The sequence below is a fragment of the Cajanus cajan genome, chromosome 8 (genome assembly GCF_000230855.2).
Source record: "Cajanus cajan strain Asha chromosome 8, NIPB_CcT2T_4, whole genome shotgun sequence".
NCBI lineage: Eukaryota > Viridiplantae > Streptophyta > Magnoliopsida > Fabales > Fabaceae > Cajanus > Cajanus cajan.
Window position 1 is genome coordinate 16,320,566 of NC_138524.1, and position 141,741 is coordinate 16,462,306.

The 141,741-nt window shown below is 30.9% G+C and overlaps 12 protein-coding genes and 1 long non-coding RNA gene across 27 annotated transcripts in view; 7 read left to right on the forward strand and 6 right to left on the reverse strand.

Moving 5' to 3' along the window:
- LOC109809648 (rab GTPase-activating protein 22) overlaps positions 1–6,610 on the forward strand; it is a 9,897-nt gene extending 3,287 nt beyond the window's left edge. The window contains exons 5-11 of one of the 2 annotated variants that reach the window (XM_020373017.3): positions 218–340; positions 1,028–1,116; positions 1,399–1,504; positions 1,824–1,921; positions 4,483–4,737; positions 4,995–5,078; positions 6,267–6,610. In XM_020373017.3, the coding sequence (XP_020228606.1) occupies positions 218–340; positions 1,028–1,116; positions 1,399–1,504; positions 1,824–1,921; positions 4,483–4,737; positions 4,995–5,078; positions 6,267–6,290 (779 nt within the window). In that variant the 3' untranslated portion in view covers positions 6,291–6,610. The remainder of the gene's footprint in view (positions 1–217; positions 341–1,027; positions 1,117–1,398; positions 1,505–1,823; positions 1,922–4,482; positions 4,738–4,994; positions 5,079–6,266) is intronic. The other variant, XM_020373018.3, reaches the window with a different exon arrangement.
- An 8,309-nt stretch (positions 6,611–14,919) lies between these two features.
- Positions 14,920–18,131, reverse strand: LOC109808173 (thiamine thiazole synthase, chloroplastic). The gene is made up of 3 exons (XM_020371053.3): positions 17,687–18,131; positions 15,962–16,450; positions 14,920–15,255 (listed from the first exon to the last, which is right to left on the reverse strand). Exons 1-3 carry the CDS (start codon positions 18,086–18,088, stop codon positions 15,097–15,099), a joined length of 1,050 nt encoding a protein of 349 aa, XP_020226642.2. The 5' UTR covers positions 18,089–18,131; the 3' UTR covers positions 14,920–15,096.
- A 7,096-nt stretch (positions 18,132–25,227) lies between these two features.
- LOC109809389 (protein translation factor SUI1 homolog 1) lies at positions 25,228–27,848 on the reverse strand. The gene is made up of 5 exons (XM_020372686.3): positions 27,693–27,848; positions 26,975–27,061; positions 26,433–26,638; positions 26,304–26,357; positions 25,228–25,466 (listed from the first exon to the last, which is right to left on the reverse strand). Exons 2-5 carry the CDS (start codon positions 27,009–27,011, stop codon positions 25,422–25,424), a joined length of 342 nt encoding a protein of 113 aa, XP_020228275.1. The 5' UTR covers positions 27,012–27,061; positions 27,693–27,848; the 3' UTR covers positions 25,228–25,421.
- A 6,008-nt stretch (positions 27,849–33,856) lies between these two features.
- Positions 33,857–36,733, reverse strand: LOC109809689 (protein translation factor SUI1 homolog 1). Its single transcript, XM_020373064.3, has 5 exons — positions 36,590–36,733; positions 35,791–35,877; positions 34,849–35,054; positions 34,720–34,773; positions 33,857–34,117 (listed from the first exon to the last, which is right to left on the reverse strand). Exons 2-5 carry the CDS (start codon positions 35,825–35,827, stop codon positions 34,073–34,075), a joined length of 342 nt encoding a protein of 113 aa, XP_020228653.1. The 5' UTR covers positions 35,828–35,877; positions 36,590–36,733; the 3' UTR covers positions 33,857–34,072.
- A 2,921-nt stretch (positions 36,734–39,654) lies between these two features.
- On the reverse strand, positions 39,655–42,153 carry LOC109807009 (uncharacterized). Of its 2 annotated transcripts, XR_014428640.1 has the most exons (7): positions 41,943–42,153; positions 41,771–41,846; positions 40,941–41,083; positions 40,700–40,778; positions 40,525–40,571; positions 40,019–40,166; positions 39,655–39,928 (listed from the first exon to the last, which is right to left on the reverse strand). It is a non-coding gene; the product is annotated as an uncharacterized LOC109807009 (long non-coding RNA). The 2 variants fall into 2 exon arrangements; XR_014428639.1 differs by lacking the exon at positions 40,525–40,571 and having other exon boundaries at positions 41,943–42,151.
- A 4,557-nt stretch (positions 42,154–46,710) lies between these two features.
- Positions 46,711–51,231, forward strand: LOC109807010 (uncharacterized). Of its 7 annotated transcripts, none has more exons than XM_083061764.1 (4): positions 46,722–46,906; positions 47,983–48,082; positions 49,409–49,731; positions 50,335–51,231. In XM_083061764.1, exons 1-4 carry the CDS (start codon positions 46,878–46,880, stop codon positions 50,930–50,932), a joined length of 1,050 nt encoding a protein of 349 aa, XP_082917890.1. In that variant the 5' UTR covers positions 46,722–46,877; the 3' UTR covers positions 50,933–51,231. The 7 variants fall into 7 exon arrangements, with proteins under 7 accessions (XP_082917885.1, XP_082917890.1, XP_082917889.1 ...); XM_083061758.1 differs by lacking the exon at positions 46,722–46,906 and adding an exon at positions 46,914–47,519; XM_083061759.1 differs by lacking the exon at positions 47,983–48,082 and having other exon boundaries at positions 46,711–46,906.
- Positions 51,232–55,071: 3,840 nt separating this feature from the next.
- LOC109807045 (Transport protein particle (TRAPP) component) lies at positions 55,072–58,871 on the forward strand. Its single transcript, XM_020369573.3, has 5 exons — positions 55,072–55,236; positions 55,480–55,577; positions 56,042–56,141; positions 57,745–57,927; positions 58,545–58,871. Exons 1-5 carry the CDS (start codon positions 55,180–55,182, stop codon positions 58,665–58,667), a joined length of 561 nt encoding a protein of 186 aa, XP_020225162.1. The 5' UTR covers positions 55,072–55,179; the 3' UTR covers positions 58,668–58,871.
- A 2,568-nt stretch (positions 58,872–61,439) lies between these two features.
- On the forward strand, positions 61,440–69,256 carry LOC109809826 (putative multidrug resistance protein). Of its 2 annotated transcripts, none has more exons than XM_029273221.2 (7): positions 61,440–62,250; positions 63,238–63,292; positions 63,431–63,618; positions 64,232–64,689; positions 64,777–65,317; positions 65,951–67,902; positions 68,608–69,256. In XM_029273221.2, the coding sequence occupies exons 1-7, from the start codon at positions 62,068–62,070 to the stop codon at positions 68,978–68,980; spliced, it is 3,750 nt and encodes a 1,249-aa protein (XP_029129054.1). In that variant the 5' UTR covers positions 61,440–62,067; the 3' UTR covers positions 68,981–69,256. The 2 variants fall into 2 exon arrangements, with proteins under 2 accessions (XP_029129054.1, XP_082918103.1); XM_083061977.1 differs by lacking the exon at positions 61,440–62,250 and adding an exon at positions 62,768–63,160.
- Positions 69,257–69,989: 733 nt separating this feature from the next.
- Positions 69,990–79,847, forward strand: LOC109807011 (uncharacterized). Its single transcript, XM_029273349.2, has 6 exons — positions 69,990–71,815; positions 72,222–72,873; positions 73,929–75,048; positions 75,156–75,461; positions 75,554–78,438; positions 79,504–79,847. The coding sequence occupies exons 2-6, from the start codon at positions 72,314–72,316 to the stop codon at positions 79,535–79,537; spliced, it is 4,905 nt and encodes a 1,634-aa protein (XP_029129182.1). The 5' UTR covers positions 69,990–71,815; positions 72,222–72,313; the 3' UTR covers positions 79,538–79,847.
- A 1,022-nt stretch (positions 79,848–80,869) lies between these two features.
- Positions 80,870–81,855, forward strand: LOC109807012 (pentatricopeptide repeat-containing protein At4g21880, mitochondrial-like). Its single transcript, XM_029273113.2, has 4 exons — positions 80,870–80,933; positions 81,279–81,469; positions 81,545–81,675; positions 81,757–81,855. Exons 1-4 carry the CDS (start codon positions 80,870–80,872, stop codon positions 81,836–81,838), a joined length of 468 nt encoding a protein of 155 aa, XP_029128946.2. The 3' UTR covers positions 81,839–81,855.
- A 12,495-nt stretch (positions 81,856–94,350) lies between these two features.
- LOC109807889 (TMV resistance protein N) lies at positions 94,351–99,619 on the forward strand. Its single transcript, XM_020370581.3, has 5 exons — positions 94,351–95,604; positions 95,918–97,028; positions 97,133–97,414; positions 97,581–98,570; positions 98,656–99,619. Exons 1-5 carry the CDS (start codon positions 95,096–95,098, stop codon positions 99,148–99,150), a joined length of 3,387 nt encoding a protein of 1,128 aa, XP_020226170.2. The 5' UTR covers positions 94,351–95,095; the 3' UTR covers positions 99,151–99,619.
- A 12,697-nt stretch (positions 99,620–112,316) lies between these two features.
- LOC109807890 (TMV resistance protein N) lies at positions 112,317–124,034 on the reverse strand. Of its 6 annotated transcripts, none has more exons than XR_014428665.1 (6): positions 117,282–118,181; positions 115,866–116,976; positions 115,480–115,761; positions 114,365–115,303; positions 113,149–113,288; positions 112,317–112,578 (listed from the first exon to the last, which is right to left on the reverse strand). XR_014428665.1 is itself a non-coding variant. In XM_029273352.2 (6 exons), the coding sequence occupies exons 2-6, from the start codon at positions 117,773–117,775 to the stop codon at positions 113,739–113,741; spliced, it is 3,357 nt and encodes a 1,118-aa protein (XP_029129185.1). In that variant the 5' UTR covers positions 117,776–117,789; positions 123,822–124,034; the 3' UTR covers positions 113,423–113,738. The 6 variants fall into 6 exon arrangements, 3 of the variants coding, with proteins under 3 accessions (XP_029129185.1, XP_029129184.1, XP_029129183.1); XR_014428664.1 differs by having other exon boundaries at positions 113,132–113,288; positions 117,282–118,180; XR_014428663.1 differs by lacking the exon at positions 112,317–112,578 and adding an exon at positions 113,469–114,269 and having other exon boundaries at positions 113,133–113,288; positions 117,282–118,180.
- A 10,097-nt stretch (positions 124,035–134,131) lies between these two features.
- On the reverse strand, positions 134,132–139,148 carry LOC109807891 (TMV resistance protein N). Its single transcript, XM_020370591.3, has 5 exons — positions 138,002–139,148; positions 136,601–137,711; positions 136,212–136,496; positions 135,091–136,041; positions 134,132–134,996 (listed from the first exon to the last, which is right to left on the reverse strand). The coding sequence occupies exons 1-5, from the start codon at positions 138,508–138,510 to the stop codon at positions 134,517–134,519; spliced, it is 3,336 nt and encodes a 1,111-aa protein (XP_020226180.1). The 5' UTR covers positions 138,511–139,148; the 3' UTR covers positions 134,132–134,516.
- Between the last annotated feature and the right edge of the window lie 2,593 nt (positions 139,149–141,741).

Here is a 141,741-nt window from a genome sequence, read left to right on the forward strand (position 1 = left end):
AAATATGTATGAAATATAATGGTGTAGGAATTCAAATAGATTTTAAGTTAGTTTGACTTGATTAAGTTGTACTTTGACTTTGATTTAATAAATGACTAATAATGATTTAACATTATTGTTAATTTTTAAAAGTTTTCTTAAGACGAGAGGTGAAATCATATTACCATGTAAATTGCAAAATAAATAATCATAATTCTTGTACAAATACATATTTCAGGTCTTGATGTTGTTCGCACCGATAGAACATTGGTTTTTTATGAAAAGAAAGAGAATTTGTCAAAACTATGGGATATTCTCTCTGTTTATTCTCGAATAGATTCGGATGTTGGCTATGGTCAAGGTGAGTCAAAAGGAACGATAATATTCATAATTAAATCATTTTTCCATTAGATAATGAATAGTAATGACACCTTATAATGTTTGAGTACAAGGAGTTTTGATATCACATAAATGTATGGTAGCAATGTCATCATTTTTAAAAATTATATTTTCAAATATTTATATTTTAATATTTTTTATTATTAAAATAATTTTGTATGCATTAAACTAATTTCATGCAATATTTTAATTTTATAGATATATTTTTATTAGATGAGATAATTAATTTTAAATAAAAAAAAATTAAAAGGGGGAAAATCAGGCATTGGGTTTAGAAAAAGAATAAAATAAAATAAAGACTTAACTCTTTTAGATTATGGTTTTACTTTTGATTTACTTGTAATGTCATAGAAACAAAGATTTATCTGGTTTGAGAGATTTTTTTCTTTCTAATTTACATAAAAAAAAAATAACAAAAAATATTAACTTATTTTTACTTTATTTCTTATTTTCAAGGATTCGTATAAGAAATACTTTTGTTTAAAAATAAGAAACAAAAGGAAAATTAAAGTAGCATTTTTTTTCTTTTTGTGATTGCTAATGAGAAAAGAAAAACAAAACTTAATATTTTCTCAAACCAAAGAAGTCTTAAATGTAACTATTATTTGTAACTAACGTAATTTTTTCCTTGTGATTATAATGTTTGTAGGAATGAGTGACTTATGCTCTCCTATGATAATACTCCTCAATGACGAAGCTGATGCGTTTTGGTGCTTTGAACGTTTAATGCGTAGATTGGTAAACTCTAATCTCATATGTTACAAAACTAAATTGTTGTGTCATTTCCCTTTACTTATTATTAAACAAACATAATTAAGTCGTACTTAAAAATTCACATTCTTGTATGAAATTACAATTTACCATATTGTTCGCAAATATACAACAATGAAAGTGTAGAAAAACAAAATGTGTCTAAAGAGTAATTTCTAGGATTTCATGTGATTTGTTAAGATACAATTCTTATTATAATCAATTTTATATATCTTTGTTCCTTACTATCTACATTGTTTAACTTTTAAGCGAGGAAATTTTAGATGCACCGGTAATTCTGTTGGTGTCGAAACACAACTAAGTAATTTGGCAACAATTACTCAAGTAATTGATCCAAAACTTCATCAACATATAGGTATTTTTCTTATGTCATTTTTATTTATGTTCAAGCAATTCAGAGTTTTATTAACAATCATGTAGTTTTTCATAAGTGATTATTTTTAAAAAATGATGAGGGGAAAGTACAACAAGATCATTCTTAGTCCTTGTTATTTGGTTATAGTAATGTTATAGTTAATGATTTGTCTCTCTAATAATGCATATTTTGTTATGATCATTGCATTTTCATTCTATAAGTGTTGAATACTTTCCGGTATTTGTTACCACTATTCTCAATTAATGTTTTAAAAAAATAAAAAGTAACAAAGTTATTTTTTTTTTTTGTTGGAGCACAGAACAAATTGGTGGAGGTGACTATCTATTTGCTTTTCGGATGATAATGGTTCTATTTCGACGAGAATTCTCCTTTTGCGATTCATTATACCTTTGGGAGGTATGCTTTATTTATTTATTTTTATTTATTTGAACACATTTCTTGAAAAAAAAATATCGAGTTACTTATAATTAATAAAAGTTATTCCCTCAATATGAATGTAATGTCTAATTTTAATATGATATATCATGCGATCTTTTCATGTTTATATTATTTTTCATTAAAAATTAGTGGTAGTAATCAATATTTTTAATTAGGTATCCCTTCATGTGATGCTATTGTAACTTTTCTTTTAGTGGTAACTAATGAGGCATAATAGTTGGATAACAAATATTCGTGATACAACTACAATTGAAATTTAAAGTCCTAGTTGAAAAAAATTATTATGTCAATCTATTAATATTATATGCTCATTGGAATAGGTTGGTGTTTGTCTAAGTGTGCAAATGTATAACACCGTTTCTTCATGAACACTATATATTTAAAAGTAAAAGTATATATCTGATATTTTTTACCCCACATATGTCTATAAATTTAAAATTCATAATAAAGGATATAAAAATCCTTAAATCCATGTATAAATAATCGATGTGAAATGTATTAACTTTTTTTATTTATTTTTTCTAAAATACTTTGTGTATATGGGTTAGAGTATCTATTGTACTCTTGTTAATTCTATTTTTCTTATAAAAAAAATAATAATAATCAATGTGAAATTTTTACATGCGATAAAGTCTCACATAACAAACTCCATACTAAAGTAAAAATATAAAACTAAACATAAATAATATCATAAAAATTAAGAAAGAACATCTCTAGACTAAGTTAGGATATCACATATCCTATCAAAATACTCTCAAGACAAGGATTAAGTCTCTTCACCAACTTCATCATAATCTTGGTGAACCTTACATGCATCAACATTCATAACAACAACAACATGAAACAAGGGAAGTGAGAAAAGTTCTCACTCTAACTCATGCCATGAAATAAGAGATGAATAGTCAAGCACACCCAATACATTCTTTATAGCAACAGTGTCAATATTAAACATATATTTAACACTATCAAAAACAATAACTCATTCACAATACATCATAGAATAAATATCCATATATAATTTAGTCACATGTAATTATGATATGCAATGGGCACGAGCTCTTGATTTGCATGTATGTGATACCAATCACAAGATATGTGTAGTGCATATTTAACAATTAATGATTTATCGATTTGCATACATATGATGCATGTCGTATAAACTCTCTATCATTACATAATCATTACACATATTTAACGTTTTACCATGCATACGATTTTTCATATATATAATTGTCATGCTTACAACTGTTACTCACAACGATTTATCATACATATTATTTTCCTTGCACAATTCATGTATCTCATTCAATCAATATATCAATAACATTCTTGTTTATCTCACACTCATCAAACATCATAATCATTTAACCAACTCATTTCATTTAAGTAAAGAATGCATTTCAATTAATAAAACACTTTAAAATACTTATACAATACATCTATAAGACATGAATTTCATACCATTATCCATTTTTATTAATTACTCACATAATAACCATTTAAATGCATACTCTTAGGGTTTCCACAATAATCCACGGGCAACTTAATTCATACCCAAAGGGCTCGATGTATGAAATTTAGCATAGATAATCACAATTCATAATAATTCAAGGGCATAAGAATCATGAGGAAGACAACAAACAACAAAAAAACAATTGGGGTTTATCCCTTTATACAACACATATATCATAGAGTTGGAAGCTAACCTCACTAACCAACAATTATCCTATGTCCTATAGCGAGAATTTTCACTCCTCCCTTACCTTGTTTGGTGTTGAGTGTAGCAAATGGAGTTGTGGGGTGATCTCGTGTAGCTTCTCATCTCCTTGATTCTTCAGAGTGTAATAAGAAAGTGCCTGAAAAAGGAAAGAACTAATGCTTCTCTCTTTTTAATAACAAACTTAACTCATTCACGTATATTAACTCTTGACTCTAGTTACATATTCCTTCCCTTCATTTAATAATAATAATAATAATAATAATAATAATAATAATATAAAACAATATATTATATAACAATTCACAAATAATTTAATTAAAATAAATATAAAAAAAATATATAATTTTAATGTCAAAATGATCTATAAAACCAATCTCTTTAATTTTATAATAAAAAATATATAATTAATTTAATTGCAAAAACGTTAGGTGTTACAATATAGGTGTTACTTTTTCCTGCTAAATAATTTAAAATTTATATATGTAAATTTAAATATTTATATAAAAAAATTATGGTTATACAATTTATTGATACAATTTTATTTTTTTTCTTCGAGTTTGTCTCATGCATATATTTTTGGGATGTGTATATGGCCCTTACTTTATGTTTTAATATTTATACATATAAATTCAAATTTTTATATAAAAAAGTTTTACAATTTATCAACACAATTATGCATATCTTAATTTTTCTTTTTATGTCTCTTACATGATTTTTCTTATGTGTTTAGTTCTTCCTTTATATCTAGTAAAAATAATTTGAGGTGATTGTGATACTAATCACTTAAAATTTTAAACAGATGATGTGGGCTCTAGAATATGATCCTGACTTGTATTGGTTGTATGAGGAAGATGATGAAAAATCTGAGGAAAATAAAGGAAGGTTAAAGTCATTACGCCACTATGGGAAGTATGAGAGGGAAAATATGAAAAATGGAGGAAAGAATAGTGAAGAACCTCCTCTTCCTATATCTGTTTTCCTTGTTGCTAGTGTGCTTAAAGAAAAAAGTGCAATATTACTCCAACAAGCACGAGGCTTGGATGATGTTGTCAAGGTTGGATTTATTCATATGACTTATTATGTTTAAGTTGACACTAAATTATAAAATATCAACTACATTGATATAAAATGAGAAATAAAAAAGATAAAGAGAAATTATTTTCTTTAGATGATAATCTACATACTGTTAGGGTCAATGCAATTATTTATATAGGATTTATGTAAATAATTGTAATATTTTATAACAAATATAGTTTCCTTTTTCATATTTAGTAACTTCTCTTTTTGATCATTTAATTTATTTATCCTCAGATATTGAATGATGTAAATGGAAATCTCGATGCCAAGAAAGCTTGTGTCGCTGCACTCAAACTTCACAAGAAATATTTGAAAAAGGTATTGCAACATGTCTTTGTCTTTCTGTTATATATCTTCAGGTTCCCATATAATAAAAAGGAAAAAAAAAACCACCTTAAAAAAATGATTGATCATACATATATAATGGTTGATCCCTTTAGATATAATAGAATACTATAATTGGCATATTAATAGCATATATTGGGTTTACAAAAATATATACACAAGAATAACTATAATTTTAAGATTAATGTGAGAATAATAGATCTTGACTACGAAATTATATGATGATCAAAAATTAGTTACTTGTCAAATGATCATTTAAAAATAAGCATGTGTTTAATTTTAATTTTAACCAATAAAACTATATTTGAACATCAATATTCATTATTCTCATTTCTTACTATAACAAAGTATTATTACCTAATCAACTTCTTTAAGTTAGTTACATAAAGTAATTAATCAACATACAAAACATGACTTTTGTGTTGTCATATTGTTCTACTTAAAGTATGATGTAAATTATATATTCTAACATTTTCTTTCTTAAATTATTATTTGTACCTTTCTTAACTCCTTCATTACATGTAAATGAAACATAATAACTAGGTTTGAAAAAAAAACAAGTTCTTTGGTCAAATAACATCATACATTAATCTCTTTTGGTTAGTTATTGATGAAAATATTTATTTAATTATGTCTTTTATTATAAATAAAATAAATATTGTTAATTCTTTTATAGATATAAGTTGTACGTAGATGATTATTCATATAAATAAGCACTACAGAAAATTTCATTTATTAATGATGAGAAAATATTAGTTCATCATATTATTATTGTATGTATTTGTTAAATAAAAGTAAAATTATGTTAATAGAAGGATGAATTATACCATCATATGAAAAGAAAAGCGTATATATATATATATATATATATATATATATATATATATATATATAATCAAACAACTAATATGGATTTTCAACAACTATATTTTAAATTTTAATATAGTTAAACATAAGTTTTCAACAAAAATATAGAATATTACCGATTAATATTTTCTTACTATAATGATATATTTTGTACTAAAAATATGTGATATATACAACTTTTATGACTAATCATTTTTTTATTACATACAGTCATATTAATATTAGCTTAGTTTCATTTCTTTTATCTTGTTTTTTATATAATTTTGTTTATCTATCTAACTAATTATATACAAGAAATGTGTGATTGTTGCAGGCTAAGAATCCTTAACACCAAATACAACACATGATATTTGTTTTTTGATAGACCAAGTGTTGTGTTGCTGTGCCCTTTGTTTGGAAGACAACCTTAGATCTTTTATAAAAATTGAAACAGGATTCCAACCATTGTATTTAAGACGAAAAAAATTGTTGTATGTGAAATTAATCATATTTTTTGATACATTTAAAGTAAATATAGTTGTACAAGAAATTATTATCTACAACTATTTTTTCATACTTTGTAATGTATTTTATGCAAACAAAAAAAAAGGAAAAAAATATAAAAAAATATTTATGAATGAAATTAACTTTAGATTGTATTTCTTGTCATTAATATTATACTTTTTCTTTTAGTAGAGTGGTATTTTATATTTACATTTACATTGGACGTTCAATTTGAATTAAACAATATTACAATATAAATTTGATAAAATAAAACACAATTAAATAAAATTAAACTATATTCTAAGTCTTTAACAAATTAATGAAAAAAAATTCATTTATTATGTCTCAATGTTAGACAACAATTTGTGCCACTTCTGTTCAAATTTTAATTAACTCCAATGATCAAATTAAATAAGAAAAATTAGTACTTATAGATTCACACAAGTACGACACATTTCTATCCCAAATACGTGAATTAAGAATTTAATTAAATAATAAAATTTTAATTCTAATAAGTTATAAACTTTCTTAATCATCACTATTAGTAAAGGAGTTTACAACTCTTTTCTAATAACTTTATTAAATAAAGGAGGGCTGCAAAATAATGTATAAAATTAAAACAAAGCATAAATTGATCGTTTAATTGAACAAAATTTTAACATGAATATAATTATACAAAACTTAAATAATTTCAATAAAATATTAAAAATATAATTTCCACCTCAATGTTGCATTAATCAAAGCAAAATCTTAGACAAGTGAAGCTCTAAGTCTCTCTTTTATCGAATACATCTTCATGTATCTTATCTACTCTTACAAATGGCGATCAGTCCAAACACAAACACATAAGTATAGGGAGTGAAAATGCATCTCATCCACACAACATATAAGAAGTTTAAGAATAACACACATACACACAACATAACTAAATTCTCAATTATGCATTAAATTCTCAAGTACATCTAAGACAATGAATTTCTTATTATCATACTATCAATGCTTTCATTCATCAATCAACAACTAGCAAATTAAATACTTTGTTCAATCAAAGTTATAATTATAAGGACTCATGCATATGCATGCTCCTAACTCTACATGTATATAGTATCAATCTCATCATCATCATTAAAATGGAATAGCCTATGAGCCACGGAACAGGACCATCCATCTATAGTGTAGGGACCACCCATCTATAGTGATTCCTCCCGAATCACCTTCAATTAGAAGATGTCAATCAGGGTCCTATCGAAGTGTTACAGCCGACCATGGTTGTCTCTGATTCCTGTTAGAGGTTCCCCACCATGGTTATCACACCTACATAGATTCATTATTTCACAAATAAAGTATGAACATGGACTCAACATTTACATCACAACAACACAATATGCAACAACTCATCTCCTCATGTACCAATCTACAACACTGAACTTGTCCACCATATCTCATCATATACTCATATTAATACATCTCATCATACATTTCTATAATTTCTCATTTAACATCTTCACACAACATAACATTATATATTAATAATATTACTCATATTATTCACTCATCACATATTATAGCATTATGACATCATTCATCAATGCTCAAACATTATACACTTCATTCTTGAGTTGAAAATCCACATTTCATTTCACATATAGGCATAAGGTCTCAAGATTAAACACTTAAAGAATAAAACAACTCATCATTACAACTCGCAAACTATCTCTTATTATCTTAAGTTTCTACTTATGATGTTGTGTTGTATAAACGTGTTATCTAGAGATGTGCCTATGCTATTAAGTTGGTCTTAATTTTCTTATAAAGTTAAGATAATTATCTATAACATCTATGTTAACCTCAACAATTGATTTTACCATCTACTATTTTTAAAAATTACAAAATCATAGTATTTTAGCGTTATTCTGACAGTTTGACATTTGTTCACTAATTAATTTGATTATAACTTGCAATATAGACCTTGGTTTTGGGTGATTTTAACGCGCTTGGAATGCTAACATCTAAGGCTGTGACTATTATGACTACCATGAAACCTAATACGATCATTGAAGGGTCCTTACAAGGCCTATAAGTTTTAAACATAACTTTTTGCACACAGAATGTGAGACTTATCTTGTGACTCATATAACTCAATTGTTTCTTAATATTTTATGTGCGTAATTCTTGAGTCTAAATTGTATCCCTAAATGTCTACTTTTCAACCAAACAAACAGAACCTTATTAGGTTAATCGCATAAAGAGCAATCATCTATATACCGAGATGTGTTCATACCAAAATTTTCAAAATTAAATAAAGCATACCAAATCTCTAAATCATACATCCAATAAACTCAAAACCCAAAATCTCTTATTCCTAACCCTCAAACATTGCAATTCATCATCAAATTAATTCAATCATAATTCATGCATAAAATTACAAGGACAATACAATAATTCAACTTCAAAGCATGCACATAATAATCCATAGAAATCAATTCAATAACCTAAAGGGCTTAGGAATCACCTCTCTACCGTTACCCCTCATGTATGCCTATGGATATGATAATCTCACTCCCCTACCTAGAGTGATGACTTCATAGTTCAACGTGCTTCTCATATTTCTGCTCGCTATTTTGCACCTTCCTCAATGGTCTTCTTTAGGCTCCCCTCTACAAATGCTCTAGGTTTTCCTCTACGAGTGCTCTCAATTTTGTAAAAATGCATAATAAACCTAATATCTTCTATTTTACTTGTTTTTAATTAATCTCTAGATTAAGTCAAGAATTTGGGTCAATACTCTCTAATTTACCATTTCTATTGTTTAATTTATTAATAAAATATTTTGATAACTTAATTAATATCAAATATTTATTTATTTTAAAAATAAACATGATGTTACAACAAGAGCTTGAATTTCTTTAAATATCATATTAAATGTAAGATTTAAGTCATTGCAACAAAGTTGCTAAAAGTCATCGTGATGAGAGACAAACCAAAAAATATTAAAATCAATGAAGATGCCGCTTATTTAAGAGCAATAATTAGAACGAAAAAAAACTTTTATTTTGATTTAGTTGGTAATCAAAAAGATTTTAGGTTTAAGAGTATATTTACACTAAGAGAATGGTGGAAATTAAATCATATTGCACTCCATATGCATTTATTAAAAAATAATTACTTTTAGTTAATTACTAAAGTGCGAAAATTGCAAGTGTACGCATATTGTTAAGTAATAAAAAAACAGCAAACTCATAAAGACTATGTGTTTGACAACGTAATTATTGCTAATTGAATGCAATTAAACAAGATAATTATAATTAAAATTTAGAATTGAGTTTTGGAAATTTAATGGTTAAAATTTGAAGTAGAAAAAGAACAAGAAGTAATAAAAGATATTAAAATTCAATTTATGAAAACTTGTAGGATTGGATTACATGCTATAACAGCAAACAATTTAATTCAATTAACTTCGTAATCTTATGAGTTCTTATCAAAGGCGAATACACTTATTTATATAGGGTAATTCATTTATTTGAAGAATTTCAAATCCCTTGAGATGAAATGCTTTGTTTGAATGAGAAATTTATATAGGATAATTCATTTATTTGAAGAATTTCAAATTCCTTGAGGTGAAATGCTTTGTTTGGAAGAAGAATTTACAAAGAATTTGAAATCCAAGTATTTGTGAAATTCCTTAAAATAGTATAATTTCAAATTCTCCCAAAAGTGGGAGAATTTGAAATTCCTCATATTTGTTTTTCTTATTTCACCTATATATTTTATCTTATCTCTTCATTCTTTTAATTATTAGATATTCAAAAATATTTTTAAAATTATTAAATATTATCTTATATTAATTTTTAAAATTATTAAATATTATCTAATATTAATTTTTAAAATTTTTAAATATTTAAAAATGGATTAATATTTATTTTTATAAAATTTAATTTAAAAATTTTAACATATAAATATATTTTTAAAATCAATTTTACTATGATGGAATCAAATTATCATATTCAACCTAATAATTTAAAATTTAAGAAATTTGAATTGACCCATCCAAACAAAATATTTTAAGAATGATAGAAATTGAAATCAAAGTAATTCAAATACTAAAAATTTAAAATTCCTTGAATTTGTAAAATTCTTCATCCAAACACATTATTAAGTTACATTTTGTTTTATCTCTAGATATGAAAAATGTATCTAATTATATTGACTCCTGGCTCTTGTGGTGCCTAGACCATTTAAATTCTATATTAATTTGTTTTACCCTCCTAAAATTAGTTCTACTATTGTGAATTAAAACATTAGTTCATTTCTATGCTTCCAAAATTACAGGTTTTCTTCTCAATATGTCCCTAAACTCCTACAATGTAGTTAATGTTACTCAATTCATTCAATACAAATTAACAAATCAGTACAAAGAAATCAAATATATATAGACAAGAATAACACAGTGATAACAAAAATTAATTCATCCAAAAATCATAATAGTGTGTTTGGATGAGGAATTTTACAAATTCAAGGAATTTTAAATTCTTGGTATTTGAATTACTTTGATTTCAATTTCTATCATTTTTAAAATATTTTATTTGGATGAGTCAATTCAAATTTCTTAAATTTTAAATTGTTAGGTTGCATATGATAATTTTATTCCATCATAGTAAAATTGATTTTAAAAATATATTTATATGTTGAGATTTTGAAATTAAATTTTATAAAAATAAATATTAATCCATTTTTAAATATTTAATAATTTTAAAAATTAATATTAGATAATTTTTAATAATTTTAACAATTAATATTAGATAATGTTTAACAATTTTAAAAATATTTTGAATATCTAATAATTAAAAAAAATGAAGAGATAAGATAAAATATATAGGTAAAATAAGAAAAACAAATATGAGGAATTTCAAATTCTCCCATTTTTGGGAGAATTTGAAATTCTACTATTTTAAGGAATTTCACAAATGCTTGAATTTCAAATTCTTTGTAAATTCCTCATCCAAACAAAGCATTTCACCTCAAAGAATTTAAAATTCTTCAAATAAATGAATTACTCTATATAAATTTCTTATCCAAATGCCAATCCCAGAAATAAGAAGCATTACTCATAAAGACATTGAAACCAAAAAGAAATTATTAGAAAAATGAGATCACAGATTGGAATTCAAGAAAGGAGAGCGTTAATCACTAATTTCGTTCCTAGGTTTGTCATCACCAAAAAGAATTTTGATCCCCTTTCCCTTATGTTTAGAATAGTATTTTAAATAATGAGCTAAAAAGAGTTTGAACTCAAATAACTATTAAATTGCAAGTAAATTAAAAATTGTTTGTTTGTCCAAGTTCATGACTATGAGATTGAGTTCAAGACCGTGAGCATCAATGGTTGAACACAGATGATCGATGTAGTCTTTTTGAGTTCACAATTGTGTGATTGAGTTCACAGCTGTGGTCTTCTCTACTTTAACACGGATGATGGAGCCTTTCTAAATTCATGGTCGAGAGTTGAGTTCACAACACTATGAACCTTTGAAGTTTCCAACTCTTTCTTTTGTTCCATCCACCAATCTCTAAAGCTTTTGACTTCACACTTGGTGGTTTTTAATGCTTTCTATATCTATACAAGATTTTAAAATTCTTTTTTTTTTTTTTTTGTTTCTCTTTCTCAAAATATTTTCTTTTTTTAAGTCAAAAATAGCAGAAAAAATTAGAGAGATTATTTTTTGAGTGCTTTTAGAATTAAAATACCAAATCTTAAAGCAAAAGATGCCAAAAAAAAAACTAAGAAATTCACATGGGAACAAAAATTGAAAGTATATTAAGATTAAGATCTATATGTTAAAAATTAATATGCAATTAATCTCAAGTAAAATGTTATGCACAGATTATATGAAATGCAACACATCAATTAAATAAAATATTAACAAACTTTAAATATTTGTTTAACCCTTTTATTTTAAAGTATAAAATGAAAATAAGCACTTGTATTATTTATTTTAAAATTAAGCAAATGTATATAAAAAAAATTATGATTTAATTAAAATAAAATACTTCAGAAAAATTAATTTTAGACTTGTACAAAGATAATTTTGAAACCAAAGATTTGATAAGTCTAACTCTTAATAGTTTTAATGATAAAAAGAGACGTTAAAAATGCATGGTATAATTGATCTCTTTATGAAAAGGTGATAAAATCAAGTGTTTTAATTAAAGCATCTAATATACGTTTTTTTAACACAAGTCATCCGATACGTTTTTTATAAGATCGTCACATTATTAGAGTAAGGTCCAAAACAACCATAAAAGCTTTTAAGTTTCTCCTTCATCAAACCCCTTTTCTTGTATATGATTTAATCATGCAAGTGCAATCAACCCAAACATGCACAACAACAATAAACAAGGAGTAACAATACATCTCATCCATGTATAGCACATACAAGGCATAGGATAGCACTAATAAAAAATACAATAACTTAGATTAATATTCATATTCAACATCTCAAAGGTGTATTCATTCCCTACCATAACACCTCCAAGGTCTAGGTAAATAACCTTTGAGACCCTCCTACATACACTTACACTACCTTTCAAACAAAACATACATGCATGGACTTTACATCCAATAACATCGCAACACAACTTATGCAAAGACAATTAGGATACTTGCTAGAATGAAACCCTAAACTTGTTCATAATACATCAAGCCCTGGTTAGGCTTAAGCCCTCACAATTTTATTTTTGGTTATCAACCAAAAGACTTCTCAATCATTAGAGTATAATTTCTTCTTTTATTTTATCGATGTGAGATATTGTTTGTATTCCAACAAGCATGTTCATGTTACTCTTCATGTTCTTTGACAACCTCCTCTTGGTTCTTCTCTTTGTTGTTACTCATCATTATATCGTCTCCGCTAGTGTTTTCCCAAATGTTAGCACAACCTCTTGAATTGTGACAACTTGTGTTGGAGTTATTTTTTGACGACTTGTTTGAGGGGATGTTTATATCAACAGAAGAGTTATAACTTGTTATTTTTATAAGGTTATTTCACAACAATCCTCCCCTTGTATATCACATTATCACCTATCACTTTATAAGGGTTATAACTTATTGGTTGTCACTGAATCCAACATGTGACTCTAATACCACTATTGGGATTATTTTATGGTATTTGTTTAAAGAGATATTTTATATCAAGAGGAGGGTTATAACTTTGTTATATTTATAAATTTATTTCACACACAATTTCATAATAATAAGATATTGTCTGCTTTGGATCTGAGCCCTCACAATTTTATTTTTAGTTATCACCCAAAAGACCTCTCAATCATTGGAGTATATATGTATTTTATAAACTGTTATTTCTTCTTTTATTTTATCGATGTGAAACCTTATTTGTATCACAACTATACTTTCTAATTAGTTCCTCAAATGATGAATCTCAATGTAACAAACACGATCTTTGTTATTATGAGGCTACTCCATGTGCTTATCGAAGTTCTCTTGTAAATTTTTCCTGTGCATACACTCTTAAAGTTTTAAAAACTGACACATATATGTGACTTAACTCTCTTTTTCTTAGTATTAATAAATCCCTTGAGTTGATCTCAAAAGTCCAACCCAAGACTCATCTTTAACCAACTACCTATTTTGTTTTTCAAAAATATTTTAATATAAAATTGACCTAATTAATTAAATTAGTTAAGTCTAGAATATAATTATTTTTATTAAAACACTTATTTTATTTAATTAATAAAATATTATTTATATGATAAACTTAATTAATTAATTAAGTTCATAATATTTTTTATTAATAATAATTTATTGTATTTTAAAATTTTGGTATATTACGTCATAGAAACCACTATTTTTTTCACACTATTAATATAGTTTCTTTCTATATTAGTTATATTTCTTTTTTTTTCGATATTTATTTATATTTTACTTTTATATAAATAAAATATATAGAAATAAATCGGCCCGATTAATATTTATAATATAAAACATACGTTCAAGTCGAATCATTTCAAATAAACCTTACTCGATCCTTGCTCGATATTTATAATATAAAACATACCCTTCAAGTAAAATCATTTGGAATAAACCTTGCTCAATACCAATGAGGTATATACCAGCTCAATCACCTGAACTACCCTTGGTATATTATATTATTATCACTTTTTTCCATTACATACTAAATTATCACTTTAATTACTTCAATATGAATTTTGAAAATATAAAATTTGCGAAAAAGGTGGATATCGTAGTACATCCTCTCCATATTTAAGTTAAAATAAGGTTCAAACAAACAAATTAGAGTGTGTTGAAAAATCAGTTAAATTCAACTAATTAACTACACTATTTTTTTTTTTTTTTTTTTTTTTTATATTAAAACACATTTTTCTATTCAACATAGTTTTGATCTGGTATCTAATACACTTAGTCATTGAGGAGAGTAGCATCACACAATTTAAAGGAGTTGGCAAAGCCATTCATGTTATTAACAGAACCTCATACAGTCACATTAAGAGATCAACCACTACACTCCATGCACCATCATTACCATTACCTTCAAAGTTTAATTCCCTAAGTACAAGTATTATTTTTGGTTGCAACCATTGCTACAATCAACTAATGCAACATTAATTAAGCCTCAGCAATTTCAGCAGATTGATCAGCAGCAGCTAGGATAAGCTCAGGATGAACATTTCCTGCATAATCCAAAGAATTGGGAAGTCCCAATGCTCTCAAAGCCAGATGAGCTGCTTTCTGCCCTGATATCATCATTGCTCCAAATGTTGGACCCTACATTCACAGTTTAACATGCTTCATTTTATTTTAAGGACCCTTTCATTGAGCAATTCAAAACATGAGGCAACAAATACGAAAACTAGAACATTATTTCACTACAATGAGCATTACCACATCATATAAATCACCCAACAAAATAGAGCATTATAAAAAAAAGCATACCATTTATGAAAAAAAACAGATTAAAAATAAGATAATAATTTTATAATTAAAAATAAAATAAAATAAATATTTTCTCACTTAAGCAGCCAAAGGAAAAGTTGCAGACACGACAGAAAGCTGTCATGAAAAAAACTAAATGTTAGCAGGACTGGGACCATGACCCTTCTTACAATGAGAGTTGTCTCATTATACATCATTAAAAATCCTTTTCAGTCCTTTCATATGAAATATAAAATATCATATAGTTATAATTAAAAGAAAAACTATATACCATGAACATGACATGTTTTGACATATTTTTGAGAATTTTTCTATTAAAAATAAAAATTATTTTTCAATAAAGACACTGTCAAAAGCGTTTCAAAGTTTGTATGTATCCAAATAAAGAAGTTGTCAAAAATATTCTAAAGAAGTATTGATATGATATATATGATATATATGATAAGACCCATCATATAAAATATCTGTATAACACTGCCAAACAAAACAACCTAAAATTAGAAAAGTGATTGATGCAAATGAAGATGCAAAAATTTACCATTCTAGGAGCACCATCAATCTCAGCAACCTCCATGCCAGTAACAATCATGCCAGGCACAACCTCTCTAGTGAGTCTCACAATAGCATCCTCTGCCTTGTTCATGTCAAGGGCCTTCATTCCGGGGACAGTGTCAATGAGCCCAATGCTCTTGAGCCTCTTCACCCCAGTGGCCCCAAAGGGCCCATCATGGCCACAAGAGCTCACAACCACTTTGGCCTCCATCACGTTGGGGTCCATGCATGATTGGGTGTCATGGTTCATGGAAACCAAGGCCCAATTCGTCACAACCCCACCAACTCTTCCATTCTTCACAATCAAATCCTCAGCTGCCACTGCATTGAAAAGCTTCACGTTTGGCCTCGCCAAGAGCTTGCTCATGATGGTGGAAGTGAACAATGCAGCATGCTTCATCACTACATAGTTGTCTTGTTCGTCATACTCAAGACCCAGCTCATCAAGGAAAAGATGTGCAGGCTTACGCACTACCTGGAATCCACATATTCCTAATAACATCAAATTAATTGTTCCTATGTATATATAAATCTTCTTCAATTTTTCATATGTGTATTGAAGGTCTTTGTTAATTAAACACTTGTTAATCACCACTGAGCCCTCTCAGAATCAATTTTATCAATCTTTAAAACAAAGTAGCACATAATAATTAGATGAACTATAATGTACTTTTAGTATTTTTTTTCTTCAAAAACATCTTGTTATCCGGTATTTTTTATTATGTTTGTTAAGAAATCAATAACAAAAAAACTATTACATGTTGAAACCTTTTTTAATTTCTAAAACTATTGAATTTAAAGTGTTATTAATAATTTTCTACGTACACTAATATTTAATAATTATTGTAACAATAATTTTTATTATATATGACATATCAAATAAAAGTATTTAATGTAATTAGATCAATTAATATTTTATGAGTTGAACAGATCAAATATAGGGTGGATACTGGACACTCTTATTTTTCTAATAAATAAATAACTCTATCAGTTTTGTTCTTTATTTCATTCTCCTTCCAAATCCAGATCCGGATTTTATTTTCCATCTATTTCCATTAAAAAATAAAATTAATAGATAGGCAAAGACCAAGTATGGTATTCATATTAACTAAATTTAATCTTAAAAAAATAATTAAATTTTATTCAGAAATATTAAATATAACACTCTTTCTTTTTCCTATTATATAAAAAAAATTATATCTTTTATCTTAAATATAAATAAATTTATCTATTTTTTCATTTAATTATATTTTTTCTAAATTTAATAATATTTTCAGTAAAATATCCTTCTTTTAATATATCACTTTTCTTATATACTACCTTTTTAAGGTCTTTTAAACTTACACTATTTTTCTTAACTTCTTTTAAAGTTTATAAGATGAACAATTTAAAAAAAAAAATCTTATAAAATTTAATAAATAATTATCTTTCTTAATACACATAAGATTAATTATTTTTCTTATATCTCTTCACTAAATATTTTACTACCTTTGAAAAATTTGTTTAATTATCCCACTACTTAATTAATTATAAGCTTTTCTTATAATTTCATCATTTTTTTAATGAAAAGTGAAGTGCCTGATTTTCAGTGACACTACATAACGAGGTTTGGAAAGTAAAAATGAGTCTTGCATGTTATGCTACCCAAAGATCCTCTTCCGAGTTCCAAAGAAAGCAAAGGGTGGGGTTTGAGTTTGAGAGAGTCACAAACCATGGCAGAGAAGAGTTGACCACCGAGCCACGCGCCGCCGCCGGGGCTGACGGACTGCTCGACAATAGCAACTTTGACGGAGGGGTTTTTGGAGAGTTCGTAGGCGCAGGAGAGTCCGGCGGAGCCAGCGCCGACAATGACAACATCGGTGTCGGCGTGGGTGACCATGTCGGTCATGTACCTGCGGGTCATCTCGCGCGCCACCATCGACTCCTTGATGGGGGCGAACTTGAAGGACCCCAGGTCGTAGGGCGGTGGCGGTGGCGCCGCCGCGGACATGGAGGCGCGCGGCGCGTGGGGGAGAGGGCGCAGGGCGCGCGTGACATTGAAGGAGGGGGTTGGCTTTTGGAAGAGGGAGGAAGGGGTGGAGAGGAAGGAGGAGGAGGTGGTGATGGAAGCCATGTTGGAAGTGAAGTGTGGTGTGGTGAAGTGGGTTTGGAGGGAGTGGAGTGAGATATTTATGGATGGGAGTGAGTGGGTTACAATTGGAAAATTCCAAAAGTAGTGTGTCATGAAACAAAATGGTGGGGAAAGAGAAATCCTCTCATGGATTTCTAGATGGTGTGCATGGAGGACGCGTGGCACTTTTGGTAAAATCAACGCTGCAGAGTGCAGAGGATTACGTGGTCATTGTGTTCCATTGGTGCTGTATAAATTAATTTAATAAAAATGCTAAGATAATTTTTTAATTAAAGATAATTTTTAATTATGTGAAAATTAAATATAGTACCAATCAAAACATTAGTTGATAGGATAATATAATTTTTTATTTTAGGCTTAATTACGTTTTTACTCTATTGTGCAATTTTGATTCTCAAAGTTTTAATTGAATAATTTTAATTTTTAAAAGATTGTAATTGTGCGATTTTGGTCATTCAATTTTTAATTAAATAATTTTAACTTTTTAAATATTATAATTGTGCGGTTTTAGTCTCTTTTATTAAAAATTTAATAATTTTAATATATATATATATACAATATTTTAAAATTGTATAAATATTTGTCTATTTAAGATAACATATATTATACTTTTCTTCAATATATCAAATGATATATATTTATTTTTAATAAATAAATAAAATTTATATTTTATAATATTACTGATAAATTAATATCAATAATATCATTAATACATTTATAAATAAATTAATAATTTAATAATTATAATTTATTATATATTAATATACTTTTAAAAATATAAGTATATTAATTAGAATATGTCTATTTCTTAGTATATAAATTTTATTTATTTATCAAAAATAAATATATATTATTTGATACATTAAAGAAAATTATAATATGTGTTAACTTGAATAGACAAATAATTGTATAATTTTAAAATATTATATATATTAAAATTATATATATATTAAAATTATATATATATATATATATATTAAAATTGTTAAATTTTTAATGGAAGAGTTAAAAAATAAATAAGAGTTATTTAGATTTATCAACATAATATTAATTAATTTTTTATTTATACTCCTAATAATATTATTTAGAAAGTGGTTATTATGTTTTTATTGTGTTTTTATTTTATATCAAAAAGATTAATTATAAAATTAATTTTATAAAATTATTATTCTCTTTTAATTATTTATTACTCTCTTTACTTCTTATTATAAGATATTTTTTAATTGAACTATACATACTATTATAATTATATAAGTAGCTATATTAGTTAATTTTATTAGACTTATAAAAATAAAGTCGTGATGTACCAATATTACCCTTCTAATTTAATTATTATTAAATTTTTTTTAGAAGTGAAGATATTATTTTATATAAAATCTCATAAACTAGTATTAATAAAATTTGTCAATTAAAGAACTTAAAAGGTGAGATTGAACATTTATTTATAATAAAAAAATTTATTATCTAAAAGAAAATAAAAATAAAAATAATGAAGAATAAAATTAAACTTTGATAAAAATTATAAAATACTTTATTAAATGGCTAACATTTTCTTCTAAACATGTCTTATAATAAGCACATGAACGAGTAATTTTTTCAATTTATATAGAATAACTTAGGTGATACTTATTACGAGAGTGGTTGGAGTAATGTTTTACACAAGTTTCTATGGTAAATCAATGGATGATTCTGGATCATTAACTGCTAACTACAAGTGTCATCCATGCAACAAAATAAGGAAGAAGGAGTGGTTTCTACAGTCCAAAGTCAAAAATAGAGTATGCTTGTGAGCACATGTGAGTGTGGGTATACGCATTAATTCCACTTTTCAATGGTGCAAGCAAGTGGTGGGGTTTCATGATTTTTCAATTCTCACACACTTTCTGTGATATTTAGCCACCAAAAAGGTTGTTTCCTTTGTCACGACATGCGTAATCAAATATATGTTTTCACTTTCTCTTTTGTAAGGCAAGATCACGGATGGTAACAAAATCATACCCTAGGTGTGGTCGTTTGGAAACCATGAAGTGTGGCTTTTAAAAAGTGAATATGTTTGGATTGTTTTTCATTTGATGTCTTCTTCTGTATTGTTCTTGCAAGATGACTCATTATGGTGATTCGAGGTTCGAATTCGTTTTGGAATATCCTATACGGGTCTCTAGAGAGTGTCATCCCATGTCATGAAAAGGATTGGTGATTAATAAAATCCATATCCACTATCTTTTACTTGTCTTCTTTTGCTAATGATTCTTGTAATATGGTGAAGTTCAATTTTCATTAGGATTCGTAGTTATTATCCGACAATAATAAAATTACTATTAAAGACAATACCTATAGAGGAAAAAATAATAATTAATGTTGTTTTTACTTCATTTTTATGACTTTTTTTTAATAATTTATTATATTTTATGATTTCTCTTTTTATAGAACTTAATTTTGTTAGTATCAAGATTCATATATTATTACCTAATTAAAATCAATATTAAATTTGATTTTTAAAGAAATTATTATAAAAGTTAACAGTCTTATATGGTATATGATCAAATAATAGTATAATTTTTATTACAATATATCAATGTATTTCAATTAAATTATATATTATTTTCTTATTTCTGTTTATATTATAAAAAATATTATAAGAATAGCATTACTTTTTAGAAAATATTCAAATAGATGAAATATTTTTTCCCATAAAAATATTACTTTTTGAAAAATTAACTTTTGTGTTTTTAGTTTTTAAAATTCTAAAAATTATGCATGGTTTAATTTTTGGAAAATAAACTAAAACTATAAACATAAAAGCTAAAACAAAAAAAAATCAATTAGAAAATAAAAGTTATATTTTCAAAAGTAAAACCATTTGTAAATATTTTATTGTCGCATAGTTTGACACTAAATAAAATTTTGTTGCAAATTTCACACATTAAAAATTCCCTGCTAATATTTTTGAAGTGACACTTGTATTTTTTTATTTTAGTTTTAATTATCATCATTAAAGTAATGTATTTGAACATCTTGGAGCTACTGATTCTACAACCAAAGACAATTAATCAAGGACACAAACTATGTCAATTTTGTTCTTACAATTCACATGTTTCTGTTTTCCTCGCTCCTACACTTCCACCAATAGATACAATCAAAGTCCGTCCAACATATTTTAAAATTTAAAGTAAATTTTGAAATTAGGTATTTTTAGAGATAAGAGAGTGAAAAAGAAATTAACATTCAAAGGAACTTTCAACAAAAAAATTATAATACTAAAATTGAACTCAGTCTTTACAATACTAAACTTAAAAATCAAAATTAATACTAATACAATTAATTCATTAAATTCTATAAATAAATAAAAAATATTTTAAAATTTTAAAATTAAAGCTTGAACAGTCTTATACTTGGACCGGCTCTAAACCCTATCCTACTTCAAACCCAAACCAAGCAACCCAATTACCCATCAAGTGTATGACCCAAGCCCAATTAAAGAAAGATGTGAAGCGGTCCTATGATATAGTTGTGATAAAACAATCCATTTTGGTCACAGATATGTTACCCCAAAGTTCCTTCTAAGATTTTGTAATATCCTCGAGATTTACATAGATCCAAACCTAAACCACATCACCTTTTGATGACCCAACTTGTTTATTTTATTAAAAATAATTTTGTATAGTTAGAAGTCCTTAAATAGTATAATTTTATTTTGGTTTATTTTTTTAAGAATTTTTTCTTATGATGACAGCTATAAAAACCCACAATGTATTAATGTATTTTGTGTGACCTAGCTTTGCATTTAGTATGTATATGTCTTTTTATCTAGCAAACTTTTATTTTTTTTCTACAATATGCATTAAAACTTATTTATTCCTTGGTGGCTTTCCAGCTTTTGTATATGGATTACATAAGCGAGTTTAACTCGACATAAATGTTTCTTTTTATCGTAACCAATCAAATCCACAATTTAAGTTCACAACCACCACACTTATTTGCAAGCGTGCTACATTAAGTGCAAAAATGTTTTCAATAAGTAAACCACTTGGTTTCCATATATTGTAGAAATGATTTACATATATCTCTTCATTTTTGGTACCTTAACCTAAAAGTTTGAACATCCTCCACATTTTTTCAAGAGTATTACCACCCTTGTTAAAAGTTTGTACCTTAACTTCTTTTAACTAAACCACTTGGTTTTCATATCTTGTAGTATTCTTCAAAATAAAATATATTAAAAAAAAACAACATCAACAACAACAACGTATACCCGTCTTCTTTTTCAAGGATTTTCTTGGGAACCAAATAGCACATCACTCTAGACATGAAAATTTATCCCTTAATAGTTTGGTGATTGCATCGTTTAGACTTTTCAGTTTACAATGCTTGGTGTGAATATAATATTAATATGTAACTTTTCTATGTTGGCTATGCAGATAAATTACTACTACTCTTTTTTTTTTATATATATAAATTGTAATTTTTTAGCAAAATTTTGTTTCTGTTCCTTTTTAATTGTCAATTTTTAGAAAAATTTTGTTCATTTTACTGACGTTTTCAATATTCAAGATTACATTAATTACATTTTATCAGTTGTATTTTTTACTTTTCACCTGATTTTTAATTAATTTACACATTAAAAATTAATATATATTTATTATGGAACAAGAATGAAAAATAATAATATAAAATCATGTAGCAAAATGATCCCTTGGTAAAACTTACTAATTAAATAAGCTAATTGAACTTGTAATCCATCGTTGTATCATTATTGTCCAGGGTACAAAATCACCGAAGTTGTTATCGAATTAGGAATCCCTAAACTTAGACATACCTTTTTGTGAGAAAACTATCACGTTCTTAAACCTACATTCCAAAGAATATTAAATATGCACAATACCCAAGTCTATAACCTGATTTGATGTAAATATTTTTTTAACAATTTTACCCTTTAAATTTTTAAATAATAAAAATAATACTAAAAAAATAACCACTTTAACAAAGACAAAACTCAAACTCAATATTGAGATTTAATGATCAAACATAACATCAATTTATTTAATAAATATTAATAATTTTTAAATAATGTTATTAAATAAAATATAAGAACACAGTATCTTAATCCACCTAATAACTACAGTATAAGTGTAAAATGAAAAATGAAGTAAAAATGAACTTGTCCCGCCAAATTTAGTTATATTCTTTAATTTGTATAAATCTCTCTTTCCAAATGGGTATTGTTTTGAAATGTCAGGTTACAGATAACTCGAGACGTAAAACTAAAAGCTGCACAGCTTTTTTTTTAATTTATTATTAAAATTAGGTTAAAATCCTATTTTAGTCTCTTATATTAATTGTTTGTTTCAATTTAGTCCTATTTTTATTTTTGGTTTTAATTTAGTCTCAAACTAATTAATTGGTTTCAATTTAGTCCCAAATTAATTAATTGGTTTCAATGTAGGACTTCCGTCCAAATTATTTAAACGGAGTTAACTTTTGGCCACGTGGATGCCACGTAGATGCATACGTGGATGCCACGTGGATGATAATTTTTTGCTAAAAACCTATTTTGGTCCCTTATAATAATTGTTTGTTTCAATTTAGTCCCAATTTTATTTTTTGTTTCAATTTGGTCCCAAATTAATTAATTAGTTTTAATTTAGTCCCAAATATATTAATTGGTTTCAATTTGAGACTTCCGTCCAAATTATTTAAACAAAGTTAACTTTTGGCTACGTGGATGCAGTTTTGATCCCTCAAATATTACAATTGTGCAGTTTTGTTCCCCAAAATTTTAATTGGGTAATTTTAGTCCTTAAAGAATTATAATTGCGCGATTTTGGTCCTTTAATTTTTAATTGAACAATTTTAGTCCCTCAAATATCATAATAGTACGATTTTAGTTTCTCCCATTAAAAATTAATAATTTTAATATATATATATATATAATGTTTTAAAATTAAACAATTATTTATATTCAAATTAACATATATTATAATTTTCGATATTATATCAATAATATTATTAATATATTTACAAATAAACTAATAATTTGATAAATATAACTTATTATATATTAATATATTTTTACACAAATATAAGTATATTAATTAGAAATATATATATATGATCTTATATATTTATATTTTTGTAAAAGTATATTAATATATATTATAAAAATATATATTATAAATTAATATCAATAATATCATAAATTAATATCATAATATTTTATAATATATTAATATACCTTTACAAAAATAAATATATAAGATCAAATATATATTTCTAATTAATATACTTATATTTTTATAAAAGTATATTAATATATAACAAATTATATTTATCAAATTATTAATTTATCTATAAATATATTAATAATATTATTGATATAATATCGAAAATTAAAATATACGTTAATTTGAATAGATAAATAATTGTTTAATTTTAAAACATTATATATATATATATATATATTAAAATTAATAATTTTTAATGAAAAAAATTAAAATCGTACTATTATGATATTCGAGGAACTAAAATTGTTCAACTAAAAATTAAAGGACCAAAATCGCGCAATTACAATTCTTTAAAGACTAAAATTACCCAATTAAAATCTTGGAGATCAAAATTACACAATTGTAATACTTGAAGGATCAAAACTGCATCCACGTGACTAAAAGTTAATTCCGTTTAAATAATTTAGACGGAAGTCCCAAATTGAAACCAATTAATATATTTAGGACCAAATTGAAACTAATTAATTAATTAAGATCAAATTGAAACCAAAAATAAAATTAGGACTAAATTGAAACAAACAATTATTATAAGGGACCAAAATAGGTTTTTAACTAAAAATTGTCATTCACACGGCATCCACGTATGCATCTACGTGAGATCCACGTGGCCAAAAGTTAACTCCGTTTAAATAATTTGGACGAAAGTCTCACATTGAAACTAATTAATTAATTTGAGACTAAATTGAAACCAATTAATTAATTTAGGACCAAATTGAAACCAAAAATAAAAATGGGACTAAATTGAAACAAACAATTAATATAAGGGACCAAAATAGGATTTTAGCCTTAAAATTATCAATTTTAATTTTAAGTACCGGCTAAACGAAATGAGACTGAATAGGACTCCAATTAAACTGTTTTCATATATGTCTTTAAGGCAAACAACACACAATGTTCTGAAATCCATAATCCCACATCACATGGTAAAATACCAGAACAATAGAAATATCACAATCACATAGACAACTCAGGTTATATCTATATGCCCAACTCTAGTCAGGCAGGTAAGACTTGACACTCAAGACTCCATGCGCTTAGAAACCATGAATCTTGATATGCTCCTTCTTCACGATACCAGCCTGTTCGCATTCACAAGTGAAAACCAACAACATAATTAGATAGAAAATCCTAGTGTCCAAATATTTCATGAAAATTCCTTATAAACAATTAGATATGAATATTGTGTATGGTCAGCTTTTTACAGTTTTACAGATACCATCTATTATAAGATCCCAAGACATTGTGGTAAGACGCAACTATGATTTGTGCACCATAAAGTCAATTCAGCTACAACCATGATTTACTCGATTAAAAACTACTTTTGCTTCCTTTTCGTTTTTCTCTTTGCTTTCTTTTTCTTTCGTGACAAATAAAAGATAAATCTTCTACTCTTTATCAGAGTAAATATGCCCTTGGTGCACGTTCCCCGTATATAATTCCAAAATATTGGATATGGTCTCTAATTTTTAACTGCCAAATTACTTGTCAAAAGACTGACCAGCTAAGATTGCAACATCCAAACGACTTAGTGTGTGTTTGGTTTATCATTTGGAAGGTATTAAACAAACATTCACTCATTCCAATGCACAAAACGCCAAAGCAACTATATTGATGGATTGGAAAAAATGTGGGTTACGTTCAGTTGAACGTTTTTCCAAACACACCATTAAAAAGTATTGTTCAAAAGGATATCCAGTTGCCACACTATTACTAAGTCATTCCCAAAACCAATAAATTAGCACCCAAATGGCACTATCAATAAGCTTTTTCTCTAAAATGTCTTATTCCTAAAATAAGCCTTGAAACACCATTATGAAAACAGCACAGCAAAAAGAGACATGAAATAGATGAAAATTAAAATGGAGAAATTTAGTAGGACAACACACAGCATAACACAAAGATGAAGCTATAGTTACCTGGACCAGGAACGTAGAAACATTTTTCCGCTGATCACCTTGAAGTTGAATAACCTAAAACCCAAAACACGTGTTATTTGAAGCAAAAAGAGATAGATCATTGTTTGACAGGAGGATGTTACCACACACCTGTCCTAGTTCTGGGTCCTGAACAACGGTGCCATTGCAGCAGAACTCTTTCTTAACGTCTTTAAGTATCTTGTTATAGCTGAATTCTTTTTTCAATCCCTGAACAGTTGTCAGACTTTTTCTACCATTTCGCTGCTGTACGCGAATATGCACATACTCCTTTGTCCCAGCACCCGAATCATCAGCATTTGCCTCAGCAAAAGGATCTACATATTGAGGGCATACAGCAAACACATTATGTATTAGATCCAATCCCTAATTCTAATGAACATAATCGCAGTAACTATGTACTCCTCATAACATATAAGATAGTGAGCAAGCATGTCTAATAACACAACTTTCACAAAAGTTAAAATCAGCAATAGGTACTCTACTCTGCTAGTGCAGATACCACAATAGAACCTTGAGAGCAAAACAAAAAAAACGCTATGTTAATCATACATATATAAGCAACTGATATCGATTCCCTTGAGAAAGATCACATATCATAAACAAAACAACCAATCCACAGACTAAAACATTTTCAAAAAGTCACAACATACCAAAGGCAGTAGGAATCTGAGCGTCTAATTCAGACATAAAAGTTGACTTTCCAAGACCAAAGGTTCTACCAACCAGATTGCTCAAACCTGACATTACAATCAACATGTTAGCCGAATTGAACCACTATCATCAACCATCCTCACCCCATAAATATAATCATCCACAAACAAAATGAAAGAAAATATCAGCAATGACCATCCAGTATATCCAAAATTTGCTTATCTCTGCTTACAACTAGATGATTAAAACATGACAGCGGCTAAACAAATCAACCGTCAGTTTAATCCTCCCCGAAATTTAAAACATTAATTTAAAAAATAAATCCAAAAGATCTTTGTAGCACAAAACAAAAAGCTTTCCTAGATTACAGATTTTTCCCTAAAATTGATATAGTTCCTACATAATACCAATCTAGCAACCACACCGTCAAAAAAAATCTCAAAAAAAAAATCCATAACTCAAAAATCACTGTACACCAAAATTAAAATGAATTAAAAAAAAATCGCCCCTTTCACTAATAAAAACAAAAACATGATTTCTACCTGAAAGATCTGATCGAGACTATACCAAACCCCCAAAAAAATGCAAGATATCAAGGAAAACAAAACTCGGGAGAGAAAATTGAGTCAAAGTTAGATCAATAGTGATAAAACGTAAGCAAAACAAAAATTAATTGAGAAGAGAAATGAAATATTAAAAAGGATGATCTGAAATTACCTGATCCTAAATTTAGGGCTCGGATACGTCAAATTTAAGGTGAAGAACCGAAACCCTAAATTGGATAAGGCTGAAGTGGAACCTCGAACACTTTCTCTCTCTGCGACTCGGTGCGGTGTGTGGTTATGTTTGGAAGAGAACAAATTTAATAAAGAAATCCCAAGGTGCACGTGAGACGTCACGTGCGAGGCTAAATTTGTCAACCCCAAAACATCGAGAGCCGTTTGATGGCTGCCATGGTAGGGATTTCGTACTCCTTAATTTTTTTTTTTTAATTTTTTAAATTTTAAAAAATTAAAGAAAAATAATTTAAAAGTGATTGGAGATGAGAGAGTTTTTTTTTTCTTTTAAAGAGGATAATGATTCACTAAAATAAAAATAACAGTTAAACAAATTCATCTCTTTAATTAGATTTAATTAGAGTAAATTAAAAAGATTAAGATTTAATTAGATTTTTTAAAATTGTATCCCAAGTCTAGGCCTATGTGAGTTACACATCTTTTAAACTAGTATAATATTTTTTTTCTAAAATTCAAATTAGATAACTATTATGAGAATTATTTTTATTGATTTATTCTATTATTACATTTAATAAAAAATAAAAACTTGGTCATATGAATTTTTATAATTATTTTTAATATGAAAACATTTATATATAATATATTAATTTATCTATTATTTTATAAAATTAGTAGTGAAAAGGTATCTATATATATAATATCTAATTATTTAGACAAAAATTTATTAAAGTTCTAATTTTATTAGGTCTTTTTTTCTTAATTATTAAATTTTTTTGTAATCATTTAGCAAAATTTAATAACGAAACAAACAACTTGTGACCTAATCTAATAATGTAGTCTAATCTCGTTTATGACAAAAGTTTTATAAAATTAAACTAAAAAGGTTTACATTTAATTAAGAGTAAATATTATATACGCCTACTCTTACTGAATATACCCCCCTCCCTCCCTTTTATATTTTTTTCAAAAATTTTCTTAAACAAATCATATTCTTTATTCTCATTCTTTTATTTTAGTCATTTTCTTCCCCTACTTTATCCTTTTTTAATCTCTTCATACACCTCTCTTTTTCTTTTTTACGTTTTATTCCTTAATTTTTTTTTCAATAATCAAGACACTAATTTATCTATATTTTTTTAAAACTTAATTTTTTTTTTGTACTTTTAGTTTCATTATTTTTTAAACACTAATTTTTTACACAAAGTATCATACAATATAACGAAAATATTCAACTAACACAAATATCTAAACATTAAGAGACGTTAAACTCAAACATTTTCTCGTGCAAAAACAAAAAATTCAAGTTTCATCTTAGAAATTGTCCACTTACTTAGCCTAAAAACTTAAGAAACTTAAAAAGAATGAAATATAAGGTTTTAGTGAGTATTCAAAGGTTTATCTTTACTAGGGCCAAACCAATAATATTAGATACTCATTCTCACAATTATTATTAGTGAATCTCATCCTTAATGTAGTTATTTATTTTTCATCACTTACTAGGTTAACTTACCATCCTTATTGGTAGTCTTCTTGCTCTTATAATCTTCATCCTTAGATTTGACCATCACAATCAAACCTAAGACCACTAGTGCTCTATGACACCTACACCCCAATCGTTGACCTTTACCTTTTCTATATCATCTAATATCATTTTCTTTATTTATGATTTCTTTTAGTGATGACTTACCTTTCCTTTAACCTTATTTTTACTTGTCTTTTGGGACTTACATAGAGTGTTATCAAGTTACAATCCCTCTTAGGTACTCATGGGGTAACATGTACATATAACTTTCTTATTCTACATTCCCACCTAATCCTTAGGCTTATTCAATATTATCTACCAAATAATTAGACACCCATTTCCTAATTACCGAAATAGGCATGCATGCATTATCGTCTCTCTCCTTATGGAACGCATATAATCATCATATATCCTATACATACATGCATATTGGCTAGCTTTGTTATTATTTTTTTCACTTCCTTTTTTCATCTTTTGGTTGAGTTTTATCCATCAAGAGGCATCCCTTTTACTCGACCTTTTACTATCAAAACAATTCCTTCTAACTTTTTCTCTTTCAAAGAATGATATCTTTATCACATGGACGAGAAGTGATAGTTCTCACTATTTGACCAGGGGGCTTTTAACCTTTTACTCACAACTCTTCCAGAGTTGCCTAAACTTTCCTTTATAAATACTTTGAAATCTCACTCCACCCTAGTAACCTAGGGGATCTTTTTATAGGAGTTGCATAATCTTTGTAAGTTGAGGGTACAATTCAAACATGACTAGATCAAGTAGGTTCAACCACATTGTTAGATTTGTTACATCTTATACCACTTTTGCATTATATTTTAGTTAGAAAAGTTGCATTATTTATTTGTATCTAATATGGATTTCATATATTTTTTGTTGTTTTTTCACCTTTTAAAATTCGTTATACCTTGTGTGGTATTTATGTTTTAGGTGGCCATTTTTGTTAAAGGATAAAACACTAAAGTCTTTCTTTAAAGCATTGGAAGCATTGACCTAAAAGCAAGCATTGAGACAATACAAAGTCAAAAAAGTTAGTTTTTGAGAAGATTCTAAAGCCTTAATGTGGTTCACAATTGTGAAAATCTGCTTATGCCTGTTAACCCTTTTTTTCTCCACCATTGTTTATGTTTATGAAGGCAATGAAGTTTACAATTGTGAGAATTTGCTCATGATTGTGAATCTCTCTAGTGTTCCACTCCATGATTTAGGTTTCAGGGGTTAGTGGTCATGAGGGATGATTCATAGAGGTGTGTTATGAGTTCTATAAACAATTTATGATTTATTTTGTATTTAAGTGTATGACGCTCAGACCTTTTTAGCCCATTATTTAAATAAACTTTTGAAGTTTTTCTAAATGTATTTTGAAATTAGCTACTTAAATGCTTAGGGAATGGCACAGGGATTCTCCCCTTCTCCTTTGCATTTTGATATTTTATGTTTTTTTTAATGACTCTGATGTGAGTAGCCATTTTGTTTTAGGATTAGGGCTAGCACTTAATAAATTTTAATGCTAATTGACTTATCTTATTCTTTTAGTTTTACTTCTTGATTCTTAATCGGATTTTTTGTGTGACAAGAGGACCTTCCATTTTTTATAATCTTTAAGCTTATGTTTGACACCAAGGAGGGAAATAAAGAGGGGAAAATAGAGAAAATAGGTGAAGATAATAAAAATAATTAAGAAATAAAGGAAAAATAAAATTTGTTTGGTTAAAGATAATTAAGTGAAAGTTAATTTTCTAATAGATTATTTAATTTAATAATAATAATAAATTAGTTAATCAATTTTGTTTATGTTAGAGAAATAGGTAATCATTAAGGGGCTAAAATACTATTTATTTCCATGTAATTATGTTCAATTTTATGAAGAATAAATGGACACATTCTCACCCACATTTTCCCATAATTTTACTAAACTAAATATAGGTATAACTTCCACTTCTACTATTTTCTTTTCACCTCTCTTTCATTTTCGTCACACTAAACTCATTTTAAACATCAAAAGAATAGAACTTAGAGAGGAACTCAAAGGTTGAAACCTATAAGGAAGGAACTTAAGATTTAAATCATGAAAGTAGATTTCACTCTTTAAGAAAAAAATATTAACAAAAATTTAGTAAATTTAATTGAACATAACCTTTTTATACCAATGTTGGGAACTACATTTGTTGACTTTACAATTTATTATAATTTGATAAATTAAACAATTTTTTTTATCCTAATTAATTTTTTAGATTAAATTTCATTTTTGGTCCCCTATTATAATATCACATCCACAATGTTTATTCTTGATTTCCAATCTGAACCAACTCAATTAAATTATGTTTAGTTTAGATTGAATCATTTCATTGGATCTATCTGTAAAATAAAAAAATTTTAAAAATAAAAACTAAAATCACATTAGACAACTTGTAAATTATATTTTTATGTTATCAACTTTTAAAACATTTATTATTATAAACTTGCTTATAAACATTTTAAAGTACTCCTTAAAACATAATAATTACAAACTTAAAAAGTAACAAACATCATTAAGTTATAACTTAAATTTATTTAACACTAAAATCTACAAATCTATCGTATGTCATCTTTAATATTACAAATTCAACAACATATCCATAATATTACAACCAACACCACAAAACCTTAATGTGTAATTTGCTCTCAACTTTCACAAATGACAAAACTTGCAATAAAGCAAACAAAAAAAACTTGAGTTTTCTTTTTGTCGGTTGATACTAAATGAATGAGTCACTTTCAAACAAAAACATTTGGTTGAATGGACTACAATCCCTTCACTTCTTTATCTTTAATTAGTAGCCAAATTTCATAACCTAAAATAAATACGATAATAATTATAATAAATAATTAATAATAATAATAATAATAAATATTAAATTAAACGAGTTAATCAGTTTATTTTGATTTCTATAAATCAAGATTGATATCCAAACTAAACTAGTTGAATTTCCAATTTTTAAATTTAAATTAATTTGCTAATCCAATTCAATTCGATTTTTTCAGATCTTCAAATTCCATCTTTTACCACTTTTATAAGTAGAGATAAAAAAAAAAAAAATTATATTTTAATATGTTAAAGCAAAATCAATTTGGTGCACTTCTATCGGAGGGTTCTTGGAGATTTACTTAAAAGGGACATTTCAAATCTCACAAAGCTTGAAGGAAGACCGTACTTGAGAAAAACACTATGTGAGAACAAACCTTAATGGAGAACTCCTACAGACCCTCCAAAACGAAGGTGCAAAGGAAACATATCACCAATATTCAAAGAGAAAGAGTGAAACGATGTACAAGTATGAAACCACTATAAGACTGTAAATAAGCATGCCCACAACATGATTTTAAAAGGCCTCAAACTATAGCATAAAAATGGGGATGCAAAAGAGAAAGCTCATTGTGGAGGATTAACCATGGACAAATTTGATGTGAATAAGGTGGACCTACTAATGGCAAAATTTTATGGTTAAATCAAAAGATCTCCAAGTTGGAACAAACCAAATATTTTTCTAAACTTTTCGATGAGGAAAATAAAAAATGAATAAATAATTAATTTTTTTTAAGTTAAAATTAATCTGTGCATAATAATTTGTAAAAATTCTCATCAATTAACTTTTTCAAAATTTTATTTTTAGCTTAAAGATAAACTAGTTTTAACTTATAGAAAATCTCATTTTCATTTTTCTTATTTTTCTATTTTTTGAAAAAATTATCCGATAAGGTTTCTAAATAAATTCGGTAGGTTCTGTCAACCTTTCTTGTCATCTTTTTTGGGATGCCAGGGCATAAAGTCATAAATTTCCCAATCATAATGATCGAAAGGCAAGAGCAAATTGAATAAGTAACTTCCACTCAGTTTATAGACAGAATATATACACAGTTAAATTCGATTAATGTTATTCACCGATTAAAATTACAATTTTACTTGATAATATATCAAATTATTTAAGATTTAAGATATACTCTTACATTTACACATTATTAAAATAAGACTTTAATTTTAATTAAAAAACAATACCAACCTTGAAAAATTACACCTAAAATTTGTCCTTTCTATAATTACCCTAAGAAATAAAAATTGAAACCATTTTGATATTCAGGCAGATTACAGAGAATAATCCTAGCTCAAATCAGAGATATTCCGACAGAATGCTTCCGTTGTAAGGTGAAGAAATATGTATTGAAAAATGCTGGATCCTCCGAACATAATCGTCCGAAAAATTAACACATTGATATGAATATTATATATTAATATGTATTTGCATTGAATAATTAGAAAGATAGAATTTTACTCAATCATGAAGTAATGATTTTCTTGGCCACCAAGCTCTAATGATATCTGAGTTGGTAACAATTGCCTAACAGCAAAAGGCATATTCTAAGAAACTTCATGACACCTCAGCTTGGGTATGACCAAAACATGTGCTCACAATTCACTAGTCATCATCTTACATTAAACTAGGAAGGAAATAAGAAGCATATGCTATGTATTATTATGTACAAATATGTTGCCACAAAAATTCAACCTTCAAAGCTACACAACATTTTTTTAGTTATTAAAATTATCTATTTTAATTTCAAGGACACGCTAAATGAAATGAGATCGAATAGATTACCAATTAAACTGTTTTCATATATGTCTTTAAAGCAAATAACACACAATGTTCTAAAATCCATAATCCCAGATCACATGGTAAAACACCAGAACACGATAGAAATATCGCAATCACATACACCACTAAGAATATCTATAAGCCCAACTCATAGTCAGGCGGGTAAGACTTGACACTTAAGACTCCAACCGCTCAGAAACCATGAATCTTGATATGCTCCTTCTTCACGATTCCAGCCTGTTCACATTCACAAGTGAAAACAACCAACAACTTAATTAGATAGAAAATCCTAGTTTCCAAATATTTCATGAAAATTTCTTTTAAAGCAATTAGATATGAATCAAGGTATACTTGTCAGTATGTGACTGAACAAGTATGATCAGCATTCTACAGTGTTACAGATACAATACAACCAATTAAAGATTGCAAATCGTTGTGGCAAGACCAAACTATGATTTGTGCAAAATAAAGTTAATTAAGCTACAACCATGTTTTACTCGATTAAAAACTACTTTTTCTTCCTATTTGTTTTTCTCTTTGCTTTCTTTTTCTTGCGTGATAAAAAATATATAAATCTTCTACTCTTTAGCAGAGGAAATATAGCCTAGGTGCACATTCACCAAATATAATTCCAAAATATTGGATATGGTCTCTAATTTTTAACTGCCAAATTACTTGTCAAAAGGCAGACCACACCGTTATTGGGTCCTTCAGAAAACCAATAAAATAGCAAGCAAATGGCACAATCAAGAAGCTTATTCACTAAAAATTGTTATTCTTAAAGTAGGCCTCGAAACACCATTATGAAAAACGGCAAAGCAAAGATGGAATATAGTTACCTGGACTAGGAAGGTAGAAACATTCTTCCGTTGATCACCTTGAAGTTGAATAACCTACAATAAGAAACACATGTTATTCGAAGCATCAAGGGTGGGATCATTGTTTAATAGGAGGATGTTCTCACAGACCTGTCCTAGTTCTGGGTCCTGAACAACTGTGCCATTGCAACAGAACTCTTTCTTAACGTCTTTAAGTATCTTGTTATAGCTGAATTCTTTTTTTAATCCCTGAACAGTTGTCAGGCTTTTCCTACCATTTCGCTGCTGTACGCGAATATGCACATACTCCTTTGTCCCAGCACCCGAATCATCAGCATTTGCCTCAGCAAAAGGATCTACAGAATGAGGGCATACAAAAAACGCAATATGTATTAGATCCAATCCCTGACTCTAATGAACATAATCACAGTAACTAATAGTAAGTACTCCTCATAATATATACAATGGTGAGCAAGCTTGCTAATAACACAACTTTAATAACAAAAGTTAAAATCATAATGTATCAAGGTATGGAAAGTTCAATGAAAAATTCACCATAAACCAACACTCAAAAAACTCATCCCGCTAGAATGTCCTTTTTTTCACCATAATTTCTTATTTGTGGAAGTTATACACATAAGATTGTCTTTGACCGCACAGGAAAACAGTCTTGTCCGACCATGGAATGTAATCAAATTGATACTGATATTATACATAAAATATCTCTAATAAAATACAAAAGTAAAGGGAACCAGATACATAGTTAGACATGAAATCTAAAGACAACCAGATACATAGTTACTACCTTAAGACATAAAAGTTAAAATAGTTTGACATAGAACTTGTGAAATTCAACAACAGGAACCCTACTCTGCAAGTGAAGGTACCACAATACAACCAAGAGAAGAGAGGAAAACATAAAAATAAAAATATTAAAAAAAAAAAAACGACACGCTATGCTATGTTAATCAAATATATATATATATATATATATATATATATATATAAGCAAATGATATTTATTCCCGTGAGAAAGATCACATATCATGAAGACATTTAGTCCAGACAAAATGTCAAGAAGTCACAACATACCGAAGGCAGTAGGAATCTGAGCGTCTAATTCAGACATAAAAGTTGACTCTCCAAGACCAAAGGTTCTACCAACCAGATTGCTCAGACCTGACATCACAATCAACAAGTTAGCTGAATTGAATTATCATGATAACACGTTTTATAAGAAATCAAAAGCAAAACCTGACATTGATCATCTCATCTTCATCACATCAAAATAATCTTCCACAAACCAAACGAAAGAAAATATAAAAAATGACCATCCAACCCAGTATATCAAAAACTTGCTTAGCTCTGTTTCGATTTAAAACACTAAAATCAATACGACTAAAGGAATAAAACAGGACAGCGACTAAACAAATCCACCGTTAGTTTAAACTTCCCCACAATTTAAAACATTAATTTGAGATAAATTCAAAAGATCTTAATAGCACAAGACAAAATGATTTCCTAGATTACAAAGCTTGACAAAAAAAATGATATCGTTCATACATGAAGGCAATCTAGAAACCACACCGTCAAAAAATTCTCAAAAGAAAATCTCATACCTAAAAAATCACAGTAAAAAAAATAAATTGAAAAAACGAATTAAAAATAAAAAACACCTTTCAATTAAAATAAAATTTATAAAAAAAAAACACGATTCCGACCTTAAAGATCTGATCGAGATTATATGAAAACTCCCAAAAAAATGTACAGTTATCAAGAAAAACAAAACTCGGGAGAAAAGATTGAGTCAACTTATAGGTCATTGGTGATAAAAACCCTAAATTTAGAGAGGAAGAGGAATAAAATCTTAAAAAGGATGATCTGAAATTACCTGATCCTAAATTTAGGGCTCCGATACGTCAAATTTAAGGTCAAAAACCGAAACCCTAAATTGGATAAGGCCGAAGTGGAACCTTGATGGCTTTCTTCTCTCTCAGCAACTCGGTGAGATGTGGCTATGTTTGGAAGAAGATAAATTTAATAAGGAAATCGCAAGGTGCACGTGATACATCCGTGCAAGGCTTAATTTGTTTTGTACATAAATATAAATATATATTATAAATTATAAAACTTGTTTGGAGGTTAATGAAATGATAAGATAATTAATAATTATTCCATCATTTTATATTTTAAAATAGAGGAAATGAAATTATAGATAGATAAAAGTAAAGGGACAATAAATATAATTTAATCTACAAAATTATGTTCCATAAAAAATGACTTAATTAATTAATAGAGAGATAAAATGCTTGTACATATTTATCTTACTTTATTTTAACTAACTATAACAAGAGACTCAATAAAAAATTCTAGTAAATTTATAAACACAAAATTTTCAAAATATATTGTTTATTTATTATTTAATAAATATTTTATTTTAAAGTTTTTAATTTAATAATAATTAGTAAAGATAAAAACATGTTATGTTTCCTAAAAGAAATGGATAGTTGTTTTTTAAATGAGTGAGCAATTTTTTTTAGTAAAAATAAAATAGATGAACAATTTTTTTATACATGCCTTTTCTTATTTCATCCTTGACATATGCATTAGTAGATAAAAAAATTAGAATATAAAATAGGGAGTTTAATTGAATTTCTAAAAGTGGACACTAAAAGAGTGTATCTCCTTTATACATTTGTATACATTGTTATAAGTTATAGATGTATTTTCTAGTTAGTGGCATGAAAAGGAGGTTTTGAAAATAAGGTGGACTAATGTGTTTTAACTAAACAAAAGTGTTAATTTGATTCAACTCAACTCAATTCATTTATAAGAAAAAAACTATTAAGACAACTCAACTTTATTTATAATTCTTTGTTGTTGCTTGTCTCGTGGAACCTTGGTGTTATATAACCATCATGAGAAGAAAAGTAAACTTGAGGATTGTCATTATTTCACCTTTGTTTTAAAGGAAAATTTTTTTAATAAGGAGAAAGTGAGTTATCTCACCCAAGGTGTGAATTAAAATGTGAGTAGTGGAGTTGACCCAACTCTATGTGTTTTAATAATTTTATGGCATGTTTTTTTAGCTTAGTTATGGATATCCTAAGACTCTTGTATGAATTTTCTCTTTGTTTTGTATGCTTAATTTTGCTTTGGATTTTTTGTCATGTGACATGTAAATTTAGGTTTCCTTGAAATTGAGTTGGTTATTGAATTGTGAAGGATTATATGCATAATTTGCAATTGATGATGTTAATTCAATGTTTTTGTTAGTTCCTTCGTCATTGAATAACCTATTAAACTAAGAAGAATTGGACTAAAAGGGTTAAGAGTGTGAGGGGAATGTGAACCCTAAATATAGGTTTTGTGCAAGTCCAAGCTAAGCATGGGTGTTTCCATGCTAAACACAAAATTACTAAAGGAATAGGGATTGTTTATGTTCTTTTAGTGCTGAGAATGGATGTCTCCATGCCAAGTGTTAGAGTCACAAAGAATAATTACCTTTTGGATGCTAAGCACACTTGGTCGTGCTAAGCATTATTTGAAATAAAAAAAATGTATGAAGTTTGAACGCTAATCAAGAATGAGTTTTGTTGAGCTCCATAACCCCTGAAAGTTCCTATGACTTTGATGCTAATGGAAACCTCCTTCATGTCAAGTGTGAGTTCATGTTAAGTACAACACCTTGAATAGTAAACAATGATTTTGGGACTTAATGACAAACTTGAACTTTTTATATACTTAATTTAGAATAATTAAACACTTGAAAACTTTAAGGCACTTGAGGTGCAACATGAAAGCAATCATTCCTTTTGGAATGGGATCTACCACGAGACTTTAAGCTTTGAGGTGACCTATTCTAGTAGAATAGGATCCAACATGAGAAGTTGATGACACGAAGTGTCATGAGAATGTAAGAACTTGTGAAAATTAAGAGTGATTGAGAATTGAATTGTTGAGCATTATGATATGCACATGCATCATAAGCATTTGAACTTAGATTTTTGAAAAAGGTACATGTTATGAATCTTACACTAAGGAGGCCCCTTAGTGATTTGATTATTCAAAACTTTGTTACTTTATGAGTTTTCGAGCGATTAATATTTTAAACTTGGTATCACATGCATAAATGCACTACAAGAAAACTTGTCTTTAGAGACTAAATTTTCAGTCTCCAAATTAACAACATCAGTTACTAAATCAATAAGTGACTGAATTAGATACCAATTGTAGAAAGTAGCTAAATCACTGGTTGCTAATTTTAGCTACCAATCTAGAGTCTGATTTAAAAACTAATTTAATGACCAATTTTTTTATGACTAATTTTGTGACTAATTTTATAATGACCAACTTAGTAACTTATTTTACAATGACCAACTTATTGACCAATTTTTAATGATCATCTCATTGACCAATTTTATACTGATTATTTTAATTACCAATATTATAGTAACCAATTTAGATACCAATTTTGATAACAACTAATTTAGTAACCTATTTTATAACAACAAACTTAGCAACTTATTTTGTAATAATCAATTTAGTGACTGTTATAATAACCAATTTTAAAGTGACCATTTTAGTGACCAAATTTTAAACTAATTGAATTAGTGACCCATTTTTCTATGACTCAAAGTGACTGATATAATACAAAAAGAAAGTATTTCTTTCATATTTATTATCTTCTTTATTCAAATTCACCACATACCTAACTTCAATTATTTTTCTACTAAAACATAATAATTATTTATTATTTACTTCACATGTTTATTCTATGTTAAACTATTATGCAAAAAATTAACATTCGCTATATACTAACATGAAAATTAAATAAATAAAATTTTTAATTTTTTAAAATTGCACATAATATCCTCCAAACATACAATCTTAACTGTTTGTATTTATAATACTCAAACAATCACTTTCAATAAAAATTCATTTGATAATACCTAGTTTTAATATAATAACAAATTATCTTTTAACACTTCTAGTGAACATCAATCAACCGGATGTCTTTCTGTCTTTCTTTCTCCGAAAGATAAGAACAACTTAAGAAAAACACAAAAATTTAGAACACTTTCAACAACAAATATATGCAAAATTAAAAAAAAAGTTGTTCTAATTTATAACAAGAATTTATTGCAGAATATAATGTCTTCTAGAGGAAGATGTTGATTTCCTTTTCAGTCATCTCCCAAACATGGTCTCTTGCATCAGCCAAAGCACTCTGCATGTCAAGTATATTTAGATCCATTAAAATAAAATAAAAGGTAAAACTAAGCAAAAAAGTAATAGTAATAGCTTAGAAATACATCACCTGCCCAAATTTTGTAAGAGCATCTGCAATGGGAATTGCTTATAAGCAACCCCAATTGGAGATGCTCTAAGGAAGTTACTGACAATGTTTAAGGAAGAGATAGTTACATCATCATTGGACTTGTTGACTCTACTTTATTGTTGTACGCCTGTACCAATAACAAAATCCCGAAATTGTAGTTTATCACCTCTAAAAAGAGAAGCAAGTAATGACTCTAGTTTTCATTCTTATTTTATCATCTCTTCCTTTTTTATATATATCTAGAGATTGAGAGGTACCTTTCTTCAAAATAAGGACATATCATTTGGAGTTTTAATTTAAAGAATTACCATAGTTGCGATTTACCATCTACTAAATTTGTCATGCAAAAAAAGTCACTTATTAGTATTATAAGAGTCTATATTAGTGAAAACTTCACATATGCATAACTTGTCTAATTTGTTGTTGCAGGTGGGTCAAAGAGACTAAAATAAATATTTGTAAAATTATTAGTAAAGTAACTTCACATCTGAGCTAATGAATGGGATTGCTGAAGAGGTTGAAGTGGTTGTTGCTGCACAAAGAGAGGAACTTGTTGATTTGGAGTAGTTAATGCAGTATATAAGTATATAAGTGACAAGAAAGAAGAAATTGTTGGAGTAAAAAATCAGGATCAACAAAAATACAAAAAAAAATTCTTACTCTCATTGTGTAGGTTCATTAAGTCCATTAATAGCTTCCAGAGCCATATCTCTCTGAGAGTATTTAGCAAAACCACATCCTTCAATCAAAATATGAGAAAATATTATATATTCAGTATTGATATTAAACACACATACAGAGACACAAAAATGTAAGCCTAGACATCAACTCCAAATCTGCCCCAAATCTAAATTCAAATCCACAAGAATGCAATCAAAACACATAATGGCACAATACATACCCACAATATTTGCAGCTTATGACAGTGTCGAATAATTGATTTTAGCTGAAGCGCATTGACATCAGCATAGCTCAAATTCAACGAAGTAAGATTCGCTCAGAAGTATTTACATGAAGCAGCGCCATATGACCCTCTGTACGTCCCTAAACCGAACAAAATTTTCAAATTCAACAGAAAATTGAAGCAATTTTATAGAGAACAAATATTTTCTCACCATTATTACTTTAGTACAAACTCAGTTAAGAATTCAAGTAATATTTATTTAATATAACTTGAGATATAGTTTTTTTTTATTTCGTCAAAAATAACTACAGTAGACGGTCAAGAATGGATTTTGATTTATGACTCCAAGACACTCCTCCACGCAGAAGTACTTTGGATCTAAAGCAGGGAGAAAACACAGGTTCACTGTTTGAAGAAACTCTTAACAATTAGTTTTTTTCTTTTTTTTCAATAACACCATAACTATTTATGGCTTCCCAATTTTTATATATTTTTCTCTCCACAATGCAACCAAACGAAATTTTGGGACAAAATCAAATTGATCTATATATAGTGAAGCTTGGAGGAACTTTAATTCTAATTTCCCACCCCATTTCAGTTGAAATCATATGCATATTTTTCTATTATAGAGCAATAACAAAACACTGTGAGCCATTTTCTTTCTAAAAAATGCAACAATAATAAAAAAGAAGTACAATTTGCAATGTGAAATTCACATAAATTAAAAAAGAAAAAACATAATGAGAAATTATGTATAGAAAATTCCATAAAGCTTAACTAACTATCTGATTTTGTGTGTGTAGTATGAGTTTGTGAACAAGCTGAACCTAGACTTTGCAGAACTTGGCATTCGCCTCCAACATATTCCGATTCCGACGCCGCCTCCGTTTCCTCTGGTTTCACCTTCTCAACACAAAAACAAAGGTATGTTTCTCAATTTCACTCTCTTTCGATCGTTAGCATAGTTCATGCAAAAATCACAAAATTAAATCCACAAACCAAGAACACCACGCGCATGCACCTCTGACGGCGATTGCGCCTCGTTTACGATCTTTTCTTGTCCTTCTCCCTGAACGTTCGCATTGGAGAAACTCTTTGTTCAAGGGGAAAAAAAAATTAGCATCGAGAAATCGAAAAGGAAAAGTGTTGAAACCGCTTCATTTTGCTGCAAGAGAAATAAGTTTGAGAGAGAAAAATCCCTACTAATTACCTATTTTTTTTGTAGTGAATATAACACAATTAGATACTAAAAAAAATTAAAATGAATTAATAATGACTAAAAAATCAATTATTATTTATTAGTGTATTTTAATTAGAGACCAAATATTTTTGTGTCTAAAATAATTTAATAAATTGAAATATTAGTTTTTTATTATATTTTTATTAGAGACTGATACATTGGTTTCTAACAAAAAAACCAATTAGATACTGAAAAAATGGTATCTAAATTGAGTCAATAGTGACAAAAAAAATCAATCTCTAGTAATATTTAAAATAGAAACTATAAAATTTAGTCTCTAATTGTGGTGCATCTTGAGGCTAAAATATTGGTTTCTAAAGTGTTTTAATAGTGACCAATAATTTTGTCTCAGATTAGATTTTAATTAGAGACTAAAAAAGTTGTATCTAATCAAATAAATAATAATTTTTAAACTATTAGTTACTAAAAGTTTGGTCTCTGATTACATTAAAAATATTAATGATAATGGAGATTGAATTAGAGACCAACTATAATCGATATCTAAAATAGTATTTAAATAAGTTGCTAAAGTGACTATATAAATTTAGTCTCTAAATCAATTTTTATTTAATGAATTTCTTGTAGTGATGTATTAGACTTTAGTTGAGAACATTACATAACATGATATCAATGTTGTTTATAAATGATTATAATTGCATATACTTTGCTTATATGTATTGTTTATGATGCACAACCTTCAGTTCATATTAGGAGCACTAAGTGAGAAACATTTGTATGACCTTTAGAGAATCAAAACTTATTATCTATCTATCATTTTCTTATGTTAAAAGGTTAAAATATAGTTTTAGTTATGATGTGATTTCTTTATTCATACAATATATTTTTATGAATATATGTCAAATTGAATTTATGCAACAAAGTCTTAAATAACTTACAAATTTTGAAAAACCTTGTAAACTTGATTTTTTGCAATAAGAAATTTTAATCTAACAATTAAATCATTGAAATTTAATACATACACTAAGTTATTTAGTAGAGTAATAAGTTGTTGGTTTCAAGGGATTGAACTTAGTCCCTTTAAGCAAAATTACTTCAATTAATATATAAAAATAAGCTATAAACTTCTAAAAGCAGTTTAAAAAGTTTATAAGTTCTTCAAATATCTTACCAAATACACTTATAGTGTGTTTGGATGAGAAATTTTACAAATTCAAGGAATTTTAAATTCTTGGTATTTGAATTACTTTGATTTTAATTTCTATCATTCTTAAAATATTTTGTTTGGATGAGTCAATTCAAATTTCTTAAATTTTAAATTGTTAAGTTGAATATGATAATTCGATTCCACCATAGTAAAATTAATTTTAAAAATATATTTATATGTTGAGATTTTTAAATAAAATTTTATAAAAATAAATATTAATCCATTTTTAAATATTTAATAATTTTAAAAATTAATATTAGATAATATTTAATAATTTTAAAAAATAATATTAGTTAATATTTAATAATTTTGAAAATATTTTTGAATATCCAATAATTAAAAAGAATGAAGAGATAAGATAAAATATATAGATGAAATAAGAAAAATAAATATGAGGAATTTCAAATTCTCATATTTTTGGGAGAATTTGAAATTCTACTATTTTAAGAAATTTTACAAATATTTGGATTTCAAATTCTTTATAAATTCCTCATCCAAACAAAGCATTTCACCTCAAAAAATTTAAAATTCTTCAAATAAATGAATTACTTTAGATAAATTCCTTATCCAAACACACTATTAAAGTCTTGGTTCAAGTATTGTGATTTGTGAATGAATGAAAATTGGTTGCAAGGAGACCCCACTAAATATTATTTGTCAAGTTTTTTAGTAGTCATCAACAAAATCAATAAACTATTTTTTAGTAAATCAAAGTATCTCCTAACCGAAAGCTAAGGATTAAACTAATCCCTTGAGGTATTAAGATCTATTTAATAGATTGATACTTTTTAACAAATATTTTTTCATTCATACTAACAAATGATCATCCTTAATCACATACTTAAGAGATAAGATTATTTATCAATCACTTCATACCTTGATAATCAATTAGTTCTTTCAACATTTTTTTTAAAACACAATTCCTATATCTTATATTTGTTTAAGTGTGCACCTTCTAATTTCTTAAGGATAAAAACTCTAATCTCAAATGTATAATAGATAACTTTTCATTCACTAATAAAGTTATAATTAATATAAGATACTTAATTTTAAAATTAAAATTGAAATTTATTTTTCCTTTTCAATTAATATTTTTATAATTATTAATAAATTATATTTTAAAATGATTGATGAATTATATTGTGAATTTATTAAACATTCATTCGGACTAATATTATACGTATTCACTCATAAAAAAAATTATATATATTCTACGACTTTAGTATGGTAAATTCTTTTTTTTTTTTTCCTTTCATTAGCATTGAAGGGGATAAATCCTAATAAATTAATATTTATAAAAAGTGGTTAACATGATATTTGAAAAATTTATAATTTTTTATTAAAAAAATAAGTTTGTTTGATAAGATAACTTATTATCAGAATTTATAATTTAATTTTATAAATTAATTGAAGTAATTTATAATTTATAAACTCTTATTTTTTTGTCTTTCATTTTTTTATCTCATTAATTTACTTAAAATCTCTCTTCATCTTTTTTAAATAAATTATTTTACTTACATATTATTCTCTTATTTTCATTATCAAATAAATAAATATTATTTTATATTAATTAATTAATTTATCAATTAATTTTACTAAATACTTTCAAATCAATTAACTAACTTATAATTAAGTTTCTAACTTTTAATTTTAAACTCCTTTCTTATAGTCATGAATGTTCAAAACTAAACTAATGTAAATAGAAAACTGAAAACCAACACAAAAATCTGAAAGTCGGAAAACTACAAACTAGTGATTTAGTTTTTTTTTTCTTTTTCAAACCATGTGATTCATTTCGGTTTGTAGTTTAAAATGTGAAATTGATCCAAATTAAATTGAAATATATATATATATATATATATATATATATATATTAAATACATATTATAATATTAAAAGTATTATATAAAATTGTAAGTTACTAATTTATTTTTTCTTCTCAAATGCACGTTATAATATATTTGATTTAAAAGGTATTTTATAAGATTATAAGTTATTAGATTGAATTTTATAATGAATAATTATGAATTATTTATAATGTTCAAATATAATTTAATTTTAAGTGATAAATTATATATGTAACAAAAAATATTTAATATGATAACTAAAATTGTTTTAAAAAAATATTTTTACTAAAATAATAAGATAATAATTAGTACTAAGTGATTGAATTTTTTTTGTATTTATATATCTTTAATTTTATTTTTGACATACGAGTCTTTAAAAAAACAAAATATTATATATTTTAGCTAATTTTGAAATAACATGTTTTTAAAATCTAAAAACCAAACCAAACTACCAAAAATTGGTTTTGTTTGGTTCAAATTTTATAATACCTTTAAATTGAACTGCATTTAATTTTCTTGTTTGGTTCGATAACTTTTATGCTAAAAATTGAACCAAATTGTATCACAAATATTCCTACTTATGACTTATAATTTATAAACTATCAATTAGGTCATAAGTTTTCAAGAAACTTATTAACTAATTTTACTAAACATACTAATTCACTTTAATAAGGACAAAACAAAATTTTATAGATAACATATAATACGCAATATTATATTACATGTAGATTCACATATCTAAGATGTGTTAGTTCAATTTTGAGTTAGATAAAAAATTGCATAAACTCAACCTAACTCATTCCATAGAATTTTGATCAAGTTTTGTAAAACTTTAACTAAACATAATCCAAACCAACTCTTTATTCTTGCAACAAATGCCTTCTAATCGTACACTCTCATTTTGTATTTAACTTTCATCATCACTCTTATTTATTTTTATTTTAAAACAAATATATGCCCCCTAATGCATATAAATAAGTAATAACAAGTTATTGGTCTGAATGACACTAAGTTCGAATCTCTTAAACAATATATTAAATTTAAATTTTGTAGTTGAAAAAGTTTGATTAGGAGAAGATATTTCACTATAGATAACCAACAACATTATCTAGTAAAAATTATTCATTAATAAAATAAATGAATATTTTATACTAATATTATAATTAACAAATATACAAATAATTTTCTCTAATTTGTTTTTAATAGAATATTTATTCCAAAATTTTTTATTTTTAATGTCGTGTTATTTTTTTTCTTCAAATATACTTTTCCATAAATATCAATAAATATTTACAAATACTTTCCTTTTTCTCCCTAAAACTCACATGAATATATTTTTAGTTCATAGACATTTCACACAGTGTTCTAGAGTTGACGATTAAGTATTAATCTATATTAAATGATAATATTATGATAATTAATGATTAATTTATGCTTATGTTACCAAAAATCATTTTAAAACATATGAATATGATTATTTATATGAAGTGAATTTTGATCCTCATCCCTTGCTTGTTAAGGTCAGCCCAAGACGAAAGGCAAAGCCCAGTGGACCCGTTGTTGGCTTTGATCCAAAGTCGCATCGTTGCTTCACTCGCTATCACTGCGCAGATCGCACCAAAGCAAAGCAGAGACTCAACAGTGAACACCCTCCATGGCTCCTGTCGCTCCTCGAACCGGCGATGCCATTTTCGCTAACGTCGAACGCGTTGTAAGCAAAACCCTCTTTATGCTCCGTTTGCTTTTCCATTAACAAATCCCCATCTTCACTCGCTGTTACTCCTGCGATAATTTCCACTCCAAACACTGGATTTCTCGGTTTTCCTTTATTTCTTTTCACATGTCAATTTTGGTTTTTTACTTTTTATTTTATTTTTTCTGAAGTTTACGTGATCATTATTGAGTTCATGTCGTAGTATTTTATTTATTGATTTCTTAACCAGCATCCTTAGAACAGGTCCATTTTTTAACACTACCAACAACATTAAACTTTTATTCTGCAGCATGTATATAAAATAACATTAACCTTTAAGTAACATGCACAATAAATAACACAAATAAACAACCAGAAGTGTAGAATTTCTGCGGCACAAGGCAGATGAATCTTTTTCATACAATTCCCCAGCAAGTAAAGACAATAAAATACCTTTGCAATTACATCAGTAGTCTCTCTGAAGTCATTGCATCTTGAGACATTAGATTTAGCTAAAAACTCATCAATCAAACGGATTCCAATATTATAACCCCTGAAAAGGTACAATTCTGAATCTATTTCTTTTGGATCTGGAAGAGATTGAGGAGGTTAACAAGCAGCTTGATCAAATGTACAATTCTGAATCTATTTCTTTTCTTTTGAATTCGATTAATGTTGTTACTTAATTTTATGTAAACAATTTCATTTCAGTGGTTCCTTGGTTCAGTGTGTATTGATATTAATAAAGGGAAATGTTTGGGTCGTATAGGTGTAGGGAAGGAGAAATTATTACATGGTTCAGGGCTACCACAGTGCCCAACAATCTCCACGTCGAGTTTAATTAATCCTTTCTAGTAGATGGGAAAAATCAGTTGTATGTCATGTGGAGATTAGTTGGGACCATAGATACATGGTGATCTTAAACGATGTAATAATTTTCTGTAGGGAAAAGAGAGAAAGTAAAATATGTGATCAAGCACGAAGAAAAATGGGGTGAGAAAGGAAATGAGAGAGAAAGTGGGTTTACGAAAACTATTCATATTTAGATTATATATTTGCAGATGTGAATTTTGGTGTTTGGTTGGTTTTTTCAGGGGTTATAATATTGGAATCCGTTTGATTGATGAGTTTTTAGCTAAATCTAATGTCTCAAGATGCAATGACTTCAGAGAGACTACTGATGTAATTGCAAAGGTATTTTATTGTCTTTACTTACTGGGGGAATTGTATGAAAAAAATTCATCTGCCTTGTGTTGCAGAAATTCTACACTTCTGGTTGTTTATTTGTGTTATTTATTGTGCATGTTACTTAAAGGTTAATGTTATTTTATATACATGCTGCAGAATAAAAGTTTAATGTTGTTGGTAGTGTTAAAAAATGGATCTGTTCTAAGGATGCTGGTTAAGAAATCAATAAATAAAATGTTTTTATCATAAATCACGGTAAAAGTGCATTCGTTTTATTAAATGTTACACTTATCTAGAAAAAATCGTCTTTTGATTTCTTAACTACCACCTTTTAAATGAAGCTGAAACTTAGACAAGTTTCTCAAATTTGTTTTGCTTTTTTGTTGTCATTGAAAAGGTAATTATTTTATTATTTCATTTTCTCTCATGCTTTTAATTGTATAATTTGAATATTTTCATATATTACATCCTTAAGAACTGTATTCCTATGAAGTATGGTAATAGGTTTATTTATTTTATTAAAATGAATGTGTATTTTCATGTAAATATATGTGATTTAAAAATACTAGAATGGATGCAGGTGAGTCATACTTGCTCCATAATATATAAATTATTTAAACCTTATACAAGTTTGTACTTTGTAGTTGGATTTTGATTGGGCCTGTGTAATTCGTTAAAGTTGTATGTTTATTAGATTGAAGTATTAAGAAAAAGGGGTAGGAATTTGCTTAAATAAAATGAAGGGGCTTGAACCCGAAGCCAAAGTTGAACTTCAAGGTGACAGTGCTTAAGATACCTATGGTTCCAGTGTTAGATGGTGCATCGCCTGTGTGATGATGCTTCGTGGTTCAGTTAGATGGCGATGCCTAATAAATTTGGTGCAATCCTAGTGCCAATTCTGACCGATTGTGGTGCTTATCCTGACCACCTGACCGGTGGTGGTGCTCATCCTGACTGGCATTCCTGGTGTGGTGCCAATCTTGACCCATGCTTTTATTAACTCTGGGTGTTCTTATTTGGGAAATCAATCTCTCTCTCTTTGTCTGCAACTTCCAACAAAAGCTTTTGAAAAATAATAAAATCAATTACTTTTGAAAAAACAATCAGTGGCCAAACATGTTAAGAATGTTGATTGCCTATTTTTCTAATCAAAAGTACTTCTCAACCTAGGTTTGTCATCAAGTATTTAGTGTGTTTGTATAACTGTTTTGTCTTGCATTACACTCATTCCCAGGCACCGAATGTAGCAGCAAAAATATGAAGGATTCATGTTTCAATGGCTATTCAAATACACTCTTAGTCAATATTTACTCACTTTGGCAAGTGTTATAGGTGGATACCATATATGGTACAGGTGTTCGACGAAATTTCCCACAAAGGAAGCTCATGGGCAAGAAAGGACGGGCCCAAAAATTGGGGTCGGTGTCTCACACTGCAATATCATTGAGGGAAGAAGCCACCGGAAAAATACAAACCAAGGCAGCCTCTAACACCAAGTCCAAATCGAGATTTGAGCACTTGAAAAACCTAGCTTTGTGGGCCACCACCAATGACCCTCTCATACCCTCTTTGGCTGCCTTCTATGGACACCAATACGCCACCTTTGGAGAGGCCACCGGAGTACCACCTGATCCTTCTCTAATGACTTGCCAAAGGTTTTTTATCTTCTTCTTTTCCTATCTCACTTTTGTACTTTTGCTTTTCAATATGCTTAGCTATCTATTCTCGTGCTTCAATGCTTTGTTATGTTTCGCTTCAGAAGTTGCCCCTTAAATAATTTAATTTGATGGCTTGAACCGGCATGTATGTAGAGCAATATGATCTATATGTCATATGTATTATTGGAATTATAATCCTATCAAAATTAGCTTAGGGCTATATGTCATTTTTGTAGGTAAAATTGATGCTTTGTTGACCACTATTATATTTTATATGACCAATTTTAATTAGAGAGTAGTAACACTGTTCTATATTATTTGTTGTATGCTTCAAGTTTCAAATTAACAATCCAATTTGTGAAACTAGGTGATGGTTGAAGCAGTGTTTTCTTGTACTTCTGTATGCCATTCTTTTCTACAAAGGTTTCAATATGGTTTAGTTTATAGGTGTTGTGCTTATTTACCATATCCATATGGTATTTTGTTGAAGAATTAATGTAATTTGTTTGAAGCAAACATGACATAGCTCCAAATTTTTTAAGTTGCATTTATTTGGGTTTGCTTGAATATCAACCCTGGTCATCATTGACTGCTCTACAGATGTGAAACTGTTCTTCAACCTGGCTTTAATTTAACTGTTCGAATTGAGAAGAATAAATCGAAGGTCAGGCACAAGCGCAAGAAGACTGATAACATCACTCAAAACAACGTAGTGTACAAGTGTCATTTTTGTTTGCATCAGAATCGGAAGAGAGGGACCCCTAAAGGACACGTAAAAGGAATTTGTCCATCAAAAGATAAATCGTTGTTAGAGTCAACACCTTCATCAAAATACATCACAAGTGAATCTTGCAAGATTAAATTAGAGAAAGGAACTGTAAGTAAAGATGAAGTGAATGAGGTAAATGTGTTTCCTTCACAAGTTGTAGCTAAGGATCTCACTCTTATGGACTGTCTGGCTACTCCATCAAGTACAAATACAACAACTTCGTTAGAAGGAAAGAAGAGAAGGAGATATAGTTCCTTGCCCAAGAACGTAATTAAAACGACAAACATGTCTGCAAAAGAAGTAGCAAATTCTACAAGTGCATCTAGCAAAAGACGAAGAAAATCTTGGACTAGTTTAAAGGAAATTGCTCAGAGCAACGAGCATGAGAAAAGTCAAATTGCAAATCTAACAATCCCATTTTTTTTGTAAGCAGCGAGTTTTCCTGTATATATTAAAATGAATTGTATTTGTTTTCACATGATGTCTGCAGGCTTTATGGGTTCTTTGGTGATTACTCATTCAAGCCAATTTGTTTTTACTGTGTTTGGTGCTCTGACAAAGGAGTTTTGTACTCCTGTATGGCTATCATTTTTTTTTGTTGTAATTTTAGTTTTTCTCTATGACCATTGACCAACAACAGCTTGGCCGTCTTATTGTTTTTTTTTTTTATTCCTTTTCTGATTCTCCTTACAAGGTGTAATCACAATTGAGCCCTTGATTGGATGATAGTAAGGAATTCATATTCTTAAGTTGAATAGAATAGTAAAATCTCTCAAGTCTTGCACAGATGCAATCAAAAAATTTCATTACCATTTGTCTGTGTTTGAGAGAAGTAGAATTTAAATTAACTAACATCAATTTTTTGTGGTGACTTCTACGGTATGTTTAATCCAGCTTAATTTTTACTTAATTCACATCTCTATCAGCTTAGTATGTCCAATTTTTGGCATGAAAAGAATCATTAGATAGTGTAATTCGTAGTTTTTATTTTATTTTATTGTTGTAACGTGCAATGCGTTACTTATTGTTACCATATCATGGACCGCAAAATCTTCATTTTGAAGGCAGTTTTAGCTATGAGGCTGAGAACCACACAACAATTTATGAACATGTCATGTGACAGATATAGTAAGCCTTGCTTGATAGGCTAAAGCTGTAGCAGAGGAAATGGGAATTGTATTTTTAGGATTAGGCTTTCGGTATGTTAATCAAATATATATATATATATATATATATATATATATATATATATATATATATATATATATATATATATATATATATAAGCAAATGATATTTATTCCCGTGAGAAAGATCACATATCATGAAGACATTTAATCCAGACAAAATGTCAAGAAGTCACAACATACCGAAGGCAGTAGGAATCTGAGCGTCTAATTCAGACATAAAAGTTGACTCTCCAAGACCAAAGGTTGTACCAACCAGATTGCTCAGACCTGACATCACAATCAACAAGTTAGCTGAATTGAATTATCATGATAACACGTTTTATAAAAAATCAAAAGCAAAACCTGACATTGATCATCTCATCTTCATCACATCAAAATAATCTTCCACAAACCAAACGGAAGAAAATATAAAAAATGACCATCCAACCCAGTATATCAAAAACTTGCTTAGCTTTGTTTCGATTTAAAACACTAAAATCAATACGACTAAAGGAATAAAACAGGACAGTGACTAAACAAATCCACCGTTAGTTTAAACTTCCCCACAATTTAAAACATTAATTTGAGATAAATCCAAAAGATCTTAATAGCACAAGACAAAATGATTTACTAGATTACAAAGTTTGACAAAAAAAAAACTGATATCGTTCATACATGAAGGCAATCTAGAAACCACACCGTCAAAAAATTCTCAAAAGAAAATCTCATACCTAAAAAATCACAGTAAAAAAAATTAAATTGAAAAAATGAATTAAAAATAAAAAAAATAAAACACCTTTCACTAAAAAAAAAAAAACAGGATTCCTACCTTAGGTAGTGCTTGTTTCAGGTGATGTACTGTTTACGAGTAAAGAAAGACGAGGAAAGTATGTGTTTGTTTCCCGTGATTTGGAACGAAGGAAAGGCGAAGAAAAGGGAGGAGAAGCACTGTTGCTGTCCTCGCACAAAAGCGAAGAAAGGAGCTGAAAGACACGTAGGATTTGTGAAAACCCAGAAATGCCCCTCCCATGCATGTGCCATGCGGACCTTCCCTGTATCCTTGTCTCATGCATGCATACTGTCAGGAATCTCTGCCATTGTTGACTGCCATTATTGAAGGAGCTTTGTCGTTGAGTGCGTTTGAAATAATATTATAAGAGAGTTGGAAGCTCTCTTTGTAGTGTGTCTTCACAAAATTTCGACGCTGGTGGTTGGTATTACTCACTGATTCTCCACGTACTCCACGGGCTGGTGACTGATTCTCGACGTTACGGGGCTGGTGCGTGGCTGGTGCGTGTTGGTGGTGAGTGATTGTGGAAGGAGCTCCTCCATTGAAGGTAAGTTTGATCTCATTTGGTATATACGAAGGAGCATAATCGATTATGTGGTCAAGCATAATCGATTATGCTAGGATATTTTCGCTTGCAGTGGAACCCAGAACGGCCCGTTCTACTTTTGGAACGGGCCGTTCTGGTTAGCAAATTTTGGGATGAGAAATGAGTCCAGAACGGGCCGTTCCACTTTTGGAACGGACCGTTCTGGCAACATTAATTACTTAATAAATATTGATTATTTAATACTTTTTTTCATATATATATATAATATTAATATTTAATATATAATACCTTAAATTAAATATAATTATTTAATATTAATATTTAATTTATACATATATATATTTAATATTTAATATTTAATATATATATATATAAATTAAATATTTATTTAATTTATATATATATAAATTAAATATGAAAATTAAATATTAATATTTCTATCTTCTCACTTTTATATATATTAAAGTTCGGTTATCTATTTTTAGGGTATATTGTACATTTTTTTTATATTAAGAAAATTCTATTATTTAAATATTGACATTAAAAAGTAAAAATATAAAAAAAATAAAGTAATACATGTTTATAAAATTAAAATAATAACACTTTCATAAACATTAATAAAATAATGTTACAAAATATAATTATCATAATATATTTTGTTATTATTATTTATTATTATAAATATTATTATTTTCATTTTTATTAATATTAATATTATTTATTATAATTAGTATCATTATTATTTATTATAATTCTTATTATTTTTATAATATTTATTATTATTCTTATCATTATTTATTATTTTTTTTAAAAAATTATACTTATTAATATAATTTTATTGTAATTATTATTATTTACAATAAATAATATTATACTCATTTTTAATCCAAGAGTAAAAGTGTAAATTATATATTCATCTATTAAATTTTTAATTTTTATCTATCATTAAATTTAAAGTAAATATTTAAATTAAATTGTTTTTAAATTAATATTTTATAATTTTTTAATTAAAATTTATATATTTATCTTTTAATTATAATAATTATAAACTTTTTTTTAACCTAAGGACAAAATAGTAATCTTATACAATTATCAATTAAAAAATTTATTTTTATCTATCACATCAATCAATTAACTCACAAACTTTCACAAATTTTCTCTACACTTTTCACTCACTTTCCCTTAATCCAAACAACTTCACTTTCCCTTCAAATCCCTCCTTTTCCACTTCCCCTTTTCAATCCTCAAATCCAAACAAAGCATTAAAGATCTGATCGAAATTATATGAAAAATCCCAAAAAAATGTAAAGTTATCAAGAAAAACAAAACTCGTGAGAAAAGATTGAGTCAACTTATAGGTCATTGGTGATAAAAACCCTAAATTTAGAGAGGAAGAGGAATAAAATCTTAAAAAGGATGATCTGAAATTACCTGATCCTAAATTTAGGGTTCCAATATGTCAAATTTAAGGTCAAAAATCGAAACCCTAAATTGGATAAGGCCGAAGTGGAACCTTGATGGCTTTCTCTCTCAGCAACTCGGTGAGATGTGGCTATGTTTGGAAGAAGAGAAATTTAATAAGGAAATCGCAAGGCGCGTGATACATCCGTGCAAGGCTGAATTTGTTTTGTACATAAATATAAATATAAATTATAAAACTTGATTGGAGGTTAATGAAAATATGAAATAATAGGATAATTATTCCATCATGTTATGATTTTAAAATAGAGGAAATGAAATTATAGATAGGTAAAAATAAAAGGATAATAAATATAATTTAATCTATGTTCTATAAAAAAATGACTTAATTAATTAATAGAGAGATAAAATACTTATACATAATATTTTTTTATTTTACTTTATTTTAACTAACTATAAGTACTAATCTATAATTTATGATTCATATAATATCTCAAAGCTGACATTATGATAATTAATGATTAATTTATCCTTATGTTACTAAAAATTATTTTAAAACTCAAAACTCATATGAATATGATTATTTATATGAAGTGAATTTTGATCCTCATCCATTGCTTGTTAAGGTCAGCCCAAGACGAAAGGCAAAGCCCAGTGGACCCGTTGTTGGCTTTGATCCAAAGTCGCATCGTTGCTTCACTCGCTATCACTGCGCAGATCGCACCAAAGCAAAGCAGAGACTGAACCCTCCATGGCTCCCGTCGCTCCTCGAACCGGCGATGCCATTTTCGCTAACGTCGAACGCGTTGTAAGCAAAACCCTCTTTGTGCTCCGTTTGCTTTTCCATTAACAAATCCCCATCTTCACTCGATGTTACTCCTGCGATAATTTCCACTCCAAACAGTGGATTTCTCGGTTTTCCTTTATTTCTTTTCACATGAAAAAAATTACAATTTTGGTTTTTTACTTTTTATTTTTATTTTTTTTCTGAAGTTCACGTGATCATTAGTGAGTTCATGTCGTGGTGTCCTAATTGGTCTCGATTGTGCAGAATGCGGAGCTGTTTACTTTGACGTATGGCGCAATTGTGCGTCAATTGCTCACGGATCTGGAAGAGGTTGAGGAGGTTAACAAGCAGCTTGATCAAATGTACAATTCTGAATCTCTTTCTTTTCTTTTGAATTCGATTAATGTTGTTACTTGAATTTTATGTAAACAATTTCATTTCAGTGGTTCCTTGGTTCAGTGTGTATTGATATTAATAAAGGGAAATGTTTGGGTCGTATAGGTGTAGGGAAGGAGAAATTATTACATGGTTCAGGGCTACCACAGTGCCCAACAATCTCCACGTCGAGTTTAATTAATCCTTTCTAGTAGATGGGAAAAATCAGTTGTATGTCATGTGGAGATTAGTTGGGACCATAGATACATGGTGATCTTAAGCGATGTAATAATTTTCTGTAGGGAAAAGAGAGAAAGTAAAATATGTGATCAAGCACGAAGAAAAATGGGGTGAGAAAGGAAATGAGAGAGAAAGTGGGTTTACGAAAACTATTCATATTTAGATTATATATTTGCAGATGTGAATTTTGGTGTTTGGTTGGTTTTTTCAGGGGTTATAATATTGGAATCCGTTTGATTGATGAGTTTTTAGCTAAATCTAATGTCTCAAGATGCAATGACTTCAGAGAGACTACTGATGTAATTGCAAAGGTATTTTATTGTCTTTACTTGCTGGGGAATTGTATGAAAAAAATTCATCTGCCTTGTGCTGCAGAAATTCTACACTTCTGGTTGTTTATTTGTGTTATTTATTGTGCATGTTACTTAAAGGTTAATGTTATTTTATATACATGCTGCAGAATAAAAGTTTAATGTTGTTGGTAGTGTTAAAAAATGGATCTGTTCTAAGGATGCTGGTTAAGAAATCAATAAATAAAATGTTTTTATCATAAATCACGGCAAAAGTGTATTCGTTTTATTAAATGTTACACTTTTCTAGAAAAAATCGTCCTTTGATTTCTTAACTACTACCTTTTAAATGAAGCTGAAACTTAGACAAGTTTCCCAAATTTGTTTTGCTTTTTTGTTGTCATTGAAAAGGTAATTATTTTATTATTTCATTTTCTCTCATGCTTTTAATTGTATAATTTGAATATTTTCATATATTACATCCTTAAGAACTGTATTCCTATGAAGTATGGTAATAGGTTTATTTATTTTATTAAAATGAATGTGTATTTTCATGTAAATATATGATTTAAAAATACTAGAATGGATGCAGGTGAGTCATACTTGCTCCATAATATATAAATTATTTAAATCTTATACAAGTTTGTACTTTGTAGTTGGATTTTGATTGGGCCTATGTAATTCGTTAAAGTTGTATGTTTATTAGATTGAAGTATTAAGAAAAAGGGGTAGGAATTTGCTTAAATAAAATGAAGGGGCTTGAACCCGAAGCCAAAGTTGAACTTCAAGGTGACAGTGCTTAAGATACCTATGGTTCCAGTGTTAGATGGTGCATCGCCTGTGTGATGATGCTTCGTGGTTCAGTTAGATGGCGATGCCTAATAAATTTGGTGCAATCCTAGTGCCAATTCTGACCGATTGTGGTGCTTATCCTGACCACCTGACCGGTGGTGGTGCTCATCCTGACTGGCATTCCTGGTGTGGTGCCAATCTTGACCCATGCTTTTATTAACTGGGTGTTCTTATTTGGGAAATCAATCTCTCTCTCTTTCTCTGCAACTTCCAACAAAAGCTTTTGAAAAATAATAAAATCAATTACTTTTGAAAAAACAATCAGTGGCCAAACATGTTAAGAATGTTGATTGCCTATTTTTCTAATCAAAAGTACTTCTCAACCTAGGTTTGTCATCAAGTATTTAGTGTGTTTGTATAACTGTTTTGTCTTGCATTACACTCATTCCCAGGCACCGAATGTAGCAGCAAAAATATGAAGGATTCATGTTTCAATGGCTATTCAAATACACTCTTAGTCAATATTTACTCACTTTGGCAAGTGTTATAGGTGGATACCATATATGGTGTTCCTTTGCAATCTGTTGTTCTATTATACTTCCCTGGCTTTTGTCACATGTTATAGTTGGTCTGGGCTATTGATGTTTAATTTCAGTTTGAAAGTTTTGGGTGACATTTTGATTGGTATGATGTTCACAAGATTAAGCATTGCTTCTTGATTTTGTGACTATGCTCAGAATTTTTTGTTTGTTTATTAATTATATTACTAGTTAGGTATTTAAATGAGAAGATAAGTTTTTATTTTATTAACTTTAATCTTGCTTTTATACAGGTTGGTTTTAAAATGTTCCTTGGTGTTACTGCATCTGTAACCAACTGGGATGCTGACGGGACTTGTTGTAGTATTGTTTTGGAGGATAATCCTTTGGTAGATTTTGTTGAGCTTCCTGACAACTGCCAAGGTTTATACTATTGCAACATCTTAAGTGGAGTCATTAGAGGAGCCTTAGATATGGTAAGTTTCTGTTCCTATTTGTTACCTCAATTGGCATATCACATCAACTTTATAGAACTTCAACTTATCAAATATCAGTTATATTCTTTTTTTTTTTCCCTTCACTTTTAACACTTTATAAATTAGGAAAATATAGGAGTTTGGTTACTGCAGCCTTCCTCTGCGGTCTTCTGAAATTTGAGTATTTTTCTCAAACATGAAATAGATTACTCATGTTTTTGTGTAGCATAGTGTGGAAAGGGCAAAGAGTTTTTTTACCAATTATTTCTTTCTGAGTTGCTATTTATCTTCTGTATAAATCATTCAGTATTTTATGAATGCAATTGTTTTTAGCTCAATCCCTTTTGTAGAGACATCGAAAGAAAGTCAATGTTTAACTTGAAAATTTCCATTTTTTGGGGCAAGTTTAGCTTGTTCAAAACCATATCACTGATCTCAACCTAATTAAATTGCTACACAACTTTATGATAGTAAATTGGCCTGGAGGAAAATAAGGCATGAAGGCAATATTCTGTTTCCTGCTATATCTTGAGAATTGGGTATCTTGGTGAAGCATTCTACACCATACACTTTTATTCTCTTTTTTCTCAACATGATTCCCATACATTCATGTACAGGTGTCAATGAAGACTGAGGTAACTTGGCTCCGTGATGTGCTTCGGGGTGATGATGTGTTTGAGTTGCAGGTAAAACTTCTCAAGCATGTTCCAGAAGAGTATCCATACAAGGATGATGAGTGAATTTGTTTTTGTAGTGTTGTATACTCGAGGTGTTTATTTCTTCATTTCTGCAATATTAGATTATCATCTTCTGACTTGTCCTGTGTGTATTTTGATGAAACACTAGATACAACAAAAAATCTTTAACTAAAACATTGTCATATTGGCTTTGACTAAGTTCTATCATGATTTCTGAGGGCCCTCTAGATTGAGGGATTCTTATCATCTTCCTCATTATATCATATGTTAGTAATTAGTATGCGCTTGATACAGATGTTTCAGTTTCAGCTATTAGATAATAACAGTTAGCAAAATATTTCACAATTCAAACTTTTGGATTCCGTGTATTTGAATATTTCATATTTGATACAGATTTAAGTTGACTCATTTGATATTTGAATCCCCTGCTTCTTTTGAATTGTAACGTTCCTTAGAATTTAAAATTACTATAAACTTCAGGAATCTAAGTTTTTCTTCTTTTGGTGTCTCAGAGACGCCCTTTGTCGTGTACTAATTTTGCTTTCATAAAAAAAACGAATATTCTGGTCATATAAATGGTTAAAACTATTTTACTTAAATCTGATTTTATTTTTTAACCATGTATTTTTTATTATATGATTGAAATTTGTCCCTCCTGAACCCACTAGGGTCGGCTGGAGTAGAGGGAGAGTTAGAATAATTTATGCAGTCCTAGGTTCTATTCTTGTGGATCGGTGTGGAAAACAATGTGAGGGAAGGAAATAAATTTTTGTCTTTAAAGTTTAAAGGTTTATTTTTATTTTTAATTTTAATTTTCCTCTTATCACATTTCCCGACAAGAGTTTAAAGATAAATGAACGGGACAACTTTCGGTGTTTGTGACAACAGAAAAACTAAAATACTTCTATTAAAACCATCACAGGGTAAGGTGAATTTCCCAATATATTATCCCCATTAAGAGAAACAAGCATAAAAATTATTTAAATCAAATAAATAGATAAATATTTTTAATAATGTTACAATTACAATTTTATGATAAAAGAAATCTTGATTAAGAAAACGTAAAATTGCTCATTGTATTCTGCACTAAGCTTAATTAAATTATATTTACATTTTTATGCAAAGCATATTTCAGTATTTTTTTAAAATGAAATTTTTAGGAATCTCAAAAAGATATCTTATCAAACTTTAGACGCATTTTAAAGAGTTGAAAGAAGACTCACTTGATAAGGTTTTGTGAAGAATTGGAAAAAAAATCTGTTTGTAACAAGATTTGTTTGGCTAACTAATTTCTTGCAAGAAGCATATGTTACGTGAATTAGCTACTCTTTGATTTTTCCCATTAAATACGAACTTTTTTTTACTTGGTGAAAAACTACTTTTGACAATACAAAGAGGAATCAGAATCGATTCCCTGCTAAAGTTTAGACATTTTAAAGAGCTGAAATATGCTTTCTGGCTAATAAAGTTAACGTCAGTTAACAACAAATGTCTTAAATGCTAACGAGTGTCAATTTATATATATGTTAAAAAAAGAAAGTGACACAATTGGTTAAATTTATTTGTTTTATTAATTAGAACTTAAAATTAAATTCAATTTTTTTCGTGTTTATATTTTTTACGTGAACTTATGTTAATTTTACTCAAAATCTCTAGATGTTAATGATTAACTCTAGTCTTGGATGAAGTTGTGTTTTATACTTTTATTTAATCTAAACTTTTTGTAAAAAAAAGAAAGATACAAGTTAAAAATGTTTTGAGTTTTTTTATTGAAAAAAAAGTTTTTTTTTTAGTAGAGAAATTTTTAAAAACAGTTTTGTTTTTAATTGTTGAATTCTCAAAAACAAAAGAACACTTTTCACACAAGCATAAAAATTATGAGGAACCAAAACTAAATCCTTCTAAGTAGCTCAAAGGACGTCGCCTCCAAGCAAATTTAGAAAGCTTAGAAATATTAAATGGTGAAAGATATGTTAAGGGAACCTCCTAACAATGCAAATTCGCCTTGTGCTGAACCCGAATCTGTCCAATATAGAAAAAACATTAGAATATGATAACGTAACAAAGATTGACTCAACTCTCAAGTACTGTTGAGTAAGGCCGGCAGCATTAATATATATTTTACAACTAAAAGAGTACATTTCCTAATTAATTACAAATGGCAAAAAGGTAGAGATTGTGGTATCTTGCTAAGAACCAAGTGTTCACTTTCATCATTGTATAAATAAAGCATTAATATATATATATATATATATATATATATATATATATATAATTAAAATGTACTGATAATGTAAATTTTTTTTAATATTTTCATTCAATCATAGTTTACTGTGTAAGGTAAAATTATTGAGTTTTGTAATAAATTACTTCAAAAGTGGTGTGGTTCTAATTGATTTCCATTAAAATTAAACTATATGTATGATTACGGTCTAAATTTATTCCTCTTATTCTCTCATATAAACACACCTATATATGTGATCGATAAGTAATTGATATCTCTTTATAATCATTATATAGAGTAAATTATATTAACACTTTCGATTTTGAAGTTTTGTGAAATTATATAGACACCTCTTGCTTTGTTTATCTTTATAATAATAATTATCCTTGATTGTTTGAAAAACATTATGCTAACATCTTGAATTGCACTAATCCCTTGATTATTTAAAAACATTACACCATGATCCTTGTCTGAAAGGTTAAAGTTAAAAAAACATGTGTCGAGGTAATTTCATAAAATCTCAGGAGGAGATATATCAATGTAATTTATTATTATATAAATGAATAATCGATAATCTCTTTGTAGATTTTTTTTGGCCAGAATGCTACCATATTGAAGGCAAGTACATCTTGATTAATAACATAGACTATAAAATGGAAATTTTGGACCCCTCATGTGACATTGGCCCTACACAACAATGCAAAGGCAGAAAGACACTTCCAATGAACGTACGTGCCTTGGAAATACCGAGTCATTGCCTTATTAACTTGGCAACAATACTTGACTAGGTCCAATTGGCACCAAATCATATCATATCTACGATTGCAACGGGAATGATTCTTTGCAAGTATCTAAAACTGCAAGAAGACACATTAACAGTGACCCTTATGGAACTATGTGCCGAGGTAATTCACTAGGTGAAACCACAACTATCAAACACGGCACATCAAGTTACACAAACAATGTTTTCAAGTTTGAATAATGTATTAGCCCGGCCAAATCCACTCTTGCATGTTGGATCAGTTCCGGCTTTGATTGTAAAAAGACAACAGCAAGAGCCATGTGTTGGCTGCTGATTTTGCATAGCTAAGCCTAAGGGAATATAATTAGTATATAATAGTCTTACTATGTGTTTTCACTGAGATTGGTGATAAACCTTAGCGAATCTTGGAAAAATAAATTAAGGGGTGTGTCTCCATAGGGAGGGTCAAGGGGAAAATGGGGAACAATAGTTTGTTTCGTTATGCAGATGGGTTGGACAAGTTGTTGATGTTCTTTGGGACCTTGGGGAGCCTTGGAGATGGGCTACAAACCCCTCTCACGATGTACATTCTCAGTGATGTGATCAACGCCTATGGAGACAAAAGTAGTAATAGTTTGACAAAGCATGATGTGAACAAGGTGAGTTTGTTCAAATAAAATCTCTACTCTTCTGCTATAGACAACAGGTGCTTTTTTGTGGGGCAAAAATGCTTCATCTATTTTAGTACACAATTTTGCTTTTGTTAACATTTTGGCAGTTATTTGATTAAGAAGTTAAAGTTGTCAGGGGAAATTCAGAAAAAATAATAATATATTTATGTCTCTATGATTTTGAATGAAATTAATTTTGAAGTAAAGTGATTTATGTTTGAATATTTTATTCCTGAAAGCAAGTTTGCTTTAAAACTTCGTTAAAATTTTCAATTTGCTAAGCAAACTTTTTTAGAAGCATTTCTAAGAGATGAAAATAAGAAGAAAAAATGAAATAATTTCACTATAAGTTAAAATTAACTTATACATAAGTTAATTTGTAAAATTCTTTTCTCGTTAGCCTTTTCAAAATCTTATTTTTAACTTATGCAAACATTAATTTTAACTTATGAAAAAGTTTGTTTTGATTTTCATCTTTATTTTTTTTCACTTAAAAGTACTTTTAAAGAAGTTTATCCAAATAAATTTCTAATACTAAGAGTATGTTTGGATATAAGTTACAAGTGTTTTTGAGAGATTCTCTACTAGAAAAAGCTCTTATTTTCGGTAGAGAAGCTTTCAAAGACTCTTATAAGTTTGTATCTAAATAAGTTCTAAATCTAATTTTTATTACTTCTAGGAAAACCGGTGTTTGATGGCAAAATCAGTTTTATCCAACAATAATCGAGCATCAATATTTTTAACAAAATCATGTTAAACAAGAGGCAAAATCAATTCTGATACTTCCTACAGTAAAACCAAACACACACTTAGTCATGGAACTTCAAGACTGATAGTGAAAGTAGAGAATGCATGTAGAAACTGACTTTTGCATTTGGAAGGATATCACTTATGGAAGGTCTTTCCACAATTTGATTTTTGGGGCATGATTATTCAACAGTTTTTGAAATTGCCACTTCACTTGCCTTTTTTCAGTATGCGTTGAGGCTTTTTTGTGCTGCAATTGGAGTTGGACTTTCAGCTTTTGTTGGTAAGCTTTGATAGCTCAGTTACTTTCCTTGCAGAACTCACATCAACTTTGAAGTTATGCAAATAGCATGGCTAGCATTAGAAAAACTAAATCTATATTTTTTTCATGCTTTGTTCTAATTGATGCTGGCTACTACAGAAGGAATATGTTGGACAAGAACTGCTGAGAGACAAGCTTCAAGAATGAGAATGGAATACCTAAAATCAGTCCTAAGACAAGAAGTTGGTTTCTTTGACACCCAAACTTCTGGTTCTTCAACAACCTACCAAGTTGTCTCTCTCATTTCCTCAGATTCAAATACAATCCAAGTTGTCTTGTGTGAGAAGGTTTTTCTGTAGTTCTGCCTTTCCCTCAAACTTGCTTGGAATACAATTATGATCGTAGTTATATTTCATTGAGTCGGGTCTACTTTTCACTGATTTCTTAGGGTGAAATTCATAAACCTTTGTTAATAAATTCACTGAATACAATGGATACAAATATTCTGCGATGCATCTCCAAAAGTAGATAGGTTTCTGGTTAAAAAAACTAGTATATAAAAAGTGCAGTAGTGACACTAAATAATTTTCCTATAAAAAATTTGTTGATCTATAACAAGTAATAGCTCCTGCTAACAAGATCCCTGAGGGAACCAGTTAAACAATCAATAAATAGAAAGCTTTTGTTGGAAATCATGCAAGAGCACATTAGAATTTATGATAGGGGTACCTTGGTAACACTTTTTTTGTAAGAACTTCTCATTTTTGATTATTTAATGAATGCCCCAAGTTGTTTGAATTCTCCAAAGTAGTTGTTCACTAGGAAACCAATGAACCTGACCTTTAGACTGGTTTGAAATCTAATTAATTTTGTAGCAATTTTAATAGATTGATTTAAAAAATCTGATAAAATAAAACTCTTCATCACAACTTTATTAATTTATATTTTTTTTGAGTGTAGATACCTGACTGTCTCGCTTACTTGTCAACATTTCTATTCTGCCACATCTTTGCATTTGTACTTTCATGGAGACTTACATTGGCAGCCATACCACTCTCTATCATGTTCATTGTTCCAGCACTAGTATTTGGAAAGATCATGCTGGATCTTGCAATGAAAATGATTGAGTCTTATGGAGTTGCTGGTGGGATAGCAGAACAAGCAATATCTTCAATAAGAACTGTTTACTCATATGTTGGGGAGAATCAAACACTAAACAGTTTTAGCAGTGCACTTCAGAAAACTATGGAATTTGGAATAAAGCAAGGTTTTGCCAAGGGGCTGATGTTGGGAAGTATGGGAGTTATTTACATAAGTTGGGGTTTTCAGGCTTGGGTTGGAACATATTTGATCACTAACAAAGGTGAACAAGGTGGCCATGTATTTGTAGCTGGCTTCAATGTCCTCATGGGAGGCTTGTAAGTGGTTTTCTCATCATTTATATTCTACTTTTGTCTTTCAATATGACATGTTGATACTAACATGTTTAACTTCATAAACTTCAGGAGCATTTTAAGTGCACTTCCAAATTTAACTGCCATGACAGAAGCCACTGCAGCTGTCACTCGCCTTCTTGAAATGATTGACCGGGTGCCAACTATAGATTCCGAAGATAAGAAAGGAAAGGCCTTATCATATGTGAGAGGAGAAATTGAATTTCGAGACATCTACTTCTGTTACCCTTCTAGGCCAGACACACCAATTTTGCAAGGATTCAATCTCACTGTCCCAGCAGGCAAGAAGGTAGGCCTTGTGGGAGGTAGTGGTTCAGGTAAATCCACTGTCATAGCACTGCTTGAAAGGTTTTATGACCCTGTTGAGGGAGAAATACACTTGGATGGTCACAAGATTAATCGGCTTCAGTTGAAGTGGTTGAGATCTCAACTTGGCCTAGTAAATCAAGAGCCTGTTCTCTTTGCCACATCCATAAAAGAGAATATACTGTTTGGAAAAGAAGGGGCCTCAATGGAGAGTGTGATAACTGTGGCTAAAACAGCTAATGCCCATGATTTCATTGTCAAGTTGCCAGATGGATATGAAACTCAAGTAAGTTGATCTCCAAAAAATTACTCAGACAAAGTATGAAAACAAACTAAAACTATACGTGGAAGAGAAAAGAAGGAAACAGAACAAAATCTCTGTAATTTATTTTATGTTTTGAACAAAATTTTTTCAGTTGCTTTAAATATGCTTCTTTTGAAATGTCATTATCATATTTAAAGGTTTCCAACTAATACTTTGTAGCACCTAAGCACATCAAAAAGTTTGATCCTTAATATTGTATTAAAGGAACATGAAATTATACCCAATTTAATTTTGGTCTCTACATCAGAAAACCTACATTTTGGTCCTTACATGACAAACGTTTACAAATTGATTCTTACTGTTAATCAAAGTTATTAGTGTTATATTTTGCAGAGTTGACTTACATTTTATCCTATGTAGCATCATGCTATCTTATTGGGCAACTCAGCAAAATCTTACAGCATCATACCTTCAATAAACGACAAGTACTAATTTGCGAGCATTTTTTTCATGTAAGAACCAAAATATAAATTTTTCATGCAAGGACTAAAACAAGAAAAAGCAGTGAGATGTATAAAACAGATTTAATTAAATATTTTATGTAAGCTGTTTTAATTAAAGCCTTGTTATATCAAACCACTATGGTTTTCCTAGGTTGGCCAGTTTGGATTCCAATTGTCAGGCGGCCAGAAGCAACGCATTGCCATAGCAAGAGCCTTACTAAGGGATCCAAAGGTTCTCTTGCTTGATGAAGCTACCAGTGCACTTGATGCTCAATCTGAAAGAGTGGTACAAGCAGCAATTGATCAAGCTTCAAAGGGAAGGACAACCATCATCATTGCTCACCGCTTGTCCACAATTCGAACCGCTCAGTTGATTGCAGTCCTTCAAGCAGGGAGAGTGGTTGAAACAGGTACTCACAATGAGCTCATGGAGTTGAATGATGGAGAGTATGCTCGAATGGTTGAGTTGCAGCAAGTGACAACTCAGAATGATGAGTCCAAGTCTTCCAATCTTCAAATAGAAGCAAAGAGCTCCCACAGAATGAGCATTCCCCAAAGTCCAGGTGTGAGTTTCAGATCAAGCACTGTAGGCACACCAATGTTGTACCCTTTCAGTCAGGGATTTTCCATGGGAACACCATACTCCTACTCTATCCAGTATGACCCTGATGATGATAGTTTTGAAGATAACTTGAAAAGGCCAAATCATCCGGCTCCTTCACAGTGGCGTTTGCTGAAAATGAATGCACCTGAGTGGGGAAGAACAGTGCTAGGAATCTTGGGAGCAATAGGGTCAGGAGCAGTACAACCTGTAAATGCATATTGTGTAGGAACACTTATATCAGTTTATTTTGAACCTGAAAGTTCTAAGATGAAGTCTAAAACTAAAACCCTGGCTCTCGAATTCTTAGGAATTGGTGTTTTCAACTTCTTCACTAGTATTCTCCAACACTATAACTTTGCAGTTATGGGAGAAAGGTTGACTAAAAGAATAAGAGAGAAGATACTAGAGAAGTTGATGTCTTTTGAGATAGGGTGGTTTGATCATGAAGACAACACAAGTGCATCCATTTGTGCAAGATTATCCTCTGAAGCCAACTTGGTTCGTTCCCTTGTCGGGGATCGGATGTCTTTGTTGGCCCAAGCAGTTTTTGGGTCAGTCTTTGCCTACACTCTAGGGCTTGTGCTCACGTGGAAGCTTTCTCTTGTGATGATAGCAGTGCAGCCATTAGTCATTGGAAGCTTTTACGCAAGAAGTGTCTTGATGAAGAGTATGGCAGAGAAAGCTCGCAAAGCACAAAGGGAGGGAAGCCAACTTGCAAGTGAAGCTGTTATAAACCATAGAACCATAACTGCCTTCAGCTCTCAGAAAAGAATGTTGGCACTTTTCAAATCCACATTGGTGGGGCCTAAAAAGGAGAGTATTAGGCAATCTTGGATTTCAGGCTTTGGTCTTTTCAGCTCCCAGTTTTTTAACACTTCATCAACAGCATTGGCTTATTGGTATGGTGGGAGGCTCCTGATAGAGAATAACATAGAACCAAAGCACCTCTTCCAAGCATTTTTAATTCTACTCTTCACTGCATACATTATTGCAGATGCTGGAAGCATGACTTCTGACTTGTCCAAGGGAAGCAGTGCAGTTGGATCAGTTTTCGCAATCATAGACAGGAAAACTGAGATTGATCCTGATACCTCATGGGGTGGTGAGAAAAAGAGGAAAATAAGGGGCAGAGTGGAGCTTAAGAGTGTTTTCTTTGCATATCCAAGTAGACCTGATCAAATGATTTTCAAGGGTCTGTGTCTTAAAGTAGAAGCTGGGAAAACAGTGGCTCTAGTGGGGCACAGTGGTTGTGGTAAATCAACTGTTATTGGCCTTATTGAAAGGTTTTATGATCCTGCAAAGGGAACAGTGTGCATAGATGAACAAGACATCAAGTCCTATAATTTGAGAATGCTGAGGTCGCAAATTGCATTAGTGAGTCAAGAGCCAACCCTTTTTGCTGGCACCATTCGAGAAAATATTGCCTATGGGAAAGAAAACACAACTGAATCTGAGATAAGAAGGGCAGCATCTCTGGCCAATGCACATGAATTCATAAGGTACGAGATAAATGGAATTTTTTTTGATAAAAATATCATTTTTTTTTCAATCCTTCTTTGTTCTTATGACAAAATTATTCTTTTATGTGCCTAAACACAACATTAAGGAAATAAACAAGAATTCCTATCAACACTGACATTAAGTAAACCCTGCTGAATCAACATTGTAGCATTTGGAACAAAATTTTTCAACTTCTCTTCTCCTTGAAAGTAAAAACTCCTCCAATTAGTCTCTAATCTCTATAGAAGCTTTAATTTAGGGTCCATTTTGGTAAACAGCTTAATTGAGCGCTTACTGAATAAGGGCTTATCATGTAAGCACTCATGTATAAGTTGTTTCTATATTCGAAAGAAGAAATAAGAGTTAAACTGTTTTTATATAAATTGTAAGCTATATTTAGAAGCCATCCTGAAGAGCTTATGAAAATAAGCTAAAAAGAGCTTATGTATATAAATAAGCTCTTCCGATTGCTTTTATAAATTACTTTTATATTTTAGAGATCATTATTTGACATTGTGTATGGGATAGCTTATCCCTTTAAAGGGAAGAGAAATTCAAAACAAAGTTAGTCCAAACATTGTTGTGTTAAGAAAATATTTTCCCAAGTTAAACTGCAGAGAAAAGTCCAAACAATGGATTTTGAAACTTTCTTTCTCTTGGCACTAACACTTTCTCTTTTGTCTTGGTGATGCTTGTCATGGCAGTGGAATGAATGATGGATATGAGACATTCTGTGGAGAAAGAGGAGTTCAGCTATCAGGAGGTCAGAAACAAAGAATAGCCTTAGCTAGGGCAATACTGAAGAACCCTGCAATACTGCTTCTGGATGAGGCTACTAGTGCACTTGATAGTGTGTCAGAGATCTTGGTCCAAGAAGCACTAGAGAAGATAATGGTTGGAAGAGCATGCATAGTAGTGGCACACAGGCTATCTACAATACAAAAATCCAACTCCATTGCTGTGATTAAGAATGGGAAGGTTGTAGAACAAGGTTCACATAACGAATTGATTTCACTTGGAAGTGAGGGTGCATACTATTCTCTTGTTAAACTTCAAGGTGGTAGCTCCCCTAGGTAAACTTAATTAGTAGTTGTAATATATGGTAGTTTTTTTGGTTTTTCCTCTTTTTCTCTTTTGCTTTTCTGAGACAATAATGTACGTGTCATCCTAGAATTGGGGGTTGCCCTTCATGAAATTTAGCATATTGCACGTTTGCATGCTTGAATATGATGTGAAAAGAAAAGTTAGAACTTCTTTTCTTGAAAAAATTAATGGTCTCATTTCAAGGTAGTAAACTTTTGCTCTCCCCCCCCAAATTTGCAGTGTTCCCTTAGTAGTGCTAGTTATGTCATATATCATATAATTTTATTTAAGTACAGTAAAGAATAGTATATATAAAGAAATTCAGGAAAAAGAAAACGTTAGGGATGGGATGCCATATAAATTTAAACAAAATCATGCATACCAGTCTATCTATTTATAATATGTTAAAACTGAGGTCGAATCAGGCATTGCACTACAAGAAAAACGAAAATTAGCATCAAATTTTGCCGAAGCTAATAAGCAAAAGCCAACGATTATATTAGTGGCAAAGTGATGACATGATGCCATAAATACAAAAGTTTTTGCAAATGAGTTTGCATTGACGGAGGTCATTGCATATTAGTGTCAATCAAGCCAACGCTGATTAATAAGGAACACAAAAAAAAATGTGAGAATAGCAATATGTCTTCATCCATGTTGAACTAAATCAACATTGGTGAACAGAAGTGATAGCGGCTTATGTTCCTTAACCAAGATGTCCAGAGTTCAAATCTTGGTATTTAGTATGAAATAAATTATGTTGAGAGAGAAATACTGTTGGAATTATTTTTATGGTATTTGTCTGAGAGGATATTTTATGAGGGTTGTTATATAAGGTTATTACACAAACATACTCCACAATGATGAGATATTGTCCCCTTTGAGCTTAAGGGGCTCACGGTTTTGCTTTTGGTCATCACCTAAAAGGTCTCTCTATCATTGAAGTATGTTTATGCTATATAAGTTGTTATTTCTTATCTTATTTTATCGATGTGGGACTTGTTTGTATCCCAACAAATACCTACTTTGTGTATGCTCACGATTTCTGGTTGAGATTAGTCACTATTTTTAACGATGAATACTTCGCATCAATACCATCTAAAAAAAAATCCATGTTGAACTAAAATATAACTATACATACACAACCTAAATTGATTAAAGACCTAACCAACTAACATATAACTAACTAACTAGTCATAGAAAGTGGTATAATCAGAAGCTGTAACAGCTCGTCCATATAGTATCATAGCTAGCTTTAAAGGTTAAATTAAGTGCAAATCTAAATATTAAGATGAAATCAAAACTTATTTTAGTAGTTGTTTTTAGGCTTATCTTATAATTAAGGTTATTATTAAACTACCTGCAAAAGTTGAGTCTTGCAAACTTTATGCCTAATTTGTTCAGTCAGTTCATAATGTAGGGGATGTGTTAGAGATCACAGATTGACTAATAATATAGCCAAAATAGTGTGTATAATTAAGTGGAGAATCCTCACCCCATAACTTTTGAAGTTTAGTTAGGTCAAAACCCAAATTTTTAGAATTAAATTTGTTCAAGTTAATTAGGAAGATGTGGATTCGAAATGTAAATTTTCATATTGCTTGATTCAATGATCTTTCCACACTGATCACTCGTATAATTTTTGTCTCATAATTAAGGAATGAATGCTATTTATCTCGATCTCCCATTAGTTGACTTCACAATAATAATAATAAAACTTTTTTGGAAAAAGTGGTTTTGGACATATCGGGTTTCTAGGAAAAAGAACTCAAAGTTAGGTGAAAAGCACCCATAAGACATGTAAACCTCTAGAATTTTACGAAACTGATCTCTTAGAGTTAATACACTATGGTTTAGGTGATTCAAAATCTACAATGACTAGAGGAGATAAAGAATTTTATGTAACATATAGAGTATTATTAAAGATACTCGCATGAATATTTTCTAAGAACAAAAGATGAACCAGAACAGAAGATAAATTAAATATTATAAACTGAAGTTGAGAACAAACCAAACAAGAAAATTAGAAGACTATGAACAAATAGCGGCGTAGTGATCTTAGGGGGCGTTTGGTAGGGAATTTTTTTTCATATTTGGTACTTTCTTCTAGTCATATATAAGATACAATTATATTTAAGAAAACTAATAAATTTACATTTTAACTTTCGGAAATATGATTACCCAATTTAAAAAATATTAAATTGTGGGGGGCTCTGTTTGCTAAAGTTTCATTACTTAAATCTAAGAAAAGAAAATTGGCTCTAAAACTTGTGATTGCATTTATATTGGCTTTGTTGAAAATAGTTTTAAGCCAGTGTTGAAAAGTGGTTTTAGAAAGCAATACTATTACAAAATTACTAGATTAAAAAATACGTTGAATTCTTTGAAAACGTGTTTCCACCAAAATCTTCAGTAAAAGGAAATCAATGACTGAACATTCATGTGAACCTGCAGCTTATTCTAAGAATTTTTCAACTTAATCCTAGAAGAGTTGACTTTTCGTTACTTTCTATGAAATTGGTTCTTAATCAGAAGGGCCAGCAGGAGGCACAACACTCCAATATGCATAAGCTAAAGTTGACTTTGAAACCTAACACCCAAAGCAATACTTAGCTTTAAAATATTTGGTATACTTTCAACGAAATTGATTCCTAAACTGCAGGGCTGCCAGGAAAGCTCTAACATGCATGAGCAAGAGTTGACTTTTGAGGCCAATGACCGCTTTAATGTGATCTCCATCAATCATTGTGGCCAAAGAAAAGAAAAGCCAAGGCTTAATTTGATGAAATGTAGGCTTAATTTGAAAGCTTGCTAATCCAGAAGAAGCTGGTATTGTATTTGTCATATGACATCCTTCTCCAACTTTTGATTTTTCCATTTCCTTTCTAACTTAAACTTTGGATGTGTTTGGATAAACTTTTTGATAAACACTTCTAGAAGAGAAAAATAGGAAGGAAAATGAAAATAAGCTTCTCCATAAGTTAAAAATAACTTATGCATAAGTAGAAAATAAGATTTTAGAGAAGCTAACAAGCAAGAGCTTCTACAAATCAGCATATGCATAAGCTAAATTTAGCTTATGAAAAAGCTTATTTCATTTTTCCTTTCTATTTTTCTCTCCTAAAAGTCTTTTTGGAGAAGTTTACTCAAACAAATTCTTATTATAAATATCAAGTTTGTGTTAGAAACTCTTCAATTTTTCCATTTCATTTCTTACTTTCTTTTTTCTTTCCAGTTACCTTATGGTTCATACATATTCAGTAAGTGCAGATACAAAGAAAGATCAGTGTGCATTTGTTCCAATCCAACACCATACAGAAATTGAACATGTCATATTTCTTCATCTCTTGTTCATTTCTTTGTGTGTTGTTTTTGTTTGTCTCTTGGTTATTTCCAAAACTGAAGGGTGTAGAGGAACAACCAAAGTCAGACAACAGCACTCCTCAAGTAAAGTATGATGTTTTTGTTAGCTTCAGGGGCGAGGATATCCGCCATGGTTTTCTTAGCCATTTGATTGACACTTTTCAAAGGAAGAAAATAAATGCCTTTGTGGATGATAAACTTGAGAGGGGAGATGAAATATGGCCATCACTTGTTCGAGCAATTGAAGGATCATTCATTTCATTGATCATATTCTCACAAGACTATGCTTCTTCGCATTGGTGTTTAGAAGAACTTGTGACTATACTTGAATGCAGAGAGAAACATGGCCAGATTGTAATTCCTGTTTTCTACCATGTAGAACCCACACATGTAAGACACCAATTGGGGAGTTACAAAAATGCATTTGCTGAGCATGGAAGAAAATATAAGACCAAAGTGCAAAGCTGGAGGCATGCTTTGAATAAATCTGCTGATTTATCAGGAATTGAGTCATCTAAATTTCAGTAAGCTCTTTTTTCCCTCAGAAAATCAATATTTTCTTGCTGTTATATAGTTACATGAATATTATCACAATGTGACTGCTTAAATTGCAAATAAATGTGACCTTTGTTTTTTAAATTGTTTCAGCAGAATATATGTTTACTAGTTATTGCTATCGCTGTTGGGAAATGCCATCATAATTTCCCTCCTCTGTGAACTCATAATAAGCATTATCCGGAAACAGAGAATAATAATACTGAATATTTTTAGCATAGAAAACCTCCTCAATGTGAGTAAGAAAAAAATCACAGGACTCGTAGGCCTCTTAAACTTCCACTATAACAATAATGGGAATACAAAATACTACAACAATGTATCTTCAATTCGTGGATATCACTCACAAATTGGCTCACTAATATTTCTCTCTCAAAGAAACTCTTTAAGAGGCTCTCTGTGTTTTTTCTCACTCTCTTTCTCTCCAAGTTAGGATGTGCTTATTCACTTTGATTGATGCTTGATCCATGGCTTCTCTTCCTCTATTTACAGGAGAGGTTTGCACTTGGTGCAATTAATGCACCGAATGGTGCAGTTGGAGTTTGAATATTTTTACACCTCCCTTTTTCATTATTTTCCATTCATGTACGTGCTTCTTTCTTATTATCACATTGGCCTGTAATTTTCATGTACAAATTCTTGCATTCACATTTGCATTGGGTGGTAAATTTCCAACCCATTGAATTTGTTTGGCTGGATCCCGCATTCGCATAAATGATTTTTGTCATTGCTGCTATGCTAGAATTCTGATGGGACCATGTGCTTTGTTGATCCATTGATTTTAACGGTTATATTACAAAAATTCTAAATCATAATCTTTATAAAAAAATTGAGATACATCTCACAACACCCCTTTATTTATTTTTTAGTACTCGACCTCTTAAGGAATCCCCACTAAGAAGAAAGGAAACAATGAAGAGAATTTTCCATCATGATGTTGAACCCCTTCCCCTCTCAAAACAAACAAATAAGTGATTAATATTAACGAGATTTTTAACACTCTCTCTCTTTGTGTGTTGCATAGAAATGATGCAGAGTTGCTTAAAGCAATTGTTGATCTTGTGCTGCTAAGGTTGGGTAAACATGTGGTTAACTTAAAAGGACTTGTTGGAATTGATACAAAAGTTGCAGATGTAGAATCATTGATATGCAAACCCAAAGAGCCAAAAGACATCCGTCTTATAGGAATTTGGGGTATGGGCGGTATTGGCAAGACAACCCTTGCAGAAGAATTATTTAACAAACTACGGTTTGATTGTGAATATGATGGTTGTTATTTTTTAGCCAATGAAAGAGAACAATCAAGCAAACATGACATAATTTTTTTGAAAGAAAGGATATTTTCCGAGCTATTAGGAAATGCTGTGAAAATTGACACACCAAATTCATTGCCCAATGATGTTGTATGGAGAATTGGTCGTATGAAGGTTTTAATTGTTCTTGATGATGTGAATGAATCAGATCACTTGGAAAAATTGCTTGGAACTCTTGACAATTTTGGATCAGGTAGTAGAATAATTGTAACAACTAGAGATGAGCAAGTGCTTAATGCTAACAAAGCTGATGACATATACCAACTTAGAGAATTCAGTTTCAATAAAGCACTTGAACTTTTCAATTTGAATGCATTTAACCAAAGTGATCATCAAAGGGAGTATGATGATCTATCAAAAAGGGTGGTTGATTATGCCAATGGCATTCCATTAGTGCTTAAAGTTTTGGCTCATCTTCTTCGAGGAAAAAATAGGGAAGTATGGGAAAGTGAGCTAGACAAGCTTAAGAAAATGCCTCTTACAAAAGTTTATGATGTAATGAAACTAAGTTATGATGATTTAGATCGCAAAGAGCAACAAATTTTTCTAGATCTTGCATGTTTCTTTCTTAGATCGGGTATACAAGTAGATGTGGGTTATCTAAAATCTTTATTAAAAGATGGTGAAAGTGATAATTCAGTGGTTGCTGGCTTAGAAAAATTGAAAGATAAAGCTCTTATTACTTTCTCGGAAGATAACTTTGTAGATATGCATGATAGTTTACAAGAAATGGCTTGTGAGATTGTTCGTCGAGAGTCTATCGAAGTCCCTAGAAGTCGTAGTCGATTGTGGGATCCTGATGACATTTATGAAGCATTGAAAAATGACAAGGTTAAAGCCTATCTAAATAAAAATCTTTTGAATAACATTTTATTTTATTTTTCTTTTGAGAAATGTGGCTTTTGGTGTTAATATTTTTTCTTCAACATTGATTGTAGGGAACTGAGGCCATTAGAAGCATACAAATTCAGTTGCCAACCATTGAGGAGCAGAAGTTAAGCCCTCACATATTTGCTAAGATGAGCAGACTACGATTTTTGGAGATTTATGTGGAATATAATCACGATTGCTTCAATGAACATAATATTCTTGCTGAAGGGCTTCAATATTTGGCAGCTGAACTAAGACTTCTTTATTGGTGGTGTTACCCTCTAAAATCCTTGCCAGATAATTTTTCTATTGAAAAACTAGTTATATTAAGATTGAGAAATGGCAAAATTGAAAAACTTTGGGATGGAGTGAAGGTAAATATGTGTTTCATCGTTATACTTTTCTCTTAATTCAACAAATATGAAATTAACTCATATGCTTGCGTGATATAATCATTTTATTACAGAATTTGGTGAATTTAGAAGAACTTGACCTCAGTGACTCCGAGATGTTAAGAGAGTTGCCAGATTTATCAAAAGCCACAAATCTTGAAGCATTGATTCTCAGCCGTTGTTCTATGTTGACTAGCGTTCATCCATCTGTTTTCTCTCTAAGAAAACTTGAGACCTTGGACCTTCAGGACTGCATGTCCCTTGCCATTCTCACAAGTGATTCTACTTTATGCAACCTTAGTTATCTGGACCTTGGTTTTTGTAACAATCTTACTCAATTTTCACTAATATCAGAGAATATGAAAGGTCTAAGAGTACAAGATACGAAGGTCAAAGAATTTCCCTCATCATTTGGACTTCAAACCAAGCTTGAATGGTTAATTCTAGCAGGAAATGACATTGAGAGGTTACCTTCATCCATCAAGAATCTTACACATCTTGAAATTCTAAATGTCAACTTTTGTAGTTCACTTCAGAGTCTACCAGAGCTTCCCCAATTCCTCAAAGCTCTATGTGCCAACAACTGCAAATCACTTCAGACTTTACCAGAGCTTCCACAATTCCTTGAAACTCTAGATGCCAAATATTGCTCTCAACTTCAGACTCTACCAGAACTTCCCCCATTCCTTAAATCTCTTAATGCACAATCCTGCTCTTTACTTCAAACTCTACCAGAACTTCCCCCATTTCTTAAAGATCTAAATGTTGGAACATGCAAATCACTTCAAAATTTACCAGAGCTTCCCCCATTCCTTGAAACTTTAAATGCCAATTTTTGCACTTCACTTCAAACTTTACCAGAGCTTCCCTTGTTCCTTAAAACTCTAAATGTTGATTATTGCACATCACTTCAAATTCTACCAAAGCTTCCATCATTCTTTAAAACTCTACTTGTTGATCACTGCACTTCACTTCAAATTCTACCCGAGCTACCTTTGTCTCTTGCAACTCTAACTGCCCAATTTTGCACTTCACTTCAAAATCTACCAAAGCTTCCCCCTTCCCTTGAATATCTAAATACCCAATCATGCACTTCACTTCAAACTCTACCAGAACTTCCTCGATCTCTTAAAACTCTGAACTTCACACAGTGCAAATCATTTCTGACTCTACCAAAGCTTCCTCCGTCTCTTCAAACTCTAAATGCTCAATCATGCACTTCACTTCAAACTCTACCAGAACTTCCATCACCCCTTAAAACTCTTAATGCACAATACTGCACTTCACTTCAGACTCTTCCAGAACTTCCTTCATCTCTTCAAACTCTAAATGCCCAATCATGCACTTCACTTCAAACTCTACCAGATCTTCCCTCATCCCTTAAAACTCTTAATGTGCAATCATGCACTTCGCTTCAAAATCTACCAAAGCTTCCCCTTTCTCTTGAAACTCTAGATGTTAATTGTTGCACTTCACTTCAGACTTTACCAGAGCTTTCCAAGTTCCTTAAGACTCTAAATGCCCAAGAGTGCAAATCACTTAAGACTCTACCAGAGCTTCCCCAACCCCTTGAAACTTTAGATGTTAAACGTTGCACTTCTCTTCAGAATCTAACAATGCTCCCTTCATTTGTTAAGACTTTAAATGTCCAAGAGTGTGAATCACTTCAGACTCTACCAAACCTTCCATCATCTCTTAAAACTCTAGATGCTAAATGTTGCACTTCACTTCAGGCTTTACCAAAGCTTCCTCCCTCCCTTGAAACTCTTGATGTTAAATGTTGCACTTCACTTAAGACTCTACCAGAGCTTCCCCAATCCCTTAAGACTCTTAATGTTGAAGAGTGCGAAACACTTGAGAATCTGCCAGAGCTTCCTTTGTCTATTGAAACTATAAATGCCAAATCTTGTATTTCACTTCAGACTCTATGGGAGCTTCCCATGTTCCTTAAGACTCTAAATGTCCAAGAGTGCAAATCACTTCAAACTCTACCAGAGCTTCCCCTATTCCTTGAAACTCTTAATGTTATGTATTGCAATTCACTTCAGACTCTACCAGAGCTTCCCCCGTTCCTTAAAACTTTAAATGCCAAATTATGTGAATCACTTCAAACTCTACCAAAGCTTCCCCATTTCCTTGAAACTTTGGATATCGAATTCTGCACATCACTTCAAACTCTACCAGAGTTCCCCCCGTTCCTTAAAATTGTGTATGCCAGAGATTGCGGATCACTGAAGACTGTATTGTGTTCCCCTTCAACAACTGTTCAAGAATTAAAGGAAACTTGGAAACATGTTATTCTATGGAATTGCTTGAATGTTGGTGAATATTCTCTAGTGGCTATTGGATTGAATGCGCAAATCAACATGATGAAATTTGCAAACCAACACCTATCTAGTGCCAATCTCATTGATGTTAAAAATTATGATGATTATTGTAATCATCGTTCCTATCAAGCTGTTTATGCATACCCGGGAAGTAGTGTTCCGGAGTGGTTGGAGTATAAGACAACAAAAGATTATATAATTGTTGATCTCTCTTCTATTGCACCATCTTCCTCCTCCTTGGGCTTCATTTTCTGCTTTGTCCTTGGTAAGTACTATGATGAAACATTCATTGACAGACTTGACGTCAACATCACTATAAGTGATGGTGAGGGTGAAGGTGAAAAGGACAGTGTCAGAATGTACATAGATTATTGGGGTATGGGAATTGAATTGGATCATGTGTGTATTATGTACGACCAAAGGTGTTCTGGATTCCTAAATACTAGAGCCAAAAACCAGACAAGGTTTAAAATTGAGGTTACATTGTGGGCAAAATTTCTCTACCCGGAAACTTATGATGATGCACTGCCGCAACAGGTTTTAAAGGGATTTGGTGTCAGCCCAATAAGCACCTCGACATATAACAGTTTCATTCAACAAATGGAATTGAATTGTGGTTCATATCATCCCAGGTATTTTCTTCATGTGGTTTACGACAAAATCTTTGATTTAGAACTTAGAACAATGTGTAAAATTATTGTGTTATAACTTATTTATTTACAACATTTAAGTTAATAATGTGAGTTCATATATTATTTACAGTTATCATATTCATATGGACTTACTAAGTTCTAAAATGAACAACTGCAAGTAATGATTACTCAAACGATAGTAGTATGCAAGGGTGCTCAAAACTACCAAGGAAAATACTAGTTTGCTCGTATTGTATTTGTAATATGACCCTATGCCAAGTTGTTGTGGCACTTTCCCTTGGCTCTGTCATTCTTTTGAATATATACATTACCTTATATTGTTAATGTGTCTCGATGTCACAAATTCTTATAAGTTGTAAAAATTTCTGGGGGAGAGAAGTGTTCCCCTACTTTGACTTCCTCAACCCTACGCACAAAAGAAAAGAAAAAATAATCATTGGTTTCATTAACTAATGTCAAGATACTACTGAGAGATTATTTACTTCCTTTTGAACTTTGATTAAGAGTACTATATGTCTCTCTTTTTTACGCATTCATAAATGTTATCATAAAAATATGATGATAGATGGGGATTATATATGTAAAGGAATTCGACATATATAACTTTTTGCACATGTTGTCTACTTTTTTTTAGGTTTTATTCTTATATTAGATATTAGATATTAGATATTCTAATCACAAGCACAATTCACTTGAAAACATTCACTAATATGATTTGGCAAGAAATTTGATCACTTTATTTTTTTTAAGTCGCCAATTCTCCTTTCTTGCTAGTAAAGGAGTGAATGGGTTGCATAATATAATTTTTGTATGTAAAAGTAAATTTCATTTATGAAGATGTTGATTTATTTGTTCATCTTATCATTTCATTACTTTTATGCTTTATTTGGATTAGGAGTGAAATAGAGGAGAAAGAAATAGGAAAGACAGATTATGTGATGGAGTGTGGTATAAAGATTTAGCATAAGATATATTGGAAGCATTCAAAATCATCTATTCAACAGTTCCCATTTACTTCTTATCAGACAAAAATGTCCTTTGCAGGGTAATCAAAAGGCATGATGTATACGAGCTTTAACACATGAAGGTTGTGCACCAACTTTTTGTTGTCAGTGTCCAGAGCCCTTCCAGGGGATTGATAAAGTGAACAACAAATTTAGAATATTGTTTTGTTTTCTGAAGAGTACATTGCCAAATTCTAGCAGGTAATTGTGCAGTAAAGGATAATGGGCAATAAATTGTAGTAGTTGAGTTGAGTGGGAGGAAATAATTCTATTTGATGGGTAGCTTGCAGCCACAACATCAAATTTTTGAAACTTGATTCTTTTGAAAGTATGTATATGAAACTTGTATATAATATTTCTTAGTATATTGTTTAAGACTTTAAATAGTAACAGTTGCACATGGAGTTTTGTCCCTTGATGTATCTGTTACAACTAAATATTCATATTAAATGCATGTGTTTTCCTTCTTTAAGATGAGTCTTAGATGGAGGATGGTGTTATTGTAATAAAAATCCCAAAATCATGGATGACCGAAAACTGTTAATTTTTTTTTCTTCATAAACATGGTTCACGCAATGTTCCAAAACTAATAATTAATGACTAATTTATACTTGCAACATATGGTTTCTATTTGTTGGGGTTATTTTATGGTATTTGTTTGAGGGAATATTTTATAAGAGTTATTTTTATAAGGTTATTACACAAACATACTAGATATTGTCCGCTTATTTTATGGTATTTGTTTGAGGGGATATTTTATAAGAGTTATTTTTATAAGGTTATTACACAAACATACTAGATATTGTCCGCTTTGAGCCTTAGCCCTCACGGTTTTGCTTTTGGTTATTACTCAAAAGGCCTCTCAATCATTGAAGTATGTTTGTATTATATAAGTTATTATTTTTTGTCTTATTTTATCGATGTGGGACTTGTTTGTATTCCAACACTATTGACCAAACATTAATTTAATACTTGATAGGCCCACCACCCATGTCTTAGAGCGAGAAATTATTAGATGGTTGTGGATCACAATTATAACTTGCTGACAAATAATTTTATCTTTTTAACTGTAAATAGTTTCTGAAATGCAGGCCCTAGCCTTGACACTAGAATCTTCTATGGGATGAAGTATGAAGATTATTTTGGGGGTGTTTGAATTTTGCTAATTTAGCCAACTCTGGTTTTGTTTTAGTTTTATAATACCAGCTTCAGCTATGTGTATAATAAAAGCTTTCTCCTTATTCTACATATTCTTAGTCATTGGTTCTCAATAATTAATCTAGATGTCCTTTGTTGAGATCCTACATCGATTATAGATTTGGAATAGTAAAGCTTATAAAGGCTTGGTCCTGTAGTTTTCCAATGCATTATAAAATAAGTCTTTTTGACAATTCTCCATGCTTTAGATGTCAATTCCTGAGCATGAGGCGCATGTGTTGAGATACCATATTGACTACAAATATGGCCAAAGTAGAACTTATAAAGGCTTGCACAATTCTCACCTTAAGCTAATTTTTAAGATTGAGCTAGGTCCAGTCCAAATTCATGACCTTTCAAGTTCTTCTTGACAACATATTGCTACAAATATTCATAAAAAGCAATTTTTATATGCCTAAATTAAAAATAAAAATAGAAATATCTGCTTGTACAGGGTAGACACATATAATCTAATTTTACTTAAGTAAAAAAAGCCAAAATTAGTTATTTTCTTTATTATATGTAAATATGCATGCTTTTCTACGCTTCTCCTTTTGGAGTGACCTTGTGATGGACAGAACATCTTGTAAATCACCTGTTTCTTCAATATTGGTATAGAGCATAAGTTGTGTTTCGTATTGCAAGTACTTTTAGATCCAGACATACCAAACAAGAGCTTAAATGAAATCAAGAGTGTACTTGTCTCAACTCTTGCATCACATGGGCAATTGTCCGAGGCTCTTCTTGTATATGAGGAGATTAAGAAAGCTGGATATAATTTGGAGCCAAAAGCTGTTATAAGTCTTATTGTAAGGTTTTGTATTAGTGGTTTGTATATCAATCATCTACCTTCAACTTTATAATTAGTTACTCGACATTCTTAGGAGGAGTTCACTCAATTCAATGGGGAATTGGATGGGCTACTGCTTCTACTTAAGGAAGTGAGTGATCTAGACTATTGGGTTGATGGTTGCTTCAAGGTTATCATGTATTGTATACGGATCAAGAATTTGAGGTTTGATGTTTTACCCCTCCCATATCAAATTTGTTTGTATTCTGCAAGTTGCTTATCTTGATACTTGAATTTTTGGGTCAGTTCTGCTATTCTCTTGTGCAAGCAACTCAAGGATAAGTTTGAAAATGATGAAATAGTAATGGAATCTCTTATGATGCGGTGAGTTCTCGTTCTGTCCTACTTTAATTTTAGACATGTTTTGCCCTTTTCATCACAACTGACAAGTGTTTTTGTGTCTGTGCAGGTATTTTCTCTAATTGCAGCATCTGAGTCCACTCATTTACAGATTGGCCTAGACTTGCTTTTCTTCACGACAGTGTCTTGATTTTCTTCTAAGTTCTTGTGCGAATGCCGGAGATTTGAATAATGCTCGCTTGATTTGGAGAGAATACGAGATTGCTGGATTTCCTTACAATGTAAAATGTTACTTGAGGTAAGTTGTAAGCCTCTCCCTGCTTTTCCCTAACCTTGTATGAGTTTTTATTCAGTATCTATCTCTGTCGAATTTGGATCCTCTCCTGCAATATTCTCTCTCCAGCCTCTTTCCAACAACATTAATAACTGTTCTTACCGAAAATATGCTGTAGAGCTGATCCGCCGGGTAAGATCGGTGAGCCTCCTTTGCCGGGTGTATTGGTGCTCCGAGATGGGGGAGGTACCTGCAAAAGAGACTCCGATGCTAAAGTTAGGGTTTGCATGAGTAATAGTCTCATATATATAATGCACGTACCTTGAGGTGATCTAGGTTTGCCTTGGGCTTTTGGGCTTGAGATAAGATATATCACGATATGATATGATATAATTGAAGGGCGGATCTGGTCTGGGACGAGATCCTCGGAATCAGGTATGATTCGCTCAAATGCCGGGCTGACGTCATGCACCGCGTGCCCGGGGTGACTTATTTGCAATACTAATCCGGGCTAGGAGCCCGGGTGCGAAGTATGGTTAGTACACTAGCCCCCCGAGCTCTGAAGGCCGTAGGTCGAGGAGTTAAGACCGGGCTTGCTAGAGGGGAAAATGGCTTTGCGCGCATGCTAACTGGAGGTCTGCCACGTGTCGCGACTGTTAGTGTTCTGGAGACGTTTGAGTGACGCAATAAGGGCAGTGACGGTTGTGTAATGATGATTTCACAATAAATGTGTTGTCAGTTGTGCTTTTCAGCTGACACGTGTCGCGTCAGTTTTGAATTTTGGGAGAGAGTTTTTCCTTTTCTTCCACTCGCGCCTCTTCTCTGTCTTTCTTCTGACTTCTCGAGTACGAGAGCTTTTCTTGCTTCCCTTTACTTCCTTTCTCTTTTGCGCTTCCGTCGCCGTCGTCGTTTTCGGTAGTCCCTTCTTTGTTAGGGTTGTTTTTTGAGGAGGAGTACCAGGTACTTCCTTTTTATTTGCTTCTTCTCTTTTTTCATGGCTGGAGGAAGTGGTGCTGGATCCTCTGCGTCTGCCAGGGGCAAGGCGCGTGGCAAGGTGGTGGCCGCCGGAAGGGTCACTGTTGAGAAGAAAGACCCGCCGCCACCTAGGGGCCCAGAACCAGGCGTTCCTGGTTACGACTGGGTCAAACGCGAGGTGGCTGAGGCTCAGAGCATTTTTCGCTCTTTCCTCGAAGTGAATGCGTTTCGGAGAGCGCACAGGGTTTGCGATTCCTCCATTTCCCACATGATTCGGCTTGAGCCCTGTCAGGCTGATGAGGGCGTGTATATGGGGAGGTCTACTGATCCCCCCCATTTCTATGTATATCAATGCTTCTTTAGAGATTTGGGTGTCTGTCTTCCTTTTACCCCGTTTGAGTGCGATTTTTTGAATTTCATCAACGTGGCTCCCTGCCAGTTGCATCCCAATAGTTGGGGTTTTTTGAGGGTTTTTCAGGTCCTGTGTACAGTTCTAGGTATAGAGGTGTCTCTTCGCGTCTTTCTTCATTTTTATCAGTTGAAGATGGGCGTTCCGCCTTATGGCATTTTGTCCCTGAGCGGGAGTAGGGATGGGGGCTTGTTTACTCCCTACTCCCAATCGTATAAAAATTTCAAGCAGGAGTTTTTCCGGGTCGCCCTTGTGGGTGTTGACCCTTTGGAAGACGAGGTGTTCTACTTCGGCGGTTTGCCGAGGTTTCCATTCTATTGGTGTCCCAAGCCGTCTAGGTTTCACGGTTTGGGGGATCTGAAGGTGACGGCCGCGGAGACGGCCGCCATCAAGAATCTTGCCGCGCTCCCTCGTCTGTTGGATTGCAAGCTTGTCTTGTCGCTTGCGAATTCGCCTTTCAGGGAGAGGGGACTAGAGAGTGAGTATTATGTGCTCTGGTAGGTTATTAGGACTTGTGCGGTTGCCCGTTATTGATGTGTTTCTGTTTCTTTTCTGCAGGCATTATGGGCAGAAACTTGTGGCGTCAGCTTAAACACCGCTACAATGTTTCCGAGCTTGAGGTTCCCGAGCCTCTAGAGGAGGATGCTGCCCCCCTGAAGACCCACCGGAAGAGGAAGAGGGGGGAGGAGGAGGTCGGGGGGACCTCCGCTTCTCGCGATGCCGAGGAGGCGACCTCCCGGGTTGTGGACGCTGTGGATCTCACCGACAGCCCTCCGGCCAAGGAGGCCTCGCCGGTGGCTACGGCGGAGGTGGTGCAGGGTGTCGGGCTTACTGCACTGGACGCCGAGGTGAGTAGCTTATCATTTGCTCGCGTTTTCTATGTGAGTTCCGTCTTTGTTTTTTGAGGCGTTATGGATCCCTTTGCAGGGCGGGGTTGGCGTTGCTGAGGTGGAGGTCTGCGTTTCTGGGCAGACCGTCCGAGTTGCCAAGGTGGTAAGTACTGTCTTTTCAGACTTTTCACTCTGCCTTTTTGTTATGTTGTTTGGCTGTTTGATCTGGGTGATTTTTTTGTAGGCAGGAAATGCCTCTGGGCCTGAGCTGCAGGCGGGGAAAGCCGCTGATCCTGAGGTGTAGGCTTCTGGGCTGGCCGCCCAGGCTGCTGGGGTGAGTCTGGTTTTTTTTATATTTTATTTTATTTTTTTTATGGCTTTCTCGCATGTCTCCTTATCTATTTGTGATGCGGGACTGGTTTTTGCAGGCGGAGTCGGGAGTCCCTAAGGTGGACTCTCTAGGTGCTGAGCAGGGAGGGCCATCCTCTGTCGCGGGTTTGGCGCCGCAGGCGGGCTCATCGCAGGGGCCTGTCCGGACCCAATATCTATCCCATCGCTTTGGGAAGGGGATAGATACGGTGCGGCTGGATCACGTGAGCGCGTCCGCCGACATGGATTCATTGTGGAGCGCGGGGGTGACCGCGGAGAGGTTTTTTCCTCAGGGTTCGTTGAGCTCTGAGGACCAGGGATTGATTGACAGGATCGGTCCCGAGGATAGTTTTGATGCTGCCCAGGTCATGCTGCAGAGGGTGATAGGCATAATGAGTCACTGGAAACCCAAGTGGGGCCAGCAGCGAGAAGATTTGGCCAAGCAGCAGCAGGAGCTGGCTAAGCAGGAGCAGGAGCTGGCCAAGCAAAAGCAGGAGCTGGCTAAGGTGAGGGGTCGGCTTCAGCCATGGAAGGAGGCGAACGAGATCCTGAGGGAGGATAACAAGACTCTCACCGCGACCCTTGATGAGGCGAAGCGGCGGGAGGCTGAACTCCGGACTGCGCGTAGCGACCTTTTGCGGGTGCAGAAATCTCTTGAGATTGCATTGCGGTCCAATGAGGCTTATGCTTCTCGGGTGGGGGAGCTGCAGGAACTCGCCACCTTCTCCCGGGCGCGGGCCCGCTCTTTGGAGGACGAGGTGACGTCCTCGCGTGACCAGGTGCGGGTCTTAGAGGATGTTGTGGCCTCTCTAAAGGGGGAGTTGGCGGCGGTGGCTGAGGAGCGTCTCCGCAGTGAGGCCATTCTGGGCGGTCGAGAGGATGAGATTGCTGCGCTGAGAGTAGAGCTCGCAGAGTTGGCAGCGGGGAAGGCGGCCGTGGAAGGACGGCTCGCCGAGGTGGAGCGCTCTGTCGTGGCGGAGCATAAGAGGGGCTTTCAGAAGGCTGCTCGTCAGGCACGACTTCTTGCTCCCGGGTTCGACTTCTCTTCGACGCATGTGGAGAAGGTGGTCCGTCGTGGGAGGATTGTTTCGGAGGACGATGTTAACGACAGTTCCAGTGAAAATGCCTCCGCCTAGGCTTTCTTTGTAATTTTTGTTTCCTTTTTCTCTGGCTTGAATTGATGTACTCGATTTTGTGAACTTTGTTTGTATACATATATGTATGTTGCTCTATTTTGTTCGTTTTTGCGTTCAGTTTTGGCTGTTCGCGCTCTTTGAGGCACATGTTTGGTGTCTGTTATATGCTTTTGTATCGGGTGATACTTCTACCTTGAGCTGGTGAAGTCGAGGTTCGAGGCTGACCTTAGTTTTTTGCTTGGTAGGGTTTTTCGTGGGAGTTCAAACTCAGCCGTAAATGAATGTGTTAAGATTCGTATTCGATCTCGAATTTTGACTAAGTAATTGTTGTGAGAGTTCATAAATGACCCTAGGCTGGAGTCAAGGTCAGCATTCGACTCTAAGTCGGTCGTGCCGGGGTTCGAATTCGACCCTGGTATCGAGAGTGGGGTGTGCTTTGCCAGGGTTCAGAGTTGTCCTCAGGTTAGTGGCGAAACTGTCGATGGACCCTGCTTCGTTAGCGGTGCGCATCGCCGCGAGGTCATTCTCATGCTGGATGCGCATATTCTGGAGGTCGGCGTCGTGCTGACGCCGCATCTGCTCGACTTGTTCGACCAGCCGCCTCAGGGTCGCGGTGTCGCTGTCCATGGTAGTTGAATTGCTTGTGTTATCTATTGCTCGTCTAATGTGGCTTCTGGCAGAAACCATGCAGGTGGCCGATGAGAGCTTGGTCTGATCGGTCCCACGGTGGGCGCCAAATGTTCTTACCGGAAATCTGCTGTAGAGCTGATCCACCGGGTAAGATCGGTGAGCCTCCTTTGCCGGGTGTATTGGTGCTCCGAGATGGGGGAGGTACCTGCAAAAGAGACTCCGATGCTAAAGTTAGGGTTTGCATGAGTAATAGTCTCATATATATAATGCACGTATCTTGAGGTGATCTAGGTTTGCCTTGGGCTTTTGGGCTTGAGATAAGATATATCACGATATGATATGATATAATTGAAGGGCGGATCTGGTCTGGGACGAGATCCTCGGAATCAGGTATGATTCGCTCAAATGCCGGGCTGACGTCATGCACCGCGTGCCCGGGGTGACTTATTTGCAATACTAATCCGGGCTAGGAGCCCGGGTGCGAAGTACGGTTAGTACAATAACCATTGGATATATCTAATGACTCAAATTTAATCTTATAATTAATGTAAATTCTTAAATGATTTTTATAAGATTAAATTTGAGTCATTAGATATATCTAATGGTTATTAATGTTGCTGGAGAGAGAATATTGCAAGAGAGGATCCAAATTCATCTCTGCCTCATGGGTGTGGCTGTAAACTAATTATTTGTATGGTTGTAGAATGTATCAGGCACTTTTGGCAGCAGGAGATCATAGATCTGCTGACTTTATGCTTAAGAAAATTCCACAAGATGATGCCGAGGTTTGTTCTGTCATCATAGCAGGTCAGGAAACTTACAATGGTTTTAATTCTGTAGGAGGGGAGAAAAAGCAAGGAAAAATAAAAAAGAAAGAAAAGAGTAAGACTTGAATACTAGTTCCATCTTGGGAAGAGAGATACCCAATTTTTGTTTGGCTTTAGAAATATGCTTCACAAAGGGTGATGTACCTGATTTAATATATACTTAACCTATTGATTATCATTGAAGATGTTGGTTCCAATTAATTATATTGAGGGTGGTCCTACTTGATTTAGAATAGGCCTGTAGCCGGGCTAAATGGTACTTTTGGGTTCTCATCTTATAGGCTAATTGTATCCTATATTATAGCCTTTCATTTGTGGTTTGGAAAGGTGCCTTTTGAATATGAAGAAGGCTTTTCACTTTTCTCTTATAGAATTTAGTTCTAGAATGTATTTAATACATTTTGGAAACTAAATTCTGAAATATTTATCTATTATTAAAAGTATGTTCGGAAAAAATAATATTACTGGAAAAATAATTACAAAAGCAGGGAAGTCTATTGAGAAAAAAATGGGAGTGCAAAGAGAAACTCTCTTATGTTTATGCTTAAAAAGTTTGTCTAATACTGTTTTATTTATGTTAGAAAAATGAAATGAATTTAAGGCCCAAAATTTAAGCTCGGTGGCCATTTACATGATATAAAAAAGTGAAGGAAAATTGGTGGTCGATCATCCACATCATATATCCGAAGTATTTTCCTTTTGGTACAATGATTTCTTTTTGGGTTACAATGATTTCTTTTGTTTTTACTCAAAAGCGAAAATAGTCATGGAAATAATAAAGTTATTATTAATCATTATCTCTGCCTTGCTATTGACATTGTTGTTATGATATAGGACGGATAATACTTTATATCAATACTATAATTATAAAAATGATTAATAAAAAAAGTGAACCCAACTTGCATGTTCGAGTGGCAAATTAATTTGGTGAAAAATGTGAGAAACTTCAAAGATGCTGCCACGAAAGTGCGACCAATTATGTTAGCTTTTATTATGCTGCGTAAAATACCCACTTGTATTTCTATATTTAGTTTTGTAAACAGCTAATATTCATATCTATTTTCTGCATAAATAAAAATATTATGAATCTTTTACATAAATATATATAATAAGCATTTCCCTTACTCATCATGTGATTTTCATGTATCCAACCATGTATTTCTTACAGCCTTTGTGCCCAGAAACAAAATTCTCATTGCCTTTTCTAATTGCAATGGATTCTATAATCCCATCATTAAATGCAGACCCAAAGAAAGAAAAAAACTGACATCGCCAAACACTTTCCAAGCTCCATATTGTAGAGATAATATGTATTTACAACCATGTAAATATATATAACCAACCTTAAATTCTTAATTCTAATTGATAAATCACAAATCTGTTGGGTTTGGGCTCCCATCCTATGTGGAGAATGGGCCCAAATTGTGTGGTCCACTATGCCACACTTAACCTAATTGAGAAGGGTCAGATTAGGGTAAGTGGGAGAGTGTGTCATTCTTGAAAAATAGAGCAGCCAAGTGAGAGAGAGAAGGAGAGAAAGTTTCCCGCACAAAAACAGAGAGGGTTCTGTGTTTTCGCCGGTATGAAGTCTTTCACCGTTGGATTGAGCTGATTTTTGGATAGTGAGTTCCAAACGTTAGGTTCTTCATTCTGACCGTTCGGATCGTCAATCTGAGGTCTGGTTTGTCAAAGAACAGCTTCGTATCAGCAGGTCATTTTGTGAAATTTTTATCTTCATTGTTCTCATTTCTAAGCTTTTGTGCTTAGTTAGTTTTGACTGATTGATAACACAATTTGGTGTGTTTATTAGAGACTCTGTTGTACCCCATTATTGATCATAGTGGAATTTTCATTGGTCTGGACGACTCGTGGTTTTTATCCTACATTGAGGGGTTTTCCACGTTAAAATTGTCGGTGTTCTTGTCTTTGTTTAAATCCTGTTTTTGCTCTATTTGTTTGATGCTCCTCACAGATTCTCGCAAGTAAGGGAGATTGTATTTCCGCTGCGTTATTACTTTTTTTTGTAGAGTTGTTATTGCATATTGGTCATTTCTCCCATCACAGTGGTATCAGAGCTCCAGGTTAAGGGGCTATTTGGCTTGCGTGAATGATGGAGGCACATACAAAAATGATATCTTTGAATGGAGCAAATTATCACTTATGGAAGGGCAAGATGAAGGATTTGCTATTTGTGAAAAATTTGCATCTTCCTGTTTTTGCTTCTAGTAAACCGGAATCCAAGTCGGATGAAGAATGGGATTTTGAACATCAACAGGTATGTGGATTTATCAGGCAGTTTGTTGATGATAATGTTTATAATTTTATTTCAAATGAGACACATGCAAGAAGCCTATGGGATAAGCTTGAGTCCTTGTATGCTTCCAAGTCGGGGACTAATAAATTGTACCTGCTGAAAAATTTTGTGGAGTTGAAGTACAAGGAAGGGACTCCTATTTCAGATCACTTGAGTGAATTTCAAGGACGCTATGATCAGCTAGCAGGAGTGGGTATAAAATTTGATGATGATCTATTGGGGTTATTCCTATTAAACTCTCTACCGGATTCGTGGGAGACATTTCGGGTTTCCATGATCAGTGCTACCCCTAATGGTGATATTTCTTTGCAAATGGCAAAAAGTGGTGCACTTAATGAGGAGATGAGAAGGAAGACACAGGGTACTTCATCTTATTCAGAAGTGCTTGTTACAGAGAACAGGGGGAGAAGTCAGAGGAAAGAACAGAAGAGTGGTAGAGATAAAAGCAGGAGCAAGTCCAGATCCCGGTACAAGAATGTGGAGTGTCACTATTGTCATAAAATGGGGCATATACAAAAGAATTGTTTTCTGTGGAAGAAAAAGAGCAAAGACAAAAAGGGTAAGCAGAGAGAAAGAGATCATAATGATGGTGATCGTGTTACTACTGCTACATGTGGTGACCTTGTTTGTCTTCATGATTATGACATTGTTAATCTTGTATCCGATGAGAGCATGTGGATAGTTGATAGTGGTGCTACACTGCATGTTACATCCAGGAAGGAGTTCTTCACATCTTATACTCCAGGTGATTTTGGAGTATTGAAGATGGGTAATGATGGAGTGTCTAAGGTGATCGGTGTTGGTGATGTTTGTTTGCAAACCAACATGGGAATGCAGTTGTTGCTTAAAGGAGTTAAACATGTTCCAGATGTTCGCTTCAATTTGATTTCTGTGCAAGTACTTGATGATGGTGGATATGATAACCACTTTGGTTCTGGAAAGTGGAAGCTCACCAAAGGTAACTTGATTGTAGCCAAAGGGGAGAAAAACTCTAAGCTTTACTGGACAAAAGCTTTGGTTGCTAAAGACAGTGTGAATGCCATGTATATGGAGTCATCTTTGTGGCACCGAAGACTTGGTCACATCAGTGAAAAGGGGCTGAACTGTTTAGCCAAAAAGGATATGCTTCCAGGATTGAAGAATGTAGAGTTGGAGAAGTGTTCTCATTGCATGGCTGGTAAACAAACCAGAGTATCCTTCAAGAAGCATCCTCCCTCCAGGAAGTCAGAGTTGCTTGAATTGGTGCATTCTGATGTTTGTGGTCCGTTGAAAGTAAAGTCCTTTAGTGGCGCACTTTACTTTGTTACCTTTATTGATGACTGTTCCAGGAAACTATGGGTCTATGCTTTGAAGACAAAAGACCAAGTGCTGGAGAAGTTTAAGGAGTTTCATGCCTTAGTTGAGAGACAATCAGGCAAGAAGCTGAAACGCATTCGTACTGACAACGGTGGTGAGTATTGTGGACCCTTTGATGTCTATTGTAAACAGCATGGTATTGCACATGAGAAGACTCCTCCTAAAACTCCTCAGCTGAATGGTTTAGCGGAGAGGATGAACAGGATATTGATTGAGAGAGTGAGGTGTATCCTCTCTGAAGCTAAGTTGTCCAAGCATTTCTGGGGTGAGGCACTGTACACGGCGGTACATGTTATCAATCTTAGTCCTGCTGTTGCTTTGAATTCTGAGGTGCCAGACAAAATTTGGTTTGGCAAGAATGTTAGCTATGATCATTTGCATGTCTTCGGTTGTAAGGCATTTGTTCATGTTCCAAAGGATGAAAGATCTAAGTTGGATGCGAAGACCAGGCAATGCATCTTTATTGGTTATGGTCAGGATGAACTTGGCTACAGGTTGTATGATCCTGTTGGGAAAAAGCTTATTAGAAGTCGTGATGTGCAGTTCATGGAAGATCAAACCATTGAAGACATTGATAAGGTGGAGAAGTCTACACCTAAGGAAGATGGTAATGTGGCTGATGTTGATCCAATTCGGTTATCAGCTAATGAATTGGATACTAATGTTCATAATGATGAGCAACATGGTGATATTGATAATCAGCAGGTTGGAGATGAATTAGAGGTTCCAATTGGTGATGCTCAACATGAAGATGATATGGTACATGATGATGATCATGATGATGCACCTGAGCCACCACAAGTTCAACCTAGGAGATCTACTAGGCCAAAACAACCTTCTAAGAAGTACACTCCTAATGAGTATGTTTTGTTGACTGATGAGGGAGAACCCGAATGTTATGATGAGGCCATTGAGAGTGAAGAAAAGCAAAAGTGGTTGGATGCTATGCAGGATGAGATGAAATCTCTGCATGATAATCACACTTATGACTTGGTAAAGTTGCCTAAGGGTAAAAGGGCCTTAGAAAATAGGTGGATTTTCAGGGTGAAGCAAGAGAGCAATTCTACATCTCCCAGATACAGAGCCAGATTAGTTGTGAAAGGCTTTAGACAAAGAAAGGGTGTTGACTTCAATGAGATTTTCTCACCTGTGGTAAGAATGACGTCCATCAGAACTGTGCTAAGTTTAGCTGCTACTCTTGATCTAGAGGTTGAACAGATGGATGTGAAGACAGCTTTCCTTCATGGTGATTTGGAGGAAGAGATTTACATGAAGCAACCTGATGGTTTCCTTATTGAAGGAAAAGAAGACTATGTGTGTAGGCTACGAAAGAGCCTATATGGTTTGAAGCAGGCTCCAAGGCAGTGGTACAAGAAGTTTGAATCTGTTATGTGTGATCAAGGCTACAAGAAGACTACTTCTGACCATTGTGTTTTTGTTAGAAAATTTTCTGATGAAGACTTCATCATCCTGTTGCTGTATGTTGATGACATGCTTATTATTGGGAAAGATGTTTCCAAAATTGACAGGTTGAAGAAACAATTGGGTGAGTCATTTGCCATGAAAGACATAGGAGCTGCTAAGAAGATTCTTGGTATAAGCATCATTCGTGATAGAAAAGATAAGAAGCTTTGGTTATCACAGGAGCACTATATTCAGAAGGTGTTGCAGAGATTCCATATGGAAAATGTTAAAACTGTAAGTACTCCTCTTGCTGCTCATTTTAAACTGAGTGTTAAACAGTGTCCTTCAAATGAAGCTGAGAAGATAATCATGAGCAGAGTTCCTTATGCATCTGCGGTGGGTAGTTTAATGTATGCAATGGTATGTACAAGACCTGATATTGCACATGCGGTTGGTATAGTCAGTAGATTTCTGTCAAATCCAGGTAGAGAGCATTGGAATGCTGTGAAATGGATTTTGAGGTATCTTCGTGGTACTAGTGGTTTGAAGCTTTATTTTGGAGGTGATAAACCTACTTTGGTGGGTTATTCAGACTCAGATATGGCTGGAGACATTGATTCTAGAAAGTCCACTTCAGGCTATTTGGTTAAGTTTGCAGGGGGAGCTGTGGCTTGGCAATCAAGATTGCAAAAGTGTGTAGCATTGTCCACTACTGAAGCTGAGTTCATTGCACTTACTGAAGCGTCCAAGGAATTGTTATGGGTGAAGAAATTCTTGCAAGAGCTTGGTTTTGTGCAAGACAAATACCTATTGTATTGTGACAGTCAAAGTGCTATTCATCTTGGTAAGAATCAAACTTTCCATTCTAAATCCAAACACATTGATGTGAGGTATCATTGGATACGTAATGTTTTGGATGCTAAGCTGTTGGAGTTAGCTAAGGTTCATACAAATGATAATGGTGCTGATATGATGACCAAGGCATTGCCAAGAGGAAAGTTTGAAGTTTGTTGTGACATCACCGGTTTGGCGGATCTCTCCACATAGTTGTGAGGGGGAGATTTGTTGGGTTTGGGCTCCCATCCTATGTGGAGAATGGGCCCAAATTGTGTGGTCCACTATGCCACACTTAACCTAATTGAGAAGGGTCAGATTAGGGTAAGTGGGAGAGTGTGTCATTCTTGAAAAATAGAGCAGCCAAGTGAGAGAGAGAAGGAGAGAAAGTTTCCCGCACAAAAACAGAGAGGGTTCTGTGTTTTCGCCGGTATGAAGTCTTTCACCGTTGGATTGAGCTGATTTTTGGATAGTGAGTTCCAAACGTTAGGTTCTTCATTCTGACCGTTCGGATCGTCAATCTGAGGTCTGGTTTGTCAAAGAACAGCTTCGTATCAGCAGGTCATTTTGTGAAATTTTTATCTTCATTGTTCTCATTTCTAAGCTTTTGTGCTTAGTTAGTTTTGGCTGATTGATAACACAATTTGGTGTGTTTATTAGAGACTCTGTTGTACCCCATTATTGATCATAGTGGAATTTTCATTGGTCTGGACGACTCGTGGTTTTTATCCTACATTGAGGGGTTTTCCACGTTAAAATTGTCGGTGTTCTTGTCTTTGTTTAAATCCTGTTTTTGCTCTATTTGTTTGATGCTCCTCACAGATTCTCGCAAGTAAGGGAGATTGTATTTCCGCTGCGTTATTACTTTTTTTTGTAGAGTTGTTATTGCATATTGGTCATTTCTCCCATCAAAATCATACTCTAATTCTAATTGACAAACCACACATCATATTTAAGTAACTATATCTAATTTTTCTTTCAATTTTGTTTATCTGAAATTTTTTATTACGTGTATGATGCATCGTTTTAACCCTTTTAATATGCCTTTATTTAGCCTTTTAAGTCATTCCATCTATCATTTAATTCTCCTTTCTTCTATTTCAAATAATTATTAATTATTTATTTAAGACAGTTATTTTTCCCTTCCAGTATTAATTATATGAATGATTATGTAAGCCTTTTAACAAAGTTAGTGTATTGAGTTTGAAACTGTTTCAGGGTGCTGTTTCTTATATATGTATACGACCTGATAATGTACATTGTGCCAATGGTGGAGGTTTTAATCTGAATAACGCTCAATTGGTCGAACAAAAACTATTTTAATTATATCATTACACATTAAAATTATCTTATTCTCTTCAATCGACAAAACATGGCAATGGAAAACTAAAGTGAAAATCATTGTAACTTAATTTTTTGGAAGGAGGGTTGAAGATTCTTAAAGGCAACTATGAGAAACTTTAGTGAAATGTAGAAGCCGCCAAGAAAAACTAGCGGCTTTTATTTAATTATATATATTCTTTAATTATATATGAGAAACTATGTTGAAGCATCCAATTGGAATAAAGGTTGAAGATTCTTTAATGCCCAAACCACAAAACCGTTTCAGTGGAAAAAACAGGACATTCAAAAAATAATGTTTTCATATACACTAACGTTAAGATAATTGAGCAGCCAACTTGGACTTCATGCAATAGTGGCAATTGCAACTTGATTTCGTCTGAATCTCAGTGCAAAGTCTCAGAAACTTGGTAGAACCTTCCAATAACCATTTCTCTTTACCTCAATACATAATCAAACAACTTCATTCACAGCTTCAACCCTTCATTTCTATCACCCGTTCTTGCTTTTGCATTTGCATCTTTACACAAATTCTATTGCACATCTTTCATTCTCTACAAGTTTGTTTCCACTTTTGGCAATTGCAATGGCATCTAACGCCATCATCCAATGCAGCTCCTCTTCTTCTCACATGATAAGGACTTATGATGTGTTTGTCAGCTTTCGCGGTGAAGACACACGCAACAACTTCACTTCCTTTCTCTTTCATGATCTCAGTAGAAATGGCATTGTGGCTTTCAAAGATGATACGCATCTCCACAAAGGTGAATCCATTGCACCCGAGTTGCTACAAGCCATTGAAGGGTCTCGCCTTTTCATTGTGGTCTTCTCTAAGAACTATGCTTCCTCCACTTGGTGCTTGCGTGAATTAGCACACATATGCAATTGCATTCAAACTTCACAAAGGTGTGTTCTTCCTATCTTTTATGATGTTGATCCTTCAGATGTGCGAAAACAGAGTGGATGCTATGAAAAAGCCTTAGCAGAACATGAAGAAAGATTCAGAGAAGATAAAGAGAAGATGGAGGAAGTGCAGACATGGAGAGAATCTCTCACTCGAGTGGCCAATCTCTCTGGTTGGGATATCCAAAACAAGTAAATAATCTTCTCTCATTTCTTGATGGTTCTTTATTTCTTACCTATATAACACTACCTTATATCCATCTGCATATATTCATCATTACATTGTTACGTAGTTTTCTTGTTCTTACTATCCCTTTCTAAAATAGAGTTGAGAGAGGTTGAAGACATAACATGTAGATTGCATACAAACAAATATGCCTTTAATATACTTAGCATTTAAAATAGGAAAAAGTACTGTATTATTTTCATTTCCCATTCATGTACATCCTCTGATTTGGTTCTTTAGGAGATAATTTGGCATTCTTTATTTTCTTTTAAATTTCAGGCCACAATACGTAGAGATCGAAGAAATTATTCAAAAGATAAAAAATATAATGGGTCATAAATTTTCGTGGCTTCCAAAAGATAATTTAGTTGGAATGGAATCTCGTGTTGAAACATTATCAAGGATATTGTATTTAGAGTTGGTTAATGATGTTCGTGTTGTTGGAATTAGTGGAATGGGTGGGATAGGAAAGACAACTCTTGCTTATTCTTTATATGAAAGAATCTCTGAACAATATAAATTTTGTTGTTTTATTGATGTAAGCAAAATTTATCAAGCTTCTGGTACTATAGGTGTACAAAAACAGTTACTTTCTCAATGTCTTAAAGAAAAGAATCTTGAGATTTCCAATGCTTCTGAGGGAACATGTTTAGTATGGGAAAGGTTACACCATGCAAGGGCACTTATTGTTCTTGATAATGTTGATCAAGATAGGCAACTAAATATGTTTACAGGAAATAGGGAGACTCTGTTACGTGAATGCCTAGGTGGAGGGAGTAGAATTATCATAGTTTCTAGGGATAAACATATATTGAGGAAATATGGAGTAGATGATGTTTATCAAGTCCAACCATTGAATGACGAAGATGCTACCCAATTGTTCTACAAATATGCTTTCAAAGGTAATCATATTATGACTGGTTATGAGGAGTTGACATATGATATACTATCACATGTTCAAGGCCATCCTTTGGCAATTCAAGTATTGGGCTCATCTTTGTTTGATCGAAATATCTCACAGTGGAAAAGTGCATTGGTTAGATTTAAAGAAAATAAAAGTGACAATATTATAGATTTCCTGCGATTAGGTTTTGATGAGTTGGATAACCTAGAGAAGGAGATATTTCTAGATATTGCTTGTTTCTTCAACAATGAAAAGGAAGAAAGGGTGATGGAGATTCTAGATTTTCGTGAATTTCATCCTGAATATGGTCTACAAATTCTTGCTGAAAAATCACTTATAACTGTTGAATGTGGACATATTCGTATGCATGACTTGTTGATAGATTTGGGAAGGTGCATTGCTCGAGAAAAATCACCTAAGGAGCCAATAAAGTGGACTAGGTTGTGGGATTACCAAGATCTGCACAAAGTTATGTCAAACAATATGGTAAAATATTATTTGAGTTTTTGAAATGTTAGGTTCTCATTTTTCTACAATCTGTAAATGCTTCCAAAGATCTAACATTTTCTTCCCTTTTTACATTATTATAGGAATCTGTAAATCTTGAGGCTATAGCTGTTGTAGATTTCCTAATGGAGTTTGATGAAACAACTATAAGGGCAGATGCTCTATCAAAAATGAGTAAACTTAAGTTTCTCAAACTTGAATTTGTGAACTTTTGTGGCAACCTCGATCATCTTTCTAATGAGTTGGGATATCTTAGATGGGGAGATTATCCTTTTAAGAGTTTACCTCCAAGTTTTCAACCGGACAACCTTGTTGAGTTGTCTCTACGTGTGAGCAACATCAAACAATTGTGGAAAGATAGAAAGGTAGTGTAGATTGTTATTCTAGCTTTTTCTATTTTGTTTTTCAATTAATAAATAAAAATACAAACTCTCTTATGTTATTTACTTTATCTCATATTCACTTAAGAAAGAAAAGAAAGGTTGAATATCACTATTAACTTTGTTTCCTACTATTGTCCCTTCTTTGCAGCATCTACCGAATTTAAGACATTTGGACCTCGCTCATTCCAAAAACCTAATCCAGATACCAGATCTTGGGGAGGCCCCAAATCTTAGGTTGTTGGATTTGAATGGATGTAAAAAACTCAGGCAGCTTCATCCATCTGTTGGTCTTTTAACAAAGCTGACTCTTTTGAATTTGGAAAAATGTAAAAGTCTTATCAAGACACCACATTTCAGAGAGAACCAAATTCTTGAAACACTAAATTTACGAGGATGTAGACAACTCAAGGAGATCAATCCATCCATTGGTCTTCTGCAAAAGCTTACCTTTTTAGATTTGGATAGGTGTGAAAATCTAATAAGCTTACCCAATAGCATATTGTGCCTAAGTTCTCTAGAATATTTGAATCTCTCTCGCTGTCCGAAATTGTTTAATACCCAGTTGTTACATGAAGCAAGGGATGAAGAGCAAATGAAGAAGCTTTGCATAGGTGAATCTCCGATTTGTTCCCACTCAACATCGTCCATCATGAAAAAGTGGTTTAAGTCACCTTTACATTTGTTGCATTCTAGAGCACGTAAAGGTCCAGTTAGTCGCTTGTTGCCTTCCTCGCCTACACTTGGTTGTATGCGTGAACTTCATCTAAATTTCTGCAATTTAGTTCAAATACCTGATGCTATTGGAAATTTACATCTCTTAGAATCCCTATGTTTAAGGGAAAACAATTTCGCCACACTGCCGAGCCTCAAGGAGCTTTGGAAGCTGTACTCTTTAAATTTACAAGATTGTAGGCAGTTGAAGTATTTTCCTGAGCTTCCTTCGCGAACTGACTTGTCATCAGAAAGATACCAGCTCCCAGAGTATTTAAATAGGGATCTTTATGACATAAGAGAGCATTTGAGAGTTGAGGTTTACAAGTACAAGAAAGCGGGATTAAATATTTATGGTTGTCCAGAATTAGTTGATTTGGAACGTTGCACTAGCATGGCTTTTTCATGGACGAGACAAATTCTTGAGGTGTGTCCACTCCTTCCTTTCTTTCTTTTTCTTTGTGTGTGTGTGGGAACCAGGAACTAACACATAGTTATGTCTGTGGTACTAGGCTCACTACCAATACAAACGTCCGTGTCTGTCATACAATGATGTGTTTCCTCTACACATTGCAAGTATTATTAGAGGAAGTGAAATACCCAGTTGGTTCAACAATGATCACGAAGGCATAGGCAGTTTAATAACCTTAGATGAATCTCCCCTTATGCAGAAAGACAATAATTGCATAGGCCTTGCTTGTTGTGTAGTATTTGGACCTCCTTCTAGAATAATGGCTCCTCCCAAAACAGAATCAGTTCGTCGTTTTCGTGCTGAGATTCCATTGTTTTTGGGAGAAGATCAAGTCACGGAAGATCACTTGTGGTTGTTCTATTATGCTTTACCACAATCGTTGTTGACATGCTGGGATGCACATTTCAAATTGGAAATTGAGATAACAAACATTGGAAGTTGGACTTTTGAGGTGAAGAAATATGGGTATCGTTGGGTATATGAGAAACCCCTAGAAGTATCAAACTTGATAATGATGCACAACCCAAATTCGTGAGCTTGGAAGCACAACTTTTTGGCAATTGAGGAAGCCATGCATGTATCAACTGCATATTTCTGCTACACTTCCATAGTTCCATCCTATAGAAGGATTGGAGGCATCATCCAATATGGATGCAAGATTAGTAACAATAGACCAAACAAGGATGCACAGTAGAATTCAAATTCACAATGACTCCATGGATGTCTTTACAAGTTGCACTAAGATTAAATTTAGTGCTACTTTGTTTGATTACAGAGGGAAGAAATGCTCTTGGTCTTTTATTTTATTTTATTTTATTTTTTTTATTTTCTCATTATTTAAAAAATGTAAAGCATATTAAAGTTGTTCCATAATCAGTTTCCGCATCTTGCATCTGTAGGATCCTTCTGTTGGTAAGCATATGATTCTTTTTCTTTTGTTTTATATGTTTCTAATCCTTTTTATATTGACATAACCTAATATTATGCTCCTTTTGTTGGTTTTATTCAAGTTATATTACTCATGATTGCAACAATAGATTTTAAAAAATGATTCCTTGAATTTGTCAATGTAATAATGAGGACATTGAAAAAAAGGAACAAGATTGTAGAGTAACTAGAAAGGAAATGAGGGAAAATATATTTGAAGTTCGACTTACCTTATCTTTGTTTTATGCATTCAAGTCTTATATACTTCAATCAAAATAGAACTTACTTCTGTTTCATATTTTGATCCAAACAGTCATTGCCCTGTTCTCTGATATTGGAGGGCATGACTAGTCTCAAGGATTTTGATTCCTAACAAAATAATTGGAAAACAAAATGAATTATTTGCTGTATTGTTTTGAAAATTAAATTGAAGATTGAACAAACAAGGCAAATGCTTCTAAAAACCCAAAATGATTGTTAGAGAGACAATTTTACTCAAATTGAAAATTGAAGATATAAGTTGCTTAGAAAGGATAAATTTAAAGAGAAACAATTTTACAAGACTGCCCAGCCATAAGAAGCCTTCCAAACTGTACTACTTAAACTTACAACATTGTAAAGAAGTTGAAATATTTTCTTGAGCAACCTCGGTTGTCATCTTCGTGCTAGAATTCCGGTGGATTTTGATGAAGATCTACGGAAAATTGTCTGTGCTTGGAGCTCCATTTTTTTCCTGCCATTTAATTCCACTCTGTTTGAAATGGGTAAGAAATGTTTCATTTCTTTTCTGCCATTTAATTTTAAGTAAATTATATGAGTTCCTCTCTAAAGTTTCATGAGACACACAACTCTCCAATGATAAAATATTGTTTACTTTGGATTTACATTCTCAAAATTTTGTTTTTGGTTATCATCAAAAAAGTCTTTAACTAATAGAGTATGTGTATGCTTTATAAATTCTTGTTTCTCCTCTTATTTTAACGATGTGAAACCTTATTTATATCTCACATTATGGAGTGTCAACATAATGTTTTTCAAAAGATGATTAAGAGATAGAAAAAATAGGGTGTATGTATGTAATTTCACAAAACATCAAGGTGTGTTTTACTCTAATTTTTTTTAATTTGTCTTTACTGTTTTTCTGTTAATAAATTTATTAATCTCATTCTAAATTTGATGTACAATATGAGTTATTGAATAAAGTAAGTTTGAGTAAGTCGATCCCTCCTTATATATATATCATGGTTTTAAATTGCGGACCGCAACACGTGTTGCGGCCGCAATATTGCTGTTGCTACCTTGTCCGCAACGGCATCGGACCGCAATTGCGATGATACTCGAAATCACACATTTTTCCGCAACGTAACGGTGTTGCGTCCGCAACACATCTGCAATGTACCGCAATACATTTGTAATGCGATAAATTGATACTATAATTTTAAAATAAATTAAATTATTCATTAAAATAATAAGATATTTAAAAAAAAGGAATTAAAATGTATAAATCCTTAAAAATAAAATATATATTGATAATTATAAATTTTTTATATTTAGTGAAAATAATTAATAATTTCACACCGCAACAACCGCAATCCGCATCGCAATACCCGCAATCGCAGTAACTGCAACCGCGACCGCAACCGCAATTTAAAACCATGATATATATAAATGGTACAAAATATAACAATACATAAATGGTGGAAGCCTCGTTTGGGCTTATCTTGTACAAAAGTCAACCTATGTACTTCTATGGTATATACAAAAGAATTCTGACCCAATCCAAAATTAGTATTTCTAACTACACACAAAATGACGCAGAGCTTTTAAAGTTGGCTCTGCAATTGCACCACTAAATCCTGCATCAACTTAATCTTTTGACTGAGTTTATTGGACAACTTAACATCAGTTTGAAATATGATATAAAGGAGTGGCAAGGTTTTGATGTTGTGGTGAAGAAATATGGGAATTGTTTGGTAAATGAATAGGATCTAGAACTGTCAAAATTAAGAATGATACATAGCAGAAATTCTTCAGCTGTGAAGCACAACTACTGATGGAAGCATCACAGTGAGGAACTTGATATAGACCTGTGTATTGCCTAGAATTAGTTGAAAGGGAACTCTGCACTGGCAATCTAGCATGACTGTTTCTTTTGGTTGTAATTTACCAGAGGATGGTACAATTTTTTATCCTCTTTATGTAACTTGAAACAAAATCAGTGAATTTTATGTCTAGTATGCTCTTTGTTAGTGTAGAGTTGTATGATGCACCAATCATGTTTTATTCTAGTCATTTTACTTTGACAGCTGGAAGAGTAACTTTTAAAAAAAATACTCCTCGTTCGGTCAATTTAATAATCTCGGGACATAAAATCAAGGAACAAGATTTCAGACCAAGTGGAAAGGAAGTGAGAAAAAAAAAATAATAATAAAAGTGTGTTGATATTAGCTTTTAACAATGTCTAAAAGTAAATCCAACTTGACTGCATCGAAAGCAAAATGGAAATCACGAATGTGAAATAAAGAAAAACGCAATTATGAGAAGGCTTCCAAGAAAAAACGCCAAAACCGCATTATAGTGTTTCTCTTGTTTATATCCTGAAACAAAATTGTCCTTGCTTTGCAACCTTGTTTCAAATGCTATGCATTTGTTTTGACAATAATTATTTTGATTAGAATCTTCATTAGTTTTCTTATTCTCTATTAATTTTTTCTTTCTAATTTATGCAATTTTAATTCCTTTACAACAAGCACAATCATTTTGCTTCTTTCAAATTCCGAGGTGAGCAATTTTTTTTGTCTTATTACATTTCGTGAAATTTATTAAATTTCAATTTCCGTTTTTCTTGGTTTTAAACCTAATACAAAGGGTTACATTACCTATGATCTCAAAAATAGATCCATCACAGTTTTTAGACTTGTGGTGTTTTATGAAGATTGTTTTCCTTATATATCAAGGATAATTCTTCTAATCCTTTGTTTGTTTTTCCTACACCTGATAAACCCAATTACCAATTTAGTGTTTCATGATAATGCCATCGTTTGATGCACAGTAGAATTCAAATTCACAATGATATTAAAGTTAGTAGCGACTCTGATTGATTACATATAGAAGAAATGCTCTTGGTCATCGTTTCTTTTTATATTATTTAAAAAGTGTAAATTAGCTATATTTTTGGCCCTTAACTCCCTTCTAGTTTTTTAATTTGTGTTTGTATATTATTTGACTGATTTTACTTGTAATTCTACAGAATGATGAGATATTGTCTGCTTTGGGCTAAGCTGTCACGATTTTGCTTTTGATCATCATCCCAAAGGCTTCTCAATCATTGGAATATGTATATACTTTATAAATTGTTATTTTTCTTCTTATTTTATCAATGTGAGACTTGTTTGTATCCCAACATTTTCATACGAGTGGTCGTTCACACAACTTGAAATAAATCTTGGCAAAATGGAGAAAAGATGCTTCCAAACTCTCATGGGAAAACACTATCAAATTGTTGCACAATCAGTTTTCACATCCTGCATCTGTAGGGCCCTTTTGTTGGTAAGCATATCATTCTTTTTCTTTTCTTTTATATGTTTCTATGGTACTTTTGTTGGTTATTATTCAAGTTATATTACTCATGATAGCAAGAATAGATTTTTAAAAACGATTCCTTGTATTTGTCAATGTAATAACGAGGGCATCAAACCAAAAAATAAGATTGTAGACTAACTAGAAAGGAAATGAAGGGAAATATATTTGAAGTTTGACTTGCCTTTTATGCATTTCAAGTCTTATATACTTATAATAAATACAATCTGTTTCATATTTTCATCCAAACAGTCATTAGTCATTACCCTGTGCTCTGATATTGGAGGGCTTGACTAGTCTCAAGGATTTTGATAATAGGAAAACAAAATGGATTATTTGCTGTAATGTTTTGAAAACTAAATTGAAGATTGAACAGATAAGGCAAATCGGACTAAAAACATGTTGAAGTATCTACTTTTATTATTAATTAAGAAACCCAATTAATTCTATATACATATATTTATTCAGAATTTTCAATTTTTGTGCTAGAAAACTGTTATTATTCACTGATTTCCTTTAAAGTTGCCAACTAGTAACTTTTTTCATCCCTTTTGGGAGACACTGAGCTAAAAATTGATATCACCTTATGAAACTATCAAGAGTTTATAAATTATTCCAAAATTTCTCATTCTGTACACTTAAACCTCAAAACGTTAAAATTGATCTCTCTGGTTCTGTAAAAATACAGCACGGATGCAATAGATTCGAAAGACAAATTCTTCCTGTTATATTTATGTATATATGCTATGCCAGATATTTATAGCATGAAAATTGCATTTGAATTTAATACTTTGTTTCTATATATATTTTTTCAATGCTGGTAGATGTAGCATTTTATTTTACATTAACAAAGTTAGTGTTCCCTTCCAGCATTATATCAATAATTATGTTTGACCCGCGCGATGCGCGGATTCATGTATAAATATATAAAATATAATTTTAAAATATTAAAAATATTTTAAAAATCATTACATGAAATTATAAAATTAAGTAATTGTAAAATATTATGTATTGAAATAAGAAGAATATAAAGTTTATATGTAAAAAAATTATAGCAAAAAATATGATATAATTACATCTACTTTACATATGAGTGTATGAAGTGAATTAATAATGTCTTAAATGAAACATGAGATATATAATAATGATTTAATTTTTATGTTAAAGTAATATTATTTTATTATACAATATATGAATCCAATTGTGACAAATTTAGTCACGAAACTTGTTCTTTTGTCATTGATATATTGTAAATTGTGACAAATTGAATTTTTAGTGTAAAATCAATTTCATAATCAACTTTTTAACATAGGATTTTGATCAAATTGAACTAATAATCTTGAAGTATTGTAAACAAAAGACTAATGAATGAGTCATTTTTTTAAAATTAATTATAAAGAAAAATTATTATTTCAATGTTTAATTGATCTATAAATATCAGTTGCTAGAACTATTTTAAAAATTTTATGATGTATATATATTTTTTTTGTAAAATATGATTGAAATTTAAATATCATTTGTTGTTTCAACGTTAATAAAAATACAAAATGAATTTAGAGATGAAAATATTAAATAAATAAAATTAATATAAACTTTGTTAAAAATAATTGAATGTGAGAGATTATTTTGCATTGTATGATATTTACTGCTAGCTAGTGAGTATTTGTTAAAATATTGAAATGAATTTTAAACATCAAAATATTTAAATTAGGTTATATATATATATATATATATATATATATATATATATATATATAAAAGATTGAAATTATTATATTTATAACTATTGAATAAAGATTTTAACTTGATCACTTTGTAAGGAATGTTTTGGGTAGATTTATATAACTTTGCTATTCTAAATTTTACTATTTTGGGGGTGGAGGTGGAGACCTACATCCAAATTTGTTGGCCGAGTTAAAATGTGGGTAGTAGAATTTGTTTGTCTCGTGGCATAACTCAATTTTGAAAAATATTAACCTTGTATCTGCAAGATCTAAGAATAGCATCAAATTGCAACTTAGCAATACAACCTCCTAAAATACCATTTACAATTGTTTTTCAATCTAATTCAAAGATAACATGCTGAATACTAAATCTGTCAACCAGTTAATTGCCTGAAAAAAGGGCCAAAGCCTCTACCTCCACAACTGGAATCATACCCTTAGAACACTGTTTTTGCAAGTGGGAAGGGTCCTCTGTCATTTCTCAAGCACATGCCCAAACCAAATGATGGAAATGTGCAATCAAGATATAGATCCAGACAAATTAGAAAGCTGATAGATTTTTCTCAACTTTTAAAAACATTGAAGAATATGTAGGTTTTTGATCTAAAAGTGTTCATCTAAATTTATTATTAATTAATTAATTATTTTTATTAATCGGGGAAAGCATTTCGTGCTTCTAAATTTTTTTAATTTTTAAAAAATTAAAGAAAGATAGCTTAATAGGTGGTTATTCACACATCATAAGATTTTTTTCCTTAGTAATTGAAGGTTTAATTTAATTGTAGACTAAAAAGTGGAGAGAAAAATTTACATAGAATGTAACTCCTTTATTATAGACTAAGCATAGAAAAAGAGTTATTTAGTGCCTCTTGAATTTTTAAAAGAGCACAAATAAAATATATAAAAAGAGTAAGTAGTTATTGAAATAGGTTTTAGGAAGTTTCTCATCTTGTTAGAATTTTTAAAAAATAAAACAATAAAGTGAATATTATCGAAAGAGTATAAGCAAGTTATCAATCCCATGGAAGAATAAATTATTTATTAAAATAAATCTTAATTTTTAATTTTTTTCTAAATAATTGAAGGTATAATGGTCCAAAAGTGGAAAATAAGGTTGTAAAGAGTAGTATTCCATTTATATAATAGTACAATCCAAAGGAAAAATAGACATTTTGTGCATCTTAATATTTTATTTAGAAAAATAACATAAAAGATAATGCAATAGGTATTTCTTAAAAGGTTAAATTATATTTTTTGTTCTTTATTTTCTTTGTTTTATTCATTTTGATCATTTATCTTTTAATATATGTTTATTGTGTTTCTTTATCTCTTTAAAAATTTGGACCAATTTGGTCGATTATTTTCAATTTTGATACATGATTTTGAATTACTTTTTGACTCATTCAAGACTTAAAATTTGTTTTATTAGATTCATTTATATGAAAATTATTAAACACAATTAAAGTTCACATAAAAAAATATTACTGACATAGTCAAAATTGCATTAATAACTCCAAAAGACAATTGAAAATTCAAAATAACTATAATTTCATATTATTTTCTAGTTATTTACGAGACATATTTTTTACATATTTTCTAGTTATGTGTATTATTTTGAATTATGAGGGTGTTAATTTTATAATATATTTTTATTATCAAAATGAGTTTTTCAATAATTATTGGCTATTATTATATTAGTATGTAAATATTATAAAGTTTTTTTTTATATTTTAATGTTTTGTTTTATTATTAGTAAGGGAAGGAAAAGTGAACCTAGTTTAGAATATTTTACTGAAGAGTTAAGGGTTAATTAAGTTTTAAAAAAAATAAGAGTTTAGCGGTTTTCTTTTTAAGCTTTTTCACTTTTTGTTTTACGCTCTCAAGACCGTGGGAGATCAGTTTCGAAGGCTTGTGCCTTTTGCCCAACGCTAATCAAGGTAAGGAAGGAGTGAGTATTCTTGCTATAAGGCATGGGATAATTGTTGAGTAGTGGGTTGGTCCTAACCTGTTATTTTGTTGTATGTGTTATATGAGGGAAGATCTCAATTTGTATTTGTTTATGATTTGTTTCCTCCCACATGATTCTTTTACTCTTATATTGTTATTAATTGTGTTTATGCATGACCAATTTCATGTATTGAGTCTATTTGAGCTGCCTAAGTTTCTATGAGAACCTTAAGAGCATGCATTTGGGGGTTAATTAAGGTGTGATTAGTTAGTAAAAGTATGTAATTCTATGTAATTTGTGCCTTATAGATGTATAATGTGACTATTTTGGAGTGTTTTACCAGTTGAATGGATAAATGCATGTTTATGTTTTGGTTCATAAATTGAATGTTTTGTGTTTTTGCATATTTGAATTTTTGGTGATGGTGTCAAGTGCTATCATGTCTGAGAGAAAAGTTGTTCTCTATGTCATTTAAGTCAGGTGTGAGTTGGGTCTCACCAAGCGTGCAGTGGGAGCTCTAGGAAGCTCCTTGTAGCTATCTCGTAAAGCGCAATACAAATCTCATCGGGTATGAACCACCCCAAGAGCTATGAGTATCTTTTGGGCGCAGGTTGGTTGCTGCTAGGTGCCATCCATGCCTGATGCTTGTTCTTGTGAGCATAAACATGAATGGTGTGATCGATTCTATACCTTGATGAGTATGACTTGAACATGAATGGTGTGATTGATTCTATACCTTGATGGGTATGACTTGAACATGAATGGTATTGTTGTGAATGATTGAGTAATGCAAATGGTATGTGAATGACAAATTGTATGTATGATAAATCGTTGAGTATGCACATTGAATGATAACATGATATTGAGTCTATGTGACATGCATCATATGCGCGCAAATTGACAAATTGTTAAATCGTTATGTATATGCATTTCCCATATTTGTGAATGGTAGCACATGCATGCAAATCGAAATTCGTGTCTATTGCATCTCATACTTGCATGTGAGTGTACTTGTCTCTTGGGACTCATAATATGATATGTATTTATGAATGAGCTATTGTGTTTTGATAATGTTAATCATGTGTTTTTGCAATGAAGGATATGTTGAGAGTGTTTAGCTATCTATCTTTTGTTTGATGCCATGAGCTAGATTGAGAAGTTTTTCACACTACAAAAAAAAAGACAATTTAGCCACCAAAATTAGCGACCGATTTTTTTCCGTCGCTAATAGCGACATAATTAGCGACTGAATCTGATTTGGTTGCAAATTTTATTTAGCGACCGAATTTTTAGTGGCAAATAATCGGTCGCTAAATCGGTCGCTAAAATAATAAAACATTATTATTTATAATAACTTTAGCGACTAAATTAAAATCGGTCACTAAAAAAATAAAAAAAAATTAATATTTATAATAATTTTAGCGACCAAATTAAAATTGGTCGCTAAAAATTTATTTATTTTTCTCTAGCTTGAGAAATTTATTTATTTTTCTCTTGAGAAATTTATTTCTCTTTTACCATGCTTAATATTTTATTACATTATTAGATAATATGAAAATACATAATTTATTGTGCTTTCCAATTTTGTTAAGATAAATAAACTTCTTGTCATAAATCTTATTTTATTTTCATTAATATTTTCAAAATTAACTTAAACATCTAGTTCAACTGATATAAACACGTTAGTTCCATTAAATTAAAAATAATTGGCTTATATAAGGATTAATAAAAATTTATCAAACAAATCTAAAATTGATAAAATATAATTATTATTCCATTAGTTTAATAAATAAAAATTATAAAATAAATTATATATATAAATATATACACCAATAACACATGAGATCAATTACTTAAAAGACGTTATACCATTTATCTTTGATTATGCTCGTACTACTTTGGGTATATATTGCTTCTTTGAGGAAACATGATTTTATTATTATATATGAATATGATCCTACCATGGAAAACTGATTCAATAACAACCATACTTTGAAATATTTTTATTTTGTTTAATGTTAAATTAATTTTTAATATAAAAATATTTATTTAAAATATATCTAATTATACATATATATTTTAAAATTATATTAATTAAATATGTATATAATAGTTTATCTTAAAAATCAATTCATTTAGATATTATAAAATATTTTATTTTAAACATCAATTAAATAATACCTTGCTACTTATAATTTATTTAAATATTTATAAATGAATATTACATTAACTCCATTGATTATTTTAATCCTTGTCTTTAATTTTATTATATATAAAAATTATTTACCTAATATATTTTGAAATTATTTTCATGAATCTTATTTTATTTCAATTGTTATTTTAAAAGTTAGGCTTAATCATTCAATTCAACTGATATAATCGTGCTAGTTTCATTGTTTAAAAACAATTGACTTATACAAAAATTAGTAAGAATTTGTGAAACAATTATAAAATGAAATATTTTTTAGTAATTTAAAAAAATTATTATCCTTTGATTTTAATTTACTCATAGATATTCATAGTATTTAACTTATGATATATACACCTCCTTTTAATTACAATTACACCTGCTTTGTTTAAAAAGGCTAAAATTGCTGACAATAGAGCTTGAATCCACACACATACTTACGTGGAGAAAATCTTAAGTCTTTCCCCTTAACTAATTGGGCAAACCATCCGCTGGTTCTTTTTGATCAGTTTTGAATACATCACAATGTGTTTCCTTGCTTTTTTCTCTATCAAATAGAATACGTGACTGTTTTAACGGAGTTTTTTTTATTCGCATTTATTTTAAAGTTTCATGTTGAAATAAAATTCCAACACAAATTAACATATTTTATAACTAATATCTGGTTTTAAACATGATATGAAAATATTATGATATAACTTGATAAGATTTTAAATTAGTATTTTATTAATGGTTGATAATTAAAAAATAAAACAAGGATAAATATATTTTTTAAATTTTATATCTTAGATTTAAGATGAATAAATATATTAAGTTAATTAATAATTTATTTAAAATGTTAAAATTTAATTTATAAAAATAATATTTTAAAAGAGAAGTGTTATAATAACACAGGTGTAACTTTTACTAAGTATTACATCGCTCAATAACTTTATATTAAATGTGAATTTTATAAATTCAACCGTTAGATTGAAAGTTTTTTCCTCTTAGATCATATAAACAAAATTTTATATGAATTCAACATGATTTGATATTTCATTCTTGTAAAATAAAATTGACGTAACATATACATTTCAAAATATATTAAAATATGAGCACTTTGATTACCTTCAAGTTGTTGTTCAATTTTAACAAAACTTGATATAAAAATATAAAGTGATATGAACTTTCAATTTAATGGTTGGATTTACAAAATTCACATTTAATATAAAGTTATTGAATAATGTAATACTTAGTAAAAGTTATATCAGTGTTATTATAACCCTTCTCATTTTAAAATATAAAAATTATTATTTAAATTTTTAAATTTATAATATATAATTTAAATTGTATCATAATATTAATTTTAAATAGAAATAATAGTAGATTGTTAATTATAAAAGTAAGTATATATAAATAAAGATTAATTAAATATAATATAATAATTATTATTAGTAATATAATTATTAAATATATTATTATATTTTTATAACGGTTCGGATACACCGAAATGAGAGGGATCCAAAGATAGTATAAGTATGAGATTGTATATTTGAGGATGACTTAAATGAATTAATTTGAACTACATATACTGACAATATGCATATGCCTTTCTGTAGCTTATCTCATAAGAACTCCACAGTTAAGCGTGCTTGACTTGGAGTAATATAGGGATGGGTGACCTTCTGGGAAGTTTCTCAAAAATTGTGTAATTAAGGAAAAAACATGCTGAAAAGTGAAGTATTGTGAAATAGAATCCTTGAAAGGCCAAATATGAGTATTTCGTAGCGATCGAATTTGCAACGTCTATAAAATTTAATAATTTAAAAAATAAATTTTTAGCGACCGATTTATTCGGTCACTAATTTGGTCCCCATACACATCAGCGACCAAAATCATTGCAACCATTTTGCGACCAAAATTTTCGGTCGCTAAACCAAAATTTTAGCGACCGAAAATTTTTTGGTCGCTATATAGCTTTGCGACTAGGGTTTTTGCAACTACTTAAATTCGGTCGCTAAGGCAAATAGCGACCGATTTTAGCAATTTAGCGACCAATTTTGGTGGTCGCTAAATCCAATTTTTTTTGTAGTGTCATTCCCTTTGTTTTTATGCTGTTGTTATGTAGTTTGTAACACCCCAAAATTATTAAAAGGATATTTTGATTAATTAAAAGAAATTTTATAAAATATTTTGGAGACTTTTAATTATGAGTGTTTTAATAAAATGTTTAAGAAATTATTTTGTATAATATTTATGAGAGAAATGTATATTTTTATGATATTTTGTTATAGAAAGTATTAGAGAAAATATATATTTTAACTGTTTCTGTAATTAAAAGTATTTTATAAAATATGGGTTTTATGTTAATTCCTGGCTCCTGCACACAAGAAAAAGGTAGGAGCTACACACCTGAACAAATTTTATCATCCATGACAAAATCATGCTAGAGCAGTGTTCCCTCTCAACTAATTTTGTGCAATTGAAAATATTTAATCTCACGTCAAAAGGAAGTGTTATGATTGGCCATAGTGGTAAATAAGTTTTTGAGTGCAAGTCAGTTCGTGAAGAGAGCTGAAAGTGTACTTGTGTTCGGATCAAAATCTGCAACAGATTCAAAATATAGCGACTGCATTTGCTTTGTCTATTCAATCTTCAATTTAGTTTCCAAAATTGAAGCAAATAGTGTTCGGTAATGTATTTTTTTTCCTATTCGTTCGTTATGAATCAAAATCCTTGAAAGCCATCAAATATCAGAGCATAGAGCAATGATCTTTTGGATCAAAATACGAAAGACTTGAATGCATTAGAAAAATATACTGTAAACTCTATGATTTGAATATATTTTACTATTGATAGTTATTGGAAACAGAACATAGAAGATAGGTGTATGATTAAAATAATATAACAGGTGAAATTAAAAATCTGCAAATTCCCACATACGAAACAGGTCAAAAACTGATTTGATATATTTGAGTTATGAAGTTAGTTTTACACACATTGAAAATGCTACAAGTGTTTAAATACTAAAACTAGTCATTTAGTAAAGCTAAAAATAAATTAAGACTAAATTAACAAACAAACATTATTTGTCTATACAATTTACTTTTTTCCTAAACACAAATAACTTTTAACGAAATTTATAAATTAAATAAAAAATTGTAAAGACTTTAAAATATTTTATTTTGACAATTAGAAAAATTTCAATAGCCAACAATATTTTAACATACTTCTATCAATTTTTAGATGATTGTCTTCGAAAAGGATAAAAGACATTTATTCTATCAATTTTAATATACTTCTATCAATTTCACAGTCATCAACAAATGCTACGGAAGAAATTAGAAGTTATTAACTTCAAAGAAAATTAAAGAATATGATACGGGTTTGTATTCTTGTATTCAAAACATTTATGTATTTAGTCATAAATTTAACTTAATGAATCAAACAAACATTGATATAGTGGTCTTCTTGTCAGTCTTTCATCCTGTTCTCATAATGTTGCAACAGAGAGAGTGTTGGGCAATGTCACTTCATTCTTTTTTATTTTTACTTTTCTTTGAAACTGTAAAGCCCTCACATGTTAGACCACAGGGGAAAATCTGCCTGGATCAAAATCTGCAACAGATTGAATTTTTGTTAAGTACACAACACATGAAAGAAGAAAACAAAAATATGGCAACTTCAAGCATCAAAATATTATCCAGAAGCATTTGCCTTGTCTGTTCAATCTTCAATTTAGTTTTCAAATCACTATAGCAAATAATGCATTTGGTTTTTCCATTCTTTTATTATGAATCAAAATCATTGAATCTAGTCAATCCCTCAAAAATCAGAGGACAGGACAATGACTGTTTGGATCAAAATATGAAATATGAAATAGATTCTATTTGTTTCAAGTATATAAGACTTAAATGCATAAAAGGCAAGTCAAACTTCAAATATATTTTCCCTCATTTTCTTTCCAATTAGTCTACAATCTTATTCCTTTGTTTGATGTCCTCATTATTACATTGACATATACAGGCCTACAGGGAATCGTTTTTTTAAACTCTATGCCAACCAACAGAAGTATAATAATATTATATGTCAATATAAAAAAAGATTAGAAATTGTATCAATTAACCTCTGGTAAACATTACAATCAAAAGAAAAAGAACCATATGATTACCAACAGAAGGATCCTACAGGTTCAAGAGGTGGAAATTGATTATGCAACAACTTGATTCTGTTTTCCAATGAGAATTTGGAGCATCCTTTCTCCATTTGCCAAAGAGTCATCTTAATAAGTTGAGTGAAAGGACACTCATGAAAATGTTAAGTACCACCTAAGAGTCACAAGTAAAATTGGTCAAATAGAGTTAACACAAGAATTTACTTGTTGTGAGATTCATAAATTTAGAAACCAAATAATATGCAATGACAAACTAAAAATGAAAAGGGATTATTTAGGAAATTATGATAGCGACAAAAGAGCTACATTATATTTTTAATTAAAAATAGAATACCATGAACATGATCATTTCTTCTATCATGAGTTTATTCAAACAAAGTAGCACTAATTTTAACATTAGTGGAGCTTTCATAGAAAAGATTGGACTGCACATCCCTGAAGTCATTGTGAATTTGAATTCTACTGTGCATCTTTGTTTGATGTAATGCTGCAAATCTTGCATCCATATTCAATTATGCCTCCAATCCTTCTATATGATGAAAGTGTAGCTGAAATGAAGTTGCTACTTGTTCTCTTCAATTGCCAAAAAGTTGTGCTTCCAAGCTCACTGGCTGCATATCATTGTCAAGTTTGATACTTGTAAGTCCTTCTCATATACCCAACGATACCCATATTTCTTCACGTCAAAACTCCAAATGTCACCGTCCGACTTCTCGAGTATGAGAAATTGCAATTGCAAATGTTCATACTTGGTTGACCAAATATGGCCTCCACTTCGAACATTGGTTGACCAAATATAGCCTTCACTTGGAACATAAAACCACCACAAGTGATCTTCCGTAATTCGATCTTCAGCCCAAAGAAAGGGAACAAAAATGCTATGATAAAGTGAGCGTATATTTGGAGTTCGAGGAGCTTTTCTTCGAGAAGGAGGTCCAAATACTACACAACAAGCAAGAGCAATGCAATTATTGCCTTTCTGCATAAGGGGAGATTCATCTATGGTTATTAAACTGCCCATGCCTTCGTGATGATTGTTGAACCAATTAGGTATTTCACTTCCTCCAATAATACTTGAAATGCGCCGAGGATACAAAAAGGGTGGAGGAAACGGAAGTTTGTATTGGTAGTGACGCTAGTAGTAGTACCGCAGACAGAGCTACGTGTTAGTACCTGGTTCCCACACACACACACACAAAGAAAAAGAGAGAAAGGAAGGAGTGGACACACCTCAAGTAGAATTTGTAGTGTCCATGATAAAGCCATGCTAGTGCAACGTTCCAATTCAATTAATTCTGGACAACCAAAAGTAATTAATCCTGCTTCCATGTAAGTTAGAAATGTCTCCAATGCCCATGGCTTTTTTTTTGTATTAAAAGAGTGTTTAAGTATTCTTTTAGATGACAGGTCAGTTCGTGAAGGAAGCTCAGGCAAATATTTCAACTGCCTACAATACTTTAAATTTAAAAGTTGCAGCTTGGAAAGCTCCTTGAGGCTAGGCAGTGTGGAAAAATTGTTTCCCTTTAAATTTAGGATTTCTAAGAAATGTAAATTTCCAATAGCATCAGGTATTTCAACTAAATTGCAGAAACTTAGATGAAGTTGAAGCATACAACCAAGTGTAGGCGAGGGAGGCAACAACCGACTAACTGAACCTGTACGTACTCTAGAATGCAACAAATGCTCTTCATTTGTTGAGTGCGAACAAATCGGAGATTCATCTATACAAAGCTTCTTCATTTGCTCTTCATTCCTTGATATATTTAACAATTTTTGACAGCCAGAGAGATTCAAATATTCTAGAGAATTTAGGCACAATATGCTATCGGGTAAGCTTACTAGATTTTTACACCCACTCAAATCTAAATGGGTAAGCTTTTGCATAAAACCAATGGATATATTAAACTCCTTGAGTTGTATACATCCTCGAAGATTTAGTCTTTCAAGATTTAGGTTCTCTCTTAATTCTGTTATCTTGATAAGACTTGTACATTCTTCTAAATTCAAAAAAGTCAACTTTCTTAGAAGACCAATGGATGGATGAAGCTGCCTCAATTTTTCGCATCCACTCAAATTCAACAACCTAAGATTGAAGGCCTCCCCAAGATCTGGTACCTTCATTAGGCTTTTGGATTCAGATAGATCCAAATGTTTCAAATTGGGTAGAGACTGCAGTAAAGGGACAATAGTTGGAAACAAAGTTAATAATGACATTCAGAATTTATTTTCTTTCTTTAGTTAATATGAGAAAAAGTAAATAACATAAGAGAGTTTGTATTTTTAGTTGATTATTGGAAAGAAGAAAAAAAACAAAAATAAAAAAGCTAGATTCACAATCTACACACCTTTCTATCTTTCCACAGTTGTTTGATATTGCTCCTACATAGAGACAACTTAACAAGGTTGTTCGGTTGAAAACTCGGAGGCAAACTCTTAAAAGGATATTCTTTCCATTCAAGATATCCTAACTCATTAGAAAGATGATCGAGGCTTCCACAAAAGTCCATAAATTGAAGTTTGAGAAACTTAAGTTTACTTATTTTTGATAGAGCATCAGCCCTCATTGTTGTTTCATCAAACTTCACTATACAACCTTCAATAGCAATGACCTCAAGATTTTCAGATTCCTATAATAATGTAAATAGGGAAGAAAATGTTAGATCTTTGGGAGCATTTAAAGATTGTAGAAAAATGACAACCTAACACTTTAAAAACTCAAATAATATTTTACCATATTATCTGACATAACTTTGTGAAGATCTTGGTAATCCCACAACCTACTCCACTTTCTTGGTTCCTTAGGTGATTTTTCTCGAACAATACACCTTCCCAAATCTATCAACAAGTTGTGCATAAAAATACACCCATACTCAATGGTTATGAGCGATTTGTCAACAAGAACACGTAGACCATATTCAGGATGAAATCCACGAAAAACTAGAATCTCCAACACATGTTTCTCTTTAAACTCATTTAAGAAGCAAGAAATATCTAGAAATATCTCCTTGTCTAGGTTATCCAAGTTATCAAAACTTAATCGCAGGACATCCATAACATTTGCACTTTTATTTTCTCCAAGCCTAGCCAATGCACTTTTCCACTGTGAGATATTTCTACCAAACAAAGATGAGCCCAATACTTGAATTGCCAAAGGATGGCCTTGAACATGTGATAGTGCATCATTTGTCATCTCTTCATAATCACTCATAATATCATTACCTTTGAAAGCATATTTGTAAAATAATTGAATAGCATCTTCGTCATTTAACGGTTGGACTTGATAAACATCATCTGCTCCATGTGTTCTCAATATATGTTCATCCCTAGAAATTATGATAATTCTAGTCCCTCCACCTAAGCATTCACGTAATAGAGTCTCCCTATTCCCTGTAAACATATTTAGTTGCCTATCTTGATCAACATTATCTAGAACAATAAGTGCCCTTGCATGGCGTAACCTTGTCCATACTAAGTATGTTCCATCAGAAGCATTAGAAATCTTAAGATTCTTTTCTTTTAGACATTGAGAAAGTATCTCTTTTTGTACACCTATAGTGCTAGAATCTTGATAAATTTTGCTCACATCAATAAAACAACAAAAATCATATTGATGAGAGATTCTTTCATATAAAGATTGAGCAATAGTTGTTTTTCCTATTCCGCCCATCCCAGTAACTCCAATAACTCGAACATCATTAATCGACTCCAAACACAATATCTTTAATAATTTTTTAACACGAGATTCCATCCCAACTAAATTATCTTTTGAAAGACTTGAAAATTTATGACCCAGAATGTTTGTTATCTTTTGAATAATTTCTTCAATCACTACATATTGTGGCCTGAAATTTGAAAAAAAAAATGAAGAATGTCAAATTAACACATTGAGAACCAAATAGAGGAAATGAAAATATCAGAGTTATTCTTCCCTTTTTAAATGCTAATTACATTTAACACGTATTTGTTTATAAAAAAAATCTACATGTTACCAATTCAACCTATCTCAACCTTATTTTAGAAAGGGTTAGTAAAAACAAGAAAACGAAGTGATAATGTAATGGTGAATATATGCACATGCATATAAGGTAGGGTGTGTATAGGTAATAAATGAAGATCCAACATCATGAAATGAGAGAAGATTAATTACTTGTTTCGGATATCCCAGCCAGAGAGATTGGACACTCGTGTGAGAGCTTCTCTCCATCTCTGAACTTCCTCTGTCTTCTCTTTATCTTCATGTTTGGAAAAGGCTTTTTCATAACATCCGCTTTGTTTTCGAACCTCTGAAGGATCAACATCATAAAATATAGGAAGGACAGGCCTTTGTGAAGTTTGAATGCAATTGCATATGTGTGCTAATTCACGCAAGCACCAAGTGGAGGAAGCATAGTTGTTGGAGAAGACCACAATGAAAATGCGAGACCCTTCAATGGCTTGTAGTAACTCGGGTGCTATTGATTCACCTTTGGGGAGATGTGTATCATCTTTGAAGGCCTCAATGCCATTTCTACTGAGATCACGACAGAGAAAAGAAGTGAAGTTGTTGCGTGTGTCTTCACCACGGAAGCTCACAAACACATCATATGTCCTCATCGGATGAGATGAAGAGGAGCTGCATTGGATGATGGCATTGGAAGCCATTGCAATTGTCAAACCTGTAGAGAATGAAAGATGTGTATTAGAATTTGTGTAAAGATGCGAATGCAAAAGCAAGAACAGGTGACTCTGGATACAAATAAAGGGTGGACAGTGAAGAAATACAAGGTTTGAGGGTTAAATGAAGTTGGTTGATTATGTATTTAGGCGAATATCTCTTGCAAACAAGAGAAATTCTTCTTGGCAGGTTCTACCAAGTTTCTCACACTTTGCACTCAGATTCAGACGAAATTAAGTTGCAATTGTCACTATGGCATGAAGTCCAAGTTGGGTCCTCATATTTTTACTTAATCATAAAGCTAGTATGAAAACACTATTTTTCCACTGAAACGTGTCTTGTGCTTTGGGCATTCTAGACTGTTGTTATTGATTTGCCAAAACGTATTCGTGTTACAATAATTATGGTTATCTATAGTTTCTCCTCTTCATTATGTAACCAGAAGCAATTGAAATTATTGGCAAATGCAATGATTTGCATTAATTAGTATTACTGCCAAGGTGTAAAGCAAGAACAATTACTGTTTCAGGATTCAAAGAAAGTGTGGTAGTGATGTTGATGCTGTGGTAATATTTGAAGGAAGACAATGTAATTAAAATAAAAGCCCCTAATTCGGAAGAAATTAAGTTGCAATAATTTTCACTTTTCCATGACATCCATGTTGCTTCCGGTGCAGTGAAGTTGGCTTCAGTTTTCCACTTTATTAAAAAGCTAATTTCAACACATTTTAGTTTTCTATTGCCCTGTTTTCTCCACCTAAGAGAATAAGATAATTATTCATATAATACTGGAAGGTTATAAAAAAAATTATTTATGCTCATTACAATGTAAGATGTGAGATAAAGATGTACCATCTCACTACTTATAATTTTTTTACATAAATTTGTTACATCTACCTGCATTCAAATATTAAAGAAACACAGTATTCAATTCACAAAAAAACACAGTATTTAAAATGCTATGTGAATAATCTTATGTCTAATGAGTATTAATTTTGGTTCACAAATAGTTACCAGTGTCGTGATGTTATTTAACTGTTACACGTCTTAAATATACATGTGAAAAAAAATATTATAAATTACACAAACTAATATGAACACACGATTTTTCCACTGAAGCGTGTCTGGTGAGAGCATTATTCCTAACTTTACAGCTAGGACAGGCAGTAAAGAATAATAAAAGCCTCTAATTGTGGCTTTGGATTTTTACTTTTATTTTGTGGAAAGATTCTTTACTTGATTTCTCATAATTGTGTTTAACAAACACATTGATGACTTTCCTTTTGCTTTGGGTGTAGTCAAGTTGGGTTTACTTTAAGACTTCATTCAAAGCTAATATGAACACTTTTTTCCCTTGTTTCGTTTCTTCTGCAAAAGCAGGGATTTCTTTTAAAAAATATGGAATAGTTACAAAATAGTCTCCGAAGCAGCACGGTCCTTGCTAGAAAAAATATGAGTATTCTACTTCTAATTGTTGAGATACAAACAAATCTCACATCGATAAAATAAGATAAAAAATAACAACTTATATAACACAAACAAACATATACTTAAATGATAAAGAGTAGTGACAGATCTAGAAATCTTAAATAGTGGCGGCAATATTTAAATACATAAATTTGTCAAAATATAAAATAAAATTTCTATAAAGACAAATACATATCATAATTGTTATGTACGAGTTTTATTCATAGTTAGAACACATTAAATAATTTGTTCATTTTCAGTAATATCAAAAATCCCTCTATATATACAAGTAACTAAAAGCAATATAATTTTAACTAATGTAATGTTCATAACATATAATGTTTCTTCTAAACATAAAAATAGTTTGAGTAAATAAAAATTAAAATACTAAATTTTCATTGAAAATAAAAAATAGTTCAAATAAAGTAATATAAAAATAATAACTTTAAATACACTAACCTCAAAGATATCTCTTTAAATGTATAGTTTAACTATTCAAACAAGGAGTAGAGATGGAAGAAGAAGTTTGTTTTTTTTCTTTTTCTCTCCAATTTCACAATTTTACACTTTAAAATATGTTAAAGGTAGAGGAGAATCTCAAAATACGAAAAAGAATTGAAAAAAGTACAAATAAAATAGGAAAAAAATATAAAATATTCAAAAAGAGATTAATAACAACTTATGTTTTTTTTATACTTAAAATACATACATTATTAATTTATAATTTTTTTATCTTGATTTACAATTTAAATGCATAACAACTTTTTTTTTTCTTCTAAAATATGTAATTTGTTGTTAATTTTTGTAACATATTAAAATATTTTTTTAAAAATCTTCCTTCTCACACAAAGATAACTGCAGCAAGATTCAAATTAAATTTTAATATTGTAACTTTTTTAGTTTTTTTTCTTCTGTTTTTAGATTTTAAGTGAAGATAATATAATATTATATATATTATTGAAAAAAATTGAAAAGTTAGTGGGGGCAACTGCCCCCACAAGCTAATACATGCATCCGTGAATGATAGAGAGACCATTTGGGTGATGACCAAAAGCAAAACAGTGAAGGCTTAGGTACAAAACGGATAATATCTCATCATTATGGAGTATACTTATGTAATAACCTTATAAAAATAACACTTATAAAATAATCCCCTCAAATAAATATCATAAAATAATCCCAACACCAATATAATCTATTACATACTTAAAGCCAACATAAATAAATCATTATTTATGTCAACTAGTCATGAAAATATGATAGACCATTAATTCAAAGGTGGCTTATGATTCGATCTAAAATTAAGGTTTGTAGACACTCAATTTCGTCCGGAGGCACACAAACAAGGAAATGGACCTCCGTTGTGAAGGGAAGGAGCTCCCGAAGCAGGCAAGCAACAAGACAGGACATCAGAAGGCCTAAAGGCCAAATAAGGTAGTTTTAGTAGCTCGGAACGGGCTATGCCAAAATCGGAATGGGCCGTTCCGAACCCCGGAACGGGCCGTTCCAATATCAGAACAAGTCGTTCCAACGTGACTAAAGCACCAAAAGAGTCCTAGGCTGGAACGGGGCGTTCCAATACCAGAACGGGTCATTCCAAACAAGTCAAATTTGGAACGGGCCGTTCTGGAGAGGGCAACTTTGTGTTAATTTCCACTCTGGAATGGACCGTTCCATTTTAAGAACAAGTCGTTCCAAAGTTTGTAATTTGCACATAACGAATGGCCTAGAACGGGGCGTTCTGAATCCGGAATGGGCTGTTCTAGCCCCCTTCTGATTCTTATAAATAGAAGCCTCGGGCACAGTTCCCAGGGCGGCCAGAGAAATTTTGAATAAGACTCTTTTGAGCACGAAAATTCTCTAGATCTTTCCCCTCTATTGTATTTTTTGAGATTTGTGTCACATCTCTATCTTCTCTCTCCCTCCTATTGTATTTCTTTAGATTTGTACCAAAAGGAATATACTTCTTATATATGATGTGGATGATCGACAACCAATTTTCCTTCACTTGTTTATATCATGTAATTGGTCACAGACACTAGTAGAAAATAAGTATATTACGTCACCCCTTTTACGTCGGAAATACGAAAATCCGACGTAAAAAAAATGCGGTGGCATTTTTGTAATTTTTGCGAACTTTTTTACGTCGCACCTGGTAAGGTCCGACGTAAAAAGTCCAATCTACGTCGCACCTTCCCAGGTGCGACGTAAAAAGTCCAATCTACGTCGCACCTTCCCAGGTGCGACGTAAATTTACGTCGCACCTTCCCAGGTGCGACGTAAATTTACGTCGCACCCTACCAGGTCCGACGTAAAAAAGACGCAAATTTGAATAAGAGAGCGCGAGGCACACCGCGCGCATTCACTTTTCATTTTTTTCTCTGTAAACCCTCTTCCTCTTCGTTGTGTAAATCCCTCCGCCTCCTACTCCTTCGGTCCTTCCTTCCTTATAATTTTTCTATCATTCAGTCTCCGTTCATACGACAAAAACAAGCAGTTTGTGTTCATACGACTAAATGTGTATTTTGAACTTATTATGTGTGTTTCTTTATATATTTTGAGTAGGAACAACCAGTGGCTGAAGCCAAGCCTGAGGAGAACAGAGAAGAGAAGCGATTCTGGGAAGAAAAGCGATTCTGGGAGGAAAACGCAGAAGAAAAGCGATTTCTGGGAAGCAGAACGGGCCGTTCTGCAAGGAGAACGGCCCGTTCTGCAAGGAGAACGGCCCGTCCTCCAAGCAGTATAGGCCGTTCTCCAAACAGAATGCCCCCGTTCTGCAAGGAGAACGGGCCGTTCTCCAAGCAGAACGGGCCGTTCTGCTGCATTATTTTTCTTTTTTTTTTTAAAATTTTTACGATTTTTTACGTCGGACCTGGGTATGTCCGACGTAAATTTACGTCGGTTTTTGACCCCCGACGTAAATTTTACGTCTCCCGCTTCTACGTCGGACGTTTCCCTGACGTAAAAACCCCTAAATAACCGACGTAAAAAGGGTCTTTTGTACTAGTGAGAGCTTAAATTTTGGACCTTAAATTCATTTCATTTTTCTAACATAAATAAACCAATATTAGATAAACTTTATAAGCATAAACACGAGAGAGCTTCTCTTTACTGTCCCATTTTTTCCCAATAGACTTTCCGGCTTTAGTAACTATTTTTTCAATAATTTTTTTTCAAACGTACTTTTAATAATAGATAAATGTTTCAGAATTCAGTTTCCAGAATATATTAAATACATTCTAAAACTAAATTCACTTTATGTGGTTGAATAAGAAATTTTAGAAATTGAAAATTTCTTAAATTTGAATTACTTTAATTTTAATTTTTATTATTCTTTAAAAGTTTTTTTTAAATAAATCAATTAAAATTTATTAAATTTTAATTTAGATATGGTAATTTGATTTTCATTATGAATAAAATTGATTTTAAATATAATATATATATATATATATATATATATATATATAACCTACATATATTGAAATTTTAAGATTAAAATTTATAATAATAAATGTTAGTCAATTTTTAAAATATTTAATATTTTTAAAATTAATATTAGATAATATTAATAATTAAAAATTATTAATATTTTTTATGTGGATTTGGAAGGAGAGATGATAAAGGTAGGAGAAAAAACAAGAGAGAGAAAGAAAAATTATACAATAGAAAGAGGGAGAGATGAAGAGAAAAGAGAAATGAGGGGAGAGAGAGGGGAAAAAAAGAGATAAAAATTAGAAAGAGAAGAAAGAAAAGAATTTGGGAGAGAAAAAAAAAGGAAAAAGGAGAGAGAAACAAAAGAAAACATAAGAGATAAAAGATATATAAATAAAATAAAATAAAAAAATAAATAAATAATTTCAAATTCTTATTTGCTTTTGAAAGAATTTAAAGATTTTTTACAAATGATTGCATTTCAATTTTTTTAAAAATTATCCATTTAAACAACACATTTCATTTCAAAATATTTAAAATTCTTAAAAAAAACAAATAAATTATTTCATTTAAATTTCTTATTCTAACACACTATAAGAGAAAAAGTGAAAAGCCTTCTTCATATCCGAAAGGCACCTTTCCAAGCCACAAATGAAAGGCTATAATATGGGATACAATTAGCCTATAAGATGAGAACCCAAAAGTACCATTTAGCTCGGCTACAGGCCTATTCTAAATCAAGTAGGACCACCCTCAATATAATTAATTGGAACCAACATCTTCTATGATAATCAATAGGTTAAGTAAATATTAAATCAGGTGCATCACCCTTTGTGAAGCATAAAGTGAGCAGATCTATGATATCCTGCTGCCAAAAGTGCCTGATACATTCTACAACCATACAAATAATTAGTTAACAGCCACACCCATGAGGCAGAGATGAATTTGGATCATCCGATAGTTATTGATTATAAGATTAAATTTGAACCATTAGATATATCTAATAGTTATTAATGTTGTTAGAGAGAGGCTGAAAAGATAATATTGCAGGAGAGGATCCAAATTTGGTAGAGATAGATACTAAATAAAAACTCATACAAGGTTAGGGAAAAGCAGGGAGAGGCTTACAACTTACCTCAAGTAACTTTTTACATTGTAAGGAAAACCAGAAACCTCGTATTCTCTCCAAATCAAGCAAGCATTATTCAAATCTCCGGCATTCGCACAAGCACTTAGAAGAAAATCAAGACACTGTCGTGAAGAAAAGCAAGTCTAGGCCAATCTGTAAATGAGTGGACTCGGATGCTGCATGGAAGAAGAAGTTTGAGCGAGCGTTAAGTTTTCATAGAACTGCCTAGTTACGATTTTCTTTTTTGAATGTAAGTTCTTTAATTCTTTTATTTTTATATTTAAAATTATTGTAATAAAAATAAAAATATATTTTAATTAAGTTATCCACGAGGTGACATAAAGGATAAATAAATATTTAACTATTATGGCAATTTAAAATTACCAAAAATTTAATTATTTTGTAGGAGTTAAATTAACTCCTAGAATTGATGATTATATTTCGTCATTTAGTTATCCCTCACCACCTATTGACTTCCTTCATTTCTCATCTCCTAAAATTGCGATAGTCGCTCTTCTGTTGCATCTATTAGCCTTTGCCACCTTCCCATCCTATAAATCCTCAAAATACTTCCTAGTCATAGCTTCTCTGTTGAAGCAAAAATTGCAATAGTCTTATCTTTGTCACTTACGTGGGATGATCGCTCCTCTGTTGTCACCACCTTTTTCCGTCCCGATGATCGCTCTTCTGTTGTTTCATATCATGACATGTCTAAATACTAATTTTTAGATAGGTTTTTTTTTTTAATTTGATTCCACTCACATAATTTGAGATTTGATAACCAATTTTAAAAACTAACAAAATAATTTTCTTTTACTGTGAAATTGCTTTTTTTTATTTTATGATTTGTTACAACTGATATATGAATATCTATTTTCTGTAAAATCAAATGTGATTGATACAAGTTATTCTCTATTGCGTCGACACATTAGCTCAAAATGTCTCTAAAATGTTGTCATGTCAGCAAAATTATTTGCGTGACATTCTATAATATATTTCTTATCTATTTATTTTTATATATAAAAGTTGAGCTGCACTCTATTACATTGACAAGTTATTATAAAACTAATTTTGCATGTTGTAATATTAGCATATTTGTCTAAATTTCTATCTTCTATCATATTTTTTCTTTACTTTCTATATATTACATCTTTCCACATTCTATTTAATCTAACTCTTATTTCTCTATTATCTAATTTTTATTTTACCATCATTGTCATTCTATTTATTTATATATAAAAGTTGACCTACACTTTATTATGTCGACACGTTATTATAAAACTAATTTTACATGTTGTCATGTCTGCATATTTGTCTATGTGAAAAATTCTATAAACTTCTATCTTCTATCATATTTTCTCTTTACTTTCTATACATTATATCTCACTACATTCTATTTAATCTAACTCTTATTTCTCTATTATCTAATTTTTATTTTATCATCATCGTCTTCAAAAAGGTAATACTTTTTTCTCTCTTCCTTTTTTTTCTTCCCTCATTTCTCTATTGTCTAATTTTTATTTCATTGTGATACTACTTTTTTCTCTCTTTCTTTTTTTTTTTTTCTCCTCTATCCTTTATATTATATATTTATGTTCTATCTAATCTATCTCCTATTATCTTTGTTTAATTTTATCTCACATAGTAATCTTTGTCAAAAATAAAATGTACTACTTTTCCCCCTTTTTTTTCTTCTCTACCTTTTATATTACATATTTACGTTCTATCTAATATATATCTCACACTCTTTGTTTATTTTTCATTTCACTTGAAAATCTTTGTCAAAAATGAAAGATACTACTTTTTTTTCCACCTCAACCCTTTATGGTACATATATACATTTTATCTAATTTATTTCCTACCCTCTTTGTTTAATTTTTATCTCACATGATAATCTTTGTCAAAAATAGGTGGTGGTACTTTTTTTTTCATTTTTTTTACTATTCTCAATTTGTCACACATAACATGAGATTTGATACACAGTCACATGATAATCTTTGTCAAAAATAGAACGTACTCTACGAGAAAAATATAAATTTCTGACGAATATGGATCTATAGGAATTTTTCAACGGATTTATATTTTTATCGAAAATTTTTGATGGAATATTCTGTCAGAAATTTCTGACGGATTTATATTTCCGTCCAAAATTTCTGAAGGAAATATAAACCCGTCAGAAATTTCTTATTTTTAATTCTTATTTTTAATTTCTTATTTTTAATTCTTATTTTTATTTTCTAAAATTTGAATTTTTATTTTTAATTCTTATTTTTTATGTAATCATTTTTAACTACTTTTAAATTTTTTTAAAAAAAGATAAAGAATTATCTTAGGTGTCACCTATAACAATTACGTACTATTATCGTATTGATATTTAACACCTCTAATTTTTTTTTAGTTTTTCAAAATAAATATTATTTAGCTACCTTAAAATAATCAAACTAATGAATTTATATTTTAGAGGGATGAAAATCAAAGAAAAATATTTTACTTATTTTACAAGTACGAAACAATCTTTATAAATCTTACAAGGATGAAAAATAAAGAAAAAAATTTACAAAGACTAAAATCAAAATCACCCATCTTATAGGGACTAAAATATATTTAAACGTTCTGAAATTAATATTTTCGATCTTAACAATTATTTTAAATAAATAATATTTATTTTTAAATATTTATAAACTACTTAGAGATGTTAGTATATTGTCTTTAAAATTATAGTAAGCAAGTTCAAGTGTGAATATTTTCATATTTGTGTGTTTCATGAATTTTCTATTAATTAATTAGTGCATATATTAGTTTATTTAACATAAATAGTAGTTTTAGATTTTAGAAGAAAAAAAATAAATTTTTTATTTTCTAGAAGTAATAAGCTTAAAATTATGTAACATCCCAATTTTTCGTTGGGCCAAGGGTCCAATTCGTTGCCCAGAACGGGCCGTTTCAAAAGTGAAACAGGCCATTCCGGAATAAGAGAATGCTTAGAAAACAAAGTGGTAGAACGGGTCGTTCCAATTGGAGAACGGGCCATTCTAGTTTGGAGAACGGGCCGTTCTGGAAGCAGAACGGGCCGTTCTGCCAGGTTTGAGAACGGGCCATTCCGGTTTTAGAACGGGCCGTTCCAGTTGAGAAATTTGCGTAGGTTTGAAGGGTTCAGAACGGGCGTTCCACTTTTGGAACGGGCCGTTCCGGTAGGTGAGCCTGAAATCCTATAAATAGCGCCCCTCGCCTCTCATTTTCACACATCTCTCATTCTCTCTTCTTATTCTCTTTTGTTCTCTCTTCTTTTTCTCTTCTTTTCTCTGAAGACCAAGGAGCATTTAGAGGAAGAGACCAAGAGATTCGAAGGAGACCAAGAGATTCCTATTTTAGTTCAACTGCTGTTTATCCAGGTACGGGGGAAAATGGAATTATTTATATGTAGAGTTACATGAGGGAAATTGGTAGAGGAAGAATCCCTTAGGATTATGAGCAATTTTATAATTATTTCTGTTTGGAGAATTATTGGTCTTATTTGATTCTATATGAATTTAGGATTATGAATATATGATTTATTTGTAAAAATGATGCTCTGGGAGAGAGAACGAAATTATAGAAAAGTGCCTGTAAGTTAGGTTTTGGGAAAAATTGGATGATTTCTGTTTGAGGAATTGATGATCCCATTAGATTCTGTATGTGTTGAGGATTATAAATATGCTAATAATTTGTAAGAATGATGATCTGGGAGAGAGAACGATGCCTGTGAGCTAGGTTTTGGAACAATTGGGGATTTTATTATTTATGTTGATAATTCCATTGATTATTATTACATTTATGAATGTTATATTAAATTGGTAATTCTATTGATTTAATATTGTATTAAACTGGGGAATTAATTGAGTTTTATATTATTGTTATAATGAATATTCATGGTGAATTGCTTGAGGGATGTGTAAACCCTTATTTTGTTATACTTATCTGTTGAGTATGTGATATGGAATTGTGTATGTGATATGAAATCGTGATATGAGATGAGATGTTGTATGGACATAATTAAGAATGTGATTGCGATGTGTTTCCTCACACTAATGACTAGGGATGGCACGGTCCCTGGGTAAGTGGTGTTACAGGGAGGGCGTGACCCTAGCATGGTGTGGGATGAGTAAGACAGTTAACACACACCACTTATGTCGATTATGGCAGCCCTGGCATAGGGTTAATTGCAAGAGATTGTATGGATTGTAATGTGACTGTGGTTCCTCACACTCATGCTTCAGGGATGAGCGTACTCCTGAATGATCAGGGATGATACGAACCCTGGGTAGGTGATACTTTAGGGACGAGCGTACTCCTGGATGATCAGGGATGATACGAACCTTGGTATGGTGTGGGTTGAGTGAGGCAATTAACTCGTATCACTTGTGTCAGATGTGGTGAGGTCTTGGCATAGTGTTAATTGTAAGATTGGCTTGAATTATGGATGTGGAAATGATATTGTTAATCGTAAAATTGTGTGGATTGTGATGGATTTATAAATTATGATACATGCTTGTATATATGTGAATTATGATGAGATTTCATGATGATGTGGTTGTATGTACTTTGCATATAGATATTTCCTTTTCTCACCGTATAAATTATAGATATTTTAGGTGAGGAAGATCCGGCTACGAGTGACCTTTAGAATGCCAATAGTTGAATTGTGGGTATGCTATGATATTGTGACATCGGGGCAGAGGATTTTTAGGACATAGATTTTATATGGATTTGAAATTGTAAATATGATTTTGAAAACAATTTGTAAACTTTCAAGTTTTATTTTCAATTATTATGTTGGTTATTGATAAATGCATATGAAGGTTTTATGTGAACCCTTTTACCAACGATAAAAATTTTATTCTTTAGTTTATTTATATGATTAATATTTAGATATGTGTTGGGGTAGTAAGGGTGTCACAAATTACACACACACACACACACACACACATATATATATATATATAGTGACGGATCTAGAAATTTTAGATAGTGGGGTAATACTTATTTATATATTTGTAGTATTAAAAATTTTATATATAACTTTTAAAGGTATAAATATATATTATAATTATTTATTACAAGTTTTTTATATCTACGATTAGTATTAAAGATGAAAATAAATTAGGTCACACTATATTTTATTATAATTTAGTTGGTTTGAACCTAACTTTCTTTAAAAATATATATCTTAAGTATGACTTATTTATCTATCATAGACATTTTTTAAATGTTTGGGTAGAACTACAATCATAAAGACTTATTTTATAATAATTTAACACTATTAAAAATATAAAAATAAATATGTTAAATTTTATAAAAATCAAGTTTAATTTATTTATGATATAAATATGTTTTTAATATCTAATATATATTTTTAGATGATAATTTATTTTAAAATATATCTTATAATAACAATTCTAAATGGAACATAAATCTTCTGATTTTTTTTATTTTGATTATTTTAATTAATGTATACAATTTTACTATTTTGATTTTTTCAATCAACGTATACAATAAATAAAAAACACAAAAGATAAACATGCATTCTACAAATTTTATTTTATCAAACAATTATTTATTTTAATATATTACATTATATATGTGAATCTATATATTTATTTTATTAGAATATAATTTTTTTTTAAATATATTATTTTTTAGATAAAGAATTATGTATATGTCAAATAGTAGTGGGGGCAAGTGCCCCACTATTCTAAACGTGCATCCCTCCCTGTATATATATGTATATATATATATATATATATATATATATATATATATATATATATATATAATATAGGGGGTTATAATTATACCGGTATAACTTTTACTAAGTATTATGTCGCTCAATAACTTTATATTAAATGTGAATTTTGTAAATCCAATCGTTAAATTGAAATTTTGTTAAAATTTAACAACAACTGGAAAGTAATCAAAGTATTCACATTTTAGTGTATTTTGAAATGAATATATTACATCAATTTTGTTTTATAAAAATGAAGTATCAAATCATCTTGGATTCATATAAAGTTTTGTATATATAATCTATAAGAGATATGAACTTTCAATCTAACAGTTGGATTTACCAAATTCACATTTAATATAAAGTTATTGAGCGGTGTAATACTTAGTAAGTGTTACACCGCTCAATAACTTTATATTAAATGTGAATTTTGTAAATTCAACTGTTAAATTGAAAATCTTTTACTCTTAAATCATATATACAAAATGTTATATTAATCGAAGATGATTTCTTATAAAACAAAATTAAATCTTTGGGAAAATTTATATTTTCGATGAGAAATTTTTTGTAGGAAAAGCTATATTATTGATGGAATATTTCAAACAAATTTATATTTGTCGAAAATGTAGGAATTGGTTTTAAATTTGATATGAAAATATTATGATATAATTAGATAAGATTTTAAGTTAGTATTTTATTAATGGTTGATAATTAAAAAATAAAACAAGGATAAATACATTGTTTGAATTTTATATGTTTGATTTAAGATAACTTACAAAATAACTCTTGGTAAAGTTATTCCGCTCAATAACTCATGTGGTGTGTGTTGAATTTTATCGATCCAATTAATTGTTAAATTAAAAGTTATTAAATTTTACTAATAATTAATATAAAAAAATTAATTAATTTTGGAATAAATTATTTGCTAATTAACAATATAATTGAAACATTAATTATTTTAAACTATTTAACTAAAATCTTATTGATAATTTACTATATGATCTTAATATTTTTGTATAAATAATATCTGGTTTTAAATTTGATATGAGAATATTATATATAATTAGATAAAATTTTAAGTTAGTAGTTTATTAATAGTTGATAATTAGAAAATAAAATAAGGATAAATACATTTTTTGAATTTTATATGTTTGATTTTAGGTAAATAAATATATTAAATTAATTAATAATTTATTTAAAATATTAAATATAATTTATAAGTATGTACTAAATAAATATTTATAATTTTATAAATTATATTAACATTATAAATTATAAAATTAAATAATTTAAATTATAATTTTAAATTGAAATAAGTAGATGTTAATTATAAAAGTAAGTACATATAAATAAATAATAATTAAATACATTATTATTATTATTATTATTATTATTATTATTATTCGTAATATAAAATTATTATATATTATTATTATAGTACAAGTATGAGATTGTATATTTGAGGATGACTTAAATGAATTAATTTGAACAAGTTATACTAACAACATACATATACATTTCGGTAGCTTACTCACCAGAACTTCACAGTTAAGCGTGCTTGACCTGGAGTAGTACATGGATGGGTGACCTTGGAAACCCAAATATGAGGGTTGTTACGTTAATAAATTTATTAAAATTTTAAAAAAAATTATAATTTCCGAGCCATCAGAAATTTCTGACGAAAATTTTCGACGGATATTTTCGTCGGAAATTTCCGACAAAATTTTCTGACAAAATTTTTCATCGAAAATTTCTGACAGATTTTTTTTTTCCGACGCCACTTTTTCCGACGGATTTCAATCCGTTGGAAAAGAAAAAATCCGTCGAAAAAGAAAAAATCCGTAAAAAATTACCTATTTTCGTCGAAAATTTCCATTGAAAATCAGCATTTTTCTTGTAGTACTTTTCATCTTTTTGTCACCATTCTCAATTTCTCACACATTTTATCTATAATATTGCTTTTATTGGCCTTCTATATTTATATTGAGTAATAAATATCGTTAAATTATATTTAATTAGTAAATAAGTAATTGTACAAATAGCTATATTAATTAATAATTAAGAGATTAAATTTAATTAAATTGTTTATTATAAAAAAATAAAATACAAACAATAAAAAAAATTCGTAAAAACTATAATATATGATAATTTAAAATTACGCTTAATATGTAATTATATGTTAATTAATGATTTTATTAACTAAGAGATTAGATTTTGTTAAATTTTTAGTTACAAATAAATTAATTTTAATTATAAATAAAAATGAAACCATATTAATCAATATTAATTACAAATTAAAATATTTTATCACTAATTTACTATTTAAGAAATTTAATTTGACTAAATTTTTCATTTCAAAAAAATAATGAATATTATAGTAATTAATATTAATATTAATGTTAATTATAAATTATTATTAAAAAATTACTTTTGTTAAAGTTAATAATTATTATTAATTGACATTTATACTCATTAATAAGAAAAATATTAAATTTTTTATTAATATTAATTTTAAACAACAATTAAAAAAACTTTTTAACTTACATATTTGAAAATAATGAATATATGTATAATGTTTATTATCAATTTATTAATTTAATAAAATATTGAAATGAACTGTTTTATAATTTAGTTATAAAAATATTTATTTGGATATATTACCTTAAGTTATGAACTTTTTAAAAGATTATTTACTTGAATTTTATATTTTTGAATTTAAATCTAACAAAAAAAAATTAAGGTTGAAGTATTATAAAAATATAAATAAAATATTTATAATAATATTTTTTCTTTATAAATTTTATTTCAAAAAATAATAAATTTATTTATTGTAAAAAATCAATAACAAATTTATATTACATAATTAAAATATATATATATATATATATATATATATATATATATATATAACTTCTATATTAACTTACAAAATAATTTTTTTTAATTTAAATAATTTTTTTTATCCGTGCATCATACGGATCTATGTATAATTGAACTATATGTTAATTATAATTTAATTGATTGTGGTAATAGTTAGATACGGAGAGTCACATTTGTGAGACCAATATATTTAATGAATTTTTTTGTGTTTAATTCAAGCTATGTAATTAGATCTTTTAGACTAAATAGTACCATGAGAAAGATTGATGTTTATTCCAATAACCAGAGAGATACACGTAATTGAACTTCAAATTTATTTGATATTTAAGAGATTTGTTTGATATTTTTGAAATTTCTAACCCAACAACATTTAGTACTTTGAGGGCCTAAGTTAATTGTGTACTGAATTGTTTAGTGCCATTTGGATTGTGTTGTGATTATTGATTTTTCTATTTTGGGGGTGGAGGTGGAGGTGGAGACCAACATATAAATTTGTTTGTCTCGTGACATAACTCAATTTTGAAAAGAATTAAACTTGCATCTGCAAGATCTGAGAATAGCATCAAATTGGGACTTAACTATACAACCTCCTAAAATATCAATTACAACTGTTTTTTCAATCTAATTCAAAGATAACACATGCTGAAAACCAAATTTGTCAACCAGTTAATTGCTTGAAAAAGGGCCAAAGCCTCTACCTCCACAACTGGAATCATACCCTTAGAACACTGTTTTTGCAAGTGGGAAGGCTCCCCTGTCATTTCTCAAGCACATGCCCAAACCAAATGATGGAAATGTGCTATCAAGATATAAATCCAGACAAATTAGAAAGCTGTTAGATTTTTCTCAACTTTTAGAAACATTAAAGAATATGTAGGTTTTTCATCTAGAAGCGGGACATGATTATAGTTTCTTGATAACTGACACTAGTTGGAAGAACATATGTTGCTTGATTTAGGTTTTTCACATATAGGATCTTAAGAGCTTTCAAACGGTTGCAAATTTGTTTTAATGTTAGTGGGGTAAATCAGATTTTTCCCCCATAACCTTGGTTATACAATAAGGTTGTTTTATAACCTCAAATGTAAGGTCCATCAAATTAACATATGTTTCTATTTCCTTTTTTTGATAATTCAAAATTAACAATTTTTGAACCAAGTCTCATGATCCAGCAATTGTATGGCATGTTCTAAGTTTTTTTATTTTACACGAAAAAATTAAGCACACTTTATTACATGTTATATAAGACTAGTTAGAGATCATGTGATTTAGGACCTCCTAATAATTCCTCGCTCTAAGACATGGGTAGTATGAAAAAAAAAATTACAATTTTCTGTTATCCATGGTTTTGGGATTTTAATTACATTATCACCATCCTCCATCTAAGACTCATCTTAAAGAAGGAAAGTACATGCATTTAATATGAATATTTAGTTGTAACAGATCCATCAAGGGACAAAACTCAATGTGCAACAGTTACTTCTTAAAGTCGAACTTCAAATATATTTTCCCTCATTTCCTTTCTATAGTTAGTCTACAATCTTGTTTCTGATTATTACATTGACCAAATCGATTTTTAAAATCTCTTGTTACGATCATGAGTAAAATAACTTGAATAAAACCAACAAAAGGAGCATAATATTATTATATGTCAATATAAAAAGGATTAAACATATAAAACAAAAGAAAAAGAATCATATGCTTACCAACAGAAGGATCCTACAGATGCAAGATGTGGAAATCTGATTATGGAACAACTTTAATATGCTTTACATTTTTTAAATAATAATAATAAATTTTTTTAAAAAAAAGACCAAGAGCATTTCTTCCATCTGTAATCAAACAAAGCAACACTAAATTTAATCTTAGTGCAGCTTGTAAAGATATCCATGGAGTCATTGTGAATTTGAATTCTACTATACATCTTTGTTTGGTCTATCGTTACTAATCTTGCATCCATATTCGATGATGCCTCCAATCCTTCTATATGATGGAAGTGTAGCAAAAATATGCAATTGGTACATGGTTTCCTCAATTGCCAAACAGTTGTGCTTCCAAGCTCACAAATTTTGGATGCCCATCATTATCAAGTTTGATACTTCAAGGTGCTTCTCATATAGCCAACAATACCCATATTTCTTCACCTCAAAAGTCCAACTTCCAATGTTCGTTATTTCAATTTCCAATTTGAAATCAGCATCCCAGCATGTCAACAACGATTGTGGTAAAGCATAATAGAACAACCACAAGTGATCTTCCGTGACTTGATCTTCTCCCAAAAACAACGGAATTTCAGCACGAAAACGATGAACTGATTCTGTTTTGGGAGGAGCCATTATTCCAGAAGGAGGTCCAAATACTACACAACAAGCAAGGCCAATGCAATTATTGTCTTTCTGCATAAGGGGAGATTCATCTACGGTTATTAAACTGCCTATGCCTTCGTGATCATTTTTGAACCAACTGGGTATTTCACTTCCTCTAATAATACTTGAAATGGGCGGAATAGCCATATAGTGCGCTGTGAATAGGTGGTAAACCTAGTACCACAGACATAGCTACGTGTTAGTGCCCTGTGAATTGGTAGTAAACACACACATAAAGAAAAAGAGAGAAAGGAAGGAGTGGACACACCTCAAGAATTTGTCTCGTCCATGAAAAAGCCATGCTAGTGCAATGTTCCAACTCAACTAATTCTGGACAACCATAAATATTTAATCCTGCTTCCTTGTACTTCAAAAGATCTAAATACTCTGGGAGCTGGTATCTTTCTGATGACAAGTCAGTTCGCGAAGGAAGCTCAGGCAAATATTTCAACTGCCTACAATCCTGTAAATTTAAATAGTACAGCTTCCAAAGCTTCTTGAGGCTTGGCAGTGTGGCAAAATTGTTTCCCCTTAAACATAGGGATTCTAAGAGATGTAAATTTCCAATAGCATCAGGTATTTGAACTAAATTGCAGAAATTTAGATGAAGTTCACGCATACAACCAAGTGTAGGCGAGGAAGGCAACAAGCAACTCACCAAACCTTTATGTGCTCTAGAATGCAACAAATGTAAAGGTGACTTAAACCACCTTTTCATGATGGACGATGTTGAGTGCGAACAAATTGGAGATTCACCTATGCAAAGCTTCTTCATTTGCTCTTCATCCCTTGCTTCATGTAAGAACTGGATATTAAACAATTTCTGACAGCCAGAGAGATTCAAATATTCTAGAGAACTTAGGCACAATATGCTATTGGGTAAGCTTATTAGATTTCCACACCCATTCAAATCTAAAAAGGTAAGCTTTTGCAGTAGACCAATCGATGTATTGATCTCCTTGAGTTGTCTACATCCTCGTAAATTTAGTGTTTCAAGAATTTGGTTCTCTCTGAAATGTGGTGTCTTGGTAAGACTTTTACATTTTTCCAAATTCAAAAGAGTGAGCTTTGTTAAAAGACCAACGGATGGATGAAGCTGCCTCAGTTTTTTACATCCATTCAAATCCAACAACCTAAGATTTGGGGCCTCCCCAAGATCTGGTATCTGGATTAGGTTTTTGGAATGAGCGAGATCCAAATGTCTTAAATTGGGTAGAGGCTGCAGTGAAGGGACAATATTAGCAAACAAAGTTAATAATAACATTCCAGCTTTCTTTGCTTTCTTTAATTAATCTGAGAAAAAGTAAATAACATAATAGAGTTTGTATTTTTTGTTTGCTAATTGATAGAAAAACAAAATAGAAAAGTTACAATAACAATCTACACTACCTTTTTATCTTTCCACACTTGTTTCATGTTGCTTTTACGTAGGGATAGATGAATAAGGTTGTTCGGTTGAAAACTTGGAGGCAAGTGCTTAAAAGGATATTCAAACCATATAAGATACCCCAACTCATTCGAAAGATGATCGAGGTTGCCACAAAAGTTCAGAAAGTCAAGTTTGAGAAACTTAAGTTTACTCATTTTTGATAGAGCATCGGCCCTTATTGCTGTTTCATAAAACTCCATTAGGAAATCTTCAACAGCTATGACCTCATGATTTATTACAGATTCCTATAATAATGTAAAATGGGAAGATAATGTTAGATCTTTGGGAGCATTTACAGATTGTAGAAAAATGACAACCTAACATTTTAAAAACTCAAATAATATTTTACCATCTTGTCTGACATAACTTTGAGGAGATCTTGATAATCCCACAACCTACTCCACTTTATTGGCTCCTTAGGTGATTTTTCTCGAGCAATACACCTTCCCAAATCTATCAACAAGTCATGCATACGAATATCCCCATCCTCAATAGTTATAAGCGATTTTTCAACAAGAACTTGTAGGCCATATTCAGGATGAAATTCACGAAAAGTTAGAATCTCCATTACATGTTCTTCCTTTTCGTTATTGAAGAAACAAGCAATATCTAGAAATATCTCTTTCTCTAGGTTATCCAACTCATCAAAACCTAATCGCAGGAAACCTATAATATTGTCACTTTTATTTTCTTTAAATCTAACCAGTGCACTTCTCCACTGTGAGATACTTCGATCAAACAAAGATGAGCCCAATACTTGAATTGCCAAAGGATGGCCTTGAACATGTGATAGTATATCATATGTCAACTCCTCATAACCACTCATAATATGATTACCTTTGAAAGCATATTTGTAGAACAATTGGGTAGCATCTTCGTGATTTAATGGTTGGACTTGATAAACATCATCTACTCCATATTTCCTCAATATATGTTTATCCCTAGAAATTATGATAATTCTACTCCCCCCACCTAGGCATTCACGTAACAGAGCCTCCCTATTCCCTGTAAACATATTTAGTTGCCTATCTTGATCAACATTATCAAGAACAATAAGTGCCCTTGCATGGTGTAACCTTTCCCATGCTAAACATGTTCCCTCGGAAGCATTGAAAATTTCAAGATTCTTTTCTTTAAGGCATTGTGAAAGTAACTGCTTTTGTACACCTATAGTACCAGAAGCTTGATAAATTTTGCTTACATCAATGAAACAACAAAAATTATATTGTTCAGAGATTCTTTCATATAAAGAATGAGCAAGAGTTGTCTTTCCTATTCCACCCATTCCACTAATTCCGACAACTCGAACATCGTTAGCCAACTCTAAACACAATATCCTTGATAATGTTTCAACACGAGATTCCATTCCAACTAGATTATCTTTTGGAAGACATGAAAATTTATGACCCAATATGTTTTTTATCTTTTGAATAATTTCTTCAATCTCTGCATATTGTGGCCTGAAATTGAAAGAAAATAAAAAATGACAAATTATCACCTAGAGAACTAAATTACAGGATATACATGAATAGGAAATAAAAATAATACCGTACTTTTTCCCTTTTTATATGCTAATTACATTAAACACATATTTGTTTGTATGCAATCTACATGTTATGTCTTCAACCTCTCTCAACTCTATTTTAGAAAGGGGTAACAATGTAATGATGAATATATGCAGATGGATATAAGGTAGTGTTATATAGGTAAGAAATAAAGAACCATCAAGAAATGAGAGAAGATTATTTACTTGTTTTGGATATCCCAACCAGAGAGATTGGCCACTCGAGTGAGAGATTCTCTCCATGTCTGCACTTCCTCCATCTTCTCTTTATCTTCTCTGAATCTTTCTTCATGTTCTACAAAGGCTTTTTCATAGCATCCACTCTGTTTTCGCACATCTGAAGGATCAACATCATAAAAGATAGGAAGAACACACCTTTGTGAAGTTTGAATGCAATTGCATATGTGAGCTAATTCACGCAAGCACCAAGTGGAGGAAGCATAGTTCTTAGAGAAGACCACAACGAAAAGGCGAGACCCTTCAATGGCTTGTAGCAACTCGGGTGCAATGGATTCACCTTTGTGGAGATGTGTATCATCTTTGAAAGCCACAATGCCATTTCTACTGAGATCATGAAAGAGAAAGGAAGTGAAGTTGTTGCGTGTGTCTTCACCGCGGAAGCTGACAAACACATCATAAGTCCTTATCATGTGAGACGAAGAGGAGCTGCATTGGATGATGGCGTTAGATGCCATTGCAATTGCCAAAAGTGGAAACAAACTTGTAGAGAATGAAAGATGTGCAATAGAATTTGTGTAAAGATGCAAATGCAAAAGCAAGAACGGGTGATAGAAATGAAGGGTTGAAGCTGTGAATGAAGTTGTTTGATTATGTATTGAGGTAAAGAGAAATGGTTCTTGGCAGGTTCTACCAAGTTTCTGAGACTTTGCACTGAGATTCAGACGAAATCAAGTTGCAATTGCCACTATTGCATGAAGTCCAAGTTGGCTGCTCAATTATCTTAACGTTAGTGTATATGAAAACATTATTTTTTGAATGTCCTGTTTTTTCCACTGAAACGGTTTTGTGGTTTGGGCATTAAAGAATCTTCAACCTTTATTCCAATTGGATGCTTCAACATAGTTTCTCATATATAATTAAAGAATATATATAATTAAATAAAAGCCGCTAGTTTTTCTTGGCGGCTTCTACATTTCACTAAAGTTTCTCATAGTTGCCTTTAAGAATCTTCAACCCTCCTTCCAAAAAATTAAGTTGCAATAATTTTCCCTTTAGTTTTCCATTGCCATGTTTTCTCGATTGAAGAGAATAAGATAATTTTAATGTGTAATAATTTTATTAAAATAGTTTTTGTTCGACCAATTGAGCGTGATTCAAATTAAAACCTCCAGCATTGGCACAATGTACATTATCAGGTCGTATACATATATATATTTACATGGTTGTAAATACATAGGAATTGGAAAAGGCAATGAGAATTTTGTTTCTGAGTAAGGGAAATGCCTATTATATTTGTGTAAAAGATTAATAATATTTTTATTTATGCAAAAATAGATATGAATATTAACTGTTTACAAAGCTAAATATAGAAATACAAGTGGGTATTTTATGCAGCCTAATAAAAGCTGACAGAATTGGTGGCACTTTCGTGGTAGCTAGCATCCGTGGAGTTGCATAAATAATTTATATTATTTATACTCTAATTGTTAGTAAAGAATATAATAATATTTCACTTAAAATTATTTATTTAATTTGATCAAATCATTAAATAGTAAAATAATTTTTTTAGTAGAGATTGGAACAATTGTTTGTATCTAATCTCGTAAGTTTAATACTAAGCTGATAATAAATTAATCGAAATAACATATTAATCAAGGTAGACATCTAGCAATACTTCTTAACATCCAAATAGTATAAAGTAATATTTTTTTTTAAGAACTTAGAAGAACATATAATATTTTCCTTCATCATTATAACTCTTAGTTAACTATATAGAGTATGGTATTATATTGTCAAATTCCATTAAGTTAATCTATCATGAATGACTTAAGAAACTTATTTGTTCTTTCAATCAATTTCCTTGGCCAAGATATTATTTTATTCATAGAGTTCATACTCATTATCAAGAGTTGATGGATTCTTTCTTGATTTATTATTAATTCTACAAGCGTTTGATCATATCCAATATTCATTCAACTAGTACTCTAAGGTATTAGGTGTCTGAAATTAAAATATAATAAATTACTTGTTAATTACTATAATAATCTCATGTCAAAGAAAAATATTTAATTTCTTCTTGAAAAAATTTGATTGAAAAATTAAGATAATGTAAAACATTAAAAATTCTCAATTAAGTTGATTCAAATGATAATATTCACATATGCATCATCTATATATGTAATTAATAAATGAGACCTATTAATTTTTGGATTGATATCCCATATACAACAATCCTATGATCAAGAATGATTTAGATTAAAATAATAAAAGACTTTATTTCTTATTATCATCATCTCTATTATGAAAACAAACATATATCAAAGATTTTATCAAATTATATCTATTTAACAAAACAATAAATACAATAATAAATAATAATGTTTTATTAAATCCAATATAATTATATGATAAATTGGATCTTGAAATGTTTAATTATTCTCCAACAGAAATATGTTTATCAAGACAAGTACAAAAAGAGATAATAAAAGAAAAATATTCAAAAAAGCAAGTCCAACATTAATTTTTTGGTAATGACTTTTTGTGAATTGTAGACACCCAATTTCGTCCGGGAAGCACAAAACAACAAGATAGGACGTCAAGGGTCCAAAAGCCCAAATTAGACATTTTAAGTGGCCTGGAACGGGCCGTTCCCAAGTCTGGAACGGGCCGTTCTCGATTTGGAACGGGCCGTTCCAAGGCTCCTAAAAAGCCTATAATTTGTAAACTGGAACGGGCCGTTCCAGTCTCCTAAAAGTGGGCTAAACGTGTACCCTAGAACGGGCCGTTCTGGTTCCCCGGAACGGGCCGTTCTGGTTTCAGAACGGGCCGTTCCAGGGTCCAAATTAACACACAACGGCCATATCCAGAACGGGCTGTTTCGATTTTGGAACGGGCCTTTGTGGACCCCTTCTGAAGTCTATAAATAGACGGCTGGGGCTCATTTCTCAGGATCCCAAAATTTCGTCCAGACTCTCTAGAGCACGAAATTTCTCTCTTTTTCTCTCTCCTCTTCTCTTTTGTATTTCTTGAGATTTTTGTGAGGCATTGTAGTGTGAAGGGTTGCCAAAAAGCACCCAAATCTCCATCTATGAAGATTAATAGAGCTCGTTCAAGAGGTATTTTAGCTAATTTTCTTCTCTCTTTTATTTATTATTTTTAATAAATATTATTTATAATAAAAATAATCATGTAGACATTTTAGGATTAATTGTATAATTTAAATTTCAAGCATGTAAATAGTCATCAATAAAAGGTAGAGCTGTCAAAACGGGCCAACCCGGCCCATGTGGGCCGGCCCACCTTGACCCACTTTAAAAATGAGCCAACCCGACCCGACCCACTTTTAATTTTCTCAAAAAAAATTTGGCCCGGCCCGGCCCACCACGGGTTGGTGGGTTATACGGGCCAACCCACCAGCCCACCAAAAATTAAAAAAAATTATCCACAAAATTCAAAATTTTAAATTAATTATAAATTAACATAATAGTCATAAAATTAGCATAATTAATAGTCATAAATCATAATTTATCATACAAAATTAAATACAAATCATGATAAAAGTCTAAAATAAAAATTTTCAATATCCTATCATACAAAATTAACTACAAATTATACTTAAATTTTTATTGCAAAAAAAAAATGGTGGGTTGGTGGGCTACCCGGCCCACCACGGGTTTAGCCCGGGTGGGCCGGATCAAAGTGGGCCGGGTCAAAGTGGGCCGGGTTGAGATTTACCCACCTACTAC

Coding starts and splice junctions, on each gene's coding strand:
- LOC109807045 (XM_020369573.3), top strand. CDS start 55,180: ATGGCTCCCGTCGCTCCTCGAACCGGCGATGCCATTTTCGCTAACGTC. Junction 55,237..55,479: donor TCGCTAACGTCGAACGCGTT/GTAAGCAAAACC, acceptor TCGATTGTGCAG/AATGCGGAGCTGTTTACTTT. Junction 56,142..57,744: donor CTACTGATGTAATTGCAAAG/GTATTTTATTGT, acceptor GCTTTTATACAG/GTTGGTTTTAAAATGTTCCT.
- LOC109807890 (XM_029273352.2), bottom strand. CDS start 117,775: ATGGCTTCCAATGCCATCATCCAATGCAGCTCCTCTTCATCTCATCCG. Junction 116,977..117,281: donor GGCTGGGATATCCGAAACAA/GTAATTAATCTT, acceptor TTCAAATTTCAG/GCCACAATATGTAGTGATTG. Junction 114,270..114,364: donor CACTACAAATTCTACTTGAG/GTGTGTCCACTC, acceptor TACTACTACTAG/CGTCACTACCAATACAAACT.
- LOC109807010 (XM_083061764.1), top strand. CDS start 46,878: ATGCCATTTTCGCTAACGTCGAACGCGTT. Junction 46,907..47,982: donor TCGCTAACGTCGAACGCGTT/GTAAGCAAAACC, acceptor TGGTTTTTTCAG/GGGTTATAATATTGGAATCC. Junction 48,083..49,408: donor CTACTGATGTAATTGCAAAG/GTATTTTATTGT, acceptor CAAGTGTTATAG/GTGGATACCATATATGGTAC.
- LOC109807889 (XM_020370581.3), top strand. CDS start 95,096: ATGGCATCTAACGCCATCATCCAATGCAGCTCCTCTTCTTCTCACATG. Junction 97,415..97,580: donor AATTGTGGAAAGATAGAAAG/GTAGTGTAGATT, acceptor CCTTCTTTGCAG/CATCTACCGAATTTAAGACA. Junction 98,571..98,655: donor GGACGAGACAAATTCTTGAG/GTGTGTCCACTC, acceptor CTGTGGTACTAG/GCTCACTACCAATACAAACG.
- LOC109808173 (XM_020371053.3), bottom strand. CDS start 18,088: ATGGCTTCCATCACCACCTCCTCCTCCTTCCTCTCCACCCCTTCCTCC. Junction 16,451..17,686: donor GTCAACTCTTCTCTGCCATG/GTTTGTGACTCT, acceptor TGTGGATTCCAG/GTAGTGCGTAAGCCTGCACA. Junction 15,256..15,961: donor TTGATGGTGCTCCTAGAATG/GTAAATTTTTGC, acceptor CTGTGAATGTAG/GGTCCAACATTTGGAGCAAT.
- LOC109809689 (XM_020373064.3), bottom strand. CDS start 35,827: ATGTCTGAATTAGACGCTCAGATTCCTACTGCCTTCG. Junction 35,055..35,790: donor TCAGATTCCTACTGCCTTCG/GTATGTTGTGAC, acceptor CTCATTCTGTAG/ATCCTTTTGCTGAGGCAAAT. Junction 34,118..34,719: donor TTTCTACCTTCCTAGTCCAG/GTAACTATATTC, acceptor GAATGTGAACAG/GCTGGAATCGTGAAGAAGGA.
- LOC109809826 (XM_029273221.2), top strand. CDS start 62,068: ATGGGGAACAATAGTTTGTTTCGTTATGCAGATGGGTTGGACAAGTTG. Junction 64,690..64,776: donor AATGTCCTCATGGGAGGCTT/GTAAGTGGTTTT, acceptor CATAAACTTCAG/GAGCATTTTAAGTGCACTTC. Junction 67,903..68,607: donor AATGCACATGAATTCATAAG/GTACGAGATAAA, acceptor TTGTCATGGCAG/TGGAATGAATGATGGATATG.
- LOC109807891 (XM_020370591.3), bottom strand. CDS start 138,510: ATGGCATCTAACGCCATCATCCAATGCAGCTCCTCTTCGTCTCACATG. Junction 136,497..136,600: donor AAGTTATGTCAGACAAGATG/GTAAAATATTAT, acceptor ACATTATTATAG/GAATCTGTAATAAATCATGA. Junction 136,042..136,211: donor AAGTGTGGAAAGATAAAAAG/GTAGTGTAGATT, acceptor CCTTCACTGCAG/CCTCTACCCAATTTAAGACA.
- LOC109807011 (XM_029273349.2), top strand. CDS start 72,314: ATGTCATATTTCTTCATCTCTTGTTCATTTCTTTGTGTGTTGTTTTTG. Junction 75,049..75,155: donor AAGCATTGAAAAATGACAAG/GTTAAAGCCTAT, acceptor CATTGATTGTAG/GGAACTGAGGCCATTAGAAG. Junction 78,439..79,503: donor TGTGGTTCATATCATCCCAG/GTATTTTCTTCA, acceptor TGTCCTTTGCAG/GGTAATCAAAAGGCATGATG.
- LOC109807012 (XM_029273113.2), top strand. CDS start 80,870: ATGTCAATTCCTGAGCATGAGGCGCATGTGTTGAGATACCATATTGAC. Junction 81,470..81,544: donor AAGCTGTTATAAGTCTTATT/GTAAGGTTTTGT, acceptor CGACATTCTTAG/GAGGAGTTCACTCAATTCAA. Junction 81,676..81,756: donor ATACGGATCAAGAATTTGAG/GTTTGATGTTTT, acceptor TTTTTGGGTCAG/TTCTGCTATTCTCTTGTGCA.
- LOC109809389 (XM_020372686.3), bottom strand. CDS start 27,011: ATGTCTGAATTAGACGCTCAGATTCCTACTGCCTTTG. Junction 26,358..26,432: donor AGGACCCAGAACTAGGACAG/GTGTGTGGTAAC, acceptor TTTGGGTTTTAG/GTTATTCAACTTCAAGGTGA. Junction 25,467..26,303: donor TTTCTACGTTCCTGGTCCAG/GTAACTATAGCT, acceptor GAATGCGAACAG/GCTGGTATCGTGAAGAAGGA.